Source organism: Uranotaenia lowii, chromosome 2, assembly GCF_029784155.1.
Source record: "Uranotaenia lowii strain MFRU-FL chromosome 2, ASM2978415v1, whole genome shotgun sequence".
NCBI classification, from domain to species: Eukaryota; Metazoa; Arthropoda; class Insecta; order Diptera; family Culicidae; genus Uranotaenia; species Uranotaenia lowii.
In genome coordinates this window covers 275,731,959-275,876,137 of record NC_073692.1, presented here as the reverse complement: position 1 = coordinate 275,876,137, position 144,179 = coordinate 275,731,959, and positions in this window count along the sequence as shown.

Sequence of the window (144,179 nt, the reverse complement as noted above, 5' to 3'; positions counted from 1 at the left end):
CTGATAAAGACAACTGAGAGAGAGTGAGTCCAGGGTTCAGCGAAACAAAAAAAAAAACGAGAACACAGAAACGGAATTCCGTCCGACATCGATTCCAGTTCGACAAAGTGTCCCGGTTGCCTGTTTTCTGGGGCCGAGCAAAACGCGAAAGCCAGTGAAGGTCCGTCCATTCACATCTTTGGAAAGGCCACATCGCCACAGCCGAGGAGTTTTCTTATCGACCACCGCCGCGTTGCAATCAGCAGCAAAGGACAAAAGAGACAAAATCCGGTGAAGACAGAATTTATATTTATTTATTTTTAAAAACCGGTAATTACCAGCCCCGAACAATGTTCGCCGAATGGCCGATTTAGCACTTTTCACGTAGGTGGCGGCAAGACGACAATGGCAAATGGTGAATAAATGGCGAAACGACGAAGACGATGATCAAACGCGACCGATTACGGTTCGCTCGTTCACAAGTCTTTTGCACCTCTTTTGCTTCGCTCTGTCTCTTTCACTCTCTCTCTTTCCTCGGCTGATCCGACGCGCGTTGACTCGGAAATGTGCAGACATTCTGTGCCATCATAGCCATTGCACAAAACTGCATCATGAGACGAGGTGTGCAAAATAATCCAAACATACACACACGCCGCCGCCGCTTCAATTTCATCGTTATCGCCCATTGACACCAGCCGGGGCAGAAGTTCTGTTTGAGTCCGCAAGCAGCAGAAGCAGATCGGTGGTCCTGGGAAGCAGCTTCGAACCTAATGCTTGGCCAGAGCATCTTGAACTTGATTTCGGATTACCTACCAACTGAGCTCCGGGAATGATATTACTGCGGATCATGAATCTTGATAGCGCTATAGGAAACTATCACCTCTTCCGTGCGGATAAGATTATCACTTATCTGAGTCAAAGAAAGAATGTTTTTTTTTGGGAAACACATTTTCGAGTTTTCGACGATGGTTATTGTGGCCTCATGTTATATTCAGTGAGTACGAAGAAATCGTTTGAAACTTTAAGGTGTGAAATTTAACTTGAATCATTGCCTCGCGTAGTTATTTGAAGCTCGCAATGGCCACCTTTAGGAGGACGCTTGTTTAACCATATAAAACTACATACAGTAAGGTTTTTTTTTACACTGATATACGTACCGCGTAAAAAAAACCGTGTAAAAAAAACCGTGTTAATTCCCGAAAACCGTGTAAAAAAAAACCGTGCTAATTCCCGAAAACCGTGTAAAAAAAAACCGTGTTAATTCCCGAAAACCGTGTAAAAAAAGACCATTCGAATTCTGCAGCTTTGAAGTTCTGACACTTAAAACCTGAGACCTGAGACTTGAGACATAAGACCTGGACTTGAAAATGTAGACTAGAGACATGAGACCTGAGACTTTAGACATGACACCTGAGACCTAAGTCCAGAGACCTGAGATCTGAGACATGAAACCTGAGACTTAAAGAATGAGACCAAAGACATGGGACATTAGACCTGAGACCTGAGACTAGAAACCTAAGACATAAAACACGAGACCTGATACCTGAGACATGGGACATGAGACCTGAGACATGAGACTTGAGACTTAAGACATGACACCTGAGACCTGAGACATGAGACAAGAGGCATGAGACATGAGATATGAGACCTGAGACCTGAGACATGAGATATGAGACATAAGACATGAGACCTGAAGTATGAGACAAGAGCCATGAAAGATTAGACCTGAGACATGAGACTTTAAACCTGAGACAAGCTACTAGTGTTATTACCGCGAAAAATTATATAAGCTTCGATTACAACTTGCGACCCCTCTAGTGAAAAGGTTTGACTTGTAGGTGACGAAAAACAGTGTCGCGAAATCGCTAGTCCAAGCTACTAGTGTTAGTACCGCGAAAAATTAGTTTAGCTCCAACTTCAACTTTCGACCAGTCAAGTGAAAGGGTTTGACTTGTAGATGACGAAAAATAGTGTCGCGACTTCGCTAGTACAAGCTACTAGGATTAGTACCGCGAGAAATTAGTTAAGCTCCGGTTAAGACTTGCGACCCCTCTAGTAAAAGAGTTTGACTTGTAGGTGACGAAAAACAGTGTCGCGAAATTGCTAGTCCAAGCTACTAGTGTTAGTACCGCGAAAAATTAGTTTAGCTTCAATTTCAACTTTCGACCAGTCAAGTGAAAGGGTTTGACTTGTAGATGACGAAAAATAGTGTCGCGACTTCACTAGTACAAGCTACTAGTGTTAGTACCGCGAGAAATAAGTTAAGCTCCGATTTAGACTTGCGGCCCCTCTTGTTAAAGGGTTTGACTTGTAGGTGACGAAAAACAGTGTCACGAAATCGCTAGTCCAAACTACTAGTGTGAGTACCGCGAAATATTAGTTTAGCTCCGATTTCAACTTTCGACCGGTCAAGTGAAAGGGTTTGACTTGTAGGTAACGAAAAATAGTGTCGCGATTTCGCTAGTACAAGCTACTAGGATTAGTACCGCTAGAAATTAGTTAAGCTCCGATTTAGACTTGCGACCCCTCTAGTGAAAGGGTTTGACTTGTAGATGACGAAAAATAGAGTTGCGATTTCGCTAGTACAAGCTACTAGTGTTAGTACCGCGAGAAATTAGTTAAGCTCCGATTTCAACTTTCGACCCGTCAAGTGAAAGGGATTGACTTCTTGGTGATATTGGTTACAGGGGGTAATCTTGAGAATCCGGGGAATTGAATAGTATTTAAAGTGTATGTTTTATATTTTGTATCACGTTTTGTTTTAATAACTGGCAAAATAAATCAAAACGCGCAAGCAGAAGCTGCAGCACCCAGCTGAAAATTGAGTAAAATCATCATTCTAGAGAGCTCTGAGAGCTGTGAGCCCGTGCGTTTTTTGATTGTTTGAAAATTTGAACAAGATGCTACAAATTATCGAAAATTTTTATCAAACATCGCATTCTTTGAAAAATTAGCGGTTAATGAAAATATAACTTCAAAATTTTTATCCATCCAATCATGAATTTTTATGATTTCAGCTAGTAGAATTTGGTACAGTGTTTTTCACCCCTAACTGTTTGTTGAACCCTCATGCTTTTTTCCATAAAAACATTTATGGTTAAAAAAATTTAAAATTTAATTCGAACAAAGCCAAAAACTACTGCAATTGGTGCTTCATGCATTACGACATTACAAATACACCACAACTTGTGGAACCAATAATTTTTCTGACTACCTCAATTTTATGTGCAATCAACTTTAAAACTTTTTTGTACAAACGGTATGATTATCTGCGGAAATAATGTTTTTAAAGGCCATTGAAGTTGAAAACTGTTGCATGATGCACCAGATGCACCAGACGGTATCTCTGTTTAAAAGACATACGTTGTCTATGCCGATTTAGGCTTTGTAGACTGAATTAATTACGTTGAAAATTTAAGATTAACATTTAACTCCAATACCGAGATAGGAATCGAACCCATGCCATCAGTGGACCAGCGATTACCGTCTTACCACGCTAACCACTCGACCAGCGAGACGTATCTCTCAACTAACCTTGAGTTCTGTTTGCTTCAAACACTTTAACTTAATTGGTCGCAGATTGAAATCGGAAATGAAACTTCTTTCTACCGGTAATAACACTAGTAGCTTGTACTAGCGAACTCGCGACACTATTTTTCATCACCTAAAAGTCAAACCCTTTCATTTGACCGGTCGAAAGTTGAAATCGGAGCTAGACTAATTTCTCGTGGTACTAACACTAGTAGCTTGTACTAGCGAAGTCGCGACACTATTTTTCGTCATCTACAAGTCAAACCCTTTTACTAGAGGGGTCGCAGGTTGAAATCGGAGCTTAACTTATTTCTCGCGGTACTAATCCTAGTAGCTTGTACTAGCGAAGTCATGACACTATTTTTCGTCAACTACAAGTCAAACCCTTTCATTTGACCGGTCGAAAGTTGAAATCGGAGCTAGACTAATTTCTCGTGGTACTAACACTAGTAGCTTGTACTAGCGAAGTCGCGACACTTTTTTTCGTCATCTACAAGTCAAACCCTTTCACTAGAGGGGTCGAAAGTTGAAATCGGAGCTAAACTAATTTTTCGCGGTACTAATCCTAGTAGCTTGTACTAGCGAAGTCGCGACACTATTTTTCATCACCTACAAGTCAAACCCTTCCATTACAGGGGTCGCAAGTCTAAATCGGAGCTTAACTAATTTCTCGCGGTACTAACACTAGTAGCTTGTACTAGCGAAGTCGCGACACTGTTTTTCGTCATCTGCAAGTCAAACCCTTTCATTAGAGGGGTCGCAAGTATAAATCGGAGTTTAACTATTTTCTCGCGGTACTAACACTAGTAGCTTGTACTAGCGAAGTCGCGACACTTTTTTTCGTCATTTACAAGTCAAAACCTTTCATTAGAGGGGTCGCATGTAGAAATCGGAGCTAAACTTGTTTCTCGCGGTACTAATTCTAGTAGCTTGTCTCCGGTCTCAGGTCCAAAGTCTCATGTCTCAGGTCTCAGGTCTCATGTTTCATGTCTCTTGTCTCTTGCCTCAGGTCTCATGTCTTATGTCTCATGCCCCATGTCTCATGTCCCATGTCTCAGGTCTAAAGTCTCATGTTTCACGGCTCTTGTCTCATGCCTCAGGTCTCAGGTCTCAGGTCTCATGTCTCAAGTCTAATATCCCTTGTCTCAGCTTCCAGGTTTCAGGTCTCATGTCTAATTTCTAATGTTTCATGTCTCAGGTCTCATGTCTCATGTCTCATGTCTCATGTCTCATGTCTCATGTCTCAGGTCTCAGGTCTCAGGTCTCAGGTCTCAAGTCCCAGGTCTCAGGTCTCAGGTCTCAGGTCTCAGGTCCCAGGTCTTAGGTCTCATGTATCATGTTCTTAGTCTAAGAGATAAGATTTTCCCAACTTCAAAAAGATTCTAAGTGTTTTCCGTTGAAAAGGACTTAGAATATTTTCTCTCAAAAACCGTGTTAATTCGCGAAAACCGTGTAAAAAAAAACCGTGTTAATTCCCGAAAACCGTGTAAAAAAAGCCGTGTAAAAAAAACCGCGTAAAAAAACCGTGTAAAAAAAAACCTAGGTGTATAACAGTTTTATTGTTGTGTCGTGTATAGACACTAAAAAATTCTATTTCCTAACCGGCTTAAACTTAAAAAGAAGATAGAAACGTTTAAAAATGCATTTTTAAATTTTTAAATTTTAATTGAGTTGAATTCGCTGCTAGATTATTCGGTAGAAAACGCTCATCGTGCCCCAATCAATGATGCTCTGTGCGTTCCGAGTCAACAAGTTAAAATAAAAACGCCTTTTAAAATAGATAACAGTGAAATTTTATATATTCAATGATAATAAAAATTGAGGAACAATGTTATTGTTTATTGTATAAAAATCAACGGATCAAATTTAGATCCTAATGATAATTTTATTATAGGTTACATATATAATCTATGTTTTTCTTGACTTGTCCAAAATTTTTCTACACCCAAAAGTCAGCCTCTGTGCCAATGGCGTGTAGTCAATTTCATAGCATCATTGGTACAAGAAGATAACGCGACCGGCACTGATTCGATTTGCGCCCACCGGCATTAACCTCCCAGCGCAACCGAATTGCGTAAGTCTGAATGAAACAAAATAAAAACGTTTTCGCGTCCCTCCCCGTCGCATCACAAGCCGAAGAAGGATGGAAATAAATACCGGCCAACACCAGGCAGCCAGCGAACCGAGCACTGTGCGTGTGAATGTAGCAAAAGCAACAACAAAAACATCCTTCTAATTCAATCCACCGGCAAACACGGCTAAGCTGTGCGTGTGTATGTAGCAAAAGCAACAACAAAAACATTCCTTCAATTCACCGGCAAACAACACCGGCCAAGCTTCCCGGCTTTAGCAGCTGTGTATATGTAGCGTGTGTATGTAATAGCAGGCAGTAAGCAAAGCACAGTTCTCATTCACTGGGTTTCCAGTTCCTTCACTCCCGTTCCCTTTCCCGTTTCCATCTTAAGACAAAGGAATGCATTGAAAGGAGGCCAAACGCCGGGAAGCCGTTGTTGTACGTTTTTTTTTTGTGATTGATCGGTAACAGAAAGCCTATGACAAATATACCTCGTCCTGCATGAAGCGCAAATAGTACACTGGTTAGAATGTCGGGCTGGTAAGACGATACAATTGGTGATGTGAGTTCGATTCTCACTACAGCTCTGTGGTTTTAATTTTTATTTTCTTGTTTCTGGGATGAATTATCCAATAGGAAGGAAATCCCATAAAATCCCATTTTCTTGTTTCGCTTGAATGTAGTGGTCATCATTTTGGTTGGGAGCGAGTCCTTATGCCAGTTACGGTTTTTTCAAACATACCGTCTTCGGCACAGTGCACATTTCAGCGCATTATCGGCACAGAGATTTGCTAAATAGGCATTGGATTTTTGCAACCTCTTCTATGGGTGTACGGAAAACATTTCTGGGAACGCCAAAGTCAAAGTACTCCGAAAAACGGTTGAAGGTTTTTAGAATGCCTATAAGAGCGCTGTTTGTCCCATAGTTATTCGCCCAATCGGGAACATAGAGTTGCAGATTCTGGTTTCTCAATCCTCGCGGTCGCACGTTGAGAGGAATAGCTTCCAGCAGCGAGGGACAGTCAATCCTCGATGTAAGGAGATCCGCAACAACCAAAGCACGTGTAGCGTTTCTTCGGACTTGAAGCGTGTCTTAGTCTATCAGGCGATTCTCATAACTGGGAAATCGAAAAGGATCTTGCCAGTTCAGGTTTCGAAGGGCGCATCGTATGGAGCGCCGCTGGATAGCCTCGATTCGTTCAACTCCATTCTGGTAGAAAGGGCACCAGACAGCAGAAGCATACTCAAGAACGGAACGGACTATGCTACAATATAAGCTTTTTAAGCAGTACACATCTTTAAATTATTTAGCCATGCGAAAGAAGAAACCAAGATTTCTGGTGGCTCTGTCTACAACGTAGTTCGTGTGAGTCTTAAACTCAAGCCGTTGATCGGGAATAATACCCAGATCATTGATTTGGTCAACCCGGGAGATTATTTCATCCCCGAGAATGTACTCAGCATAAAGAGGGTGTCGCTTGCGAGAAAAAGATATGATCGAGCATTTACTGCTATTCAGCGGTAGGCAGTTGTTGTCGCACCAGTCAGCAAAAATGTTGAACTGTCGTTGCAGGAAATCGATGTCGTCTTTGTAAAGCCAAAACGTTGAAAATCCACTTTGCCGAACTAGCCGAGCCCCGGCCTTTTTCAATCACGTCTCTATCACTGAATACCTTGACAACAACTGGCTGCCCCAGTAACTTTTGAGAGTGATGGTAATCTGTGCGATGACTTAACACACAGACTACAGACTCGACTAGCTAGCAGCATATCGTAGGGATGTGCACAAAGCACCCAGTCTCCTTGGGCCTTGAGACTATGAATTCTATAGGTTTACATTCGGCCGTCCTGCTTATCTCCGTCCCGGAGATCCGACCTGCCGGCAATTCATCACGTTCCATTGCCATCATTTCACCACCATCGGTAACTCTCAAAGAACCATTACCAACCGGTCAATAGGTATTTTTGATCACTATATTATTCAGTAACTCACAAAGAACCGTTACAAACTCAATTTTCAATTTGCCTTTTTCTAAGTTTTAATGCCGATTGTACCTCATCTAGCAACTCACAACGATCCGTAACTATAAATCAACAGCTTTAGTGGATTTCAGTAACGCTCTAGATCCATTATAAACTCATATCAATTCCTTTCTTTATTATTCATTGTATCATATTTGAATTCTCAGCCGTCTCTTAGCTAATAAGCCTATTCACTTTAAAAGACATTGATCTATATGCGGATCAACAATTATTTACAGAATGAGTATCAAAATAACTAAATAATACCAATACCGACGAAATAAATTTAATTCGTAAATCAATTCTCCTTAATCAATCATCATTCTCAAGAAATACTTTTAACTGCTTCGATCACACTGTGATTCATTTTCCGCACTTTGGTTATTTCAGTGGTATACAATTCATACAGCTTGCATGCAAGTAGACAGCACGCGTAACCAGGGTTGCCAACATTTTTTTTCAAAAATCAGGGAACTGGCGAAATAAAATTCAGGCAAAATCAGGCTACGTTAAAGTAACGGAAATTTCGGTCAAAGTGATGACCTTTTTTTTTCTTTGGTCATCGCTACACATTTTTACTCTAATAAGTGTTGTGAGCCTACTTGGTTGAATAATTCTACTGCATCAAGCAATCGAAAGATTCCATTAAAATCCTTTTTTTTAAATAAGAATTAACGCGAACCTTTCGATTGCTTTGATTCAGCCACTTTTTCACTTTTTCACTTCAGCTACAGTGAGCGATATAAGAATAGCACCACTATGTGTTTTGCTTGCTAAAATATGAAAGATTGAAAATTTCGAAAATTTTCTTCCACAGTTTGTTCTGAATTGCTTAACGGATAAATCAAGCATAAGTTTACTTTTTTTGGAGGTAGCAATTGGCGTTGAGGACCAAAAATTTGAAAAAAGGGTGCGAAATAAGAATAGCACCACTTGAGTTTTCAACAAAAACAATATAATTTTTAAAAATTTACTGTGTAAAAGTGAATAATAATGCTTCTACGAATTATTTGAATAGATAACTGCATTTAAGGAGTTTTTCAGAATTCCAAAGGTTTTCAAAGGTATTAAAAGCGGGGTTTAAGAGATGCTCCTCTAGCGTTAAGAAATTTGATATTTGAGCTATAAAACTTTATCAAACTGCTTGATTTCTTCATCAACATTCATAAGTAGGATGCAAAATGATGAAACATAGATTTGAGGCTGAGTTTGAATCCAAAAAGCTGGTTGGAATTCAAAAATACTAATGTTTTTAAATAGTCAAACACTATTTCTCTAGTTTTAAGTCATAGATGGCAGCACTATCTTGCCATTAAACCAAATTCATGCCCATTTTCGAATATCCGGGATTAATTAGGGTGTGCTGGATGATTTTGGTCAAGAAATAAATACATGTACCGTGTGAACACTTTGGAAATTCTAAGATCACTAAATCCAAAAAAATTAGAATTGTATCAAGGTCACTAAAAGTGAATTTTTTGGACCGATTTTCAGAATAAAGTTATTTTTTGCTGTGGAGCTTGATGGACCAGACGGCTTGCAGAATTATTGGTATGGTTTGTAATTGAATCGGAAGATGAAATGAGCAGGAATTTTGGGCGGTTGTACATTTTTGCGCTGGTGATTCTTTTGCAAATCCGGAAAAGCTTTCTGCAGCGTGAACTTCCACAAAACTGTGATGGGAGGTATTTCAAAATGATGAATATGGGCCTAAATAAACCTGAAAAATAAATATTGAGACTAAATTTGGTTTTAACTGCAAGATAGTGCTGCCATCTATGACTTGAAACTGGAAAAAGTGTGGTTTACTGAACAAAATCAAAGTTTTTGATTTCCAACCTATTTTTATCTGATTCAAAATTAATCCCGAGTGCTTGTTTCATCATTTCACGTCATTTTAATGAAGAAAGTAAGTAGTTTGGTAAAGAATTACAGCTCAAATATCAAATTCCTTAACGCTAGAGGAGCATCTTTAAAACCCCCTTTTAATACCTTTGGTAACCTCTGGAATTCTGAAAAACTCCTTAAAATGCAGTTATCTATTCAAATAACTCGTGGAAGCATTGTTATTCACTTTTACACAGAAAATTTTAAAAAATAATCTTGTTTTGGTTGAAAAACTCAAGTTGTGCTATTCTTATTTCGCACCCTTTTTTCACATATTTGGTCCTCAACGCCAATTGCTACGTCCAAAAAAAGTAAAGTTATGCTTGATTCATCCGTTAAGAAATTCCGAACAAACTGTGGAAGAAAATTTTCGTAATTTTCGATCATTCGTATTTTAACAAGCAAAAAACATAGTGGTGCTATTCTTATTTCGCTCACTGTATAGTACCTATACTCCTGTTCCTTACTACCCATTTTTCATGACATTCGCTAAAATCAGGCATATTTTCAAAAATCAGGGAAATTCAATGGCTTATCAGGTTGTCAGGCAGAGCCTCAAAAAATCAGGCAATGCCTGAAAAATCAGGCACATTGGCATCTCTGCGCGTAACCATCGAAGCAATCATTTTTCCTCAATGATTATCAATGATCATTGAGAATCAAACAAACAACAAGTGAACACGTAACCATAGTACCAACGAGAAAATTTTCCTTCCTTATGTTTTCATTTTCTGAAACAAATCGCAGCAATCTGGCAACTGATGAGCTAAATTCATAAGCAAGAAATTCAGTAGAGAACAAATGTGTTATTTTTCACCCTGTGTTGTCAAGGTATTCAGTGATAGAGACGTGATTGAAAAAGGCCGGGGCTCGGCTAGTTCGGCAAAGTGGATTTTCAACGTTTTGGCTTTACATTTCAGAAGTGGGATTGTCTACGTCTAAACTACGACTAAATGTTGGTTTCCTGACAGGTTAAAATAAACCAAACCTTAATTCCCGGTAAGTTTTTAAAACATTCCATCTGGCAAAAAAAAAATACGACGCCATCAATATGAGGGAAAACCGTTGAAATAAATACCTACACACGGGGAAATAACTTTTTTGTAGACACATACATCCATATTTGTAAGAAACATTGAGGCCGAAAGAGCGGTCCCGTTCCGGGAGAATAACTCTTTGTTCTATATTTCATGTTAGTGTGAGTGAAGTGTATGAAATGGGCGCCCATGACTGTAAAGAGCGAGAGAATGAGTGACTGAGCAAAGCATTACTTATGTGTGTAAGTGTAAACTTATCGAAACACTCAAGTCTATATGTGTGTGTATCGAGAACGACATTTTTATTCGGAAACGGTTGGAACCAGTTGCACTTTTTTTTTCGTAACGGAAAAACTCAGCAAAAATTCTTTAAAATTAGCAGTCAAGTTTTCAAGTAGCAAGTTATTTGTGTTGGACGACGACCGGAGTAAGTCAATCGTAAGTTATTAAATTTTCAAGGTTTAGATTTTCTCTTATTTCGATGAACGTACTATTACAGCTTGTTCGATTGGTGCATAACCTCAAATCGCGGATTTTGCTTCTCAGCTTCCGACGGAATTGCCGTAAGTTGTGTCTTGTAGAATCAGAAATAAAAGTACCGTTTATTTATCATAATGTGCATATTATTACAGTGAAATTTCGATTGGTGCTTAAATTGGAATCGTGGATCGTGTATCTGTATCATCGCAGAAATTACCGTAAGTTGTATTCAATAAATAAGTGTAATGTTAATTGAATTGCATTATTGTGAACCTTACAGTGATTGATTCGTGAAACATTTTGTCGGAAGATGCATTCAACAAACCGAGTAAGAGGTTCAGCGAGATCGAATCAGCGCCAACAACATCCCGCTCCGGAGCAGGAAGCGGGCTTAGCTATGCGCGCGAACGAGGTCGAGGCAGTTTTATCGGAATTCGATCCTGACAACAAACGCAATCAATCCGCAGAAGAGTGGTTGAACGAAATCGACTCGATGGCAGAAATTTTCGGATGGGACCACAGAAGAACATTGCTGTATGCTTGTATGCGCTTGAAGGGGCCTGCAAAATTTTGGTATGACGGTTGCAAACAACAGCTGCGAAGCTGGGAGATCTTCAAGGAACAATTTCTCGAAAACTTTCCGACTGTCATTGATTCGGCCAGCATTCATAAGAAACTGATCAATTTAAAACGTAAACCGGATCAGTCTATTGAATCGTATTTCCATGAGACAGTGGCCATGGGAAGAAAAATCCGTTTGTCAGATGAGCTGATTAAAGAATATCTGATAAAAGGCTTACCTTATGCTTCTACGCGAGCAGTAATGGCTCAAGAAGCGAGTGGAACGCTACCCCAGTTTCTCAATGCATTGTTGAGAGTTGATCGTGCGACTAAGGATACGGACAGAAGGGATGCTTTCTCAAGTGGACGTTCTGGATTCAACAAAACACCAGCTAGAAAGTCGATGGACACTTCTCAGGTTACTTTTGCGCCTAACCGAAGTGGCACTCCTCGTGCACCAACACCTCGCGCTCAAACACCTCGTAGTGCTACGACGAACATTGTCACAGAACCCGGAACATCAAGAGGATATACATCGACACCAATGGCTAGAAGACAGTGCTTCATTTGTCGTTCCGAGGATCACCTGGCTCGAAAATGCCCAGAACGTAAGGATTTTCGATCTCCGGTGGCATCAAACCACACCACCAAATAAATAACGTGGTTTACCAGAAAACTGCTACTGTAAAGGACACCTCGGTCAATGCTTTCATCGACCTGGGCAGCGAAAGGACTTTAATAGGAGAAGGAGTTGCTAGGAAACTGCAACTGAATATTGAACAAGATTCATCGATTCTAAAGGGATTTGCCGGAGGAGAGTGCAGGGTGCTGGGAACTACGACGGAAGCTATTCAAATCGACGGATTTACCAATCAAGTTGCAATTCTGATTTTTCCCGATAGTGCAATGAAGTATAAGCTGTTGATAGGAGATGACTTCTTTCGGAAAAAGGGTGTATCTGTAGAAAGGACAATGGATGGAGTGACGATACGGTACGATGAACCGGTTGTTATGAGCGTGCAGAGTAGCAAACATAAGATCTCTAAAAAAATGCTAACCGAGGACGACTTGCTCATTGAACCTACCGCTTCACTCACTTCGAAACAACAGTTGGTTGATTTAGTCAATCGTTACCGCGATTGTTTTGCCATCAGTGCGAATGAAATTGGTTTCACTGAACTGGAAACAATGCATATCCGCTTGAAGGACGATAAGGTTATACGACACGTACCATACCGAGTGGCTTACGGCCAACAAAAATATCTGCGCGACGAAATTGATGAAATGCTACGAAATGACATTATTGAGGAGTCCTCTTCGGAATTCGCAAGTCCGGTGGTCATTGTTTCAAAAAAAACTGGAGGTTTCCGTATGTGCGTCGACTACCGGATGCTAAACAGTATCGTCCAAAGGGAACACTTTCCTAATACTCGAGTAGAAGAAGAACTTCACCAGCTAAATGGAAAACGCGTTTTCACGTTGCTTGACATGATGAGCGGCTACCTGCAGATCGGCGTTGCTGAGGAATCCCGAAAGTATACGGCATTCGTCACTCCAGATGGTCACTATCAATTCAAACGCGTCCCCTTTGGCTTGTCTAACTCGGTGAGTGTGTTTTGTAGAGCTATGAGTAAAATTGTAAGACCGTTGAGAGATCAGGGGATCTCCTTTTATATGGATGACGTCGTGATCGCTACCGCAACTGAAGAACAAAATCTGGCATTGTTGGAACGGTTCCTAATCGAAGTGGCGAAATCTGGAATGACACTAAAAGTAAGTAAATGCGAATTCTTTAAAAAGTCTATCGAATATCTGGGTCACATTGTCGCTGAAGGATGTGTTACGCCTGGGGAAACAAAAACCGAAGCAGTAGAAAAGTTTCCTGTTCCGACCGACGCTAGGACTGTACGTCAGTTCCTTGGGCTTACCGGCTATTTCCGTCGTTTTGTTCAAAATTACGGTCAAATAGCAGCTCCTCTTACACGTCTTACTGGCAAGGTGTCATTCGTTTGGGGAGAGACTGAACAGAAGGCATTTGACGATCTGAAAAAAGCGTTGACTCGACGACCCGTTCTGGCACTGTATGACCCAGCTCTTGAACATCAAGTTCATTGCGACGCTAGTAGTTTTGGGTTGGCCGGTATTCTGATTCAAATAAACCTCAAGAATCAAGCTCAACCTGTCATGTATTTCAGTAGAGCTACCACCGAAATCGAATCTCGATACCACAGCTATGAACTTGAGGCTCTTGCGGTTGTTGAGAGCTTGAAAAAGTTTAGGTATTACCTTTTGAATAAGCACTTCGAGGTTTATACTGACTGCCAATCCCTAGCTCTAACGAAGGCTAAAAAGGAGCTCAATCATCGAATCGCCCGCTGGTGGATGTACACCCTGCAGTTCTCTTTCGATTTAAAGTTCCGATCCGGTAAGCAAATGGACCATGTGGACAGTCTCAGCAGGAACATCATGAGGGGGAGTCAAGAAATCGAACAGGTCTTGTCTGTAAATGTAGAATGTTTCGACTGGGTCGCTGCACTTCAACTACAGGATGGAAAAATCTGTAATATACGCAAGATGCTGGAAGGGTTAGTAAAAGCTGAAAAGGATGTATTAAAAAGCTATCAATTAATCAACGGGCGAATATTTCGTGTTACTAATGCAGGGCTGAAGTTTGTTGTACCCACCAAGGTGAGATTCCATGTTGTAAAGTCGCTACATGATGACATGGGGCACCCAGGAATCGATAAAACCACCGAATTAATTAAGCAGGACTTTTGGTTCGAAGGCATGTCTTCATTCATTAAGCAATACATCAAATGCTGTATCGAGTGCGCGGCCAGCAAACGGGGCTTAGACGAGACACGATACCAAATCCATGCTCACATGAAGGAACCGATTCCATTTTGGGTAATTCATATTGATTACTGCGGTCCATTTCCGAGAAGCAAACGTCAAAATACACAAGTGTTGGCAATCATCGATGCTTTCACCAGATTTGTCATCTTAATGCCAACTAAAAGTTGCAGCACCACAGGTGTGATATCCGTACTGAACGAGGTATCTCAATATTTTGGACTACCGAAAGTTATTGTATCCGATCGGGGAGCTGCCTTCACATCGAAAGCGTTCGAAGAGTATTGCGGAGATCGCGATATTAAACACTCGCTCGTAGCTGCTAAAACACCTAGGGGAAACGGACAGGTCGAGCGATGTTTCCAATTTGTCACTAGTGCACTAAAATGTTTTGCTACAGGTAAATTATTATTATTATTAAGATAAGAGACACTTCACCGTTTTAACGGCTTTCGTGTCTATTTGCTACAGGTAAAGATGAACGCGAATGGGACACAAATTTGCCTGCCGTTCAATGGGCTATGAACACAATGAAAAACAGCACCACTGGAGAGAGCCCACAAGTCGTGCTCTTAGGTTTTCGTCCGAGAAATGTGATAAATAACAAGCTGCTACACGCTCTTCGGGACGAATCGGATGTTACCGATCAGATAGAATCTCTGCCCGAAATCAGACACAAGGCACTAGAACAGATGACTCGTAACGCGAAACAACAAGCTGAGCGACACAACACAACTCACAAGGCTCCACTAACCTACAGTGAGGGAGATTTGGTCTTGTTACGGTTTGAGCCCCCAGCAGATGGTCATTCAAGAAAATTGCTTCCGCGTTTTCGGGGTCCCTACCTGGTTCATAAAGTTCTCGGTGCCGACCGTTATGTCGTGAAGGATACTAGTGCAACTCAGATTACACAGAAGCCCTTCGAGTCTGTGTATGCTGCGGACAAAATGAAGCCTTGGGGCCAACCACCGGATGACGGTTTTCCTGAAGTCGAGGAAGATGACGAGGACACTCATACTCAAAGCACAATTTGATTTTTTTTATCGAAGCTAAAAATTAAAAAAAAATATATCTAATAAATTTGCTGATAAATTACTTACCTATACGATACAGAGAAAAAAAACTTGTTATTCGTTTATATAGCTTATCGTTCGTTAGATTGCTGCGATTTGCCAACGAATAATGGAAACATCCAAGAAAAGTACACTATACTGAAAATTTAGCTGTAAGACAAGTGAAACGATTGGTTAAATCGAATAATAAATGAATTACCTTGACGACACAGGGTGAAAAATAACACATTTGTTCTCTACTGAATTTCTTGCTTATGAATTTAGCTCATCAGTTGCCAGATTGCTGCGATTTGTTTCAGAAAATGAAAACATAAGGAAGGAAAATTTTCTCGTTGGTACTATGGTTACGTGTTCACTTGTTGTTTGTTTGATTCTCAATGATCATTGATAATCATTGAGGAAAAATGATTGCTTCGATGGTTACGCGTGCTGTCTACTTGCATGCAAGCTGTATGAATTGTATACCACTGAAATAACCAAAGTGCGGAAAATGAATCACAGTGTGATCGAAGCAGTTAAAAGTATTTCTTGAGAATGATGATTGATTAAGGAGAATTGATTTACGAATTAAATTTATTTCGTCGGTATTGGTATTATTTAGTTATTTTGATACTCATTCTGTAAATAATTGTTGATCCGCATATAGATCAATGTCTTTTAAAGTGAATAGGCTTATTAGCTAAGAGACGGCTGAGAATTCAAATATGATACAATGAATAATAAAGAAAGGAATTGATATGAGTTTATAATGGATCTAGAGCGTTACTGAAATCCACTAAAGCTGTTGATTTATAGTTACGGATCGTTGTGAGTTGCTAGATGAGGTACAATCGGCATTAAAACTTAGAAAAAGGCAAATTGAAAATTGAGTTTGTAACGGTTCTTTGTGAGTTACTGAATAATATAGTGATCAAAAATACCTATTGACCGGTTGGTAATGGTTCTTTGAGAGTTACCGATGGTGGTGAAATGATGGCAATGGAACGTGATGAATTGCCGGCAGGTCGGATCTCCGGGACGGAGATAAGCAGGACGGCCGAATGTAAACCTATAGAATTCATAGTCTCAAGGCCCAAGGAGACTGGGTGCTTTGTGCACATCCCTACGATATGCTGCTAGCTAGTCGAGTCTGTAGTCTGTGTGTTAAGTCATCGCACAGATTACCATCACTCTCAAAAGTTACTGGGGCAGCCAGTTGTTGTCAAGGTATTCAGTGATAGAGACGTGATTGAAAAAGGCCGGGGCTCGGCTAGTTCGGCAAAGTGGATTTTCAACGTTTTGGCTTTACATCTTTACCATTGATGGATACAGTTTCAAATCATAGATGACAAAAATTATTGGCCCTAAATGGCTTCCTTGCGGCACCCCGGAAGAGCCAAGAATCTGCCTCGAGAAGGATTCTCCAGTATGAACGGAAAACTTTCGTCCCTTTAAGTAACTACAAAACCCCTCCAGTAAAGATCCACAGAACCCCAAGCGACCTAGCTTTGCGAGAGCAATCTCGTGGTTTACTTTATCAAATGCAGCAGACAGATCTGTATAAATAGCATCGGCTTGGGTCTTCCTGGCATAACTTTCTTGTACAAAAGATGTGAACGTCAGTAAATTTGTGGTAGTTGATCGTTTAGGCATGAAACCGTGCTGATCGTTTGAAAAATGGTGCTTGCAGAATGAAAAAAATGGGATCCAACACAATCAGCTCAAACAGTTTTGCAATAGCACACAGAGCTGAGATACCACGGTAATTGTTAATATCTTTCTCATCTCCCTTTTTGTAAACAAGAAACATATATGCTTCTTTCCACAAAGCGGGGAAGATTGCGCCGTCCAGCGATGCTTGAAATATATGCCTGGTAGGTGTTAGCAGATGCGGCATAAACCGTTTCAAAAAAGTAGCTGGTTTTCCATCTGGGCCCTTAGAAGTAGAGTTTTTGAGTTTGTCGGTTGCTTTTAAGATAGCTGCATCGTCGACGAGAATGCCATTTAGAGAAGAGCCTAGGTGAGCATTACTCACAGCCCTGGTCAGTTGTTCTGTAGAGATGGACCCGCTTGTGAAAATGCTCGAAAATTTCTCAGCGAACAGATTACAGATTCTAGGGTCAGTGCTAGCGATATCGCCGTCCAGGTAATTCCAGAACGACTTCGGTCTGCTCTTGAAATTTCGCTGTAACCGGTTCAGATATGTTAAATAGGTAGCTGGCTTTCTTATAAGTAGAGTTCAGTTTGCAGTATTCCCTTTTCGTGTAGAGGCACTTGTGTTTATTGTAGTTTCGGAGAGCGCACTTTTTAGCAGTTTTCTGTCGCCGCAGTTCTCTAGTAACCCTGGGAGTTCGTAGATCACCATCGACGCTGCGTTTTGGCACATGGCGATCGATAGTGTAGTTAAAAATATTCGTAAATTTTTCGGATCAGAGAAATCTAGTTCATCTTCCCTATTAATAGAATCCAGAACGAGGGAGATAGCTACAAAGTCGGCATTCTTGAAATTATGATAGAAGGATCTTGTTTTCTCTGCGGAAGCAAATATTAAGGCAACATCGAGTGAAATCACTAAGGCGGGGTGATGTGGGACAGGTTTAACAAGAAGAGCAGGAGTTAAATCGATTGTTGGATTTCTAAACCCTTCGTTGACAAAGCAAAGATCGAGCAAACGACCGTTTTCATTTTCGATGTTGTTGATTTGACGCAGAGTCGCTGTACTTAAGCTATCTAAGAAGATGTTGGAGGATGCCGAAAACGAAGAACGTACGGAATCCGGAAACAGAAAGCCACTTCGCGAAAAACACCATTTCAGACCGGACAAGCTTAAATCACCAATAACGAGTATGTTATCTTCAGGAAAGCATATACAGTGAGCGAAATAAGAATAGCACCACTATGTGTTTTGTTTGTTAAAATATGAATGATTGAAAATCATCAAAATTTTCTTCTATAAATTGTTTTGAATTGTTTAACGGATAAATCAAGCATAAGTTTACTTTTTTTGGACGTTGCAATTGGCGTTGAGGACCAAAACTATGGAAAAAGGGTGCGAAATAAGAATAGCACCACTTGTGTTTTTTTTCAACAAAAACAAGATTATTTCTAAAAATTATCTGCGTAAAAGTGAATAATAATGTTTCTACGAATTATCCGAATAGTTTACTGCATTTTAAGGAGTTTTCTTGAATTCCAAAGATTTTCAAAGGTTTTTAAATGGTGTTTTAAGAGATGTTCTTCTAGAACTAAGGAATTTGATATTTGAGCTGTAATTCTTTACCAAACTACCTACATTTACATTCTTCATTAAAATGACATGAAATGACACAAACATTTTCGGTTTATTTTAAATCATAAAAAAGCAGGTTGGTATTCATAAACTTAGATTTTTTTCAATAAACATAACTTTTTCCAGTTTCAAGTCATAGATGGCAGCACTATCTTGCCATTAATACCAAATTAAGTCTCAATATTGATTTTTCTGGTTTATTTAGGCCCAAATTCATCATTTCGATGTAGTTTTCCCACACAGTTTTGTTGGAGTTCACGTTGCACAAGAATATAACACCGCCAAAATTCCTCAACATCTCAACTTTCGATTCAATTTCAAATCATATCAATAATACTGCTAGTTATCTGGTTCATCAAGCTCCATCGGAAAGTACAAAATTATTCTGATTATCGGTCCAAGAAATTCACTTTCATGGGTTCATGATGAAATTCTCATTTTTTGATATTGTGATCTTAGAATTTCCAAGGCGGTCACACGGTACCAAGTACTTATTTATTGACCAAAATCATCCAGCACACCTGAATTAATCTCAGATATTCGAAAATGAGCATCAATTCAGTGCAATTGCAAGATAGTGCTGCCATCTATGGCTTGAAACTAGAGAAATAGCGTTTGACTATTTAAAAACATTAGTATTTTTGAATTTGAAGCCTGTTTTTTTTATTCAAATTCAGCATCAAATCTATGTTTCGTCAATTTGCATCATACTTATGAATGATAATGAAGAAATAAAGCAGTTTGATGAAGTATTACAGCTCAACTCAAGTATCAAATTCCTAAACGCTAGAGGAGCATCTCTTGAAACCCCACTTTTAAAACCTTTGAACATTTTTGAAATTCTAGAAAACTCTTTAAAAAACAGTTATCTATTCGGATAATTCAAAGAAGCATTATTATTCACTTTTACACAGTAAATTTTTAGAAATATTCTGGTTTTTGTTGAATAAACACAAGTGGTTTTATTCTTATTTCGCACCCTTTTTCCATAGTTTTGGTCCTCAACGCCAATTGTAGCGTCCAAAAGAAGTAAACTTATGCTTGATTTATCCGTTAAACAATTCAAAACAATTTATAGAACAAAGTTTTGGTGATTTTCAAACATTCATATTTTAACAACCAAAACACATAGTGGTGCTATTCTTATTTCGCTCACTGTATTATTCTCATTAGGTCATCATTTCAAATTTATTTGTCAGTCACTTGAATACAGGTGGAACTAAGAATAACTTTCATCATAACATTGTGTTGAAAGCACTTAAAATTCACTAAAATTGCATGCATGAAAGATGTTGAAAAATGAGCGGGTAGAATTTATTTAGAAGCATATCATCACATATCAAATTTTTGTTCCTCACGGGCCTACTACTATGAAGCAGTAGATACAGATAGAGTTGCATCTACCACCACACATTAGTAGGCCAAGCGTGGTCCGCCCCACAAGGGTAAACTTGCAGTGCGGGCGAACAAAAAGATGATGTGATCGCTCAGATATACTCCCTTTAACTCAGAAACGCATCTATCGATGCATAAGTCTTCTCAGTTTGTTATCTTCGCATTTGTTACATCCGGGGTTTGGATGCGAAACGGTACGGTCGATAGTCTGATAGTGACCTATTACCGATGCTATGATGTCGTGTTTTTTTTTTTCTTTTTTTGGCCAAAGTTATTTAAATTTAATGAAGAGTTTTAACCACCGTAATGTTTGTATGTTGCTTTAATTTGTCGGCCTTAGCGAAGATGCGAAGATGCGAAGATAACAAACTGAGAAGACTTATGCATCGATAGATGCGTTTCTGAGTTAAAGGGAGTATATCTGAGCGATCACATATCATCTTTTTGTTCGTCCACACTGCAAGTTTACCCTTGTGGGGCGGACCACGCTTGGCCTACTAATGTGTGGTGGTAGATGCAACTCTATCTGTATCTACTGCTTCATAGTAGTAGGCCCGTGAGGAACAAAAATTTGATATGTGATGATATGCTTCTAAATAAATTCTACCCGCTCATTTTTCAACATCTTTCAGTTTCATCTAACCTTCTATCCACCTATATAAATTTCATAAGCTTTAGATGTCCCTACTAAAAAGGACATCACTTTTCACCGCTAAGGCCGACAAATTAAAGTAACATACAAACATTACGGTGGTTAATCTCTTCATTGCATGTAATGTTTATGAAACACAAAGTCGTATAGGGGAGCATTCACATGTTTTGTTCGTACAAACTACGTGAAAATAATTTTAATAGAAATTATGTAGTTTCTAACGTAGCCGCTACGTGCGTATTTTTTTACGTGTAAGCTTTACTCTTTCGAGGATATGATGGCAAACATCTCACAAATGTTACAAGCATCAACTCATAGAAAATGTACTATGTATGCCGTGACCAGGATTCGATCTCATGACCGTTATCGGATTAGACCTATTAGATGACTTGAACTGTACGCCACGGGCTGTAGACTATTTTAGCTTGTTTACATTGTTGATCATGAAATAGTTATTGTTGTCCAATATCGTTGTCATTTGCCAACTAACAAAATAAATGCAACGTTTTCCATTGTGTTGTTATTTAATGTGAGAAGAGTAGCTTAATACGGCTTTAAATAGTTAATGGCACGTTCAGGAACTTTATCCTTTTGATTGATTGTTGATTTTGTTTGGTAAATGGTCTTCTAAAATAGGAGAAATTTCCTTCGGAGCATCAAATTTTAATAATTTTGTTTTTGAAAATGTTAAGAATTGATCTTTTCAATCACTTGAAAGCCAATATCTAGGAAAAGCGTTTTAAAGCTTTTGTATCGCGTGATTCTCCACATACTTTTTGAAAATTTGTTATAAAGTCTCATTGTTTTAAACACAGTAAAAATTAATTTTCGAAGCCATAGGCTCATAAACAAACATAGATCTTTTAAGTTGAAGCAATATAAATCACCCAATAATATTTGATGAAAACAAGCAAATTGGTTCAAGTCACCCCACTTCCTCCTGTAGAATATTAAATTACCCTACACTGAAATTGATTGAAATATTGTTTAATTTTCGGTAAAATGGCATCAAAGCTATTAATTGATTACAAAACTTGCGATAATGTGGACAGCCCAATCACATCCACCATATGCAGAAGCAATCATTAAAAATGACCCCAGTTGTGCAAATAGGCGAACCAATCTATTCCGAAAATGATTCATTTCGGGAACTGTCCAAACAGCAGTGTTTACTAATAATCCATGTCACATCCACTCGACGACGACGACCGGTTTTGGGTTTGCCCTAATTTCCGATATCCGCCACACTAATACCCGTCATAAATCTGTTCATTTGCCGAACACAGAATAACTTGCACATGGTCGTGAGCACGAATTCGTTGGCTCGATTCGCTTATGGGTAATAAACTTTGAATATGAATTGCCGCGATTCGATCCCGAAATAAGCCTCATATATGGAATAGCAACCGAGAAGGTACACATACCAACTATGTTCATACACTTCAGTACGAGCAGGATATCCGAAAGGCCCTGCTGCCTAGCTGGAATGGCGGCGCGGTAGCAGAACTTGCCAAACAGAACAGAAAGGAGACTAATCCGGAGGACAATCGTAATTATTCGCGACCGATTGCGAAATCTATCTGGTAGAACTGCTGCGGGAAGCGAAGTTGAGGTTTAATGGGCCATGTTCATGAACAAAAGTTCCAACCATTCTGGCACGCCCTGCGCCCATCATCGGATTCGGACCACCCTCCTGGTCGTGGCCTGGCCTGGGCTAGAAGATTTCGTTCGAGGACAAATTGATCGACGTTACAGCGCTTTTTGCCCACATCATGGATAATTTGCAGTGGATTAATTGCGCTGGTTAGGACTTTTTTTTTGCTTCAGCCTTATCCTCCATCTCTCTACACTTGTCTTGCTGAGCGCCATCGGCAATAGTCAATTTTACCTTAATAGGTACTAGATCCGAAGCACAATTGCTCTTTTGTCTTCAATTTAAGAGCAAAATGGCGTTTTTAATAGTGGCGGCAATTTCGCGAACGGCTCTCATATCAGATACCGGCATAGGTAGGTACTGAAAAGCCATTTTCCGCAGCTAATGTCGATGTGAGTGATGTGATGTGCGAGCACTACCTGCTCATTTTCCATCCGGTCTTCCTAAAAAAGCGACCACAATATGCGGTGCGTCAAAACCACATTTTTGATAAAAGTTTAAAAAATTTTTTTATTTGTTTAATTCTTATTACCTCAATTTGTTGATGACCCTCAAGTGACAATTTAAAAATTCAACTAGCTGAAGAAACTCCTTTCAAACTAAAGGGTGATACGGTCAAATTTTGGCCAATATCAACATGACGTATTACATTCAATTTTGCATTTAAAAAACCTGAACACCCCTCATTTTGAAGGTGTGTGTGTGTAGAATGTTGCTCCTATTTTGATTTTGGAATTAACTCTTCAAAATGCCGTCCAAGGAAGAAGAGCAGTGTATCAAAATTTTGCTCGCGCATTGCGAAAATCCGAGCTACTCGCACGCAAAGCTGGCAAAATCGCTAAAAGTTGCCAAATCAACCGTTACAAATGTAATTGAAGTGTTTGGGGAACGTTTGTCGACAGCCAGGAAGTCTGGATCGGGGGAAAATCGAAAACCGGAAGACGCTGAGACGACAAAGAGAGTTGCCGGTAGTTTCCATCGAAACCCTAACCTCTCTCTCCGAGATGCCGCAAATAAGCTGGGTGTTTCGTCTACAACCGTGCATCGAGCCAAAAAACGAGCCGGACCATCGACTTACAAGAAGGTAGTGACTCCAAATCGCGATGATAAACAAAATACGACGGCCAAAGCGCGATCCCGGAGGCTGTACACGACGATGCTGACGAAGTTTGACTGCGTGGTAATGGACGACGAAACCTACGTCAAAGCCGACTACAAGCAGCTTCCGGGACAGGAGTTTTATACGGCAAAAGGAAGGAGAAAGGTAGCAGATATTTTCAAGCACATGAAACTGTCAAAGTTCGCGAAGAAATATCTGGTTTGGCAAGCCATCTGTACCTGTGGCTTGAAAATCAGCATTTTCATAGCTTCCGGGACTATCAACCACGAAATTTACCTGAAAGAGTGTTTGAATAAACGTCTGCTGCCTTTCCTGAAGAAACACGGTTGATCCGTACTGTTTTGGCCGGATTTGGCATCTTGCCATTAAGGTAAATAGGCCATGGAGTGGTACGCCGCCAAAAACGTGCAGGTGGTTCCCAAGGACAAGAACCCTTTCCAACACGCCAGAGCTGCGCCCAATTGAGAAATATTGGGCTATTTATTGTCAAGGGAACCTGAAAATGACCAAAAAACTGCTATGGACGAGCAGCAGTTCAAGACAAACTGGCTTTCTGCGGCGAAGAAGGTGGACAAGGTGGCTGTACAAAATCTGATGGCAGGGGTTAAGCGTAAGGCCCGGCAATTCGGATTTGAGAAAACGGTAGCCTAACTGAATATTTTTCCTTTATTTTATACTTATTAAACTTGAAAAAGAAAATTAATTTGATTTTTTAAATAAACGATATCACCGATTCACACGCGTTATCCCTTGACCAAATTTTGACCGTATCGCCCTTTAAGTATCAAATCTCCTTCAAATGAATTTTCCATTTAAGATTAATTTTTGAAACATCGTCTTTTACCTTGAAGTCGAGATAAGCTCGCACCTGTAAAGCAATAACCGCCAGGGTCTCTGGGACTGGGTCAAGCGCAACGAACCTCGTGATTGTGGTATCAAGTAACGGTCCACCGCCAACATTGAGCTGGTGCCGTCGTCGTATACATTAAATCTGCTTCTTTTAACTACCCGACATTAGCCATCCCGGGATAAATCGTCCGTCTTCTGGCTGGTTGGCTGGCTGGCCAGGCCTCGAATGCCCGAAAGTTTCCATCTCATCTGTTGAAGGCCTGGGCCCCACAAAGCACGCGTCCATTCGCATATTACCAGTTTCCATAAAGCTTATCCGTACTTGAGCCGCCGACCAACTTCAGGTACCTACAACAATCCTGAGCGCCTCCAGAGTGTGTGTTGCTGTTGATGTTGATGATGACGATGTGAACATCTTTACGAAACGAGCAAAACACGCCCCGAAAACCGCACGGACCTTCTGCCTGCCCAAACGCCGTCTCTCGACCTTTCCGGAACCCCCGGTAATAACTATTAATTTGATATGAAATTGTAATAAAGCAAAAATATTAGCAACATTAAAAATTACACGTCCCCGTATAAATCTTATTTACAGCCAATTGAGATATCAAGCGCGCAAAGCAGATATGGCTTCCGATGTAAGGTGGGTTTGTAGGTGGGAAAGAGTAGGTGCGGCAGTTTGCGCCATTATTTTTGCTCAATGTAGTAATACGTTTACGGATGAAACAAACGAGATGAGATATCTGATACCCATACAAATAATTCGGAAATCGCGCGGTTCGGTTTCTTTGGCATCAGAGATTGAAGCCACAAGATATTGTTGATCGCTAGTTGAAGGAAGAGTGAGTAAACTATGTTTTTTTTGTGGTGGAATACAATTGAATTCTTGTGAGAAAATGTTATTTGGGAAAGATTTATATTTAATATTTCCTCTATTCAGAAATCTAAAAATTCCAGAACAAGATTGAAAATTACGATTTTGACATTTTATGGCTCAAAAATATAAGTTAAATTTTAATCAAAATTCATCTAATTATTACATTATTCATTCATATTTAAAATTTTCCATACCAGAGAGAAGAATTACACTTTTTTGATAAATTGCTGATTTTTGAAGCTAGATCTCTTTTTTTTTTTATCAGAACTGTGATTAAAAAGTGGTTTAAGAAAGAAATATTTGTCATAGTTTTTCTTCAAACAAGTTGTTTACAAATTGCATACAAATTTGAGGCAAGGCCGTGCGAACGTGAGGGGGGGGGTATGTGGATTAACCCCCCCCCCCCCTCATTGAGATTTTTTCAAAGTATTTTTTTATTTATCGTAGTAACGGGAAATAACTTGATTCCAAAAGGTATTCAAAAATAACTGTTAACAAACATGTCAGAAAATTGACTCGCCTCCGTTGGAATTTAGTACTATCATTTGAAATTTAGGATGAATTTAGGATAATCATTTGAAATTGATACTCATCATGATGAGTATCATTTCAGCAGCACAATGAATTTCGTTGTGACGCTCAAAGCTTTCGATGTCAAACGAAATTCGCTGAACATCACATCTAGAAAAAAAAAAATCACAAATCCAGAATCCGATTAGAAGAACCTTCAGCTATATTCTCCACTTTTTTCCCTACTATTTTTTGACGACAATTGAATTTTTAACGAATCTGGAATATTTTATTATATCTTATAATCTGATAAGCTTTTCACACTAGTGGCACGCCAAGTTGAACGACTCGAAAAGCTTCAATATAAAAAAAATACGAAAGCGCTTCAGTGATTAGAGCCTATTGAAACTTTTTAATAACGAAAGTGTTAAAGCTCGTGGGACCTATGTTTCAAAAAAATGTCTTTGTACACAATACACTACCTTATAAATTTTGTGAACAACACTTTAGATAAATAATATTATTTGCAAATTGGCGCTTTGTTACTAAACAATTTATAACATAATTTCATAGTCAATACAACTTGAATGATTTTTATTTATTTACATAGTATACCGTCTCACGACCGAACTTGACGAACACAATTCCTAAAATTCACTCGGTCCATGGCAACCGTTCTCCAATTTCTCAGGCAACCCACGTTCACCAGATCACGCTCCACTTGGTCTAACCACCTCGCTCGTTGCGCCCCCGCTCGTCTTGTTCCTACCGGATTCGTAGCGAACACCTGTTTTGCAGGACAGTCGTCCAGCATTCTCGCAACATGTCCTGCCCAGCGTACCCGGCCAGCTTTCACCACCTTCTGGATACTGGGTTCGCCGTAGAGTCGCGCGAGCTCGTGGTTCATCCTTCGCCTCCACACTCCGTTCTCCTGTACGCCGCCAAAGATGGTTCTTAACACTCGTCGCTCAAATACTCCGAGTGTACGCAGGTCCTCCTCGAGCAATATCCATGTCTCGTGACCGTAGAGAACAACCGGTCTAATGAGCGTCATATACAGGTTACACTTCGTGCGAGGGCTAAGTCTTCTCGACCGAAGTTGCTTGAGGAGTCCATAGTAGGCACGACTTCTGCTGATAATTCGCCTACGGATCTCACGGCTGGTGTCATTGTCTGCGGTCACCAGTGAGCCGAGATAGACATAGTCTTCGACTATCTCCAGCTCGTCGCCATCGATCGTGACCTTGTTATTACTGGACAAGCGGGTTCGGTCGGTCTCGGATCCGCAGGCCAGCATGTACTTCGTCTTGGACGTATTAATCATCAACCCAATCCTTCCTGCTTCGCGTTTCAGTTTGCGGTAGATCTCCTCCACCGCCGCAGATGATCTGCCGACTATATCAATGTCATCGGCAAAGCAGATAAGTTGACTGGATCTGTTGAAAATCGTGCCCCGCATTTCGCCCACCGCTCGTCGAATAACACCTTCTAGCGTCACGTTGAACATCATGCAGGATAGACCATCACCTTGTCGAAGCCCCCTGCGCGATTCGAATGAACTCGACAATTCACCCGAAATCCGCACACAGCACTGCGTTCATCCAGCGTCGCCTTGATCAGTCTGATCAGCTTCCCGGAAAAGCCGAAAAAAGCTTTGAAGTCGATGAATAGATCGTGCGTAGGGACTTGGTGTTCACGGCATTTTTGGGGGATTTGCCATAATGTGAATATCTGGTCCGTCGTAGACCGTCCCTCCATGAAGTTTGTTTGTGGCGGCGTTTGTTTGTGGCGTTAGGCGGCGGAGTAGGATTCGGGACAACACTTTGTAGGCGGCATTGAGGACAGTGATCGCTCGGTAGTTCTCACAGTCCAATTTGTCGCCCTTCTTGTAGATGGGGCATATTACCCTCTCCTTCCACTCCTCCGGTAGCTGTTCTATGTCCCAGATCCGGACAATCAACCTGTGTAGGCAATCGGCCAACTTGTCCGGGCCCATTTTGATGAGTTCAGCTGCGATGCCATCCTTCCCAGCCGACTTGTTTCTATTCAGCTGGCGAATGGCTTCCTTAACTTCACTCATCGTTGGAAGTGGCTCCTATTCGTCGTTGGCTTCGCCGGCGATGTACCTTCCCCCACCGTCTTGATCTCCAGCATGTACGCCGTTCAGGTGTTCATCGAAGTGCTGCTTCCACCTTTTGATCACCTCACGATTGTCCGTCAGGATGCCCCCGTCCTTATCCCGGCACATTTCGGCTTGCGGCACGAAGCCTTTGCGGGATGCGTTGAGTTTCTGATAGAACTTCCTGGAAAAGCCGGACTCGCTGCCTCTTCCGCTGTCGGTGATTTTCCACTTTTCGAAGGGTGCCTCTTTGCACTACTGCCGCCCGCGCGGCATTCTCTTCGTCCATCACCCTCCTACACTCCTCGTCGAACCAGTCGTTCCGTCGAGATCACTCCACATAACCGATGACGTTCTCCGTAGCACTGTTGATGGCTGTCTTGATGGTATCCCAACAGTCCTCAAGAGGGGCTTCGTCAAGCTCGCCCTCTGCCGGCAGCGCTGCTTCGACCGATTGCGCGTAGTCTGCCGCGACCTCAGGTTGCTTCAATCGTGCGATATTTAACCGAGGGGGGCGCCGGTTTCGTGTGTTGTTCACTACGGAGAGTTTTGAACGCATCCTCACCATCACCAGATAATGGTCTGACTCGATGTTGGCGCCTCGACAGGATCTGACGTCGATGATGTCCGAGAAGTGCCGTCTGACAATCAAAACGTGGTCGTTCTGTGATTGCGTTTGGTACGATTATCTCCAAGTGTACTTGTGTGGGAGGCGGTGCTGAAAAAAGGTACTACGTACGGCCATTCCTTTGGAGGCGGTGAAATCAATAAGCCTGAGGCCGTTTTCGTTGGTCAGCTGGTGCGCACTGAACCTTCCAATTGTCGGTTTGAATTCCTCCTCCTGGCCGACCTGAGCATTGAAATCCCCGATGACGATCTTGATATCATGTTTTGGGCAACGGTCGTATTCACGCTTCAGCTGCGCGTAAAATTCGTCTTTGGCGTCACCGGTACTTCCGAGGTGAGAGCTGTGCACGTTGATGATGCTGATGTTGAAGAACCGGCCTTTGATTCTCAACCGGCCATCACCCGATCACGCGCTTTTGCATCTTTCCCATCACTATAAAAGCTGTTCCAAGCTCATGTGTGTTGCCGCAGCTCTGGTAGATGGCACGACCATCTGGTTACGTTCGTACCGTGGAGCCCTTCCAGCATACCTCCTGCAGCGCTACGATGTCGAATGAGCGGCTCTTCAATTCGTTGGAGAGCACGTGGGTACTGCCCACAAAATTTAAAGATCGGCAGTTCCATGTTCCAAGTTTCCAATCGCTAGTCCCTTTTCGTCGCGTGGGTCTTTGCCGATTTCCATCCGAAATTTGTTGTTCGTTGTTGGTTGCTTATGTTTTTTGTAGTCACGGGCAAGCAAGGCCCGCAGCTAAACCCACTATCTTGCAGGAGGACCGTCGTGATGTTGCTGTTTTGGGTCCCGAACACCACCAGGACGTTGTTGCACTCCGCACGCCGCCCCTGACATGGAGAACAGACGCGTACGAAGCCCCCTATTTCTGTTTGTATGCGACCAAAGCATCCACCGGGGTTGGGTACCCGATCTCCGCTAAGGTTGCTCGCACCCCAGCTAGTACCACGGAGAGGTAGAGAATCGGAGTTGCAGACAAGAGGTGATATGACCACTACCCGAAGGTTGGGTGTATGGGGTCTCGAGTTGCACATTGTCTACCGTTCACTAGCCACAACTTGAATGAAAAAATTATAATATTTAGCCGTTAATGCTATGTTGGTTTTCTAAGATTCAAAGCAAAAACATAATATGGAATTAAAAAAAATATTTCAAATCGATTTTCTGGCTATTTGAAAGCAATAAAATATGCCTGGTTTGCTAAACATAGAATACATTAAATGAAAAATCTACATTTGATTTAACCCTCAAGGGCTGAAATTTAACCATTGGTGGTGTAGTTTTCTGCAGAATTTTTGAAAGGAATAGTCACTTAGAGACTGTTAAAGATCAAGAACAACCGTAGAAAAACCAATTTTCGAAACAAATCTTAACATTCCCGATTTCACAAAGATCACTATAAAATGATCTACTAGGCTGTAAAGGATCAATTTACACTCTAAACTAGCCATTTTACTAAAATCAAACAATGTTTTTTTTCCAAGGGCTTCACGAAATTAAAAAAAAAATTTTAAACGTACACAAAAATCGTTTTAAAAAATCCAGTTATGATTATTCAAGATTATGATTAAGATGCATGTGCCTAAGAAGCCCATTTGATCATAATCAAGAAATTATCGCTTATTAAAAGAAGCGATTTCACAATTACTCCAAACGGTAGTACAAAAATATTTGATCTATAGTAATATTCAATGGCACATTATTATTTCTGTCATATTATTTTTTATTTAGAATTCTATAAATCTTCAAGAAGCGCTCTTAATAGAATAAGTGAATTAATCAGACATTATATACATAGGCTGATATGAATCATATACTACTTTATGGTGCAACGATTATGTTTTCTACTTCAGAAATTTCCCACTGGGAATTAAAAACATCACGCGAGTCGAGATAATATTTGAAAAAGATTTGTGAGCTGGCGCAAAAAACTGGCTTTCATTCTCTTGAAAAAAAAAATCTTTAAAATGCATAAAAAGTCATAAAAATGTCTTTTTTAAATCGAAATAAACAAGTTTAACCGTTAAGATAGAAGCTACAAACCGCCGCTTTTTTTTGAAACAGAAAATTTAGATATTTCTTTATTTCATTTTATTTGATTGATAAATGCTTTTCACATGTGGTCGATTCCAGCCGGTTGCATAAGCTGGGAAACCATGCTTTTTAATTGGAATGGTTTTTTCGTTGGTAATAATCTTTTTTTTTAATTTTTAAATGCTATAAATCTGTTTCCTAACTGAATAATTTGTTTGAAAGATTAAGAAACTATTTTCTTCGTTTATATTAAAACTCTACATAGCTACCTAAGAATTTCAACTTCGTTTTAGGTTGCCGCTACAAGTAGATGCAAAGCATGGTTCGAATGCTATAGATAAAATCATGAAACTTTTTTCTGCAAAATTGTCAAAAAACATTCGGTAATTTAACAATACTTTGTAACATTAGGCTCAGTGAATCCTGAAAATTTTATTGCTGAATTTGGGTGTTTCCCGGCTAAATTGTCTTTGCGGTACTGAATGTGTTAATACTTACAATAATCAAATGTTTAGCTATTCAGGTTTTAATTATTTTGTTTCTAGTTTCTTGTACTTGTAATGACCAAGAGATTGGAGATGTTTTTTTTCTGGCAAGCACATTAAGTCATTGGGGTTTTTTTTCCAGAATTTTGAGCTCGGGCATTTCAATGTTTGCGATTCTTTGTTAATGATTGAAAAAACTTTGCATCAACATTTGAAACAGATTTAAAATACATTACTGTGGGAAATACAATTTCAGGACCGAATATTAAACCAGGTTGACCAAACACGCGTTTTTTTTTCGGGTCCCCTTTAGTCATCGTTTTTTGGAAGAATTCCTAGTGTGATTTCGAGTTGAATATAATAGTGTTGTGTAGTTTGTGGTGCTTCGCTAGAATAGTGTTTGGTTTTATCGGAAAAGTCCCTCCGGTGCTACAAATTTGATAAAATAAAATTCAGAATTTCGATTGTCCCACGAAAAGTTTGTACTAGTTGCCGACGCGAATGTTGCTGTCTCTCTCTTGTCATTCCCCCTAGATGTACGGCTAGATGCACGCAAACGTTAACTATCCTCCTTTCTCCCGTCTCGCTCTTACGAAAGCACTTTACATGTCTGAAAATTTTCCTACAAGTGTATGATGAATGGCTGTGGAAAAATTGACCTGCGTCGTGAATCAGAAGCTACCAGTTATCCTGAAGATAAGTATTCAAATTTGTTTTATCAAGAGTCATGTTCATAGTTGGACGATGCGTCTGAGGGTTTTTGTTTTCTGTTTCATTGAAAAGTGAAACAGATCATTATTAGCCAACTTGTTCACACATTACCAGGGATTGAAATGCTCTTGCTCAAGCGGCTGAGCATCAATGCTCTTGAAGCTCGAGAGCGAAGAAAGCTGGAGCCAATTCTAGCCCAACAATAAATGCTCAAATTAAGCTCATACCTCTTCGGGCTCTAGGAGACAAGGTTTTGCATTTTGCTTTGAGTTTGTTAGCTCAAGGAGCCGAAATTTCTTGAGCTTGCTGGCTCAGCAAAATTGTAACACTTGAGCTTAGTGATGTGTATTGACTTTGCCATTGTGGTGCAGTGTGAGCCAACGGCGTTTTTTTGTGCACCAGAAACTGTGAAAGTGGTTGTTGGGATTATTAACATGAATGTAAAAGATTTCTTGTAACTGGTAAAAGTTACCAGCACTAGTAACTATGAAATAGTAAAATTTACAATTTTTCGGGAAAAACGCGAAATGAAAGGGCTTTTTGCGAGGATTATTAAAATCAATGTTAGAGAGTTCTAGTAACTAGTTAAAGTTACCAGCACTAGTAACTATGAAAAAGTAAAATTTACAATTTTTCGGGAAAAACGCCAAATGAAAGGGCTTTTTGCGAGGATTATAAAAATCAATATTAGAGAGTTCTAGTTACTAGTAAAAGTTACCAGCACTAGTAACTATGAAATAGTAAAAACTAAAATTTTTCGGAAAAAACTCCAAATGAAAGGGCTTGTTGCGAGGATTATAAAAATCAATGTTAGAGAGTTCTAGTAACTAGTTAAAGTTACCAGCACTAGTAACTATGAAATAGTAAAATTTACAATTTTTCGGGAAAAACGCCAAATGAAAGGGCTTTTTGCGAGGATTATTAAAATCAATGTTAGAGAGTTCTAGTTACAAGTAAAAGTTACCAGCACTAGTAACTATGAAATAGTAAAATTTACAATTTTTCGGGAAAAACGCCAAATGAAAGGGCTTGTTGCGAGGATTATAAAAATCAATGTTAGAGAGTTCTAGTAACTAGTTAAAGTTACCAGCACTAGTAACTATGAAATAGTAAAATTTACAATTTTTCGGGAAAAACGCCAAATGAAAGGGCTTGTTGCGAGGATTATAAAAATCAATGTTAGAGAGTTCTAGTAACTAGTTAAAGTTACCAGCACTAGTAACTATGAAATAGTAAAATTTACAATTTTTCGGGAAAAACGCCAAATGAAAGGGCTTTTTGCGAGGATTATTAAAATCAATGTTAGAGAGTTCTAGTTACAAGTAAAAGTTACCAGCACTAGTAACTATGAAATAGTAAAATTTACAATTTTTCGGGAAAAACGCCAAATGAAAGGGCTTGTTGCGAGGATTATAAAAATCAATGTTAGAGAGTTCTAGTAACTAGTTAAAGTTACCAGCACTAGTAACTATGAAATAGTAAAATTTACAATTTTTCGGGAAAAACGCGAAATGAAAGGGCTTTTTGCGAGGATTATTAAAATCAATGTTAGAGAGTTCTAGTAACTAGTTAAAGTTACCAGCACTAGTAACTATGAAAAAGTAAAATTTACAATTTTTCGGGAAAAACGCCAAATGAAAGGGCTTTTTGCGAGGATTATAAAAATCAATATTAGAGAGTTCTAGTTACTAGTAAAAGTTACCAGCACTAGTAACTATGAAATAGTAAAAACTAAAATTTTTCGGAAAAAACTCCAAATGAAAGGGCTTGTTGCGAGGATTATTAAAATCAATGTTAGAGAGTTCTAGTAACTAGTTAAAGTTACCAGCACTAGTAACTATGAAATAGTAAAATTTACAATTTTTCGGGAAAAACGCCAAATGAAAGGGCTTTTTGCGAGGATTATTAAAATCAATGTTAGAGAGTTCTAGTTACAAGTAAAAGTTACCAGCACTAGTAACTATGAAATAGTAAAATTTACAATTTTTCGGGAAAAACGCCAAATGAAAGGGCTTGTTGCGAGGATTATAAAAATCAATGTTAGAGAGTTCTAGTAACTAGTTAAAGTTACCAGCACTAGTAACTATGAAATAGTAAAATTTACAATTTTTCGGGAAAAACGCCAAATGAAAGGGCTTGTTGCGAGGATTATAAAAATCAATGTTAGAGAGTTCTAGTAACTAGTTAAAGTTACCAGCACTAGTAACTATGAAATAGTAAAATTTACAATTTTTCGGGAAAAACGCCAAATGAAAGGGCTTGTTGCGAGGATTATAAAAATCAATGTTAGAGAGTTCTAGTAACTAGTTAAAGTTACCAGCACTAGTAAGTATGAAATAGTAAAATTTACATTTTTTCGGGAAAAACGCGAAATGAAAGGGCATTTTGCGAAGATTATAAAAATCAATATTAGAGAGTTCTAGTTACTAGTAAAAGTTACCAGCACTAGTAACTATGAAATAGTAAAAACTAAAATTTTTCGGAAAAAACTCCAAATGAAAGGGCTTGTTGCGAGGATTATAAAAATCAATGTTAGAGAGTTCTAGTAACTAGTTAAAGTTACCAGCACTAGTAACTATGAAATAGTAAAATTTACAATTTTTCGGGAAAAACGCCAAATGAAAGGGCTTTTTGCGAGGATTATTAAAATCAATGTTAGAGAGTTCTAGTTACTAGTAAAAGTTACCAGCATTAGTAACTATAAAATAGTAAAATTTACAATTTTTCGGGAAAAACGCGAAATGAAAGGGCTTTTTGCGAGGATTATTAAAATCAATGTTAGAGAGTTCTAGTAACTAGTTAAAGTTACCAGCACTAGTAACTATGAAAAAGTAAAATTTACAATTTTTCGGGAAAAACGCCAAATGAAAGGGCTTTTTGCGAGGATTATAAAAATCAATATTAGAGAGTTCTAGTTACTAGTAAAAGTTACCAGCACTAGTAGCTATGAAATAGTAAAAATTAAAATTTTTTGGAAAGAACTCCAAATAAAAGGGCTTGATGCGAGGATTATAAAAATCAATGTTAGAGGGTTCTAGTAACTAGTTAAAGTTACCAGCACTAGTAACTATGAAATAGTAAAATTTACAATTTTTCGGGAAAAACGCTAAATGAAAGGGCTTTTTGCGAGGATAATCAAAATCAATGTTAGAGAGTTCTAGTTACTAGTAAAAGTTACCAGCACTAGTAACTATGAAATAGTGAAATTTCAAAATTTTCGGGAAAAACGCCAAATGAAAGGGCTTGTTGCGAGGATTATTAAAATCAATGTTAGAGAGTTCTAGTAACTAGTTAAAGTTACCAGCACTAGTAAGTATGAAATAGTAAAATTTACATTTTTTCGGGAAAAACGCGAAATGAAAGGGCATTTTGCGAAGATTATACAAATCAATGTTAATGTGTTAAAATTTTTTAAGTACAGACCCCGTTCGTTTTTGGCAACATGCCCGAACATTTTGTGTTGCCAAAATCAAACGGTTTTTTTTCTGAAACCTTTTTCTCTTATTTTTTTAAAATAACTATTTTGATTATCATTAACGTTATTTTAAGTCAATTTCCGACCGTTTTTAGATTTTTTAAAAGTTTTTTTCTCAGGTTTTTGATGCATTTTACACTACTTTTTTTTTGTTTATAATCTTTGTTTTTTTTTTAACATTTTTGCTGTTTTCGTCATTCTTTATCATTTTTAAGATGATTTTGTCATTTTTAGTCTTTTGTTTGTATTTGTTTTTGAATTTTTAAAAATTTTCAGGTTTTTGTAATTTTTGAGTACTTTACATGTTTTTTAAAAAACTTTTGTTTTCGTTATTGTATTCTATCACCATTTCTGAATGTCTAAATTATATGGGTCCTGTTATAGAGAAAACTAAAAGGTAATGTCGCTTCTAAAAACCGTTCGATTTTGGCACATGTGCCAAAATCGGATGTTGCCAAAATCGAATGTTGCCAAAATTTTACTATTTCATAGTTACTAGTGCTGGTAACTTTTACTAGTTACTAGAACTCTCTAACATTGATTTTTATAATCCTCGCAACAAGCCCTTTCATTTGGCGTTTTTCCCGAAAAATTGTAAATTTTACTATTTCATAGTTACTAGTGCTGGTAACTTTTACTAGTTACTAGAACTCTCTAACATTGATTTTAATAATCCTCGCAGAAAGCCCTTTCATTTCGCGTTTTTCCCGAAAAAATGTAAATTTTACTATTTCATACTTACTAGTGCTGGTAACTTTAACTAGTTACTAGAACTCTCTAACATTGATTTTTATAATCCTCGCAACAAGCCCTTTCATTTGGCGTTTTTCCCGAAAAATTGTAAATTTTACTATTTCATAGTTACTAGTGCTGGTAACTTTTACTAGTAACTAGAACTCTCTAATATTGATTTTTATAATCTTCGCAAAATGCCCTTTCATTTCGCGTTTTTCCCGAAAAAATGTAAATTTTACTATTTCATACTTACTAGTGCTGGTAACTTTAACTAGTTACTAGAACTCTCTAACATTGATTTTTATAATCCTCGCAACAAGCCCTTTCATTTGGCGTTTTTCCCGAAAAATTGTAAATTTTACTATTTCATAGTTACTAGTGCTGGTAACTTTAACTAGTTACTAGAACTCTCTAACATTGATTTTTATAATCCTCGCAACAAGCCCTTTCATTTGGCGTTTTTCCCGAAAAATTGTAAATTTTACTTTTCATAGTAACTAGTGCTGGTAACTTTAACTAGTTACTAAAACTCTCTGATATTGATTTTAATTATCCTCACAACAAGCCCTTTCATTTGGCGTTTTTCCCAAAAATTTGTAAATTTTACTATTTCATAGTTACTAGTGCTGGTAACTTTTACTAGTAACTAGAACTCTCTAACATTGATTTTAATAATCCTCGCAAAAAGCCCTTTCATTTGGCGTTTTTCCCGAAAAATTGTAAATTTTACTATTTCATAGTTACTAGTGCTGGTAACTTTTACTAGTTACTAGAACTCTCTAACATTGATTTTAATAATCCTCGCAAAAAGCCCTTTCATTTGGCGTTTTTCCCGAAAAATTGTAAATTTTACTATTTCATAGTTACTAGTGCTGGTAACTTTAACTAGTTACTAGAACTCTCTAACATTGATTTTTATAATCCTCGCAAAAAGCCCTTTCATTTGGAGTTTTTTCCGAAAAATTTTAGTTTTTACTATTTCATAGTTACTAGTGCTGGTAACTTTTACTAGTAACTAGAACTCTCTAATATTGATTTTTATAATCCTCGCAAAAAGCCCTTTCATTTGGCGTTTTTCCCGAAAAATTGTAAATTTTACTATTTTATAGTTACTAATGCTGGTAACTTTTACTAGTAACTAGAACTCTCTAACATTGATTTTAATAATCCTCGCAACAAGCCCTTTCATTTGGCGTTTTTCCCGAAAAATTGTAAATTTTACTATTTCATAGTTACTAGTGCTGGTAACTTTTACTAGTTACTAGAACTCTCTAACATTGATTTTAATAATCCTCGCAAAAAGCCCTTTCATTTGGCGTTTTTCCCGAAAAATTGTAAATTTTACTATTTCATAGTTACTAGTGCTGGTAACTTTTACTAGTAACTAGAACTCTCTAACATTGATTTTAATAATCCTCGCAACAAGCTCTTTCATTTGGCGTTTTTCCCGAAAAATTGTAAATTTTACTATTTCATAGTTACTAGTGCTGGTAACTTTTACTAGTTACTAGAAATCTTTAACATTGATTTTAATTATCCTCGCAAAAAGCCCTTTCATTTGGCGTTTTTCCCGAAAAATTGTAAATTTTACTATTTCATAGTTACTAGTGCTGGTAACTTTTACTAGTAACTAGAACTCTCTAACATTGATTTTAATAATCCTCGCAACAAGCTCTTTCATTTGGCGTTTTTCCCGAAAAATTGTAAATTTTACTATTTCATAGTTACTAGTGCTGGTAACTTTTACTAGTTACTAGAAATCTTTAACATTGATTTTAATTATCCTCGCAAAAAGCCCTTTCATTTGGCGTTTTTCCCGAAAAATTGTAAATTTTACTATTTCATAGTTACTAGTGCTGGTAACTTTTACTAGTTACTAGAAATCTTTAACATTGATTTTAATTATCCTCGCAAAAAGCCCTTTCATTTGGCGTTTTTCCCGAAAAATTGTAAATTTTACTATTTCATAGTTACTAGTGCTGGTAACTTTTACTAGTAACTAGATTTCTCTAATATTGATTTTAATAATCCTCCCAAAAAGCCCTTTCATTTCGCGTTTTTCCGTTACTAGTGCTGGTAACTTTTACTAATTACTAAAACCGTCCAACATTTATTTCAAAAATCCATGCGACAAGCCCTTTTATTAGTTACTTCACTTGTGCACAAAAAAGCAGGCGTTGGCTCGAACAGCAGCAGTGAAAACAAGCTCAACGATTTTGAATCGGTTGAGCCAACAAGCTCAAGCTCCTCTGGAGGCATGAGCTAACGGGCTCACGAGGGAAAAAAAGAGCTAAGGTTTCTTCCAAATAAGAGCTTAGCTATACGAAGCTCCGGAGACAAAAACGATAGGAGCTTCGTCGATTGCTTTGTAAGCGGAGCTATGGAAATAAAGAGCTATGAAGCTCGCTCAAATGAGCTTCATTTTCAATCCCTGCACATTACAAACCAGACAGTGTTTCACGTTCAATTCTATCCCATATAGACGCGTCTTCCGATTCAGCTGGAACTTTCATTCTTTCCCATAGAGTACAGCAGTTCTCAAATTCAAAATAAATATTTTTATGTTTTTTCATATTGTAATTTTAACTTATGTTTAGTTCACTATCGATTATACCTTTAAATGTAACCTGAAACAGTGAAACTTCCTGGAAAACTCGAAAACCATTTTTTTATTGGATAATATACATTTTTATGCTTGTCTTATGCAACTTACAAAAGATAATTGTAAATGAAGAAGGTAAGTTTGTATTTGTCGAAATTTTAGCTGAAGTTTAAGGACAAGCAAAACTAAGTTTAGATTGTTAACAGCAGCATAACAACAAAAATATTGGATTAATTGTTTTTTTAATTCAGTGTTTGGGCAACCCTGAAAAACCCATTAGTGTTTGTCCGAGTGATATGCTACCGTTGTAGAAAGAGATAGAAAATTCCATTCGCTTTCAGCATGACTGTTTAATTTTTGAAAGAAAGGCACGAAACATTTCACACTTTGAAATATTTCGATGATATGTTCCATACAATCTTGTGTACAAGTCAACATACACGAAAAGTCTTAGTTTAAGTTGACAGTTATTACAAACTAACAATCTCAAATAATCATACATCAAAATGAATATCAAATAGAAAACTGTAATGTTGAAGTAATAGGGTTGATGTAAATGATTTTTGTAAATCTAATGGGCAACTAAACGATGCAAGATTTTACGTCATTTATCAATATTATTACATCGAACAACAAACCATGCTAAAAAGTTCGTCAAAAACAACTACGGTATATGATGAACAATACAAAATTGAAAAGAAAGATTAAAAACAAAACATAATATTACATGTATTAACGTGAAATTTATACAATTTAACCTTTACAGCTCACTGCTGTTGGGTTGCAAACAGGCATTTTATTTGCAGTGCGTTATCGTAATAATCCCCTTTGAATCAAAGTTCAAATCTCTTATAACTTAACATTTATTGTAGGATATCACAGTTTAATGGCACTATAATACCAGATATTTTAATTTTTTTTTGTTTGACTTTTCAATTTTCTGACAGGATGCTTAAAGTATATGAGAAAACAACACAGGAAGTTAGAGTGTTTTTTTAGTTATTGTTATCGCATGGATGGTCGCGGCTAATCTGCACACCGTGAAATGCGTGGCACTCAACAGGTTTACTGAATCTTTTTTTTCTCAAATCTAATATCTTATTTCAGCTGTGCACCAGAAATACAATCGTCAACGAATCGTGTAATGCCCAGTCGTCACTGATATATCCACATGTAATCGTTTAATGTTGTTATTGCATATTTTCAAATCTCGAACAGCTTTTTTTCTTTCAATATTTTTTTATTTTGCTTTCTGTTTCCTCCACGTCATTCACTAGTGTTGTTGAGAGTATTCTCTATATATTTTAAATGGTGTTATGAACAGAATAATCTTTTCTAACATGTATAGGTTTTAAAGTCCATTCGGTATCGAATTTTGTAATAAGGCGAATGCGCCAACATTACTGTTTCGAGACAAACGCGTACAAAGTTTTACCCTTCATTTCATGAATTTTTATTTTTAGTTGAAAACCATTTAAAACAATTGCAAATGCTGTAAACGTAAAAAACAAAACAAAACGATCCATCATTTTTTTTATTCACATTTGTTTTTTATTCACAGCAAATTTTTATTCATTCTGAAATAAAGTTGTACAAAATCTAGGTCTACGAACGTACTTTACCACCCAGCTGATTATTCCATTTGTTTAAATTTAGCGCATTTGCCCTATTCAAAATTCACTACCGAATTTATATTTGAAATTTAATATATTTCACTATTCATCAATCCCATCAAAAACGTTATTTCAGCTCCTCCATACAAATGTTAATTAGTAATTGTCTTAATATTGTTCATACAATTGTGTCATATTTTTATTAAATTTGTCCACCCCCCGTCTTTAAGTCAGAACGGTTTGAAGTGACCTCAAAAATTCTTACATAGTAAATTTCACATTGATGAGGTCCTTATTACCAAAGGGGTATAAGTGCATAAAAGCTAATTCCGAGAAAACATGCTTTTAAGTTTTTGTTTTTTGTCACTTTCCATATATTTTTCGATTCTGTTTATTTTTTACACAAAATTAAAAGTATTTATGCAAAATTCTAAAAATCAAAAAAATCACTAAATATAGTTTTAAATTTCAAAAATTGTTTGGTATTACTAACTCAAAATCGATCAGTTTGTCACGTATACCCCATTGCTTCTAAAGGCCTCTTATGCATTTATAACTGTATTCATCAAATATTGACTGATAAAAATATGTTATGCTTTATCTTATTATTATATTCTATAGGATTATATTCCCTATTGTTATTATATTTATCATTATATAAACAATCATATAAAGTGGGTAAGGCGCGTTAGGGTATGATTCTGCTGTTTATTGACTATTTTGATTTTCAGCTACAGGAAAATAGATTAGCATGTGAACATCAATATTTCATATATTCTTCTCTTTTTCTTACTTTTGACCAGATCAAACTTTACCAATTATATTTGCATTTCAGTTTCATTAGTTTTTTTTTCTCATGGGTTTTAAAAGGATTCCTGCGGTTGTTTTTTCAACGTGATTTCAAACTAATACGTTGTCTTTATTTATTTTGCGTGTAATTTTTCAGGGGATTTGAACTCTATTGCTCATCTAATCAAAGGTGGATACAATACATACATACATACAAATGTTTTATTAATCATGATTCTTTTCCCAGCAATATATGATAACTATTTTCCAGTTTCCAACTCTTCTTACTATTATTCAATTTTTTAAAAAATATTTTTTTTACCCATATTATTTATCTTCATCTTTAACATAATAGTAATTATAATTGAAATCATAAACTAAATACATGTCCATCTTTTATTGGACGTATTAGGGTGCTAAGTTTATATAATTTGACAATTATATTTATGAAGTTCCTGGATATGTCAACAATACAAGATGGAAAGACTAATCATAATTACATGACCCATTTGGTCATGCGGCTATGATTGGTCGGGGCTTATTGGCAATGAAAGTAGCCTCGGGATGTGCAGTTGCCATTCTGAAATGGGTTGCTGGAATTTCAATAGAGCTAACACCACCAGCACCCGCGATTGAACAATTTTAATCAAACGGATTAATATTGGCTCTTTTGCATAACATACCTGCCAGCTCAGGGGGTCGTTGGATGGATTATACATACATACATACATTACTGTGGGAAATACAATTTCATAACTTGTCTGAATGCGAGCGAGACTTATCAACATATTTCAGTGCTAAGTGTGATCACACAGTAAACGAATATTACCGAGTTCGGTAATTTTTTATCCGAAATCCTAACATGTGTAAATCGTTAAACTGTTCGGTATTTTTTTCGGTAAAAAATAAACGAACATCGGTAAATGAAGAATCGATTTACCGATGTTCGTTTATTTTTTACCGAAAAAAATACCGAACAGTTTAACGATTTACACATGTTAGGATTTCAGTAAAAAAATTACCGAACTCGGTAATTTTCGTTTACTGTGCAAATACCTTTTGCTCATCCTGTAAAACTTTCATTAACCTAAGACAGAAATATTACAATCAAATTCTTACAAGTCATGATAATACATTCTTAAGAAAGATGTTTTAAAATGAAAACTTTCATTCACAATCAACGTTAACGTTTCTCACTGAGATTGAAAAAGGAAAAATCTCAATCGATAAAATCTCAATCTAATGAGATTTCACAACCTTACTTAATACAGAAATAAAATACACAAATTCTTATCATTAACCTGATTAAACTGAACTTTTAACAATATGTTCTCTATATAAATGTTTTTAAATTGGCTTTTAATATTCATCAGGTATAACTGACAGTGTTTCAAAAAGTGGTGGTGTGTTTAGCTTTTTCTAAACTGGAAAACTTGTTTCGTTGTTTCATAGTTCAAGAGTTTGCACAAGTATTATTCCATGACATCGCTGCCATCAAAATTTTAGATTTTCTGATGGCGACTATCAGGCTGAGAAGCAGGCTTCATTTTGCTCATCTTGAACAAAAGGAGACAGTGAACTTTTTCGCTCCGAATAATTGTGAGCTTATTTTTAATGAGCATTTCATCCTCCGCTGCTGAGAGAGCAGGGAGAAATTTTTTCTCAAACGAATGATCACTCTTCTACTGACAGAGCATTGTTGGTGTGTGACTCTGAAAACAAAACAAAAAAATTACATATGAAATTTGGTCGTTTCACTAAATCACGTGGACAGCTTTAATGTGTGATTTGACCGTCCTCTTTCTACGTGGAATTATGGAATATTGGCCTCACCATTTGTCAACCTGCTTTATTGTTGGGGACGTTTAATAATTCTGGCATGCTTTTAAATCTGATTTTGTAAACAAAGAGGTAATTAAAGATTTACACATTTGTTTCACATTATTTTCAGCATTTTAGCATTTACAACTTTGCTCGGTCGTTTATTTCTCAGCCAGTTACTGAGAAGCTAACGAAAATTTCTCCCTGCGAAAATGAGATTGGGTGACTGCGTGACTGAAATGATCTCCAACAAAATGTGGGTTGCTTGATCGTTTAAAGTGCGAGAAAGCATGTTTCTCCCAGGCGTTTGACAAGGAGATGAGAAAAAGTGAGCGAAAATCAAGAGAATCGCAGAAGCCTGCTGAGAAGGCGTCGACATTCAAGACAAGAGCCGTTTGTGATGCTCACGATGAGATTACCTAACATCACACTGAGATTCAAAAACGAAAAATCGCACTCAAAAATATCTCAATCTCATGAGATTTCGCAACCTTGGTTTAAACAGCTGGCAACATCCAGGCATTTGGTTTACAAATCGTCGAGCAAAAATCCAGGCAAATTTGGTCAAACCCTAGGAATGACTCAATCAAAACACTTGTGAATATATATTTTTTAGCAAAACTTCTCAGCAGATTTAAAACAATATGTTAGGCTTCCAAAAAAACTTTCATGATTATTTGTATGAAACTTTCTCAAAAAAATTAATTCTGGACGCATGAATAATAAAAATTACAACACAACTTGTTTGTTTTTATTTTATCTAGCAAATAAAGTGATTAAATCCGGCCAAAATCCGAGCTTTTTCAATAAAATCTAGGCAACCGAGCTAGGCCAGACTTTTTCAAAATTTTGTATCAAATATCCGTGCAAACCCGGATAAAACCGGGAAATCTGGCAACCTTTATCAAACCTGAGCATTTCAGATTTCCGGGTTTTATCCAGTGTTGCAGTTTTTTGAAGATTAAAGAAATAATGTTTTATTTTTGTAGCTTCTTTAATCGAAAAATGCTTGCAATCCTTTTTTTTAGGTAATTCTTTAAATGATCGCAATAAAAACGTTCGACGGTATGTTTGAGGATTTTATTTAATGGACAGTACAATTAACTGTAAGCAAATAAAAGTTCGTCAAAAATATGAATAACCAGATTTTTCGTTCATCGAAAGTATTGAGTAATAAAAATAATACCATCCGAATAAACTGAACGAGCCCTGACCGGATGAGAGAAAAAAAATTCAACGGCGTAGATTCATCTCAACCGACAGACGATCCATTGACATCATATATTATTCCCGTTTCAATTGGCTTCCCCAAGAGGGGAGTGCTCAAAAGTGCCGCTACTTTCAAAAAAGGAAAGAGTGACATTTTATTACCACGGTTATTATTATTGACATACCACGGTATTATGGGCACCGCGCACTACCTCTTGCTCTTAGACTGTTATATTGCGTTTTTTTTTTTTTCATTTAAAGCTGTCATCGTCTGTCGCCAGATGAATGTGGATCGTTTTTGAGTCTGAGAAACTATCTAGTTAAAGTACCCATTAGGGTGTGAGTTTCATTATAACAAAATATTTTTATTAGTTTATCTTTATTTTTGATGATTCAAACCATTCGAACACACTGTTCTATACAATGGACAACAGAAATGACTTAAATATATAGAAAATTTATTCAAGAACCAATTTGTGTGAATTCATCAACTCGGATCCTCAGCGCCCTTTAATTTGAACTAAACTTGGCCCAAAGCACTACCTGGCAATCAGCTAAGTAATGAAAAGGCGTATTAAACAACGTGTGTAACCATTTTTTCTTCAATTTCTAAATTCGCCACAGTTATTATGTTCCGAATCCGCGTAATCCGATTCGATTCGGACTGCCGAGAACTCTCGCTCTCGTATAGAAAAAGATATGTATTAAGATCTTATTAAGTTTAAGACTTCTCACTCTTGGAGCACAAAATATCAAGCTCTCGAAAGACTTTTCAGTATGAAGAACAGCGCGACGACACGATTACATGATGAGGCCAAGAGTTATGGTTCCAATTTGTGCCGGTTGAAAAAGGTCGGTGAAGAGTTCGATTGAGCTCCACGGAAAGCTTCTTTCGATTCTGAAGGTATGTGAGCTTCTCAAGTGATAATTATATTAATGCACGATTCGATCCGCATTGGAATTAAGCAGTAAGCGAATTAAAGTGATGACTACATTAGGAAGCATGCCGTTCTAACTGGAGAGGGAAGTGACGATGGACGTAAAAATCGCTCTACCGAAACCAAACTATGCAAGGCAAAATATAAATAAAGTAATTAGTGTGGAGTGGTTATTTTTTTTAATTGAGAAAAAAACCTCAACCAATGTCCAATCCAATAAAAACATGTTCATGTTTAGAATTAAAACACGTGTGTTCTTGAAATATGTCGTTACAACATTCCTTAACAAGACAGTAGAAAAATTCCTACCCCTGATCTTATTTTATTGCATCTAGAGAATCAAAATGAATATTTTCTTTGAACTGAGATCATAAACCCAAGCAGATACCAGGTCATTAAACGAAAAAAATCTCCATCTATCGATCCTGGAAGATCGTCCTGGACTTTCGGGAAAAGGTCATAAAAATTTTATTACTTTCGTTTATTTTATGCATCTTCCTTCCTACAGAAGCTGTGTGCGGGGAATGTTTTGACCGAGATGAAAGAATTTATTTGTTTTCAAACATCACTGCCCAGGTATCAGGAAAATTGAATCAGTTTAGCAGGAAATGAGTAGAAACTTTATAACTTCATTGTTCTAAAAACTCGTTTACTACGAACAATTTTTTTCTGACTTAATGAAAAGATGACTGTTGATAAATTATTTTCCGAGATTTTTCAAGGTAAAATTTTAAATAAAGCCACATTTCTAATGCTTATAGGTTACTTAACAATAATTCGCTCTTGATTGTCAATATGGCTACTATTGGAAGTTAGGTGGCTTGCTACTTTATACGGGTGCATCAACATTAAAAAAAATCGGAGACCCTCAATGAATTCTTGAAATCTTGAATTTTGCATCATTACTTTTTTATGGGCGTACCCTGAAAGCCCAGGGAAAAAACTCCCTAATCAGAATTTCAGTGTCAATTTGACACTCTTTGCTCAAAGCCGCTATTTCTCTCTTGTTTCTCAACCAATTTTTACAAATTTGATAGCTTCGGAAACCCACTAGATCGGTAAAAAAAACGCTTTCTGGTGAATATACATCTGAATATACAATATCTTGCGTTAATTTACTCAATATCCAGTGCAAATTTGAATTTTAGTGCAAGAAAATCTGAAAAAACAAATGCAAATTGACAAGAAGTTCGAAAAACAGCTACCTTTGAATGGGTCTAGAATTCTCTATCCCGTATCTTGACAGTAAAAAAGCAAAAAATGTGCCCAATTATTTCAACTTTTCAATCCTCTGTTCAAAATTTATCTGGTGTGACTCAAACGATTCGGACAGTTTATTGATAGAAAAGTATGGTTTCTACACCACTCTTTTAACATTTCTTGTGGTCATTTTCTTCAAAACTTTCAAAAAATATGAAAAATATCATGTACAACGTATAGCTTTTCATTTCAGCTTTCTTGGACACTCAGTGATTTTTTTTATTGAAGATTCCGTAGCTGATCTTCAGTCTTTTTTTGAAATCATTTTTTTCGGATTTTTTTCTTAGACTTTGAATAACGTAAAACTGAATGTTTTATATGAAAAATGTTTAAAAACCTATAAGAGTTACATTACGAGGTTTTCAAAACTATTTTTTTAATCGGTTGAAAAACAAGAAAGATATATTGATTTTATTCAGTAGTGCCAAATTGAAACCCCAGGGACTGTAACGGGTAAAAATTTCTGCGACGGATGAGAGTGAAGCTCAGTAAAGGTAGCTTAGTTCCTTTTAAAAGCATTGAAATTTTATGTTCAGTAAACAAGTTTTTTTTTGTATTTCGATTATAGTCTTTTTAAAAGCTATGTTGAATCTGAAATCTGAATCTGAAATCTGAATCTGAAATCTGAATCTGAAATCTGAATCTGAAATCTGAATCTGAAATCTGAATCTGAAATCTGAATCTGAAATCTGAATCTGAAATCTGAATCTGAAATCTGAATCTGAAATCTGAATCTGAAATCTGAATCTGAAATCTGAATCTGAAATCTGAATCTGAAATCTGAATCTGAAATCTGAATCTGAAATCTGAATCTGAAATCTGAATCTGAAATCTGAATCTGAAATCTGAAATCTGAATCTGAAATCTGAATCTGAAATCTGAATCTGAAATCTGAATCTGAAATCTGAATCTGAAATCTGAATCTGAAATCTGAATCTGAAATCTGAATCTGAAATCTGAATCTGAAATCTGAATCTGAAATCTGAATCTGAAATCTGAATCTGAAATCTGAATCTGAAATCTGAATCTGAAATCTGAATCTGAAATCTGAATCTGAAATCTGAATCTGAAATCTGAATCTGAAATCTGAATCTGAAATCTGAATCTGAAATCTGAATCTGAAATCTGAATCTGAAATCTGAATCTGAAATCTGAATCTGAAATCTGAATCTGAAATCTGAATCTGAAATCTGAATCTGAAATCTGAATCTGAAATCTGAATCTGAAATCTGAATCTGAAATCTGAATCTGAAATCTGAATCTGAAATCTGAATCTGAAATCTGAATCTGAAATCTGAATCTGAAATCTGAATCTGAAATCTGAATCTGAAATCTGAATCTGAAATCTGAATCTGAAATCTGAATCTGAAATCTGAATCTGAAATCTGAATCTGAAATCTGAATCTGAAATCTGAATCTGAAATCTGAATCTGAAATCTGAATCTGAAATCTGAATCTGAAATCTGAATCTGAAATCTGAATCTGAATCTGAAATCTGAATCTGAAATCTGAATCTGAAATCTGAATCTGAAATCTGAATCTGAAATCTGATTCTGAATTCTGATTCTGAAATCTGAATCTGAAATCTGAATCTGAAATCTGAATCTGAAATCTGAATCTGAAATCTGAATCTGAAATCTGAATCTGAAATCTGAATCTGAAATCTGAATCTGAAATCTGAATCTGAAATCTGAATCTGAAATCTGAATCTGAAATCTGAATCTGAAATCTGAATCTGAAATCTGAATCTGAAATCTGAATCTGAAATCTGAATCTGAAATCTGAATCTGAAATCTGAATCTGAAATCTGAATCTGAAATCTGAATCTGAAATCTGAATCTGAAATCTGAATTTGAAATCTGAATCTGAAATCTGAATCTGAAATCTGAATTTGAAATCTGAATCTGAAATCTGAATCTGAAATCTGAATCTGAAATCTGAATCTGAAATCTGAATCTGAAATCTGAATCTGAAATCTGAATCTGAAATCTGAATCTGAAATCTGAATCTGAAATCTGAATCTGAAATCTGAATCTGAAATCTGAATCTGAAATCTGAATCTGAAATCTGAATCTGAAATCTGAATCTGAAATCTGAATCTGAAATCTGAATCTGAAATCTGAATCTGAAATCTGAATCTGAAATCTGAATCTGAAATCTGAATCTGAAATCTGAATCTGAAATCTGAATCTGAAATCTGAATCTGAAATCTGAATCTGAAATCTGAATCTGAAATCTGAATCTGAAATCTGAATCTGAAATCTGAATCTGAAATCTGAATCTGAAATCTGAATCTGAAATCTGAATCTGAAATCTGAATCTGAAATCTGAATCTGAAATCTGAATCTGAAATCTGAATCTGAAATCTGAATCTGAAATCTGAATCTGAAATCTGAATCTGAAATCTGAATCTGAAATCTGAATCTGAAATCTGAATCTGAAATCTGAATCTGAAATCTGAATCTGAAATCTGAATCTGAAATCTGAATCTGAAATCTGAATCTGAAATCTGAATCTGAAATCTGAATCTGAAATCTGAATCTGAAATCTGAATCTGAAATCTGAATCTGAAATCTGAATCTGAAATCTGAATCTGAAATCTGAATCTGAAATGTGAATCTGAAATCTGAATCTGAAATCTGTATCTGAAATCTGAATCTGAAATCTGAATCTGAAATCTGAATCTGAAATCTGAATCTGAAATCTGAATCTGAAATCTGAATCTGAAATCTGAATCTGAAATCTGAATCTGAAATCTGAATCTGAAATCTGAATCTGAAATCTGAATCTGAAATCTGAATCTGAAATCTGAATCTGAAATCTGAATCTGAAATCTGAATCTGAAATCTGAATCTGAAATCTGAATCTGAAATCTGAATCTGAAATCTGAATCTGAAATCTGAATCTGAAATCTGAATCTGAAATCTGAATCTGAAATCTGAATCTGAAATCTGAATCTGAAATCTGAATCTGAAATCTGAATCTGAAATCTGAATCTGAATCTGAAATCTGAATCTGAAATCTGAAATCTGAATCTGAAATCTGAATCTGAAATCTGAATCTGAATCTGAAATCTGAATCTGAAATCTGAATCTGAAATCTGAATCTGAAATCTGAATCTGAAATCTGAATCTGAAATCTGAATCTGAAATCTGAATCTGAAATCTGATTCTGAATTCTGATTCTGAAATCTGAATCTGAAATCTGAATCTGAAATCTGAATTTGAAATCTGAATCTGAAATCTGAATCTGAAATCTGAATCTGAAATCTGAATCTGAAATCTGAATCTGAAATCTGAATCTGAAATCTGAATCTGAAATCTGAATCTGAAATCTGAATCTGAAATCTGAATCTGAAATCTGAATCTGAAATCTGAATCTGAAATCTGAATCTGAAATCTGAATTTGAAATCTGAATCTGAAATCTGAATCTGAAATCTGAATCTGAAATCTGAATCTGAAATCTGAATCTGAAATCTGAATCTGAAATCTGAATCTGAAATCTGAATCTGAAATCTGAATCTGAAATCTGAATCTGAAATCTGAATCTGAAATCTGAATCTGAAATCTGAATCTGAAATCTGAATCTGAAATCTGAATCTGAAATCTGAATCTGAAATCTGAATCTGAAATCTGAATCTGAAATCTGAATCTGAAATCTGAATCTGAAATCTGAATCTGAAATCTGAATCTGAAATCTAAATCTGAAATCTGAATCTGAAATCTGAATCTGAAATCTGAATCTGAAATCTGAATCTGAAATCTGAATCTGAATCTGAATCTGAAATCTGAATCTGAAATCTGAATCTGAAATCTGAATCTGAAATCTGAATCTGAAATCTGAATCTGAAATCTGAATCTGAAATCTGAATCTGAAATCTGAATCTGAAATCTGAATCTGAAATCTGAATCTGAAATCTGAATCTGAAATCTGAATCTGAAATCTGAATCTGAAATCTGAATCTGAAATCTGAATCTGAAAGCTGAATCTGAAACCTGTATCTGAAATCTGAATCTGAAATCTGAATCTGAAATCTGAATCTGAAATCTGAATCTGAAATCTGAATCTGAAATCTGAAGCTGAAATCTGAATCTGAAATCTGAATCTGAAATCTGGATCTGAAATCTGAATCTGAAATCTGAATCTGAAATCTGAATCTGAAATCTGAATCTGAAATCTGTATCTGAAATCTGAATCTGAAATCTGAATCTGAAATCTGAATCTGAAATCTGAATCTGAAATCTGAACGTGAAATCTGAATCTGAAATCTGAATCTGAAATTTTAATCTGAAATCTGAATCTGAAATCTGAATCTGAAATCTTAATCTGAAATCTGAATCTGAAATCTGAATCTGAAATCTGAATCTGAAATCTGAATCTGAAATCTGAATCTGAAATCTGAATCTGAAATCTGAATCTGAAATCTGAATCTGAAATCTAAATCTGAAATCTGAATCTGAAATCTGAATCTGAAATCTGAATTTGAAATCTGAATCTGAAATCTGAATCTGAAATCTGAATCTGAAATCTGAATCTGAAATCTGAATCTGAAATCTGAATCTGAAATCTGAATCTGAAATCTGAATCTGAAATCTGAATCTGAAATCTGAATCTGAAATCTGAATCTGAAATCTGAATCTGAAATCTGAATCTGAAATCTGAATCTGAAATCTGAATCTGAAATCTGAATCTGAAATCTGAATCTGAAAGCTGAATCTGAAATCTGAATCTGAAATCTGAATCTGAAATCTGAATCTGAAATCTGAATCTGAAATCTGAATCTGAAATCTGAATCTGAAATCTGAATCTGAAATCTGAATCTGAAATCTGAATCTGAAATCTGAATCTGAAATCTGAATCTGAAATCTGAATCTGAAATCTGAATCTGAAATCTGAATCTGAAATCTGAATCTGAAATCTGAATCTGAAATCTGAATCTGAAATCTGAATCTGAAATCTGAATCTGAAATCTGAATCTGAAATCTGAATCTGAAATCTGAATCTGAAATCTGAATCTGAAATCTGAATCTGAAATCTGAATCTGAAATCTGAATCTGAAATCTGAATCTGAAAGCTGAATCTGAAATCTGAATCTGAAATCTGAATCTGAAATCTGAATCTGAAATCTGAATCTGAAATCTGAATCTGAAATCTGAATCTGAAATCTGAATCTGAAATCTGAATCTGAAATCTGAATCTGAAATCTGAATCTGAAATCTGAATCTGAAATCTGAATCTGAAATCTGAATCTGAAATCTGAATCTGAAATCTGAATCTGAAATCTGAATCTGAAATCTGAATCTGAAATCTGAATCTGAAATCTGAATCTGAAATCTGAATCTGAAATCTAAATCTGAAATCTGAATCTGAAATCTGAATCTGAAATCTGAATTTGAAATCTGAATCTGAAATCTGAATCTGAAATCTGAATCTGAAATCTGAATCTGAAATCTGAATCTGAAATCTGAATCTGAAATCTGAATCTGAAATCTGAATCTGAAATCTGAATCTGAAATCTGAATCTGAAATCTGAATCTGAAATCTGAATCTGAAATCTGAATCTGAAATCTGAATCTGAAATCTGAATCTGAAATCTGAATCTGAAATCTGAATCTGAAATCTGAATCTGAAATCTGAATCTGAAATCTGAATCTGAAATCTGAATCTGAAATCTGAATCTGAAATCTGAATCTGAAATCTGAATCTGAAATCTGAATCTGAAATCTGAATCTGAAATCTGAATCTGAAATCTGAATCTGAAATCTGAATCTGAAATCTGAATCTGAAATCTGAATCTGAAATCTGAATCTGAAATCTGAATCTGAAATCTGAATCTGAAATCTGAATCTGAAATCTGAATCTGAAATCTGAATCTGAAATCTGAATCTGAAATCTGAATCTGAAATCTGAATCTGAAATCTGAATCTGAAATCTGAATCTGAAATCTGAATCTGAAATCTGAATCTGAAATCTGAATCTGAAATCTGAATCTGAAATCTGAATCTGAAATCTGAATCTGAAATCTGATTCTGAATTCTGATTCTGAAATCTGAATCTGAAATCTGAATCTGAAATCTGAATTTGAAATCTGAATCTGAAATCTGAATCTGAAATCTGAATCTGAAATCTGAATCTGAAATCTGAATCTGAAATCTGAATCTGAAATCTGAATCTGAAATCTGAATCTGAAATCTGAATCTGAAATCTGAATCTGAAATCTGAATCTGAAATCTGAATCTGAAATCTGAATCTGAAATCTGAATCTGAAATCTGAATCTGAAATCTGAATTTGAAATCTGAATCTGAAATCTGAATCTGAAATCTGAATCTGAAATCTGAATCTGAAATCTGAATCTGAAATCTGAATCTGAAATCTGAATCTGAAATCTGAATCTGAAATCTGAATCTGAAATCTGAATCTGAAATCTGAATCTGAAATCTGAATCTGAAATCTGAATCTGAAATCTGAATCTGAAATCTGAATCTGAAATCTGAATCTGAAATCTGAATCTGAAATCTGAATCTGAAATCTGAATCTGAAATCTGAATCTGAAATCTGAATCTGAAATCTGAATCTGAAATCTGAATCTGAAATCTAAATCTGAAATCTGAATCTGAAATCTGAATCTGAAATCTGAATCTGAAATCTGAATCTGAAATCTGAATCTGAATCTGAATCTGAAATCTGAATCTGAAATCTGAATCTGAAATCTGAATCTGAAATCTGAATCTGAAATCTGAATCTGAAATCTGAATCTGAAATCTGAATCTGAAATCTGAATCTGAAATCTGAATCTGAAATCTGAATCTGAAATCTGAATCTGAAATCTGAATCTGAAATCTGAATCTGAAATCTGAATCTGAAATCTGAATCTGAAATCTGAATCTGAAAGCTGAATCTGAAACCTGTATCTGAAATCTGAATCTGAAATCTGAATCTGAAATCTGAATCTGAAATCTGAATCTGAAATCTGAATCTGAAATCTGAATCTGAAATCTGAATCTGAAATCTGAATCTGAAATCTGGATCTGAAATCTGAATCTGAAATCTGAATCTGAAATCTGAATCTGAAATCTGAATCTGAAATCTGTATCTGAAATCTGAATCTGAAATCTGAATCTGAAATCTGAATCTGAAATCTGAATCTGAAATCTGAACGTGAAATCTGAATCTGAAATCTGAATCTGAAATTTTAATCTGAAATCTGAATCTGAAATCTGAATCTGAAATCTTAATCTGAAATCTTAATCTGAAATCTGAATCTGAAATCTGAATCTGAAATCTGAATCTGAAATCTGAATCTGAAATCTGAATCTGAAATCTGAATCTGAAATCTGAATCTGAAATCTGAATCTGAAATCTAAATCTGAAATCTGAATCTGAAATCTGAATCTGAAATCTGAATTTGAAATCTGAATCTGAAATCTGAATCTGAAATCTGAATCTGAAATCTGAATCTGAAATCTGAATCTGAAATCTGAATCTGAAATCTGAATCTGAAATCTGAATCTGAAATCTGAATCTGAAATCTGAATCTGAAATCTGAATCTGAAATCTGAATCTGAAATCTGAATCTGAAATCTGAATCTGAAATCTGAATCTGAAATCTGAATCTGAAAGCTGAATCTGAAATCTGAATCTGAAATCTGAATCTGAAATCTGAATCTGAAATCTGAATCTGAAATCTGAATCTGAAATCTGAATCTGAAATCTGAATCTGAAATCTGAATCTGAAATCTGAATCTGAAATCTGAATCTGAAATCTGAATCTGAAATCTGAATCTGAAATCTGAATCTGAAATCTGAATCTGAAATCTGAATCTGAAATCTGAATCTGAAATCTGAATCTGAAATCTGAATCTGAAATCTGAATCTGAAATCTGAATCTGAAATCTGAATCTGAAATCTGAATCTGAAATCTGAATCTGAAATCTGAATCTGAAAGCTGAATCTGAAATCTGAATCTGAAATCTGAATCTGAAATCTGAATCTGAAATCTGAATCTGAAATCTGAATCTGAAATCTGAATCTGAAATCTGAATCTGAAATCTGAATCTGAAATCTGAATCTGAAATCTGAATCTGAAATCTGAATCTGAAATCTGAATCTGAAATCTGAATCTGAAATCTGAATCTGAAATCTGAATCTGAAATCTGAATCTGAAATCTGAATCTGAAATCTGAATCTGAAATCTGAATCTGAAATCTGAATCTGAAATCTGAATCTGAAATCTGAATCTGAAATCTGAATCTGAAATCTAAATCTGAAATCTGAATCTGAAATCTGAATCTGAAATCTGAATTTGAAATCTGAATCTGAAATCTGAATCTGAAATCTGAATCTGAAATCTGAATCTGAAATCTGAATCTGAAATCTGAATCTGAAATCTGAATCTGAAATCTGAATCTGAAATCTGAATCTGAAATCTGAATCTGAAATCTGAATCTGAAATCTGAATCTGAAATCTGAATCTGAAATCTGAATCTGAAATCTGAATCTGAAATCTGAATCTGAAATCTGAATCTGAAATCTGAATCTGAAATCTGAATCTGAAATCTGAATCTGAAATCTGAATCTGAAATCTCAATCTGAAATCTGATTCTGAAATCTGAATCTGAAATCTGAATCTGAAATCTGAATCTGAAATCTGAATCTGAAATCTGAATCTGAAATCTGAATCTGAAATCTGAATCTGAAATCTGAATCTGAAATCTGAATCTGAAATCTGAATCTGAAATCTGAATCTGAAATCTGAATCTGAAATCTGAATCTGAAATCTGAATCTGAAATCTGAATCTGAAATCTGAATCTGAAATCTGAATCTGAAATCTGAATCTGAAATCTGAATCTGAAATCTGAATCTGAAATCTCAATCTGAAATCTGAATCTGAAATCTGAATCTGAAATCTGAATCTGAAATCTGAATCTGAAATCTGAATCTGAAATCTGAATCTGAAATCTGAATCTGAAATCTGAATCTGAAATCTGAATCTGAAATCTGAATCTGAAATCTGAATCTGAAATCTGAATCTGAAATCTGAATCTGAAATCTGAATCTGAAATCTGAAATCTGAATCTGAAATCTGAATCTGAAATCTGAATCTGAAATCTGAATCTGAAATCTGAAATCTGAATCTGAATCTGAAATCTGAATCTGAAATCTGAATCTGAAATCTGAATCTGAAATCTGAATCTGAAATCTGAATCTGAAATCTGAATCTGAAATCTGAATCTGAAATCTGAATCTGAAATCTGAATCTGAAATCTGAATCTGAAATCTGAATCTGAAATCTGAATCTGAAATCTGAATCTGAAATCTGAATCTGAAATCTGAATCTGAAAGCTGAATCTGAAATCTGAATCTGAAATCTGAATCTGAAATCTGAATCTGAAATCTGAATCTGAAATCTGAATCTGAAATCTGAATCTGAAATCTGAATCTGAAATCTGAATCTGAAATCTGAATCTGAAATCTGAATCTGAAATCTGAATCTGAAATCTGAATCTGAAATCTGAATCTGAAATCTGAATCTGAAATCTGAATCTGAAATCTGAATCTGAAATCTGAATCTGAAATCTGAATCTGAAATCTGAATCTGAAATCTGAATCTGAAATCTAAATCTGAAATCTGAATCTGAAATCTGAATCTGAAATCTGAATTTGAAATCTGAATCTGAAATCTGAATCTGAAATCTGAATCTGAAATCTGAATCTGAAATCTGAATCTGAAATCTGAATCTGAAATCTGAATCTGAAATCTGAATCTGAAATCTGAATCTGAAATCTGAATCTGAAATCTGAATCTGAAATCTGAATCTGAAATCTGAATCTGAAATCTGAATCTGAAATCTGAATCTGAAATCTGAATCTGAAATCTGAATCTGAAATCTGAATCTGAAATCTGAATCTGAAATCTGAATCTGAAATCTGAATCTGAAATCTGAATCTGAAATCTGAATCTGAAATCTGATTCTGAAATCTGAATCTGAAATCTGAATCTGAAATCTGAATCTGAAATCTGAATCTGAAATCTGAATCTGAAATCTGAATCTGAAATCTGAATCTGAAATCTGAATCTGAAATCTGAATCTGAAATCTGAATCTGAAATCTGAATCTGAAATCTGAATCTGAAATCTGAATCTGAAATCTGAATCTGAAATCTGAATCTGAAATCTGAATCTGAAATCTGAATCTGAAATCTGAATCTGAAATCTGAATCTGAAATCTGAATCTGAAATCTGAATCTGAAATCTGAATCTGAAATCTCAATCTGAAATCTGAATCTGAAATCTGAATCTGAAATCTGAATCTGAAATCTGAATCTGAAATCTGAATCTGAAATCTGAATCTGAAATCTGAATCTGAAATCTGAATCTGAAATCTGAATCTGAAATCTGAATCTGAAATCTGAATCTGAAATCTGAATCTGAAATCTGAATCTGAAATCTGAATCTGAAATCTGAAATCTGAATCTGAAATCTGAATCTGAAATCTGAATCTGAAATCTGAATCTGAAATCTGAAATCTGAATCTGAATCTGAAATCTGAATCTGAAATCTGAATCTGAAATCTGAATCTGAAATCTGAATCTGAAATCTGAATCTGAAATCTGAATCTGAAATCTGAATCTGAAATCTGAATCTGAAATCTGAATCTGAAATCTGAATCTGAAATCTGAATCTGAAATCTGAATCTGAAATCTGAATCTGAAATCTGAATCTGAAATCTGAATCTGAAATCTGAATCTGAAATCTAAATCTGGTATATTAAACCTGAAATCTGAATTCTGAAATCTGAAATGTGAAATGTGAAATGTGAAATGTGAAATGTGAAATGTGAAATGTGAAATGTGAAATCTAAAATGTGAAATCTGAACCTGAAATTTGAAATCTGAATCTTCATGGAAAAATAGAAGTGAATGACCTAATCTCTTTTTATTTATCTGTTAAAAAGGGTAGAGCGATTAAAAATTGAAATTGAAGTAAATTGATAGCCTTTTCTCAAATCGTTGGTTCTTATATCCTTTGAAGTTTCCAGCGTACCTAGTTCTTTGATACTTTAAACTCATGCCTCTAGTAGACTTTGAAAAATTGCGTGACTCATGACACTTAGCCAACTTTCACTTATACTGAATGTTTGGATTTGATTGGATTACACCTACAGACAATTAAATTGCCAATCACCACCAGCAGTCACCGGAGTGTTTTTTTCCTTTTCTTACTCCGGAGAAGAATGATTACTCTGCAGAAGGAAATGTTGCTGTCATGTTTTTTGGCAGCATCTTCATCATCATCATCGTGATCGTCATCGTCAGAAGGGAATTGCGTAAAACGTAAGAATCTCCCTGAAGAACGATGCCACCGTAGGAGGAGAGCTGAGCATAGATTTAAAACATATCAACCAGATAGACAGACATTCATAAAAAGACTCAATCAAAATCACCCGCAACAGGAAGTGGGCTTTTGGTGGATTCAGCTTAAGTTGATTTTGCGATTCTGGCGTCGCCCCTAAAAGCTGGAGGAGGTAATCCAATCCAGAGCCAATTTTGCGTTTCCGGGTAATTTAATGACTCGGATGAAATTGGGAGCTGTCAGATGAACAAAATATGTTCCATAGAAACAGTTTGAAGAGATTAACCAATGTATTTCTTATCAAATTTGATTTGGCTAGTGAACAAAATATGAACTGAAACGTGTATTTTGAATCTAAACCATGTTAAATTTATTTGTTAAAATCATTTCCTCAGAACTGAACATTTCGATGTAAATTCCAGACATCGGAGGCGTTTAAAACATTCCATTAAAAATTTTGAATAAAAAATACTGTTACCCTGTGTAATCAATCAAATTGTACCTTGTCCCTATAAACGCATTTCTCAATGCCCCATCAATTCAATCAGACGTAAATTAAACAGGGTAGGTAATCCACCAATGAAGCGGCCGTAAAAAAAATATTTCAACCCAGCAAAACAAAACTGCCAATAAATTTCACATTTAACACGTCGCTTGTTGAATGCCAAACATTCGACATCGCGTCTGAAAAACTGCCGTTTCCGTCAACTCAATCACATCAGTGTCTCAAGCCTCAACGGCACCTGTTTTTGGTGAGTGGATTAATTCAACGCCGCACCTTGCCGTGCCCTTTCAGTCTCCCTTCCACAAATAAATTGCTACCAAGATGAACCATCCCAAAACAGTAGCAACATCCATATCTCGTTTGGCATTCGATGCAACCATACATACTCCCGTGTTCCCTTAAATGAGTGCAATTCCGCTGCCAAGGAGCTCTTCACTGTGGGAAAATTTAAAGTTAAGATACTTACTAAGACTAAAAAAATTTTTTTGAAAAAAATCTTGGTATGAGGGCATCCATAAATTACGAAATGCTCAAATGGACTATGAATTCTTTAGAATGTTGAAAATTATTAACTTTAAATTTTTCTTAGCTTCAAAAATCAAAATTAAAGAAAAGGTAGTAAGGAGCAGGCTGGGGTATTCTTTAGTGTTACCTAATTTTCGCGGCGTAATGATTAGGGACATACGGGAAGGGGATGAGTTAAAGAAGTGCATTTTTAGCGTTAAGTAATTTATGGATGCCGCCTATATGCCTATGCATACAAGGTTTTTGTTTATGCTAGGAAAGGAAGAATAGGTGAAACGCTAAATAAAGTTTTAGGAAATAGCATTTGATACATCATTTGAGAGATTCTAATAATGAGAAAACATATTTGTGAAACTAAACATCAGGGTAGAAGCAAAACGGGTCATGTCGCAATTTGAAAACCGACCACATATTGTAGATTGGCCAAAAAACTGACCTGTAATTTCAGCTCAATCGGACTTGATTTAAGGTTACTTTGAAAAAAAAAAATTGCCCAAAGTCGACTATAAAATTCAAAAATCACCAAAATGGATACCAATGGAAATTTGGAAATTCAACATTTAAATTTTGATGCCCAATGACTTCAAAACGCATAAAACGTCGATATCTTGTGTTATCTTGAGAAAAAAAAATCATGCAAAAAATCGTCTTTGTGAGGCTTAGTCATATTTAAGGCATCAAAATTTAAGTTTTCAATTTTCCGATTTTCTTTGGTTTCTCCTTAGATGATTTTTGAGGGATCAAATAACGGAAAATTTGAGCGCTTTGAGGCACTTTTAAATTAAGCCCGATGAAGCTGAAATTTGTACAGGTCAGTTTTCCAGGTCAATCTACAAAATGTATAAAACCGGTTTTCATCCATTCCGATCATGAATCCATGCCACCCTTCTAAACATACAGATTTTTTTTCTGAAGTTAAAAAAAACTAGACAATTGCAGACGTTTGAATTCACAATCTCACATGGCGCCTGTGTTAAGAAAATCGGTACACAGTAATCGATTTTCAGCAAAAATAATTGCTGGAACATCCAACCATCCAAAATTTTGTTAAAACCAGCAATCGGTTCTCTAAGTGCTGGATTTTCCAACACTCGATCGTGTTCTTGTCGTTTTTGCTGAAAAATCATCAATCGGTTTTCAATTTGCTGAACTTTCCAGCAATTGGTCTAGTTTTCTGGAAAATTTGCAGTCGAGTTGTCAAATTGGAGTCTGCACGCTGAATTAAGGTGTGACTCTATTGTACAAACTTTGGTTAGATTTAAACAACCAGCAAAATTTTGCTGGTTTCCAGCAAAAAATAATTTGCTGTGTAGGACAGAGTCAAAATTGTATGCATAAATACTCAAGAGAACGTGCAGTTGAAGTATTGAATCATATTTCTTAACCAAATTTAAAGTTCGGAGCTCGTCTTGGTACACCTTTGTACCTGAATATTATTACATGTTCAAAGTTGAAGTTCAAAGTATAACAGAAACATGAGATATCAAAGAAAGAAAGAAAAAAAAAGCTTTAAATATCATGAATTATTCGAAAAAGATACAACGGCTCACCGTGGTCCAAAAGAGCAAAAACTGGAACGTTTTTTTCTGGTGCCTTTGTGCTTAATTTTGGCTCTAACGTGTCTTCAGAACACGGCTGTGCAACACGAGACCCCATAGTGGTCATATCACCTCTTATTCACAACTCCTATCTCTATCTCCCCGCGGTGCCGGCTTGGATGCGAGTAGCCTAAGCTGAGATCGGGTACACAACCCCGGTGGATGCTGAGAAGGTGGCCGCACGCGTCTTTTCCCCAGATCAGAGGCGGCGTGCAACAACAACCGAGCGTCTGTTCTTCAGGTCTGGGACAGCTCAAACAGCGTCAGTCTCGGAGCGAGCGGCTGAATTTATGAAATGCAGCTCCATCGCGGGATAGGGACCTTAGGCTAACAACCTACTGCACCCGATATATGAAATGGATACAGAATCCTGAAATGACCTGCCTGGAATTTTGGTGACGACTTTTAGCATGAAAACACGGACACAAATTGGTCTAACACTGGACAGCACAAGACACAGTCCGGACAAGTCCTACTCTACTTTGGCAAACGAGGAGAACATGCTTCTCGGAAATGAGGAGTTAGTTTCCTGTTCAGCCCGCAGGCCCATGCGGCCCTTTTAAGATGGGAACCGATAAACGAAAGAATAATCGTTTCCAGATTTAAAACACTGGTTAGAAACCTTACAGTTCCAGTGTTATGAACCAACTGAAGTTGCCGATTTGCAGGAGAAAGAGCAGTTTTACAGTCAACTCAACAGCGTGGTAAAGAAAATTCCGAAGTGTAACATTCACACCCATTTGGGCGACTTCAACGCAAAGATTTTCTCCGACAATCAGGACCTTGAGCGCATCATAGGGCGCCATGGCTTAGGACAGATGAGCAAAAACGGAGAGCTGTTTGTAGAATTTTGTGGCAACAACAACATGGTGATCGGTGGATCGCTCTTCTCCCATGACCAGCACATAAGGTCACTTGGGTATCCCGAGATGACCGAACAGAAAATCAAATTGATCACATCTGCATCAGCCGAAAATGGAGAAGGAGCTTTCGTGATGTCCGCAACAAACATCTGTCTCGTCATTGGCGAGATACGACTGTAAGTTGCGCGTGTCCAACGGCGCGAGAAGAAAGTCAGGTGCCGATACGACGTCCGCCGGTTGGAGAATCCAGAGGTGAAAAGTGCGTACGTTTAACAGCTAGAATCCCGAGCCTCGGAACTGCTGACAGACGGAACAGTCGAAGTACAATGGTGTGGAATCAAGAATGCCGTTATCACGACGAGCCATGGTACTTTCGGTAAAGTTTGGGGAAGAAGAAGTGAATGGATGTCGGATGAAACTTGGAGGATGATCGATGATCGGAGAAAGGCGAAAGTCGGAATTGTGCAGGCATGTACCGGGTCAGCCAAAGCAGCCGCCCGCTTACGAAATGCGGAGTTGGAAAAGGCAGTTTAACGAGCTTGTAGACAAGACATGAGAGCCTGGACAAACCCCTAAGACAAAAAGGGAGAAAGAACCGCCGCCAAAGGATATATCCTATTACTCTATGATATTTCTCGCCGCCTCAGTGGTGCAAAGACTAATACAGCAATGCTGCTAAAAGACCGAGCAGGTCGGTTATTGACCGATCCAACAGATCAGCTCAAACGATGGACTGAGCACTTCGAACAACTCTTCTGAGTCACGAATAGCGACGGCCAACAGAATCCGCACCTTGAGGCGCCAACAGTAAGTCGCATTAATGGCGTCAACACGGATGTGCCCTCGCTGGCTGAAATAGAAGCGGCAATCAAAAACAAGAAATCCAACAAAGCAACTGAGATCGATTGCATCCCTGTTTAAATGCTGAAAACCGACCCTGCCCTGTCAGCACAAATGTTGCACCGTCTTTTCGCTGACATCTGGGATACTACCACATTTCCGGGCGACTACCGAAGAAATCTCCGCTACTTTTTCTAATCGTAATGGATGAGACTCTGGCTGGATCGATCGACTGTGTACCGAACCGAGGATTGCCGTGTAATCCTTCAACAATGTACCAACTGAACGACCTTGACCTAGCAGACGATATTGTTTTACTTGCCCTAACACAACCGGATATGCAGAGCAAACTCAACGACCTCACCAAGAGCTCCAAGGCAGCAGGTCCCAAAGTCAATGTCGGAAAGACCGAATCGATGGAGATCAACACAGGAAATTTCTCCAGTTCCATGGTAGCTGAGCAATAAGTTGAGAAAGTGGAGTGCTTCCAGTATCTGGGTAGCCAGATTACGCCTGATGGTGGTACCAAGTAAGACATCGAAACCCGGATCAGAAAGGCCCGATTTGCACACGCTGTGAAAAGATGAGAACGAGATTTGCAGGGAGGCGCTTGAATGGAATCCAGAACAACATCGAAGAAGAGGTAGATCCAGAAACTCGTGGCGGCGAAGCCTAGCCGCCGAAAACCGAACTGTCGACGAGAATCTTGACTGGGACCAGGTGAAGTCGTTGGCTCCGGATCGTCAACAGTGGAGGTCTTTTTCCACTGCCCTATGCACCGGAGGATCGGCGCGGGATCATTAAGTAAAAATTTTAAAAAGTTAAAATTGATATTTATTTCAAATCAAATGGACTTTTACCTTATATTTATTTTTGAAATGTATCACAGGTTTAAAAAAAAGGGCTAATCCTTTCTTCGTCAGACTCGTGGCAATTAGGCTTTCGCGTTCTTCTGGATCACTATGGCCGCTGAATCCTCCTGCAGGTCCACCTGATCCGGTTTTTCCGGAATGATATCTGGAGGATGACGAGGAATACACCTCGAAGCTCTGTGGGCCGATCTGAAACAAAAGCAGAGTATTATAACGACAACCAGCACAATTCAATGATATCTAAGAAAACATCTACCATTCTGTTCCGATTTTCACATGTTGGGCACGAAGCAAAGCTTTCTTCCTGAACGACAAAACATTTTAACCTCAATACACGGGTTTGGCAAATAGTTACTTTTTTAAGATGAATTATTGAACCGTTTTGTTTAGCTCAATCCAGGTCAACTTCACCTCGCTACGAGGTAAATTTTACCTTATTTGGATTTACCTTTTGTTCTAGGTGAATTATACTTTTCTATTCAGTTCAATTCAGGGGAACTTCACCACGCTACGAGGTAAGTTTTACATTGTTTGGATTCACCTTTTTTCTCGGTGAATTGTACCTTTTTTCCAACCTAGATTCAGGTAAATTTTACCTCGCTGTGAGGCGAATTTCATTTCGAAGAGGTAGAAGATAGCATTTTGGCTTTCACGAGCGTTAACCTTGCTGTCTCGGTAAATTTAACCTTTTTATTATTTTCCGTTTTCATCACAATCCAATGTATAACAACGCCAATATTGCTATTACAATATTTGTCATACATGGACGACCATCTTCATAAGGGGTAATTCGAAAGTCAAAAAACATGTTTCATCATTCCTGGTCCTAATAAGTATTCATGCTTAAATAAAGCTCTCTGGGTGCTGAGGCTCTAGACGACATACAAACATACAGAAATTTCATGATTAATCATAAAAAATTAATATTAAAATTTTTGAGAAAAAGGGAAATTAAATGAGGATTAAAGGAGTCCTTATTCCTCTACTGCATGAAATACACAAGGTAACAAAATTTATATTTTTAGAGGTTCAAACATTACAGGGTCCGGCACCGTAAATGTATCACAAACCGTGTTCGCTATTTTTGCAAGTTTTGCACAATCGAGACAATTTATCTCATGCTTTTCTTTTTCGGAGAGAAAGGTGAATGTGTGGGTATTATTGAACACTACAAATGTACTGCTGAATATATCATACACCTTCAGTCATATGAGATCCCATCCCCCTAGCTCGCTAGTCGTCGTTATGCATCACTATTGCAACGGACCTTAATTTCGGCTAGTCGGTCAGAAAGTAGCTCATCGTCAGCTTGGCATTATGTAGCAACACAACAACAACTATTTATTTCAAATTCATTCAATTTCTCTTGAAAACAATTAACTTTTTCAAAATTCACTGGTAATTTTTTTTTTTTTTTTTGAGTTTAACCAATTGCCGCAGACGGTCGAGGAACGCATCGTATGAGGCCTGTGGTATTCCTGTGGTATTTTATCCCAGGCTGCCACGAGATGTCGCTTCAGGACCTCCACACCTTCATGTTTCTTAGAGCAGACTTCGGCCTCCAACATACTCCACACAGCGAAGTTCATAAGGTTCAGGTCTTGCGAACTCGCCGGCCACTCGGAGCTCGAAATGAAACCTGGAAAATGTTGCGCAATCCAAAGTTGGGTTTTCTTCGCTTTGTGAGCCGGCGCCGAGTCCTGTTGGAGAACCCAATCTCTGAAACCAAAATGTCGACGTGCCCACGGTTCGACGATAGAACTAGTTCCCGATATGTCCGGCCATCCCGGGTGATTCCGGCCCAAACCATCACCAATGCTGGTTTCTGTCGCCGGATGGCCTTCAGCAAGTCGGCATGGCTTCTTGATCTGTCTGGCAACCAAACTCTGTCGTTCTGCTTATCTACAAACTGCTGTACGGTGAAGAGTTTCTCGTCGGTAAACACGATATTCTTCAACCTTCCTTCTGCGGTCCTCTTCAGCAGCGCCTTCGCTATTTTTACACTTTCTTGTTTCTGCTTCACCGTTAGGTCTTGAACCTTTTGGATCTTGTAGGGCTTGGTCTGAAATTTATCTTTCAGGATCTGACGGAGACTTCGATCCGATATGTTGAGATCCTCTGCCAATTTAGTGGCACTACTACGAGGATTTCACTTAAGGCGCTTCTTGACGATCTTCGCCATGGCAAGAGTCACCACAGTAGGTCGGCGTTCCCCACCATACCGTTTTTTTGGCACTTCCGGTCTCCAGATATCTTTTAGCTGTACGATATACAAAACTTCTGCACACACTTATATCGAACAGCTCACGAACTATGTCCCTTTGCTGTTTGCCAGCTAGAAACAAGGCAACAGTGCTACGTTTCTGTTCGAGATCCATTTTTCCGGATAACACCTGATTACAAAAGTAACACTTACATCCAATGAGAGCTACGACTTAATGTAAACAAAACGACGAGGGGTCGTTCAATATTGTTTTGTGTGCAGCGAAATAATTACTGTTGAAGTAATGTAGCAGTTCTATTGCCAGACACTATATAAGACCTAATTTTGACCTATTTAAGGGTGCTGATTCCAAATGTTAATTTTTTTCTATCAGGGGGATCGAGGAGTGATGAAAATGGTAAAGTAACTGGAAAAAAATAACAAGGTTTTTCAACAGGCTGATATGACTCAGAAGTTTTCCAAACTTGTTTCCGATAAATATTATGAAAGTTAGTCGCACCCTCGCAGGTTCTCATAAAGCTCAAACATTTTTGAAGGTTTCTAATACCGTATTTGTTTTCTCCCCTCGATCAGTGCTCCACCGTACCCGACAAAAACAAACACAAATCGTCGCCAGTGTATTGCTACCTCACTCACTCACACGCTCTCTCGCAACACTGACAAAATTATCGGTGGGCCACCGTCCGTAAGCAGAACTCCGACAGGTCAAAACCAGTGCAACACCGTCCGAATAAACAAACAGTTTGACAGCACCTAGTGGTGCACCAGTGCAACACTAGTACAACACTCGGCATAAACAAATACGGTATAAGGAAACGAGTTTTCAATTAATTTATTTTTGTTCATAGTTTTTGGTGAAATAAGTTTAAATCATGCGAATGTCACTGTTTATCAAATTATGACAAAATAGCTTTTCCGCTATGATTTGATTAGAGATAACGAACGATACACTCTTTAGGCTCTGCTCTGAAAGATTGCTCAGAAATATATTCAAAATATTTTTGCAAACCATACCATGCATAAAGCCAACTGTTCCTACCGATGTCACAAGACGAATCTGGGTAACGGTGAGTTCGACGGGATTTAACGCCCGAATTTAATTAAACTTTGAGCAACATTCGACAGCTGGTCGATCTTTCTTCGAAGCTTGCTCTGGCAACAGAATCTGCATTTCGTTTCCATTCGCTGTCGTCGCTTGTTGTCTGTCAAGTCTCATCACCTTTCGTCGGAAGTGCTGCTGCCTTGCCATCTCGGCATTTCGGCGGTTGTTCGCGATGGGTTTGGTTGTTGGATGAATGAGTTGCGAGGGGTGTAGAGATTTTCCATGTTAGTAGATGGATGGGTTGATGCACACTAAATCAAGTGGTTGTCCCCGTATCTCGTTCTTGTCCCATCCCACTCGACGGAAATGGCAACTTTGGCACCCGTAAAATGACAGATTATGAGGCAGTAAATCCATTCGCCCTGTGCAACTTTCTACCGAAATCTGGGTAATTATCCGCCGGTCCCTCGGAGAATTGCAGCAAAGGGTTGGAAGAACGGGAACGAGTGATTAACAAGTTTATTGTTATTATGTGTTTGAGAACGCTCGCTGCTTAACTCTCGGGAAGACATTCTAGTCTTTAGATGAAATGAAGGATCTGGCAGATGGGCGTTTTTGTAACTGAAGTAGCAAGGCAGTAAATTTGAAATCTTTTGTTAAAAACGAAATGATTGAGGAAAAATGAAAGTCTACACAAAATCGCTTGATATACATTTTTCTTTCGAACAATAATTGATTTATGAAAATTCGGTAAGGCATTCAATATCCTCAGTCATCAAACACGAATGACCAGTCACATTTAAAAGACCAATTTCTCCAAACGGAATGACGAAAACCACCTGTCGATAATAAGGAGGAAGTACCTGACTAGCCAAATCCAGGATTGAATGCAACCGTAATTCTCCAATCATCTCAAAAACAATCATTACCAATTATCGGTCGTTAGGGTTCGAGTTTTTCTGTGCTTTGTTTTAAACTATCGCAAGAAAGCTTCACTTTCCTGGCTGGAAATACTACACCTAGCACCTAAATAGCTACAGCTTGAGAAAGGGGAAAAAAGCGTTAAAATATACAAGAAGATCCACAACACAATGTCCGACTTCGGCAGCTTGAACCAGTAGCGGTCAAGTAGCATCACCAACCACCGATCGAAATTTGGCTAGTCATGGTCTCAACGATTATTTGCTCCCCTCGAACCGAAAGACCTCCAAACTTCAATAAGTGAAGAGAGCCCCCAACATAAGCAGCAGCAGCAGCAAGCCTTCATTGGTTTCATTGAAGGGGCTTTTCTTCTTCAACTTTATAAGGCTGATCTCCATCAGTGCCAGTGGCAAAGGCTTGAAATTTCAATCCACTCAAGAAGGTGCATAATTGCTACTTGAACGTCAGAAGAGGTTTTGTTGGAGATTTAAAAAAAAAAACAAAGTTCTGCCCAGCAGCAGTTCAACGAATCTGGCTTTAAAGACAAAGCATAATCATCGAAATTACCCACTTAATTCCCAATAGAAATTTCATCTATTACCTATTATTATTATTGTTTTCCATTTCACATGCCCAGCACGCCTTTCAATCTTAAAAATGTTCTACATATCGTTTATGGTCTCGGAAGCGAGTCACACTTGAAGATGATTGGAATTTAAGGCCTCCGGTTGTTGAAGGCATTACATGCAGACATAAATATCTGTTTTGCCTTTAGAGGGCCTACTTGCAGTTGTGTACTGAATTTATAGTTTTCGATCAATGATTTTCCTTATCAACCATTCAATTTATTCATCATATTGATTTTAAAAATATAAAAATCACTGCAGACTGTAACATGCAATCAAGCGACTGTTATTGCGTGAAACGTTCTATCCTTGATACAGGCCCGTGCAAAGGTCCCGTCCATGGGGGAGGGGGCCTCTTTTATATTTTTGTACATAACTCAAAAACTAATTAAGCAAATGGATCCAAACTCGGCATAGGCGGGTATTTGGGAACGTGGCATGTTCTAATGAGAAAGGAAAGAGGGAGGGGAGTTTCATACAATTTTTACTGCATAACTCAAAAACAACAACAGCAAATGGAACCAAATTTGGCAAGGAACGATATTTGGGTACGAGAAATGCTTCATTCCTTCAAAGAGGTAGATGAAAAGGGAGAGGAGAGGTCTCCCTTACAATTTTCAGTATAACTGAAGAGCTGATCGAGCAAATTGAACCACAATTTGGCATGTGAGGGTATTTGGATACGAGAAATGTTTCTATCATAAATTGAAACCCCATCTTTTCAGCGGAAAGATATAAAGGGGGGGAGGGGTGGAAGGGGCTTCCATACAATTTTTTGCATAACTCGAGAATGAATCGAGCAAATTAAACCAAATTTGGCATCAAAATGTAATTCCTTTCTTGCAGAAGGATGATAGAATTGGGAATATAGGAAGGGAAGAGGAGGCTTACAGTTAACTTTTTTTTTACATAATCCGAGATGACGAAACTTAACATAGAAAATCATTTTGGTTTGATTCTATGATTTTCTGCCACACCATCCTCCTTTCAGTGAGTAGGTACATAGGAGGAGGAAGGTGAGCCCAATTCAATTTTGTTAGCATAAGCTCTCAATTAATGTTAACCAAGCCAACAAATGGAAACAAATATGGCATGAAAAGGTACTTGGTTACGAGATATATTTCTTTGGTTACGCTTTACAGTGTAGAGAGGGGAAAAAAGAAGGAGGCTCCATATACATTTTGTTGTAAAGTTATCAACCATTATTTACATAGTATTCCGTCTCACGACATAACTTGACGAACATAATTCCTAAAATTCACTCGGTCCATGGCAACCGTTCTCCAATTTCTCGGAACTAAACAACCAATCGAACCATATTTGATAGAAGAGGATCAGTTAAAAGGATACTTAGATGTTATTGTAATTCTTTCCTCTGGAGTGAAGAAAACGTTATTAGGCGGAAAGGAGCATATTGCCAAAAATAGTCTTTTTTGGTTAAGAATCAAGGCTTGGTAATCGTTGATCGGATCAGAATCGGATTTTCTAGCATTATTTGCAAAATCACACAAAAACTCTAATTCAATAAAATAATGATGATCCTTTTCTGGAAGGGAAGCTAAAATGCGATATTTTTAATCAAATGCCCGGATATCGTTGGAATTCTGTTAAAATAACCTGGATAGTCTCGGCCCGGATAACTTTAACGGTCATATTCAAAAATTTCATTTTACTCAAGGAAAATAATATTCAACGATTTGACTGTACAAATTTTCACATACTCCAAACAACTAAACAGAAAATTGCTCATTTTTTTGCCCGGATTTATTCAATTTATTTGGTAAATCAAACAAAAAAAAAATTGTGTTGTAAATTTTTTAAGTAATGCCTTCAAAACGAAATTTTTCGACAAAGTTCTGATTATGGTAGGGTTTTGGAAATGTTTAATACGATTTAATATCTGTCAATTTTCGATGAAAAAAATTTATTTTTTATATTTCAAATATCAAAAGCTAACAACAAAAAATCAAACAATTCAAGGAAAAATCTATGTTGCCTAATTTATTGACCGACTCCGAAAACGCATGATTTAATTTTCAAAAGTGATTTAAAGGAAAAATTAAAAAATGCTATAATTCTGAACGTCAATTGAGAGTTGTCAATGCCATTTTGTAAATTTCATAACCCTATAAATTTAAGTTGCTCTGAATCAAAATTGGATGAATATTTTTACTGTTTTAATTTTCTTTTTATCAAACTTAAGCATTCATATATTAACAAATATTGTAAAATGTTAATTGAAAAGATGATCAAGTTATTCAAAGAAGAATATCAAGCGCATATCAAGAAACAGAATGTAATGTGGAAGTTTGTTAAAAAAAATGAAAAAAAAAAATGTATATAAAGCATAAAAAATTCTGGAATATCATACCATGAGAAGCGTTTTTGATGCTGATCGACAAGGTGGGGGTGTAGCTATTGTCATCAATAATCGTCTCATATTTAGACATCTTCCTTCTTTCAATACAAAAGTCTTAGAAACAATTGGAATTGAATTAGAAACGTCTATGAGGAAAATTATAATTGTTTCCGCATATTTGCCTTTCCAATGCAGCGGTAAACAGAAAAATTTTTATAAGGGAGATTTACAAAAACTCACCAGAAATAAATTTAATTTTTTTATTATTGGTGACTTTAATGCGAAACACCGATCTTGGAATAATATTTCATCGAATTCTAATGGAAATATTTTATTTAATGACTGCTCTGCATGTTATTATACTGTTGAATATCCTAATGGGCATACTTGTTTCTCTTCAATTAGAAATCCCTCCAAAATTGATTTGGTTCTTACGGATTTAGGCGAGCATTGTAGTCATTTAGTTACTCATGCGGACCTCGATTCAGACCACCTTCCAGTAACTTTTTCTTTATCCCAAAATCCCATTGAAAACCCTTTAAAATCAACTTTTAACTTTCAAAAGCTGACTGGGAGCGATATAAGAATTTTATTGAACGTAATTTGGATGTAAACGTTCCACTTAATTCAATAGAAGATATTGATTTGGCTGTAGAAAATTTGAAAACTTCAATAGTCAATGCTAAAGCCGCTTCAATACCCAAAATAAAAAATCAATTTAATCAACCTTCAATTGATGATGATCGTCAGTTTTGATACGACTGAAAAACATTCGTCGACGCCAATATCAACGAACTAGGGATCCTTATTTGAAATTTATTTATTGCGACCTTCAAAAAGAGCTCAAACGTCGTTTAAATTTTATTCGTAATGAAAATTTTGCTGAAGCAGTAGAGGACATAAAACCCTACTCAAAGCCATTTCGGAAATTAACTAAAATTCTTAAAAAGCTCCAGAAGCCAATTCCTACTTTGAAAGATGGGGATAAACTTCTTTTAACTACTGCAGAAAAAGCTCAAAAATTAGCCCAATAATTTGAGTCTGCTCATGATTTTAATTGAAACGTTGTAAGTCCAATTGATGCTCAAATTTCCCTTGAATTTGATGATATTCTTTCTAAACAAAATGTATTTGAAAGTTCTTGTGAGACAAATATTGATGAACTTAAATTGATTTTCAAACAATTTAAAAATATGAAAGCCCCAGGGGAAGATGGGATTTTCTATATTCTTATTAAAAAGATGCCTGAAAGCACTTTAAATTTTCTACTTAAAATCTTCAACAAATGTTTTCACTTGGCTTATTTTCCCAATAAATGGAAAAATGCCAAAGTAACTCCAATTTTGAAACCTGGAAAAAAGTGCTTCAGAGCCTTCAAGTTATCGACCAATTAGTTTGCTTCCTTCTTTAAGTAAACTATTTGAGAGAGTTATTTTGAATAGAATGATGATTCACATTAATCAAAATTCTATTTTCCCTGATGAACAATTTGGTTTTCGTCATGGACATTCTACTACACATCAACTTTTGAGTGTAACTAATATGATTAACGCTAGCAAATCTGAAGGTTATTCAACTGGTGTTGCTCTTCTTGATATTGAAAAAGCTTTTGACAGTGTTTTGCACAAAGGTTTAGTAGCTAAATTAGCTCGATTTGATTTTCCTGTATATCTCACCAAAATTATTCAAAATTATTTCACTAGCCGAACCTTACAAGTAAGCTATCAAAATTCATGCTCTGAAAGAACACCCATTAGAGCTGGTGTCCCTTAAGGTAGTATACTTGGGCCAATTTTATACAATATTTTTACTTCTGATCTTCCTGATGTACCAGAAGGAAAAGGTAGAAGATTATTTATAGATGATACTTTGCTTTCAGCCAAAGGTCGAAATTTACGGGTGGTACGCAGTAGATTGCATCAAAATTTAAATTCCTTTTTGAATTACTAGAAATTGTGGAAAATTTCTCCTAACGCTTCCAAAACTCAACTTATTTTATTTCCCCATAAGCCAAGAGCAAATTTTTTAAAACCTAATGAAAATCATTCCATAACTTTTAATGGAGTTTCATTAGAATGGTCTGATCACGTGAAGTACTTGGGACTCACACTTGATCGGAACCTTAAAAATCACATTGAAGATATTCAATCTAAATGTAATAAATACACTAAATCTATTCATTCTCTCATCAACAGGAAATCCAAGTTTTGTCTGCGAAATAAGATGCTGATATATAAACAGGTGTTCCGACCAGCAATAATGTTTGCAGTTCCGATTTGGTCTAACTGCTGCGTGACGAGGAAAAAAGTCATCCAGAGGATTCAGAACAAGGTTCTGAAAATGATTTTGCGGCTTCCACCTTGGCACAGCACCGAAGATCTTCATCGGATAGCGGGCATTGAATCGATCGAAGAAATGGCCAACAAAATCAGCTCCAACTTCAGAGGCAAATTGATGCAGTCTTCCATCGCGAAGATTCGCTCTCTCTACAATTAGTTGAATTTTAGGATAATTAAAACTTATTTGTAAGTTTTAAAGTTATTTTTGATATTACATGATGTTCTCCTACATAAAAATTCTTGATTGCGCTCAGCAAATTTGAGTCAAATAAATAAATAAATTTTAGTGATTAGTAAACTAAAGGGCTCTGGACAGTTCATTATTGAACTGAACACCTAATTTAATGTAATAATGTAATATAAATGTAATGATGAATTGGTACGAAGAAAGATATATTTAAAAAAAAGGATCGATTTTGAGTGCGCAGTTCATACTCCATTTTGAACCATCACAAGGAAAAAGAAAAAAGGTACTTAACAGTTCATTGAATCGAACTATATTTTGAGCCTCGGTCATACTTAATTTTGAGTTTAAAAAAGGAGCTAGTAGTGTTCACTGCAATTGTTGCCAGTTGAACAGATTGGAAATCACGAGGGAAGTGTTGCCAACATGATGGATGGATATCCATAACTATAGTAACGTGACCTTTTTACATGACTTTACATGAGAAGAAATGTGCTTTTATTATAAGTTTTGCATACAAAAAGTATTTTGTTTTATTTTATACTAGCTGACCCAGTGTGCGTCGCTACACCGAGTAAAAATCAACAAAATGCGTGAAAACATTGTCATTATTTATAAATAAATGTTCGGTGTCTTTAGAATAAGAGCTTTCACATCAAATTATTATTGGTGGGATACAAAGAAGATTAGATTCAATGAAATGATTTTTTTATAACTTGATTCGAAATTGTATTTTAATAATTCTTTTAAATCTGTTATCTAGAACTCGTTTTTATTTGCCTTTATTCCCTGAAATATAAGGAGGGTCCACAAACTGCCATAACAATATTTTTCGTAACCAAATAACATTTTAATTCACATATGGCTCCATCTGCTTGATAAGTATTTGAGCTGTACATACTCTCCTTCTTCACGTTTCTCCTCTGAATGAAGGAGGGGTCTTGAATCTCAAAAAAAACCTCTCTGTAAAATATGGTTTCAAGTGTATGAAAAGTTTTAAAAACTATGGGATAAAACCTCGCCCAATCTCGGCTCTGTACTGTATGGAATCTCTCTTTTAAAAAAAAAAGAGACATTTTTCATACTCGAATACTTTTTTTTCAAATTTGGTTCCATTTGTTGGATAAGTGCTCTATTTACACAAAAAGTTGTGCGGAACTTCTTTTTCCCTCTCTTATCCCCAACTGGAAGGTAGAAGGGTTTTTTTTCAATAACCATTGAATCATTTCTCTTATTCTTATTCCCTCCCATGTAAAATTTGGTTAAATTTATTTAATGATTTCTTAAATTTATTTAAACAAACGTATGGCACCTCTCTTTTCTTTCCTATCCCGTGAGGGGAAGCAAATCTTCGAAGAAATATTTCTTGAATTTAAGTACTCTTTCCCATTGGTAACAATCTGCTAGAATAGCACTCGATTTATTTGAAAAAAAAAAGTTTGGTTGCTCTCCTTCCCCCTTCCTATCGAATCAGTGAAAGGGGGAAGAATTCTTAATAAATCATTGAAAAAAAACTACTCGAATAACCTCTGCTATTAAATGTGAAAATAAGTTCTCGAGCTATCCATAAATGTTGTTTGAAATCCTCCCTCCTTCTCCCCCTCTTCCCGTTGGTGGGAGGGAGGGGTCTCCAAACATTAAAAAAATATTTTTCGTACTCTTATATACTTGAATGAAAGATTTGTTTTTTTTGTGCGATTACTTGAATAATGCATAAAATTGTATGGAAGATCACCTTCCCCTTATGGTCCAACCAGTCATTCAGTGGAAGGACAGATGGGTCTCAAAAATCGTAAAAACTTGACTCGTAGCCTTATACCTTCCTATATGAAATTTGGGTTCGTTTGCGTGATTTGTTATCGAAATTGTTTTCGAGTTATATGAAAAATTGTAAAGTTGCTCCCCTTCCTTCTTCCTATCACCCCACTGAGAGAAGGAAGGGGTACCTTTTATTCATAGAAATACGCCTCGATCTCAAATACCACTCCATGCCTAATTTGATACCATTTGCCCTTTATGAGATAGGGAGGGGTCTTAAACCATAATAGAAACCTTCCCCTGCCTTCAATACCCCCATCTGCCAAGTTTCACGCAAATCGGTTCAGTAGTTTTCGAGTCTATAGGGAACAGACAGAAATCCATTTTTATATATACAGTTGCGTTCAAAAAAGAATGAAATCGCGTGAAGCTGCGCACCCACTTCCAACTTTGACGAGCTGCCATTTCTCTCTCGGTGGATTTTTTTTCATGAAAATTTCACACAATCTAGTTCAACTATCCAACTGACATTCTACGAAATTTTAAGTCTTTACAATGACGGGAAAGAAAGATAGAGCTGTTTCCGTAAAAAAGGGAAATTTGGAGTTGCTTCACTAAATTTGCTGTATCTTCGACAATTTTCATTGAAAAATCTTGAAATTTGGTCCAAAGATGTAAAAATGTTTGATCTAATACTAGGATAAATTTCATCAAAATCGATGAACGTGATCAAAAATGGTGCCGGGTAAAAAATCAGGTGCATTATCGCCCAGCAGATGATTTCATTCTTTTTTGGACGGATGCTTGTATGGAAAACATCGTAATCTATGTATTCTTGGTTTTTTCATTCAAAAAATCAAAATGTATTACAGAGTGTTGTAAATTGATAAAAATTTCATTCCTGCTTTGTTTATAAATAGAAATTGTACCAACAGAGCTGGTACTGAAGCACAAGAGCGAATAGAATACTCGCATTAATTGTGTATCAAATTCGTTTATCGGAATAATTTGCAGGTCATTTCTGAAACTCTGTTTTTCTTATTTTGAACTCTGTTAAAAGAGAAAATCGCTTCCGAAACAAAGCACGAATGAAGTTTTTATTAATTTACAACATTCTTTGTGATGAATTTTTATTTTGTGAAAGAACAAACCAAGAATACATGGATTACGATGTTTTCCATACGAACATCCGTCCAAAAAAGAATGAAATCGTCTGCTGGCGATAATGCACCTGATTTTTTACCCGGCACCATTTTTGATCACGTTCATTGATTTTGACGAAACTAAGCCTGGTATGAGATCAAACATTTTTACATCTTTGGACCAAATTTCAAGATTTTTCAATGAAAATTGTCGAAGATACAGCAAGTTTAGTGGAGCAATTCCAAATTTCCCTTTTTTACGGAAATAGCTCTATCTTTGTTTTCCGGCGTTGTAAAGACTTAAAATTTTGTAGAGTGTTAGTTGGATAGTAGAACTAGATTGTGTGAAATTTTCATGAAAAAAAATCCACCGAGAGAGAAATGGCAGCTTGTCAAAGTTGGAAGTGGGTACGCAACGTCTCGCGATTTCATTCTTTTTTGAACGCAACTGTATACACAACAGAACAAATTTGCTCCGAATTTTTAATCTTCCGATTTATTCCTATTATGCATGGATGATTTCTGAAAAAGTATCTTAGTTCCTTTTTGGATCGAATAATTGCATCCTTCATATTCGGGCTTCATTGGAATACATTAGAAGCGGTTGCAGGAATTCCAACCTAATTCAATCTTCGCATCCGTGAAGTCAATCATTACGAGCCATAAGTCAACGTCATGCCAAAGATGCAAAAAAGTCTGAACATTTTACATGCTGAAGGGACCAACAAAAAGGAGCATTCTTTCGGGCCATCGGGAAAAATTTATTGTCTCAATGCACACACATTCATCGTTAGGTTTCGTTGGGTTTGCTAAATGCTGCATTAAGTCGTGCAAAAATGCACATCATGATTGGATAGCCGGAATGCCTCCTCATGTAGAGAGGGGCAAAAATGTTGCAAACAAGCGATCCCCGAGCATTGACTTTCGACAGGTTGGTCGTTTCTTTGATGATGCACTCTTTCTCTTTCGCAAGCCTCGAGCCACTCGACTGAGGAAGGCTTCTGCTGAAAATTATCCTGCCGCCGTCTTCTGTAAGTATTGATGACGGTCCTCTTCCCCTAGCTGGCTGACTGGCTGGAGGCTGCTGAAGGAATCCCACGGGGTCCATCTCGTAAGGTGCCATCACATTGTCCTCCGACTTTCCTCTAATAATGCATAACAACACCCCAACACCAATCTCAACCAGACCGAAGCGACGCTGAAGAAACGAATCTCGAAGGTTTCGCGCGAGTCCGTCGCCTGTCCGTTAATGACCGGAGGTCCTGAACCCCAAAAGGCATCCCGGCAAACACGCAGCATCATCATCATCATCGATACCAGCGCGACTGAAAGACCTGGTTCGGTTGCCTGAAAGATTCATGGACAACAGAACACGTTTCACAAACGCGATTCAATGGGTGCCCTCTGCTTCTTATTCCTCATCGCCATCCTACGAAGGCCATTCCAATTGCGGTGCAGAAAGGCAGGATTACTCGCGCATCTGACGATAAAATTACACCTAATTTAAACGTATAAAAATTTTAAAGCCCCTTCTACCAGTTGTCAGAATGAATGGCCCCCGATGATGGGCAGGTATTAGCTGCACAGTGGCGTAGCATTATCCATGGGACACTTCATTTCTTGTGGACAGCTAATGGACAAAAATGACATTTGAACACATTCTATTATCTTGAAGGTATTCTATGCATGTTGTTTGTCTTCATGGAATTCACCTACAGGCTACGTGATATTTTCGTAAATAGAAAAATATTTCTTTGGCAATGAAATTTATATTCACAAGCATTCACAAGGGGAGATACGGGCATAATTGCAACCTTAAGAAGGATGCTTTTTAATCATAGAAAACAGCAATAATATATGAGTTCATTTTTGTTTCGTGTTCAGACACTAAAAAAGTCTACTTTCTAACTGGTTGAAACTGATTATTTGTATTTACATAATATTCCGTCTCACGACATAACTTGACGAACATAATTCCTAAAATTCACTCGGTCCATGACAACCGTTCTCCAATTTCTCGGGCACCCCACGTTCGCCAGATCACGCTCCACTTGGTGTAACCACCTCGCTCGTTGCGCCCCCGCTCGTCTTGTTCCTACCGGATTCGTAGCGAACACCTGTTTTGCAGGACAGTCGTCCGGCATTCTCGCAACATGTCCCGCCCAGCGTATCCGGCCAGCTTTCACCACCTTCTGGATACTGGGTTCGCCGTAGAGTCGCGCGAGCTCGTGGTTCATCCTTTGCCTCCACACTCCGGTCTTCTGTACACCACCAAAGATGGTTCTTAACACTCGTCGCTCGAATACTCCGAGTGTACGCAGATCCTCCTCGAGCAATATCCATGTCTCGTGCCCGTAGAGAACAACCAGTCTAATGAGCGACATATACAGGTTACACTTCGTGCGAGGGCTAAGTCTTCTCGACCACAGTTGCTTGTGGATTCCATAGTAGGCACGACTTCCGCTGATTATTCGCCTCCGGATCTCACGGCTGGTGTCAGTGTCTGTGGTCACCAGTGAGCCGAGATAGACAAAGTCTTCGACTATCTCCAGCTCGTCACCGTCGATCGTGACCTTGTTACTACTGGACAAGCGGGTTCGGTCGGTCTCGGATCCGCAGGCCAGCATGTTCTTCGTCTTGGACGTATTAATCATCAACCCAATCCTTCCTGCTTCGCGTTTCAGTTTGCGGTAGATGTCTTCCACCGCCGCAGATGATCTGCCGACTATATCAATGTCGTCGGCAAAGCAGATAAGTTGACTGAATCTGTTTAAAATCGTGCCCCGCGTTTTGCCCACCGATCGTCGAATAACACTTTCTAGCCCCCTGCGCGACTCAAATGAACTCGACAATTCACCCGAAATCCGCACACAGCACTGCGTTCCATCCATCGTCGCCTTGATCAGTCTAATTAGCTTCCCGGAAAAGCCGTTCTCGTCCATGATTTTCCATAGCTCGTTACGGTCGATCGTGTCGTATGCGGCTTTGAAGTCGATGAATAGATGGTGGTTGAAACTTATTATTTGTAATTTCTTTATTTGAAGCGGCTTATACTTTGAGGCTTTATAATTGTTTGCTTAGATTTACATCACTTTATCACTTTTTTCACTTTTTAAAGAGAACAGGAAATAAATAAATAGGGAAATATGTAAATGAAATGAATTATAGGCGGAGAACAATAGCGTTTAGAAAAATGTATATTTCGAACATGTGATCAATGTCTATCGCAGTACATCTCTTACTTTGGTGCAGGGTGGTTTTCCTCGGGCCCGAAGAAAATCTATTAAAATCGCTCCAGCGGCCAGGTGGACCTCACATGACCAAACGATATGCTCGATGTCGTGGTAACCTTTGCCACAACCACGCTAATTGCTGCCAGCAATACTTAAACGATAGAGTACCGCATTCAAGGAAAAATGATTGGACATGAATGAAATCTCGACTCAGGTCCAATCTATTAAACCAGGAACAAGGACTTAAGGATAATCGAGTGAAGCCACCGACCCAACTCATCCTCGTCCCATCTGCGCTGCCAGTTAACAAGAGAGTTTCTCCGAGCCAAGAAGTAGAAGTAGTTGAAGACGATTTCACGCTAGTAAATGTTGCCGTCCATCGCACCCACCTTTGCAAGGGAATCGGCCCTGTCATTGCCTAATATCGAGCAATGTGAAGGGACCCAGACAAAGGTGATGGAAAGCATCGTCTTTATAAAGTGGTTTATATATCTGGTATCTTTTTGAGGAAATACTTCGTGAGATTTACTGGTCTTATAGAGCGGATAGCTTCAACAGAACTGAGACTTTTAGTAATAACAAAAAAGTGTTCAACAGGTCGTGTAGCGATACTATCCAAGGCCGATTGAATAGCAGCTAATTTTGCTATTGTTGAAACTTACGGTTTCCTCCAGCACAGCAGCAAACTTCTGCTACCACGAGCAGAACTAAAACATTGTTTGTTTTGGTTTCTCTTGCTATGTTCAATTTGCAATCGAGAACAATAGATCAATAATTGCTGATAACAGGTGATGATGATAAATGCGGTATAAATGTTTACATCATCACACGGTTAGGCGAGAATACTCAAATTGGGTTTGTGTTAACAGTGTTGCCAGGCATGCTTGGCATCGCTCCTCAGATTAGCCCGTTCATAGTAAGAGCGTGTATTTTTTTCGCTGTGCTCTCCCCAAACGGAGAATCTTTAAAAAATGCTCAGTTACCTCCAGAGCGACCAAGCGTCCACCCAAGTGTGGGCAAGAGAAGCAAGCAAACTGATGAAGTGCGTTCTCAGTGCAGATAAATTCGTTCGCACTCGGGCGAAAGAGAAGCTTTACAGAAAACTCGGTTTGTCTTCATCGGTTGCGTCTGGATCGATGTTTCGAAGTGCGTCAGAATTTACAATGCAGAACATAAATCTAACGGAACTAAATTAATAACTCCAAAGGTAGTTAAGATAGAATGCTGGTGTCTTCGACAACATTGCTCTGTATAATATAGCGCATATTTTGATATGAAAAATAAAGTTTAGAGGTCCATCAATAGCGTGATATAAATCATAACTTTCTTGTTAAGCATTATAGAGCTTAAGTTTTTTCTACAAAGTTATTTATCTCAATAAAATACACAACTTTGTTTAACATGTCAAAGTTCTACAATCTTTACCCAAGGAGATACGGTTAAATTAAAAAAAAAATACTTGAACAGTGTTTTAAAATAAGTTATTGTTATTATCGCGCTATTTTTGAATCTCTCGACTTTAAATTTTATATCAAAATATGCGAATTAACAACTTTGCCCAAAACATCTATCTGGTCATTCCTGATCGAGTTCCTCTAGATTGATGTTCTGCACCAGGACCAATGATCTGCTAGAAAGCATTCTTCGGTCGAAAAATATCAAAAGCGTAGCGGTAAAGGAAGATAAATCCTAAATTTTACGATTTGTGAAAGTTTTGCAGTTTTATTACTAAAATTTGTCCCAGATCCCTGCATAATTTTCACGGTTTGTATAATAGACAAAGATTTTTGGATTATTTTATTAAATGTTACTTTGCGAATTGCTACTTTTGTAAATTAATGCTACTAACGTACGATATTTAAAGTACATAAACCTAAGTATACAGCAATTTGCGGATGCCCGGATATTGTGAAAAAACTACTTGGATTTTGCCCAGTTTTATCCACATTATTTGGAAAATGAAACAAGAAAATCGAATTCAGTTTAAAATTGTTTGTTGAAAATTGCATTTGTGAAAGTTTGTTTCATAAAAAATCAAACCAAAACTTTCCTTCGTATGCTATAAACATAAATTTGACACTGCTGATCTGTTGCGACAAAAAAATGTAAGTCGTTTTTCATCACTAGATGAATGTCTTGAATTTCCTCAGAGTTGGACTGATATTGCTCGGTTTTTGGAATGGAAAATTTCAGATTATTTATCCGGTTTTCCCCATGTTTTTTAAATAACTTGCCAGAAAGTGCCCTACCCGGCTACCTACAAAAATAGTTCATACATAAACATACATTGGACCTCTTCGACTGATGCTCTGTTCCGCTCTGCATAACGGCTTTTCTGAAGAAAACATTACTGCATTGAAATCTTTCTGGCTTGATACACTGAGCTACTCAGCAGCGTCGCTAGAGCACAATTTTCTAGCCAGCTCCTTCTCTTTTCTTTAGAGCGAGCGACGTCCACCCGACCGTCAGAGCAACCGCAATTGGGCGCACTCGGCAAAAAGATTTGTGAACGTTGATCGGCTGAGCAGTGCACTCGGAAACCGAAATGATAAAAGTGTAATTCGTTCTCTGCTTTGTTCTGTTTGCGAGGTGTTGGACAAGCATGTTGCCAGGTATTCTAAAAAGACAAACACCGTCTTAGCCGATTTAGGCTTTACAGACTGAATAAATGACGTGAACAACTTAAGATTAACATTTAATACCCAGTACCAAGATGGGAATCGAACCCATGCCATCAGTGGACCAGCGATTACCGTCTTACCACGCTAACCACTCGACCACCGAGACGTACAAAATTCTGGGTAAGAGTATCAAAGTACTCATTGAGAAATGAGTACTGTCACGGTTAGAAAATATGATAAGTGGAGAGTGTGACAATAGCAATCACTAATGAATTGTGTAGTCATGTAATGACTAGACTGACGAAACATTAATATAGATAACTCTATTCCACCACTGAAATCTGTGTTTTCAACAGGTTATGGGCCCAGATACGTCTGGATTGGAAAATTATGAAATAGTGAGAGGGGTACTCAAGTGTTTTAGACTTGCGGTTAGCAAGTTCTGCAGCAGCCAGCCAGCAGCCAAAGGATCGCCAGTGAGATGTCCCAGGACAGCCAGAAGTTTCCGCCAGAGGTTGAGTTACTCTCGTGCTTTGGTTGTGCGCTGTGCGTTGTCAGCATTCAGGAGCTGATCCAAGCACAGACGACCACGAGCGCAGAGAATCGCCAGCACAGAACCCAAGTAACAATTTAAGTTTTTTTCGAATCTTAACAGTTCGCTTAAGACAATTTCCTAAAGCTACTCTATAAGCCAGAGCGCATTCTACGCTTTAGCACAACTACTTTACAGCTAACATATGGACTAGTTGGCCCGGTTTTTTTAACGTCTTTAAAGCTAATTCTATAAGCTATTTATTATGAAACATCCAACAGAATAGTTCTATTAGACCTTATAGACATAGCTTTAAAAAAAACCTTTCAAAGCCCTCTTAAGACTATCCACATATGATAGGAATTTTACTGTGGCAGCTGTGGAATCTGATAGAAATTTTACTGTGGGAGCTTTCTGTTTCGTTTTTTTTTTCTCGTATTATCACTTACTCTCCCAAGCATTTGGTGATTTGTACAGATTCCATTTAAAATATTTTAAAAATATGGATGCCATGGAAAAGTCTGCATAAAACAATATTAAAACTAAAATAAGCCAATTGGCGTAATCTGTGTTACTTCTGTAGCTAGACGCACCTCCACTCGCAGATGTGGCATCCTGAATTTCTGTTAAACCTTGTTGAAAACGGTCTCATCGTTGGCATGGCCGTACTTTCGATGGTTTAAATCCAGCAACAGATTTGTCTTCTAGTGCTTCTTAGGTAGGATTATAGGGAACTTCGAACCGTAAGACAGAATTTCTTCTCCTGTTGCTCTAGTACCTTCCCGCAGCACTCCGAACTCATCAACGAATGGTTACAGCTTGACCAGGCTGCTAGATACCACATTTGACTTCTGCTGCTGCTCAATCCTCTCCACAACGATCAACCATAATGTCCTCTTCGCATTCTGAATGTCCACACTAGTCAAGCCAATAGTATTCATTGGTTGCTTACTCCTCGAAGTTTGCAAATTGTTCAAGTAGTGGTAAACGTATGCCAACGAACGAAGCATCATCTCAAAGAACGAAAACCTCTTGCACTTCATCAGATGGCTGCAGACAAATGCCTCTGGTAGCTCTAGGTCACTTTTATCCACAGTCTCCTCTAAAAGTATCGACTAATCCGCTTCTATTTTTGTAGAGGAATTAGGGTTCTAAAGAGTGATACGGTCAAAATTTGGTTGAGAGAAACGCGTGTAAATCGGTGAAATCGTTTATTTAAAAAATCAAATTAAATTTCTTTTTCAAGTTTAACTAGTATAAAATTCGGGAAAAATATTCAGTTAGGCTTCCGCTTCTCCAAATCCGAATGGCCGGGCCTTACGCCTTCAGATTTTGTACAGCCACCTTGGCCACCTACAGGCTTTGACGTAGGTTTCGTCGTCCATTACCACACAGTCAAACTTCGTCAGCATCGTCGTGTACAGCCTTCGGGATCGCGCTTTGGCCGTTGTATTTTGTTGATCATCGCGATTTGGAGTCACTACCTTCTTGTCAGTCGATAGTCCGGCTCGTTTTTTGGCTCGATGCACGATTGTAGACGATACATACACCTAGCTTATTTGCGGCATCTCGGAGAGAGAGGTTAGGGTTTCGCTTGAAACTACCGGCAACTGTCTTTGTCGTCTCAGCGGCTTCCGGTTTTCGATTTCCCCCCGATCCAGACTTCCTGGCTGTCGTCTTAATCAAGATTTTGTCAACCTTGAAAGCGACGAATTGATAATAACGACGCGTGTCCGACTTGATCCACAATGAAAGCGTTGAAGAGCCACTCCAAAAACAGGTTTTCTCCACTTTCAGTCTGTGGTTTTTCTTGACCGTTTTCTGAAAACGAGCTCCTAGAACAACCGCCATCAACTCCAATCGTGGAATTGAAACTCCTGCAAAGGTGCAACCTTCGTTTTTACGACACAAGAGTCACTCTGATCTGATCTCGATCTAAGATGCGAAAATAGGTGACTGCTGCACTCAGAAAAATACTCTTAAGCATGCCATAAGATTCTCTTATAAACTGGCGCTATAAGAAAAATCAATGAAATTCATAAGATTGTCTTATGAAGCGAATGAATTCTGAGATGAACACCTTCTTCAATGAGAAGTTTACGCTTTTCATAAGATGGTCTTATGGAAACAGGAAATTTCACGTATAATAATAAAAATTCAAAATATTTGATATTTTCATTTTATTCTTTCGCAAATTTGTGTGGAATAATTTCATGCATGGTCACCATCAGCAGCACATCAACAACCGGTACCAATTAAGTCACACACAATTAAGTTACAATTTGTCACATCCGGATCTTTGACCTTGCCTTTGTTGCCGGTCAGCATGCTGAAAAGTAAGCCAGAAAATATATTTTAGTTTGCAAATAAATTTAACGACAACAAGAAAAACTTACCATTTAAAAATACAATTTAATTTCACTTTAAAAAACTAAAAGCTGCACCAGGAGTGCTTCGTTAGACGATGAAAACTGATGGTATGAATGAATGTGTTCATTTTGTTTCCACAATGCCGGTACTTCTATTTTGCATAAGATATTCTTATGGAAACTGGAAGAATTTCATAAGACTCTTATAAAAAAAAACAATTTTACACTCTAAAAAGTGGTTCATAAGACGCATCTTATGAAAATAATAATAAGAATTTGCCTGAGTGTGCGTATGTCTGAGCGCTCGCGTAGCTTTTCGGCTCGTATTCTGGGAAATAGCAACGAGGAATGCGCCATCCAGGGTCGCGATCTCCACTGTAATGCGGCGGTCTCAATCCGTGTTAGTTTGCCAAACTTCTTGGAACAAGAAGTTTTTCCCGTGAATGACGAATTACATTACCAAGTCTAAAGGATCGTTGAAATGTGCATCTACCAGCCGAAACATTTTTCGTTTCGTCGGGACTGTAGTATCTTCTCATAAAAGTCTTATCTTTGCGCAGAACTGCAAGGAGAAAACCATACTATCTTCTCGTTATTTCCACTCTGCTTCCCATACCTGCTCGAATCCAAACTCCTTTTCCGGTTGCATGGCTTTCGATGATTTCGCAAACCCATAATCCTCACTGTCTCTGCCTAACGTGGAAATTTTGCTTCTTGATCGGTTGTGTTTAAATTCTCAACGTACTCTGAGTTCGCTGGAGAGCACGAGGCGCCGAAAATTGCCACATCGAACACCATAATACAAAACAGGAACTCTGGAGAATTTCGGTATGGGAACAGATAGGCACTGCGATCACGTCCTCGAACTTACATTTGCAAAAATCATTTCTTTGGTGGTTGCTGACACCACGATTTCACGCTTACAAAAAGCGAACAGCACTGACAACAACGACGTTAGAAGGTCCGGACCCTTGAGCAACATGGAGTTCAGCGATACTCCATTGACCTTTTTTTTTTTTTTTTTTTTTTTTTTTTTTTTTTTTTTTTTTTTTTTTTTTTTTTTTTTGACCTTTGCCGTGGCGTTCCATATAACTCGAATTCGTTCACGATAACTCCAATCAACATATGCCATGTACAACTCAGATCAAATTCTTCAACATCGTAGAGCTCTTCCGGGCCAGTCGTTTCTCGGTCGGCTGTCAGGGGAATCGATGTAGTCATGCTTCCATTGCAATCTAATCTCTAACTTTCCGCTGTTGGTGCGCCGTGTGGTTTCTTGCAGGATATTGTACAGGGTCCGGCAATTGAACTGCCACAGTATTGATCGATCCCTCGTCGCTTTGTTTACATTAAGTCTTAGATATCATTTGAAGTAAGTGTTACTTTTTAATTAGGTGTTATCCGGAAAAATGGATCTCGAACAGAAACGTAGCGCTGTGGTTGCTGGCAAACGGCAGAAGGACATAGTTCGTGAGCTGTCCGAGATGAGTGTGTGCAAATGTTTTGTATACCGTACAGTTAAAAAATACCTGGAGACCGGAAGTGCCAAAAAACGGTATGGTGGGGGACGCCGACCTAGTGTTACACCTGCCATGGCGAAGATCGTCAAGAAGCGCCTTAAGAGAAATCCTCGTGGTAGTGCCACTAAAATGACAGAGGATCTCAATATATCGGATCGAAGTCTTCGTCGGATCCTGAAAGATAAACTTCAGACCAAGCCCTGTGTTCAGTCCGCAGAGCGGTCTGAAGTAAGGACGCGACGCGAAGAAAGAGAGCGGGGAGAAACAACATCAGCCAATCAGCGAGCAGCGCGCGAGGAGCCGAGATTATAAAAAGCGCGGTCCCGTCGGTCGCGCAAGTTTAGTATATTCTCAACCGCCAACACGAAACAATCCCGAGAGAGCAGCAACCAGAGCAGCGAGAGAGAACCAGCCAGAGAGCAAAAAGCAGCCACCAGGAAATAGCTGCTCGCATCATCGGCGTCGTGCTCAAGCATACGAGAAATTTCTAGTGTGAATAAACAAATGTAAAAGTGCCGTAAATAGAGAAATATGAAGTGCTAAGTGACAGTGTTTTTCTTCGTGCTCGCTGCTCCAGTTCCTTGCTTCCGGTTCTCTGTTGCCACACCCCAATCGGCTCTTATCAGAGCCTATCCGAAAGAGTTTAGTTACTGTGGCAACCACCGATTTGTTTGGCATTCCAGGCAGCCTGTCCACCGACCTGCCTCCACTGGTTTGGCAACCACAGGGGTTGTCAAGTCGAGGCCCAATCCCACAAGGGGAGCGGGCAACCAGTGGTTGTTTTTCATGCCACCCACCGTGATACAGTCCACCCTCTCCACCCTGCAAGATCCAAAAAGTTCAAGACCTTACGGTGAAGCAGAAAGAGCGAAGGCGCTGCTGAAGAGGGCCGCAGTAGGAAGGTTGAAGAATATAGTGTTTACCGACGATAAACTCTTCACCGTAAAGCAGTTCGTGAATAAGCAGAACGACAGAGTTTGGTTTCCAGACAGCGACACGAAACCATGCCGACTTTCTGACAGCCACCCGGCGATAGAAACCAGCATCGGTGATGGTTCGAACCGGAACCACCCGTGATGGCCGGACTCCGCTGGTTTTTGTCCCTGAAGGAGTGAAGATCAACCAAAATACATATCGGGAACTAGTTCTCCAGAATGCCGTCGAACCGTGGGCACGTCGACATTTTGGTTCCAGGGATTGGGTTTTCCAACAGGACTTGGCGTCAGCTCAAAAAGCGTAGAAAACCCAACTTTGGATTGCGCAACATTTTCCAGGGTTCATTTCGAGCTCCGAGTGGCCGGCGAGTTCGCCAGATCTGAACCCTATGGACTTCGCTGTTTGGAGTATGTAGGAGGCCGAAGTCTGCTCTAAGAAACATGAAGGTGTGGAGGTCCTGAAGCAATATCTCGTGGCAGCCTGGGATAAAATACCACAAGAACACCTGCAGGCCTCATACGATACGTTCGTCGACCGTCTGCGGCGAGTGGTTGAACTCAAGGGAAAATAAGTTGAGCTTTATCGATGAATTTAAAAAAAAAGGAATTTGTTTTCAAGACAAATGGAATGAATTTGAAATTAAAATTTGTTATTTCGATCAATTTATATGTTTATTACAATGTAGCACTGCAATTTCCGGACCCAGTAGGCTTGTTCCTCTTCGATACTGGTGGTGCGACTGCAACGCCTAGACTGTTTAAATCGAAAAAGCGTCAAACTTACTCGTGTAGATCACCGTTCACTAAGCGTTCACTTGAACATTTTCCCTCGGTGTGCTACTGGTTTAAGCTTTAACGCCCGTCGTATACAGAAACAGTACAGAAATTTGCACTGCAGCTTCTTGAAACATGCAAAAGTCGAGAGAAAAAAGTCCTCTTCCAAAGCCTCCGCCGTCGTCGCCGCCGTTGTCAAGCAGACGCAGAAAAGGAGTAGGTATAGGACACAATAAAGCGAAGAAAAATCGCAGTAATAAAACAGACTAACGTAGGTAATATGATTAAGATGTTTTGGTATCACCTTCGCGCGCGGATCGTCTTCCGTCTGACTTACACGTATAGAAATGAACGTACATACGTACCAAGTCTTGGGTCCAGAGCGAAACCGCTTACCTGTGACAATCTTGACCGAAGGTAACGAAAGCATATAAGTGGATACCTATTCGTATTGAGTCCAAGCCTCCCTGTGTACCCGATCAATCGATGGGATGCTTTTTGACCCCCATACACCTATTAAAGCTCCTTTTTCCCGCTTATTTCGTTTTCTATACGGAACCCAGTGGCGACGGACGTTTTCAGCTCGAGAGCACGTTTAAGTATATGGAATTTTAATTTGCTAAGCTTATTTATTTACAAATGCATTATAATGATTTAAAAAAAGCGCATTTCTGCAAAGGAGTGTTGTCTTTTCTCCGCTTAGGTCGTGTGCTTTTCAGCACCATCCCGTTTGCAGTCAAGATTTGTGTCTTGGCAAGGAAATTTTATTACCATCCATCAGGTGCATAGTTTTGTTCTGCTTTGGGGTCGAAATGGCCCCCTTTGAATTCTTCGGTCTGGACCAGGCACTTGCACTTACTTGGCCTTTTATGAGCTTCCACTCCATCCAATCCCATCAATAGTGCTCAGAATGCGCGTAATTGCATCCTCCTGAAATCGCTAATTACATGCGGCGTTTTATGTACTATGCCATTCAACTGAGAGCCCAAACAAACTGAGACTGATATTGAGCGTCGGTGATGAAAATATTTGCTGATAGGCCCTCTGGCTTTCGCTTCGACCCGGGCCATGTGGCGTTAGCTAACCCATTATTCTGGAGACCTTCCTCGGACACGGTTCAAGGTACCTTTATTTTATTTCGTTTCCGCTGAGTCTGTGACTGGACGAGCCAGAAAAGAAATAACTTTTACGAGATTGTTGTGGCCTTCTCTGCTAATGATTCTCTCGCTCGCTGAAGACGTCAAGAAAGCATCTTTGATGCGTGAGATTCATAATTTCAACAATTATTTGCACATTCATGTTTATTCCATGTTTTATTATCGTTCATCAGGGCGTTGCTAGTTTTTTTTCTCATTAGAAAATTAGTTGTATGCTCATTTTTTTTTTGCACTTTAGTCTTAAGAGTGTGCTAAAAATGATTAATTAGAATTTAGAATCTAGAGTTTTAGCTTTTGCTCATCGTTAGGCTGATCAATTAGGGAAAATTTTAAGAGAGTAAGTACCAATTAAGAAAGATCAAGTTCGTGGTGATAAAAGGCACGTAATTTCTATGAAACAGTTTTAGTATTATGTCGATTGAAACGAGAACAGACGACTTGGTATAAGTTGAAGTGTCTTCATTCGATACATTGACTGAAAAAACACAATTTTGGTTTCAATCTTTAATCTTAATTGTACGATTAAAACAAAATGCTTCGAGATCATAAATTTAAAGGCTAAAGGTGTAACAAGAAATACATTATGATCATAGTAAGAGGCAAAAGTTCATCGAGCAGTATAAATGCAGTAAGCGAAATAAGAATATTACCACTATGTGTTTTGCTTGTTAAAATATGAATGATTTGAAATTACCAAATTTCTCTTCTACAATTTGTTTTGAATTGTTTAATGTATAAATCAAATATAAGTTAACTTTTTTTTTGACGTTGCAATTGACGTTGAAGACCAAAAATTTGAAAAAAGGGTGCCAAAAAAGAATAGTACCACTTGTGTTTTCCAACAAAAATAAGATTATTTCTAAAAATTTGCAGCGCAAAAGTGAATAATAATGTCTCTATGAATTATTTGAATAGCTAACTGCATTTTAAAGAGTTTTCTAGAGTTCTGAAAGTTTTCAAAGGTATAAAAAGGGAGTTTTAAGAGATGCTCCTCTAGCGTTAAGGAATTGGATATTTGAGCTATCATACTTTATCAAACTGCTTGATTTCTTCATTAACATTCATAAGTATGATGCAAAATGATAAATGCAAAATCATAAAGCTTGCGTCGAATGGAATTAAAAAAAATAAAAGAAAAAAACATTTCTTTTTTAACGAACACAAGCACATAAAGGATCTCAATGAAACATGATGTTCCTCGAAGAGATTACTTTTTCTTCACTCTAAGCGTATATCGTTCGAGGATATAATGGCTAGCATCTTACAAATGCTAAAATCACCAACCCACAGAAAGTGTACAATGTATGCCGTGACCGGAATTCGATCTCATACCCGCTGGCTTAGAAGACTTGAAGGCTATCCTCTAAACCACGGGCTGCGGCTGCGGTTTTGATCCCATTAGAAGACAAAGAAGGGTGAAAACAGCCAAGCGCCAAGAGCCCAACCGATGTTTTGTGAAAAAAATTGAGTATTTTTGGGAAGACAAATTGTTATTGGGAATGTAATATGTTTGTACAGACAGTGCTAAAGAATAGGAAAAGTTGAATACCATTTTGCTGAGTATTATTAGAATACTGGAAAGATGTACGATGGCTAACTTTTAATCTTTGAAAAGAGTTGGCAGATTAATGAATTTCAGAAAACTAAAAATTGGATCAGTTACGGAATAAAAAATACAGATTAATCTTTTCCACATATATTTGCATTGAATCTACATCCCAAATGCGAAAATTCCTTATCATAATAGCCTTATCATAAGAGGGGGGGGGGGGGGGGGAGAAATTTAAATTCATAACAAATTATTAATAGAGTAAAGTTATTCAAGAGTAACAATCTACACTAAAACTAATGCCAAAACCTCAAACCCATCCCAAGTTAAAAATACCGCTACAATTTTTAAAAACTTTCTCATTTGTTCATAATAATTCAGGTTTGAATATTAAATTTTAAAATATACCCATTTCGCAGGTTCTGATTCCATTTTCCTGTAACCAAAATAGTATTTCTAATATCGTATTTCTGATTCTGTAGCCAGTTTAAGATTAATGATTTTCAGTTCAAATAATCATAAGAAATTAGATATGAAAAGCTGCTTTCAAATCCTGATTCAAATTTGGTTTTGGATTTCATAACAAATTTGAATCATGTTTTTCGCAAATCTTATGCATTTTCAATATTTTGATCATAGTTTTCTGAATATCAAAAAAAAAAAGAAGAATTTTATCTTATATTCAACTTTGAAGTTTCGCAAATCTTGTGCAGTTCCTGATCTTTAACTTAAAAACTTGCAAGGAATTCAATATTTTCTCGATGTATTATTTAACATTATTAATATTGCAGTTTTTTAAAGCCATGAAATTAGACTATCCTGTCTTTTGTTTGTGGTATACTTTTTTATAGTCTAAATCCTCTGTTGTAGATCTTCTCCACTTTAGTTTATAGTTTTAAATATAAAAATATTGCAAAACACATAACATAAGTTTTTACTAAGTTTACAATTCTTTGACTTATTAAAAAATAAACAATTTTGGTTTTTTTTATGATCTTTTGAGTTTTTTATCATTTGCGGGGTCTATAATTTCTAGAAATGAATAAATGTTATCGAAAAAATTCTAATTGGTTTTAAAAAGGAATTGATAAAAACAATCATGAAATGAGCATTTTGAGAACGGATTGAATTCGATAAATTCAAAAAATTACAATATTTTCAAAATCAAAATTGCCAGGATTTTTTTTCTGAACGTATCCGAGTTTAGTACATCTGGGCTATTTCAAATAAAAATCCGAGTAATTGATTAAACCCAGCAAACATGAAATCGTATCAGAAATGATAATTTGAGTCGTTTCCAATGGTTTTGTGAATTGCGATCAAATCTGCGTAGTGCAATGATCGTATAAAATGTCGTCTGAAGTCAGTTTAAATCGGATATGACAGAAAATGCGCCATGTTTGTAAATTTTGAAACGATTTTGCTGCCGCGCGAGCTTCAAGTGAAAAATTCATCGCCCATTTATCTCTGCAACCAACTGTGCATATAGATGGCCAAAAATCAGATAGGAATTGAGTAATATTGACTAATGAGAGAACTGGAAAATATTGTGACTGGCAACGATTTGAAGGCTACGAGAGCAAAATCGGATAACGCCCAATTGGTGTTGTTTTCGTCTCTTAGAAAGAAAGAAAATTTATACATGTATAAGGTTGCCAGATTGCTCGTTTTTATTCGGGTTTTCCCGGATATTTAATACAATATTTGGGTACAGTCCGGCCCGGCTCGTTTGCCAGGATTTCAATGGAAAATGTCTGGTTTTTGCCCGCATTTATTCACTGTTTTGGGAAAATCAAATTAAATACCCAATTGTGATGTAATTTTTGTTATTTATGCCTCCAAAATGAAACTTTTTTAGCAAGTTTTGAAAAAATAATCATGAAAGGTTTTTTGGAATCCTAAAATTGGATTTAAAATCTGTCGATAAGTTTTGATAAAAAAATTTGTTTTTCAATTTTTTTTTCTTGTTTTTTGTTGAGTTGTTTTTGGGTTTTGACAAAATTTTCTCGGATATTGCCAGAATTTTCGGTCATCAATTTTGAAATCAAATGCCCGGATTAAGCCAGGTTTTTATATTTAATTTTTCGGATTTGACTGGCCCTCATATGTGCTGAAGAATTTCTGGCAACCTTATGTCTTACATTCCTTTTTAACTTTTGGTTGCTTGGGAAGCCTTTTAGAAAAAATTAAGCTGTTTTGGAAAAAGTCGAAAATTTTTAATTATTCATGTATGTAGCATATATTTTTCAATAAAGGATTGATGAAAACCTTTATTTTAAACACAAGTTTATTAAGTTTTATTCAAAAGTACTCTTTATAATTTTTCCAATGGCCCAATCCAATCCAATGGCTCACTCTTAAAGACTGTTAAAAATAATTATGGAAAAAGAGTTTCATCATGACAAATTTATGACAAATTATTTGCAAGCTTTGTAACGCCACGCTGGAAACTGTTATATCAAAATTTTATCTGAACCCAGTCAAAGGTTTGTTCACCGCGGAAATAAATTGTTATATTTTATTTTTATGACGGATAGGTTCTTGGTTGAACGGGTGTTAGAATATTTAATTTGAAAACGTATTTTTTAAATATTTGGACAGTATTGTTACACTTTGGTAAGTCTTAAACTCAAAGAACAATACCTTCATAATATTTTAAAATCCTTGTTTTTCAATTTTACCTCTTTTTTAAACGTTTTCTTTTAAAAACATTTATAATCGAAAAAAGAACAATGATGTTGCATACATTTAGGAGCAAAAATTATAACAATTGTTAAATAGTTTTAACTTCAAATACAAATGAAATTTTACCTTCGCACATTCTCCTAGGCCCTATAACTATTTTCATTTTTTCTTCAAAGTTAACCATTTGATAGGGTTCCTATCCATTTTTCCAAAACGGTCTTACTCTTGGAAAAAGTTGTTCTTTCCATTCAACAACCTGTTTGTTTCTAAATGCTTTTTGGTATCATCAGGAGAGCTGTTTGTTAGCGAGCCTTGAAAAATTGATGTTTTAAGATTTTGAAATTACTTTTTTAATAACAGGAAAAAAAATTTAAATACAAACCAAATTTTGCCTATTTTATACTGAACTTATAAGCTTTCGAACGTAGAAAACAGTTTTCAAAAATTCAAGCTATGGACTGAGTTATTGATGATCATGTGGAAAAATGTATCGTTGGTCGAAGATAACCCGGTGATCAAAGTTACCCTGTTTAACGGTAAAAGGCACTGTTTTACAAAAATTCAATCTATTAAAATGGTATAATAATGGATGGAATAAATTTTCAATAAAGTGTATACATATATCGGCATAGTATTCAGCATTGATTAAGGTAAATTAAATCATAAATAATAAATAAAAAATTAAACAAACGTCAATATTTAAGCAAATCTTTTTTTATAAATAAGGATACGAGATAATTGATCCTTATTCTGTTTCACACAACTGTAATCAACATTTTCACAGCCATAAGGGGCCGTCCATAAATGATGTCACGCAAAATATGGAAAATTTTAACCCCCCCTCCCCCCTCTGTCACATATTGTCACAACTTCCGTAACCCCCCTTTTTGTATTACGTCACGTTTTCCTAACCCCCCCCCCCCCTGCCCTGGAGTAAAATTTTCAACACTTTAGAAAATTGATTTAAAATGTTGCTTTTTTAAATTCATCAGTTTTATTCAAAGAATTGAAAGTAAAGGTTAACAACTTTTAACAAGCCTTCAATCATTGCTTAAAACACATTTCAATCATTGCTTAAAACACATTTCAATCATGAGTCCAAGGATTATGTTGAAGACTTTCCATATCAATGCTCGGGAAAGTCAAGGCAACAGCTGCAGCATCAGCGACGATGTTGAAACCATCCAAATCTAGTTCCTCTTCTTCAATCCATTCACAATCCAAATCTTTTCCACAGGTTAGAATAGCCAACCAATCCTGTTCACGTTTTGCCACAATTTTAGTGGGACGGACTTTCCTGAGTGTTGTAGTGGAAGTGTTGTTGTAAACTTTCTTATGCGCATAAAATTTACCAAAAGTGATTACGTGAGTATTATTATTCATTCAATGAATGGTGCGAGCAAAGTTTGATTGAACTTAGGATAAAATAAATTGTTATTGTTTTGCTGTTTTCTTTTTTTTTAGTAATGATAAGTGATGTCACGCTCAAGCTGACCCCCTCTCCCCCCCATGTCACAAATTGTCACAAAAATCGAAACCCCCCCTCCCCCCCTAACGCGTGACATCATTTATGGACGGCCCCTAAATGTATTTGTTTTTGAACAAATCGTTTTTCGCACTTCGGTACCAAACTCCGCTGAAACAATCATTTAACTACAATTTTTGCTAACTGGCAGGTGTTAATTGCATTGAATCACGCAATGCAGTTGTAGTCTTCCATGATATGTCTTATTCTTGATTGTATCGTATACCTGTAACGATGATCCAAACGAAAACATGTTTCGTTTTCAGTTTTCATCGTACCTACAAGTTGATGGACACGCTTTGTGTGGGCACTAAAAATCTACTAACTATATTTATTTTCAGATAAGGAAAAGGCATCGATCAAAATTGAATTTTTATTTGCTAATGAGTTCAATAGACTCCTGTCAAAATTGGCCCATCACTTGAAATAGAAGTTCTCTTCAAGATAGGAGAGTTTTGGAAACTAAACAGAACTATAAAAAAATACAATTTCATGATTTTTTAAAACTTTTCTTAATGGATGTTAAATTTACCCATAATTAGAAAAAAGCATTTCTCTACTCTTAGCTAGTTACTTTGCTCAAGGTAAAATCTGTAAACTGTAGTGAAAATATTTAAAGAACCCGTTCTCCTCTAATTCAATAATCTACTATGAAAGTTGGTACGGGAATGCTCGCAAAAATTTTTTTTCGATTTGCCATGCAAAAAAAACTTGACAGGGGGTTAAAAATGAGGCAACCCTTTCTTTTCTTGAAATGCAAACCAATACCTAACAAAAACAGCGACGAGTCTTTTTCGGTTTTGCAATATTTTTTGCCATAATGTTGATGTGCTCGTTGAGAGTTTTTTCACTTTTCGGCTACCAACAAAAAAAAATGAATTTCAATTCCGGTGTCAGGTGAAGGCTGAATTGATTTTTTCTTTGTTTTTATTATTCCCTTTTCTGGATGGTTCCTCAAACTTCCTAACAAGTATCGGCGCGTGCTTTTACTTTGACGTGCCATATTGTAGTGCAACTTGAGCTGGTTTTCGATTGTTAAATGGGGAGTTTGATGTTTGAAGCTGGCCAGGAAAGCCGACATTAATTGATTTACCAACTAGCACCTTTTGAAGACTTGTTCAGTTATTGGAGTAAGAAGTTGAATTTTTTATTAAAGAAAGGATGCCAGCAAATCGATAACGTACGATTTTTTTGTACACGGACGCATTAGATACATATGGGTTGACTCCCCCATGAGGGTCCAAAATGTCAAGCAAAATGATATTCTCTTAACTCAAAATTTAAAATTATTATTCAAATTTTGATGAACGACTGAAATGAATAAAAAGTTAAATTCAATCTAAAGTGTTAAAGTGAAGTTAAAGTGAGTTAAAGTGAAATCTTATCCCAGATCCACAGTACTACTACAGTTTTTCAAAAAATTTCTTACTGGTTCATAGCTAGTTAATAACTGTACTCCAAAATCGATATCAAAAGTTGTTCACAAAAGAAGTTGGTGAGTACAGTCCTTAGTCTTTATAAAGTTAGACTCACTAAGGTTGCCAGATTGCCCGGATTTTGCCCGAATGATTTCACTATATTCTCAAATCAGCAAGATTTTTAGATTGAATAGCCTGGATTTTCAATGTCCATATAAGTGCGGAAAATATCTGGTAAACTTAGGTTTGAATAATTTTTTTTGGTGATGGTCCCACACGTCCAAATTGGGTCCTTCCTCCACCACATACATTTCTTTAGAAGTGGGAGGGACAGTTTATCCTATGGGTAATGTTGTTTGCGTCATTTTATCTAATTCTCCTTCCAGTGGGGAGTAAGGAAGGAGGAAGGGGGGCTTCTTTACAATTTTTTAAATAGCCCGAGAACTCTTCAAGGTAATTGAACCGAATTTGGCATGGGAGTGTATTGGAATACGAGAATTGTTCCTAAGATTATTCCTGGCCCCACCCTTTATCCTCTGGGGATAAAGGAAAGAAGAAGGGGGGCTTCCATACCTATTTTATTCCATAACTTGAGTACTATTCGAGCAAATGGAACCAAATTTGACTTGAAGGGTATTTGGGTATGGGAAATGGTTCCATGAATATTTGATACCCTTTGCTCCTTCCAGTGGAGAGGGGGCTCCTTTACAGTTTTCAGCATAATTGGAAAACTTATCAAGCAAATGGAACTTTATTTGGCATGTGAAGATATTCAAATTCGAGAAATGTTTCCATGATATCTTTTGAACCTTCTGTTTTTCCAGCGGGAAAGTTTCAATGGAGAAGGTTGCTACCATACAATTTTTATATTACTCGAGAATTTCAACAAACGGAACCAAATTTGGCATGGGAGGGTACTTGAGAACGAGGAATGTTTCTTAGAATGTTTGGTACTATTGCCTCCTTCAAGTGTGATGATAGGAAGAAGAGCCCGCCTCTTTACAATTTTTCGAATAACTCTAGAATATATCGAAAAAATGGAACCAAATATGGCATGGGAGGGCATTTGGATGCGAAAAGTGGTAATACGGTTATTTGAGACTCCTATCCTCTTCAATTGGGGATAAAGTTAGGTAAGAGGGGAGCTCCCATCTAACAAATTGAACCAAATATGAAATGGAAAACCATTTGGGTACGAGAAATTTTAAAACACCAGCATTCGTCCAGAGAGTAAATTTGTATAACTGAATAAGAAACTAAACTAATGGAATCACATGGGAGGGGGTTCCGTATAAATGTTTATGTATTGCTTAAGAATTTTTAAACAATGAAACCAATTTGACATGAGAGGGTTTTTGATTACGAGAAAATAGGACTCCTTCAACCTTCCATCAGTTGCGGATGGAAAGGGGAAAGGGGCGCTTCCACACAAGTTTTTTGGCATAAATTGAGTACCGTTAAACAGGGTTACTTTGATTACCGGGGTAAATTTGACCATGACCATCAATAACTCAGTCTAATGTTTGAATTTTATTTCTGTTAGTAAAAATCTTATTTCAAAATCTTAAAATATCTTATTTTTCCAAGGCTCGCAAACAAACAGCTCTCTTTTTTTTTTTTTTTTTTTAAATATGTCTTTATTTGTATCAAATCATCATTACACTTATATTACATTATTGCATTAAACTAGGTGTTCAGCTCAATAATGAACTGTTCATAGCCCTATAAGTAACTAGATTATAAAAATTTATTTATAAGATTTAAATTTGCTGAGCGCAATCAAGTTTTTAATGTAGGAGAACATCCTGTAATAGCAAAAATATTTTATACTTAAAACTAAACACTATCTTAAAATTAAACTAAACATAAAGAGAACGAATCTCTGCGATGGAAGACTGCATCGATTTGCCTCTGAAGTTGGAGATGATTTTGTTGGCCATCTCTTCGATCGATTCAATGCCCGCAATCCGATGAAGATCTTCGGTGCTGTGCCAAGGTGGAAGCCGCAAAATCATTTTCAGAACTTTGTTCTGAATCCTCTGGATGGCTTTCTTCCTCGTCGCGCAGCAGCTAGACCAAATCGGAACTGCATACATGATCGCTGGTCGGAAAACTTGTTTGTAGATGAGCATTTTATTTCGCAGACACAACCGGGATTTCCTGTTGATGAGAGAATAAAGAGATTTAGTGTATTTATTACATTTAGATTGAATATCTTCAATGTGATTTTTAAAAGTAAGATTCCGATCAAGTGTAAGTCCCAAGTACTTCACGTGATCAGACCATTCTAATGAAACCCCATTAAAAGTTATGGAATGATTTTCATTAGGTTTTAAAAAATTTGCTCTTGGCTTATGGGGAAATAAAATAAGTTGAGTTTTGGAAGCGTTAGGAGAAATTTTCCACATTTTCAAGTAATTCAAAAAGGAATTTAAATTTTGTTGCAATCTACTGCGTACCACCCGTAAATTTCGACCTTTGGCTGAAAGCAAAGTGTCATCAGCAAATAATCTTCTACCTTTTCCTTCCGGTACATCAGGAAGATCAGAAGTAAAAATATTATATAAAATTGGCCCAAGTATACTACCCTGAGGGACACCAGCTCTAATGGGTGTCCTTTCAGAGCATGAATTTTGATAGCTTACTTGTAAGGTTCGGCTAGTCAAATAATTTTGAATAATTTTGGTGAGATATACAGGAAAATCAAATCGAGCTAATTTAGCTACTAAACCTTTGTGCCAAACACTGTCAAAAGTTGTTGATGTGTAGTAGAATGTCCATGACGAAAACCAAATTGTTCATCAGGGAAAATAGAATTCTGATTAATGTGAATCATCATTCTATTCAAAATAACTCTCTCAAATAGTTTACTTAAAGAAGAAAGCAAACTAATTGGTCGATAACTTGAAGGCTCTGAAGCACTTTTTCCAGGTTTCAAAATTGGAGTTACTTTGGCATTTTTCCATTTATTGGGAAAATAAGCCAAATGAAAACATTTGTTGAAGATTTTAACTAAAAAATTTAAAGTGCTTTCAGGCAACTTTTTAATAAGAATATAGAAAATCCCATCTTCCCCTGGAGCTTTCATATTTTTAAATTTTTTGAAAATCAATTTAAGTTCATCAATATTTGTCTCACAAGAACTTTCAAACACATTTTGCTTGGAAAGAATATCATCAAATTCTAGGGAAATTTGAGCATCAATTGGACTTACAACGTTTAAATTAAAATCATGAGCAGACTCAAATTGTTGGGCTAATTTTTGAGCCTTTTCTGAATTAGTTAAAAGAAGTTTATCCCCATCTTTCAAAGTAGGAATTGGCTTCTGGGGCTTTTTCAAAATTTTAGTTAATTTCCAAAATGGCTTTGAGTAGGGTTTTATATCCTCTACTGCTTTAGCAAAATTTTCATTACGAATGAAATTTAAACGACGTTTGATCTCTTTTTGAAGGTCGCAATAAATTAATTTCAAATAAGGATCCCTAGTTCGTTGATATTGGCGTCGACGAATGTTTTTCAGTCGTATCAAAAACTGAAGATCATCATCAATTAAAGGTTGATTAAATTTATGTTTAACTTTAGGTATTGAAGCGGCTCTAGCATTGACTATTGAAGTTGTCAAATTTTCTACAGCCAAATCAATATCTTCTATTGAATTCAATGGAACGTTTACATCTAAATTACGTTCAATAAAATTCATATATCGCTCCCAGTTAGCCTTTTGAAAATTAAAAGTTGATTTTAAAGGGTTTTCAATGGGACTTTCAGATATAGAAAATGTTACTGGAAGGTGGTCTGAATCGAGGTCCGCATGAGTAACTAATTGACTACAATGCTCGCCTAAATCCGTTAGAACCAAATCAATTGTGGAGGGATTTCTAATTGAAGAAAAACAAGTATGCCCATTAGGATATTCAACAGTATAATAACCTGCAGAGCAGTCATTAAACAAAATATTCCCATTTGAATTTGATGAAATATTATTCCAAGATCGGTGTTTTGCATTAAAGTCACCAATAATAAAAAATTTAGATTTATTTCTGGTGAGTTTTTGTAAATCTCCCTTCAAAAAATTTTTCTGTTCACCGCTACATTGGAAAGGCAAATATGCGGCAACAATTATAATTTTCCCCATAGAAGTTTCTAATTCAATTCCAATTGTTTCTAAGACTTTTGTATTGAAAGAAGGAAGAAGTCTAAATTTGAGACGACTATTGATGACAATAGCTACACCCCCACCTTGCCGATCAAGTCGATCATTTCGTAAAATTTTAAAGAAAGCATTGCTTTTCAAGTTATTGTCTGGCTTTAAAAAAGTTTCAGTGATGGCAGCAATATGTATGTTTTGAGTTTTCAAAAATAAAAAGAATTCATCTTGGTTAGCCAGCAAAGATCTAGCATTCCAATTCATAATGTTTAAACATCTATTTGGATCCATGAGGGAATCGTAAAGTCATAATAATTTTGTTAGCATAATTAAAAGAAGTTTGGAAAGCTTCAAACATTGAATTTGCTTTCAACATAAGTTGCATCATTTCCATTAAATTTTGATGCAAAAATTTTAATTTTTCCTCAGTAATCTCACCCAAATCAACAAAATTGTTAGGATCAGAAAATGAAGGAGAAGAACAAGTATTTGAATTTCGGGGATTTTCCCAAGCCTTCGCATGAACGTTGAGACTTGGTTTTTTTCCCATTTTTATTAGTTAAACCTGAAGAGGGAATCCCATTTTCAACCACCTCTGAGAACGATAAACAACGAGTCTGTGGCGCAGAATCAGCCCAGGTAACATTAAAATCACTTCGGGTATTACCCAGCCGTGATTCCAATGTCGACCGAGGCTGACCGCGAACAGGCAGGTTGTTTGCCGGCCCGACGTGTGAAGACGAAAAAGAGGAAGGAGGAGAAGAAACTTTTCTGGAAACTTTGGGATTTTTCCTAGAAGCAATAATTTTTGCCCTGATGGGACAATCTAGCGAATTCGAGGAGTGATTACCTGCGCAATTCGCACACTTAAAAAATTCTGTTTTTGGCTTATCACCACCAAAAAGGCATTTAGATTTTTCATGATCGAATGAGCCGCAAAACATGCATCTGGCATTCATTCTACAATTTTTAGTGCCATGACAAAAAGCTTGACAACGACGACATTGCGTAATGTTTTGTAAAAAATTGGTAGAAGATTTACGAAAAGGTTCGAATTTGACTCGACAATGAAACATAAGACGAGCCTTTTCAAGAATTTGCAGATTATTAACCTGATCCTTTTTAAAATGGATCAAATAAAGTTCAGGAGCAAAACCAACACTACTGGTATTATTCGTGTTGGTTCTTTTCCTCATTTGAATTACTTGAATTGGAGAAAAACCTAACAAAGAATTTAATTCATTTGTGATCTCATCCGGTGTCTGATCGCCGGTGAGACCACGAAGTACAACTTTAAAAGGACGATCACCTCTAGTGTCGTACGTAAAAAATTGGTGTTTTTTATTATTCAAATAATTTAAAACCTTTTGAAAATCATTAAAAGATTCCGCCAATATACGAGCAGTTCCCCTTCGACCGATCTGAAAAGAAATCTTCACATCCTTGACGGAAGTGACGATTTCTTTTCGAAAGGCATTGAAGTCAGGAATCGTGACCGTTATTGGTGGAATCTTTTCGTTTTTAAGAGTATAAGAAGAAGAAGGTTTCTTAGTACTCTTATCAGAATTAAATATGAATATTTCCTCATCACCAATGTTATGAAGGACATCGAATGAATTGGAAATTTCAACTTTTTTGGCAGATGGCCCTGGATTAGGTTCAGCAATCCGTTTTCTTCCGGCCCTTGAGCCGGCCGAAGACTTCCCCATGCTGGAAAGAAAAGAGAAAATATGAATAAAAGAAAATGAAAATAATTTTAGCACTGAAAAGTGCTGATTGAAATACAGGTAAGGAAAAAATAAATAATGTAAAATGTTCCTGCAGGTACACAGCAACGATACGATGCTCCGGCGTACGTGTTGACGGCTCAACGGTACAGATGGAAGTGATGAAACAGCTCTCTTGATGAGCTTATTTCTCTGTATATGAACAGTTATAGCATTAATTTTATAGTCATTGAATGATAATTTTTTGATACTTTATAAATAAGGACATTTTCCAAGAGAAAGGCCGTGTTCGACAAATGAATTGGAACCCTATGAAATCGTCAACTTTGAACAAAAAATTAAAATGGAAATAGTGGGAGGGCCTAGGGGTATGTGTGAGGGTAAAATTTCATTTGTATTTTGAAGCTCAAACTATTTAGTAATTATTTTAATTTTTGCCCCTAAATGTAGGCAGCATCATAGTTATTTTTCCGATTATAAATATTTTTAAAATTAAACATCAAAAATCAAATTTAAATTGTTAAACAAACGCATGTAAATATTATGAAGGTGTTTTGTATCCTTAATGATCAAGAAAACTCTTTATAACCGTCAGAATAGAGACTGATCAATGTCACCCCAAAGAATCAAACTCTGAACATATGTAGACGAAAACGATTTTTGAATCAAATTTAAAGTAGTCTAATAAATTTCTGCATCCATGTTTTACGTTCATAGGTGTCCAGTACTGGTTTTAAAAATATAAAACATGGCACATTCTTCTTAACATAAAAAAAAACGAAATATGTATATTGATAAACGTGATCAATTTTACCCCGGATTAGGGTACTTAGCTTGCAGTAAAAACTATATCATATAAGAGAAGTTTCGTTTCGTACAAATAATTCTAAATCCTCATTTCAATCTCAAAAACTTAACAGAAAAATGGTGCGAAATGTGATGTTATTTAGATAGGTACCGTCAAACGGGGCATCTTGCAAAAGCAGGGTTAGATGCAACATTTGTATAACACAGCACTGATTCAATTTTTAATTTTATAGAATGTAATCGATTTATCTTTTGATGAATACGAAATGATCATGACATAGTTTCTCACATCTTAAGCTAGTATTTTCAAGTTTTTCATTTTCATTCAAAATTTTAAAAATCCATCAATAAATGTACAAATTTTATCATTTTTCGATGCCGTAAAAAACTTTACCCAGTATGACGAATTGGATCATTGATATCACCTTCAAACTTTTTACTAGTCAAATCATCCTATCCCAACACTGTTGGTGTTAAAATATTTTTCGATCAGTAACCAAATTTATTTAAATAAATATTTTTATAATACAATTATCTGCCTAGGGTAAGATGCAACAGAATGCAAATCAAAGAGACACCTTGTAAATCTCGTTTCCATATACCCGAAAATAATTGTTTAGCATCACGCATATATCATCATTGAATTTTCATTCATTCAAACATTTATTTTTATGATTTCAGCTAGTAGAACTTTGGAAGTATTTTTACCCCTAAATGTATGCAACATCCATATGTTCAGAAAAAGTGTAAAAATTAGTTTCAACAGAATCAAAATACTGCAATTGGTGTTCTTATGCGTAATGGCTTCAATGGCAAAAAAAAATTTCAAAGCCTATACATTTACAAGTGTTTTAATTTGATTTTCCATTAAAATCAAAGTTTGTTGCAAGTTACCCCTTTTTCTAAATATAGTGAAAATCGCATGTTTTTTTTTTAAATTAAAAATAAATGAAGAAACCGATAATTTTTCTGACTACGTCAGTTTGATGTCCCACTAACCTTAACACTTTTGATGCATAAAGGGTATGCTTATCCGTGGACGTGAGCTTTTTAGAAGCCATTGAAGTTGAAAATTGTTGCATGTTGCCCCAGTTGACGGTACTCAAAATGTTCTAAGTCATTTCCACTCTAATAGAAGACGGAACCATTTGCAAATAGCTTGAGACGGCCGTGATTTAAGCCCATTTTCATGCAATTGATGTACAATATAAACAACAAGGAACCCAACACACTTCCTTGGGGAACTCCTAGGTTATTTAGTTTGAAGCATTCTATTCTCCAAATAATTTTTGAACCAGCTTAGAACCATACCATTAATGCCAATTTTTACCAACACTTCTGACAGCAGTAACCGATTAACAGTTTCGAATGCTCTTTTGAAGTCTAGAAACACAGCCACACACATTTATCTTGCAATTTGGTAGTATCAAGTTAACTGCAGATTCAGTTGAATGCTGCTTCCTGAGTCCAGACTGTTCAGCAATCAATATATCTTCACACTCAATAAAGCGTAAGAATTGCTGTTTTTCTGCGAGTTCTAGCACCATTTCTTGAATTTCCAACATTTTTATAGAACGGTAAAACTTCGCCTCTTGTGCATTTTTCTTTTTTCAATAGGAACTACAGTAGAACACTTCCACGTTGAAGGTATTATTCCTAATTGTAGACTCGTTTTATAACAATTCTCAACGGGTTGGCTTATACCAGCAACGAATCCTTTAAAATTTTTAGAGAGACATTCTCGATACCAGCTTTGGTTTTCGTATCGTTTTCTATTTCGTCAAAATCTTGGCTACTTATTGTTTCGAATGTGTGAAATTCTCCACTGTTGTACATACTATGATCCACGTAGCCATTAGAGCCTGCCTTAATGCTCTTATGAATTTCCATGACGCTATCAATAAAGAAGTCATAGAACTTCTCTGCTATTTCTTTTACGTTATTGACTTCAGCTCCGTTAAATGAGACCAAATCTGTCCTGGTACTATTTGACTTCATCATGTACTTATGCCAACTCCTTGAACATTTTGTTCTTAAAATTGTTTGTAAAATTTGTCTCTACGTCTTTTGATTTCAATAGGCTTCTGAAGAACCATTTAGCACCACGTTCAGTACTGTTAAGTACCTTTTGTTTACGAACAAGTGCATTAACACCATCTTTCAATTAAACATCTTACTAGCTCATTAAAGTCAGCGCATTCCCATGTTGGCAAACCTGCCTCAAGAAGGTGTGCAAACACAATGTTCTTATGTAGACCATCATTAGTACCAAATCCAACTTCGATATTTATTGTCTCATGATCTAACACCCGAAAATCAGGAACGATTATCGCTTCAGCTCTCTCCACATTTGTGAACACCAAATCTATCCTAGAGCTGCTGGATACCGTGATGCGAGCAGGGGCGATCCTAGAGTCAGCTCTTGAGGGGGGGGGGGGGAGGGGGCTTATTTTCTAATTTTCAAAAAGCAGTCAATATAAAGGAACGTTAATATCTGGCGAAAAAAACAATCATTTGAGTGAGCGAAGGGAGAAGGGAGGGGTTTGTGGCGGGGGGGGGGGGGGGGATGGGGGTATATCCCTTTTTAGAACAACCAGTGAATCTATAATAACCACTTCGAAAAAAATGTTGATATTTTTTTTATTTGTAGGTATTCTGGTATTTTAGAATTGTCACTTTAAGAGCTCTTTAAAAAAATTCTGGTTATAAATGTAATTTTTTCAATGAAAATTATTATTATTATTAAGTTTTCATTCAAAATTTTCAATTTTAATTGTATTACAACAAAAAAAATACAAAGAAAAGTGGTTAATCTTTGTTCACCCTCACATAATTACCAATTTTTTAAATAATTTTTAATTATAAAGAAAATTGTGAAATGAAGGGTTAATTCTGAATGTAAAAACTCTTCTTTATTAAACAGTCTCAATCATTTGCAATTGAAATAGCCAAGCATTCAGATTAAGAATATCAAAACTTAAGCTACATTTTTTATTTAAATTTCAATATTATTGTGTAGATGAGCTGAAAGCAGTATCGGTGACATTATTGCTGTAGATCTAGAGATCCAGGAGTGTTGGTTAAAAATAACTAAAAGATCTTCTGACTGTTTTGCATGATAGAATGCCTTGTTATCGAAAAAATAGTGGAATGATAAGGGGATAGTTTTAGTTCACAAGAGAAAAATTAAAACCGTGACAAATTGATTTTGGAAGCTTTTTGCGTCTCAAACTCGATTGTTTTGTCTGTTTTTTTCCCTTCTTATTTTCTGGCAATGAGTAATTTTAAAACTTAGCAGTTCAGAGTGAAATCGATCAATGATAATTGATGAAGTAAATGACCTGAACAACAAAAATATGTTGAATCTTTTCATTATCCTTTATTCATTCAACGATGCAGGTCAGAGGGAAGAATGCTAAAAAGTAACAAATTCCTGGAAAAAACAATACAGATTTCGTCTAGACTTACTTCTATAATTTTTTCTTATGGTAAATTACTTTAGTCTTTATGAAAATTTATCATTAAGTTAATACCTTTTTTTTTCAAATTTTTTTGATATTTCACACTTTTGCTAAAAAGTACACAAATTTCTCCAATGAGCCTTGTATTTTCAAAATTTATACCGGAAAAAGAGCTGATAAAATAATACAAATTTGCATTTAGAGCTCCTAAATAAGTTGAAATCAGAAAATGTGAATTTCGTTTTCTTGTGTTATAGTTTTGAATGCAGATTTTGGGTTGTAGAGATGAATTTAAATCTCTACCTCCAACATCAATTCCTGAAACAGCTGATATAAATACTTTTTTGTTCTTTTTTTGGCACTTAAAACTCATAGTAAACGCAAAAGTCATAAAACGTAATCTCTTTTTTCGATTTATTGTTGCTGAAATTTCTTGAGTGGATTATTTTATATTTGAACTCTTACAATGAATATTTTATATTCGATTTCTGTTATTCTATTTTTTTCACGGTCATCCATAATATGAATGTTTGATGTGATACATTTCAAACAGAATTAAATAAAATCAGATCTTAAATTTATATTTTTGTTTTTGAATTTCATAATATAGGTTACTAATTTTAAGTTTATAATTCATATTTGAATGGTGGATTAACTGAAGGTGAAAAATTCTCGCGAAAGAGAATCTTTACTGTGATTCGGAACCTGATTTTATATTTGGCAATTGAAGGCAATAAATGTATGCTGAAAGCAGAACAAATATTTCAAGTATTTAAGTGTTATAACTATTTTCACCCCCTTATATGACTTTTCCAAATTTTTCATTTCATTAAAATTCAAAATAAAATTAAAGAATTAAGAATTTCTGAATCTCAAGCAAAAACTGAAATTTGTTGCGATTTGCTCGTGCTAATTGAGGCATATGGGGGAAATTAGTGACAATTTAAAAAAAAAAGTTGTCCCAAATTCCAAATCACCACTCAACAACACACTTTTGTTGAGTTACTTATCAACAAAATTTATTTGGTATTATTCATTCCAGGGAATCCCAAGTTACAGCTGCTTGAGTTTGGTGCACCGACTTTTTTCAATATTGAGCCTTTTCAGTGATAAATTAACTTTTTTATTGAATAAACACCCCCACAGAGTGGAAAATTTTTAAAGTTGGAAAGCACATCTATTGAGAAAAGTTCCAACTTTTTATAGAAATTAGAGCTTTTGCGGGTATTTTGTGTTTTTGCGGCTTGGAGGGGGTGATCACCCCCCCCCATAGGACCGCGCCAGGATGCGAGTGTCTTCCATAACAATTAGTCGAAAACCATATGCCTCCATGACACGTTCCAGATCCCTGCACTCTGCTTCATTGTTGAAATTAATTTCATCAATTTCGTCTACAACAGTTGAACTCAGCCAACTTTTTTCCAGAATATATATATATATATATATATATATATATATATATATATATATATATATATATATATATATATATATATATATATATATATATATATATATATATATATATATATATATATATATATATATATATATATATAAACTGAGCATTGCTTGCACTCGGAGAATGATAAATTCCTCCAACGGCGATTTGCCTTTTTCCATCATTGAGTATGGCTGCCACAATCCAGTTCAACTCAATACCTGTATTTAATAAAATGTAAATTTTAAAAATCTTACGCACGTACATTGATAATTGATACTCCTCCAGTATGTCTTGAATGTGAAAAGCAATTAATTATGATGTAACCAATTATGTCCAATGTATTTGAATTCAAATCCGCCGTTAAGTGGGTTTCAACTAGCACCAACATTTTAGGATTCAATTCCTGAATCACAACGCAAATTTCTTCGAAGCTAAAGCATGGATCACTACAAATCTGGACGAATTAAAACGGGTCTATCTCGGAGCTATATAAACGAAATAAAAATGTTTTGTACTTGAAATGTAGGGTTTTTATTGCACTTTAAAGTAAAAATAATAAAAAAATTATTCCGATGTTGTTTTGATGAATTTTCGAACTTTTGATTGAGTATCACTCATTATAGTTTGAACACCCTATTCGCTGACCTCAGCGGCCATTTTGTTCTACAATCTCTTCATCTCTGTTGCTTCCCGAGTTGTCCTACCATCATCTGCTTGACAATTGCCCAAAATTTTTCGATAGGGCGGAATTAAGGTCAGTTGGGTGGGTTGATGTCCTTTTCGACAAAATCCAACCGTTGCACACAGGGGAAAACGATGTAAAAAGGTGATCAAAACTGTTTACGCCAAAACGGAGCGTTTTAGACCCATAGTGTCTTCGGGGCATTTTACCTACATTCAAAGCACTTTAAAATGAGCTTTTGATAAAAATGATTGAATCACCTAGCAGTGAGATAGAAAAATTATTTTTTGTATTTTTCATTTTAGAGCACTTATGTCTTTGGCAAGTTTTTAGATTGTAAGAAACGTAGCAATTTTGTTGAAGACGTGAACATCGTAGAAGCTAACTCAAAAAAGTTAGAAGGGTTCAAAATAAAAAAATATTTTTTTATCAATATTTTCAGTATTTTAACGATATCTTTCCAGGCCGAGCTTATTCGAGCAAGATATATTTGAAAGAGTTTTGAGTCACTTAAAATCGAACAGTTTTGTGGAACACACTTAATAATAATATTCAGACTGAAACGAATTAGATTGAAAAAACTAGTAAAAAATAGCTGTTTTTGAACACCTGTATCTTTCTAGTTCTTTTGAGTTCGGTTCATTTTTTGGTTGCATTAGAATAAGGCAGGTTTCAACGTTGTGAAAACATAGAGTTTACAATGTTAAGTTGTTTATTTTGTAGCTTTATAAATGATTAAAGTTAGCTATTTTCAAGGAATCTAGAGGAATATTTTTTGCATTTAAAATTAGCTAACCGAAAAACAAATTCATCAAGTATATTGTATTGTAAGCGGATGGGTAGATGATAAGGTTCGTCAATGGAGGCTTAAAAACGTCATACGTGTGCGAGAGAATGATTTGGCTAAAGTTTCACCAAATTAAAAACGGTTGCTAATTGTCAGTTTAAATATATGTACTTGGAATTTGTCCTCTAGATTCCTTTAAAATAGCTAACTTTAATCATTTATAAAGCTACAAAATAAACAACTTAAAATTGTAAACTCTATGTTTTTACAACGTTGAAACCTGTTTTATTCTAAAGCAACCAAAAAATGAACCGAACTCAACCGAACTAGAAAGATACAGGTGTTCGAAAACAGCTATTTTTTCTTAGTTTTTCCAATCTAACTCGTTTCAGTCTGAATATTATTATTAAGTGTGTTCCACAAAACTGTTCGATTTTAAGTGACTCAAAACTCTTTCAAATATATCTTGCTCGAATAAGCTCGGCCTGGAAAGATATCGTTAAAATACTGAAAATATTGATAAAAAAATATTTTTTTATTTTGAACCCTTCTAACTTTTTTGAGTTAGCTTCTACGATGTTCACGTCTTCAACAAAATTGCTACGTTTCTTACAATCTAAAAACTTGCCAAAGACATAAGTGCTCTAAAATGAAAAATACAAAAAATAATTTTTCTATCTCACTGCTAGGTGATTCAATCATTTTTATCAAAAGCTCATTTTAAAGTGCTTTGAATGTAGGTAAAATGCCCCGAAGACACTATGGGTCTAAAACGCTCCGTTTTGGCGTAAACAGTTTTGATCACCTTTTTACATCGTTTTCCCCTGTGTGCGTTGGCCCAATACCACTGTAGAACCTCCTAGCTGTAGTGGCAGCTTACCAAATCTGGCGAAAACTTAACTAGTCCTTTGTGAGATCTAATGTACCAAAAACAAAAGTTTTTCAGGCATTCCTCCTTGTAAATTTCGGAGTCCATGGTCTTGTTTTTCACAAAAACCGGAATTTTTCGTCCGCAGCTGCAAATACCTTGCCAGATCAAACACTTTCTTCCAAACTTATCAGCAAAAACGAATTTGAAGTTGCCGGGGACATCACCATGACCAGTGCAGTGCACCACTGCAGTGGCTTTACATAATTTTTGGCCAGAAAGCTGCCCAAAATCCATCTTCACGTACGTTTCGTCATCCATGAGGATGCATCCGTCGAACTTCGTTGGAATCTTCTTGTATAACTTGCGGGCACGTCATTTGGCTACTAAATTCTGCTTCAATGTCCGGTTTGGTTGCTTACTGGTCCGATAGGATCGTAGTCCTTCGCGTAGACGAATTCTGCTGACGGTGCAGCGGTCGGCGTTGAATTTTTTGGCAATGTCATAGTCCGACTACCCTATGTTTTCCTTGATCGTTCTCAACACCTTCAAATGCAGTTTCCGATCCTTAATTCCACTATGACGCTTGGTATGAACCTGCCGATCTATAGTACGCATCTCACGGAAACGTTTGAGAATGCTACACACTGTTGATTTGACCAAATTTAACGATTTCGCAATTTTTGAACCCGACCACGTCGGGTTTTTGACGTGGGTGTTCAAAATTTATTTTCATCTCGCGGCTTCCATCACGTGTAACTTTTTTGAAACAAAACGAATCGTAATGAAATTTTCAGAACTGGTAGGAGAAACATTCCTCTACAAAGTGCTGCCAAAACATTCCAGATTCGACAACTAGGAGCACTATGGTAAAATAAATAGTGCGTCCAGATTTGTAGTGATCCATGCTTTACTTAACAAGTCGCAAATATTTAAATATAAATTTCCGATGTTCTGGTTCCATTTTTTTTTTTATAAAAACAAAAATTTGTTGCCTGTTATCGGATTATGGTTTCTGTATCCTGATTAGAGTTTTGGTTGTGCATTAGAATCTAAAATATTTTTTTAAGATGTTCGAAACTCATCATTCCAGAATTATAATAGAAAACATTTTAAACTACACACCATTTTCATTATTTCGATTTGGAATTTGTACCCTGAATTTGTATTGAGAACTGAATTTTAAAAAAGTTTCATAATGGTGATCAAGCATTTTAATATCAGAGTTTATGAATCGAAATTGTTATTAAGATTCACTTGTTGAATCACGAATAAATAATTGAATAAAGAATTCATGTAGAAAATCTAACATTCAAAATTTAACCAAGAAATTTCTGATAGGGTTCTGTCTTAAAATGCCTTTTTTGGTTCATAATTATTGGGATTTTTTTAAGGTAGATTTCAGATTCGGAATTAAAATTCAAAATTGCCTAAGAAAAACACAAAACAGGTGAAACCCTCTCTTAGAAATAAGATCTGTCTTTATTTTTGAGATTCAGTTCTTTGAAAAATCAAAATTTTAATTTTAATCTCTTTCATAGGAATTTAATGATGAAATAAATTATTAACGATAATTTTTTGTTTCTTAAATAACTTGCATTTAATCTTCAGGTTTAGGAAAATTCAGCTGATAATATATTTAGCTGCTTTGTTGTAATTTATATTGTAGATACTTCAGAACAGAAGATCTCAACTTATGTAAATCTGAATATGTATATCAAGTTTTCAAGAGTTGAAAAAAATTTGATGTGAACCCCAAACTAATAGAATAACACTTTTATCCCTAATATACCTTCAAGATCTCTCATTCATTTTTGAAGCTTCTAAAACCTGTAAACTTTTTGGACTTTTTTTTCTTCTTAAGAATATAATGGTTTTGAATAAATAATTATTGATATGAAGAACTTTAACTCGAATAAAGAGATACTTTTAATATCACTTTTTTTTACAATGAATTTTTCAAGCAAAAATATTACAGGGAAAATTTTGTATCCAAAAAACGAACACAAACACATATTGGTTCTCAATGATACTTAATGTTTCCACGAAGAGTATCCATTAACTTAACACTAAGTCGTTCAACTTTCGAGGATATGATGGCTTGCATCTTACAAATGATAACAACACCAACTCACAAAAAATTACTATGTATGCCGTAACGGGATTCGATCTCATGACCGTTGGCTTAGAAGAGTTGAAGCCTATTCTCTATGTCACGGGTGCGGCATGTTAATTGTTTAAAAAAAATCTTAACCAATTTTCAACTTATTTTCAAAGTTGGAAATTATCCCTTAGCATTAGAATGTTTGCTTTAGACTAGTTCACACGCTTTTTTCGATGATCACAATACACACGACGCACGGTACATTGTGAAAACACTTTTTCATATTTTGCAGAACTTTCTTTCACCTTCGAAAACTTAATAATTTTAAGACCTTTCTACGATTGATGAAAATTCATTTCCTAAGATTTTTATTTTATTTAAACCGTTGTGGTACTTTCGATTTACATTCTCATTCGAAAGTCTTTTAAAGCTACACAACATCAATGACAAAAAGTGAAAAAGCATTTTTTGAGATTTTAAAGCATAGTTCTTTTAGAGATGGTACAGTTACAAATAAATGTATCTCAAAAACCATTCGTTTGATCTTAAAACTTACTATAAAGGAAATGAAGGTAATTTATGATAAATATTGAAAAAATTAGGAAACCAAATTTTAATCATTTTTATCTTTAGTACCTCCAATCGGTCAGCGCACACGTTTTTCAGCCATGATGCTGATCAGTTTTTCAAACTTATTATTCGTTTAATCTGTATGTTAGGTGGCTACATTCATCTCCTTCAATTTCTGCTACTTTTCGGTCCAATACATCTCTTTCAAATGAAACTGAGGCCCATTTAGTGTATACAGCTGTTCCGAAATTGCAAAGATTTGATTATTTTTGAGTCGCTTAAAACGCTTTATAATGGAATTTCTACTGGCAAAATCTGACAATAACGAAGTAAATCCATCATGAGAAAAAACTTAAAGTGTATTCGGTTAGTATAGATCGTAGGTTGCGAAGGGTTATACAAGATTATTTTTTTTAGGCTTATAAAAACAGCGAAAACCTAAGTTTTCGTTTTGAAAATTGTTGTTTCTTCCACAGGAGCAGAATTTTAGAAAATCATTAAATTTTATACAAAACAATCAGTAAATACATGCTTTAATATGCTCGGGACCATGCCATGAGCAGACATGGAGTAGGATTCAAACGCTGGTATTTGTTTGAAATAGGGTATTTTACAACTTTTGTCGTACATCACAGGCTATACAGCTTACGAGCTCTAAAACTAGCAAAAAATTGTTGTTTGAAGTTAGGTTTCAATGACTCATCACTAGGAAACACTTTCAACTTATTGGAGAAATGTTTTTTTTTGGAAATTTCAACGTTCTACCCTTCTTTTTTCGCTTATTGAAAATTAAAAAATGCTGGTATGAGACTTGCTTTCCTAATGACCCTTACCCGTAGTTGCTGATCATGTGTTTCACTCCAATGCTTGATTTTAACTTTGTGGACGTTTTTGACATTATTTGCATACTTCTTCACCACTCACATAGAGTAATTCTTTGAATAATCAACGGTTTTGTCAGCTATCAATATGATAATGATGGATTTTGATGGAAACTGTGAAAAAAAATTTTTCTTGCATCAAGAATATCTTAAAAACGCGTAAATTTAAAATAAAAAAAAATCGGATAGTACCTACTACTTTTCACAGGCAGCAAAATAATGTCAAAATGGGAATGTCCAATTACCAGTAAACGAGCTTTTAGCAATAGAAAGTAGGCTCACTGACAACACAATAGAAAGAATGTGTACCATTTATAAAAGAACTAAGCTTTATAGAAAAAAGGCTAGTTTTCTAAGCTTTTTGCGGGAAGTTTCCTACAGTTTAAATTTGCCTTCAAAGTCTTAATATTTCTGCTGCAGGGGAATCAAATTTTTTATGGTTGGGCTAAGATTCCTACGCTGATCAATGAAAAACTTATGACTTTGGTAATGTGAGTTGTTATTTTCCTAGTGTAATAAAGAAATTTGTCGACGTTTTTCAGAACCATTTTTTTACGATGCGGAGTCATTTCTATAATCGCACACAAAAATCGCTCATCAAATTGTCGTAACGGTTAGTATTCAAAAACAGATTTTTGACTTGTTAATGGTTTGTTTAGATTGTAGAAAAGGCATATTCAATCAAGTGAAGTGGATTTTAAAAAGCCGCCGGTATATAAATTTTTGATTTTAGTGGACACTGATATTTTATTTTAATTAGCAATCTGCCTTGGAAATATTTAGAATAAAATAAAACTTGATAAAGGCCGCGGGTTTCTCATCCCTGTTATATATCATACAAGATACGAAGAAAAATCAACGTCTTCAATGATTTTACCTATTAACTGCAAAATCAACAACTCCCATTAGTTAAGAACCCGCTAAGTTTTGTTTGACGAAAACGATAGTAATTTTTTTTTTGAAATTCAATCAATACACATGAACTGCTAATTCCTGTACGGTAGTTTAATTTAAGGTGACTATAATTACCGATTAGCCAATCGAACCGCGCCAGTCGTTATCCAAATAAATGATCTTAATTGATATTTTCCCATGTGTTTGAACTATGTCGTGACCATCAGTTTTACAAAACGGGTGAAGTCCAATAATCAAATCCCGGAAAACGGATCAATCATTAATCACATTCCAATGATATTAATTATTTAGCAGGGATGTTTCATTCATGACAAAAAGAGGGGGAATAGAAATGGAGTCTTTGTGTTTGCCTTCCGCATAACCTGCTGACAAATCGTTTAGGATGTGGCTCTGTTCCAAAAGGGCGTTCCAGGAAAGGTAAATATATTTTATCATCCTTCCGGACAAAATTGAAAGTCCACCTCTTGTGTCGATCCCGGAAGGGTTCATTCGCATTCGCATTTATGGTCAGGCAAGGGATTGCATACTAAAAGAAGCCAAATGGGAAGAAGAAGAGCTCCTAGAACAGCATCGCACAACAGTAAAACAAACATTTAATTTTCGATCTGCTCTGTTAAATGCTGAGTTTCCATTTTATGTGTTCCTGTTGTGTAGCTTTTTTGTCGATTTGTAGGAGGAAGCCCGGACGAATTGGGAGAAAACAAATTGTAAATAAAATAAAAGTTACCCAAAACCATCCTGGGCAGCAAAAGTCTGAAAAACCCGTTGTTTCCACTAGCACGAATGGCCAAATGGAAGAAGGATTTTCCCCAACACCGACGAATGGCCACAATCCTTGGAGATTTTTACACACCGGCGACGAAAGAACACGTCCAAGGCTGTAGAAAAGGGAAAATGGAAGATTTCCTTTTGGCTTGTGGCCACCGCCATTGACTCGAATGGCGGACGTTGCCAGACATAGCTTCTCATTTCGAAAGGCAAAGGACCGCTGGGAAAACCCGGAAAAAGAAAATTGAAAAGAAATCGCCGCCATTCGCCGACTGCCTTTTGCCGGGCAATTTTTCATGCGATACTCCAACCATTCTTCCTAATTGGGAAAAGTGCTGGAGCAGTACTGCTAGATGCTTGGATTTTATCTTTCCATGGAGCAGGGTAATGCCTTGTAGATAAAGATGGAAAAATCAATTGCAATTATTGTTTAAAGTGTTTTTATGAATATTACTTTAAGTTTATAAAAAAAAATAAAATATATCTGTAAACCTTGAAAAATATCTTGAAAACCTTGAAAAATGTCTAAAATATAATCTTTAATTTGTATTTTTATTTGTATTCATTCAAAAACCAATTTCTGTATGTTTGTTTGTTTGTTGCTGAGGAATAAAGTATCCCCAGGGATTAATATCCTCACTATCCCCTATAGTTTTGGAAAACTCGTAATGTAACTTAAATATGTTTTTCAGTCAATATCCAGCTTCAACACTTCAGTTATCTGTTGCAGTTTCCGATCAGTTTGCGTGAATATATTCAAAATCCAATGCAAAGTTGAATTTAAGTGGAAGAATATCTGAGAAATTGTAAATTGAAAAAAAGGTAAAAAAACAGCTACTTTTGAAAATTTTACAAAAAATCGGTGTTTCGTATTTTGAAAATCTAGAAATGCAAAAAAAATGCCACATTACGTCAAAAAAACAGAAGGTTAATCCCTCGTTAAATAAAACGTACAAGAAAAACATTTCGTCAACTTTTCAATATTTTTTTCAAAACTTATCTGGTGAGACTTAAACAATTTGAGCACCACTTTTCTACATTTTGATATAAAAACTTTCATAAAAGTTTATCCTTATTTGCAACTTATAGCTTCTAACTTCAGCTTTCTTGGACACTAAGTGACTTTTTTTTGGGCCATGCGTAGCTGACGTACATTTTTTTTTTCTATGCATGTTTTCATGGATATTTTTTTAGACTTTGAATAACGGAAACTTAGGAGTTGTAGGTGAATAACGTCAAGAAAACATGTTTGAGTTACATTACGAGGTTTCAAAAACTAGAAATTTTAAATTGTAAAAATCGGTTGAGAAAAAAAAGAGATATAGCGGGTTTTAAGCGAGGAATGTAAATTTGACACTCAAAGTTAGGGAGGGTAATCAGGTAGGTTAGGGAGTTTTTTTTTCCTGAGACTTTAGGGTGAGTCCCTAGAAAATAATAATGCAAAGATAAAAATTTCAATTATTTATAGATAGTCCCAAAAAAATTTTTTATTTCATTTGAATCCACCCGAATAAAGTAACAAGCCAAACTTCCAATAGTGTCATATTGACATTCGAGAGCGGATAAGGATTAAACTTGTACTTAAACATAAACTTGAGCCAAAGTGGGATTATTTCTGCAATATTTATGTTTCTATTTATAATTACGCTTAATTCCTTACAATTCAATTGCTCGATTTAAAGGAATACTGTACTGAACTGAAACCAATTTTCAGATAGGTTTTATTTGAAATTTTTATTTAGTTTCAAAGACCTTTTCATAAAACATTGGTACCGTAATCCGGGGTAAGATTGATCACTTTTTTCAATATTTCTCAATTATTTTTTTCTATTAAGGGAATTGGGCATGTTTCATATTTTTAAAACCAGTACTGGACTCCTATGAACGTAAAACATGGTTGCAGAAATTTATTAGACTACTTTAAATTTGATTTAAAAATCATTTTCGTCTCTGTTCAGAATTTGATGTTTTAGGGTAACATTGATCAGTCTCTATTTTGACAGTTTAATCGAGTTTTCTTGATCATAAAGGATGCAAAACACCTTCGGAATGTCTACAAATGCTAGTTTATCAATTTTCACTTGCTTTTTAACGTTTTCTTTCAAAAACATTTATAATCGGAAAAAGAACAGTGATGCTGCATACTTTTAGTGGCAAAAATTAAAACAATTGCTAAAAAGTCTGAGCTTCAAAATAAAAATGAAATTTTACTTTAACACATTCTCTTAGAACCCCCCACTATTTCCATTTTCATTTTTTCTTCAAAGTTAACCATTTGATAGGGTTGTTATCGTTTTTTTCCAATACGGGCTAACTTTTTGAAAATGTCCTTATATTTTAAATATAAAAAATTTATCATTAAATGCCATATAAGATATTACTATAACTGTACATATACGAAGAAAAAAAGTTGTTCTTTCATATTCAACAACCCGTTTGCTTCTAAGTACTTTTTGGTATCATCAGAAGAGCTGTTTGTTAGCGTGCCTTGGAAAAAATAGATTTTTTAAGATTTTGAAATCACATTTTTACTTGCACAAAAAAATTTCAAATACAAACAAATTTTGCCTATTTGATGCTCAATTTATAGGCTTTCAAACGTGGAAAATAGTTTTCAAAAATTCAAACTATAGACTGAGTTATTGATGATAATGTGGAAAAACTTATTGTTGGTCAAAGTTACCCCGGTGATCAATGTTACCCCGTTTTACGGTAATTAGTTTACAATCCGGAACCTCTGGCTTTTTACAAACAGCAAAAATTTTATGATTCAACCATTTCGAAAGCAAAAAAAAAAGTTGATCCTTATCTAATTTTCCTACAAGGTTTAGGACAACCAACAACTTTGTTAGAAATTTGATGAGTTTTGATGATTGTAATATGCCAAAGGTTCCAGATGGCGAACTTGGTGATGGAGAATGAATTTAAAATAACAAACTGAGAAAGTCTTTAAAACTGGAACTCATTCAAAACTTACGTCTTGCTTTTCTTGCTAATTATATACTATTTTTCAATACCACACCGTAAGAATTGAAATTTGTTTTAATAATAATTAATCTTATAATTGAGATAGTATTCACCATTAATTTTTTTTTGATTATTGAATGCCTCAAATTTATCAACAAATCATTTTTCATGCATATGATATTGATAATTTTTATTAATTGATATAGATTTTTCTGTTGATATTAATTGAAAACCTTTAAGTTGAGATTTTTGTTATAAATATAGAAATCTCATCAAAACCAAAAGTTTGATAAGAAACTCTGTTTAAAAATTAAATAAAAGTTGACCTATAGTTTTCAAGCATTTTAATATGTTTCTCATGTGAAAAAAACTAATATGAATATAAATTCCAATAACCAAACATTGAAGAACGATATGAACTTCAAAATGCTAAATTTTCGAAAAGAAGTTCGAAAAGACCATACTTTCTTCTAATGAGAATGTGACCATTGCTCACCACGATTTTATTAAAAAAAAATCAAATAACTAATATTTTTGCAATAATTGAAAGGTTGAAAAAGACTTAAAAATTAATTCTGCTCGGAACTTTCTGCTATGGGCAGCGGCTATCGCTGAAGGAAAGGGATATGGCGTTAAAAAATAAACCCGTTTTTCGAGTTTGAATGTATTCAGAATACAATATGCAATAATGCAACAAAATCCACATTTTTCCGCTGTGCCAACAATATGAGAGATAATTTTGACAAGTTTTGGGGCGCAGATTTTAAATATTTATTTAGATTTTTTCTTGTACCAGCTCTTGTCGAGATTTTTATTTTTGGAAAAAAGATAAAAATTCATATAACAAATTTGTGCATTATTTTTAGGCAAAACTATGGAACATTATCAACAATTTGACATACAGACCCCGTTCGTTTTTGGCCACATTCGATTTTGGCAACATTCGATTTTGGCAACACAAAATGTACCTACGGGAATGTTGCCAAAAGCGAACGGGGTCTGTATTAAGGTTTCAACTCAATAATCAACTTTCCGAAAATTGCAAGTAAATTTGAGAAAGAAAGTTATCAGAGTTTAATTTTTTATTTTTTTAGCAAATCTGCAAAAACCGGGAATCTTAACGAAATTTTGATTAAAATTTAAACAAAATTGAATTTTTGACATTTTTAACACCGCTATCTCCGATACGAGAATCTCTGATTCCTTGATTGAATAAAAGATAGAAAATTAATTCAAAATAAGCATTAAGTTTTCAAGTAGATCCATTAGTTAAGTAGTTGTCTATGACCAATTTTACCCCTAAACTGACCAATTCGGAATTTTTACGCGCCATGTAACAAAAACTAGCAGTGATATATAAAATCAGACTAATGTTTTGAATCCAGGAAGCCAAAATCGGTCAGTCATTTATTGGAGAAAAAGAAACCAAAATTGCTGTTCTCCTGTGTGATTTTATATAAAGAAGGATCAAGTTTCTATTCGAAAAAAATCAATAATTTATGTGCTTCGCAAAAATGCTTCTAATTGATTCATGTTTTTTGAAGATACTTGAAATTACATGCCTTCAGAAAAAAATATGGTAGGTTGAAGATTTTTGGGTAAAAAGATAAAAAAAATTTCAGCAAATGATAGGAAAAAACTTTTTACTGTTTTTTTTTTCAATTCCTCCAACATAACAAAATAATGATAAAATTGATTAACCCTTCGTTTCCTCAAGTAACAAATTTGCAACAATTAATGTATAAAAAAATTAAAAAATTGTATTCTATTTTATTTTTATTTTTCTGTGTATGTGTATGTACCCATCATTTAAAACTGTTTAAAATGATTTTTAAGGAAAAATAAAAAAGTAAAGGGTTAAGAATTACTCAAAATACTTGAAAATATTCGCAAAACTATTTTGAGGTAAGATATTTTTAATTAACTTATTTTTGAAAATTTTCAATTAAAATCAAAGGCTTTGTTAGTTGCTTCCTGTGCCGATTTCCGTGAGTTCGAGTCCAAGAGTAAACATCGATCACAGTTTACTAAATAAACAAATTAGAATTAGAATTAGAATTAGATCACAGTTGTACCGAATAAGTTTTTCAATGACTGTCCGCCAATTGCATCGTTGATGTAAGTCGCAAATGACTGGAAGATGTTAAAACGACTATAATCGAAACAAAAAAAAAGTTTTAAAATTGGTACCTCTTTATTTTCTTGAATATTTCACTTTCCTGAAAAAAGTTTAAATCAAAATCAAAGTGCATAATCCAAACCCCTAGAGGAAAATATCCGACAAAAGTTCTACTTGCCAAAACTGGTTGGTGTTGCTGGCAGCACCAGCATTTTCCACGGCTTGTTTTCTCTGCTTGATTGGGTTGCACTTTTCTCTGCCCACCTTGGAAGGTAGTCTGGCTGGAAGCAAAGCGTAGAATATCTATCTTACCGGACGGTTCCAAAACCGAGAAGCTTTCCCATTTTCCGAGCATCGCATCGATCCAAGTTCGATTACATTCGATTTTTGGCAACGTTCTGTTTACCCCCGAGATTAAACGAAACGAAATTAAATATTGATGAGGCAAACAACTTGCATGGGTTGATGTGCTTCGCTTATGCAGGTGTGTGTGATGCGGTTTGCTTACTAGGGTAACGGACTTATTTTGGACCGGGTACATATTTTGGACCACCTTATAGCTTTTTGCCAATATTTCACTCATAAATTATGTTATTCATAAAAATTTTGAACAAATATAGTTAAAGCTACTTCTTATGATTCTAATCACATATAACATTTTATTTAAGTAAGCTGTTAACGGAGAAAAAATTGAAAATTAAGTTTTGATTTTTCACAGTTGGACCGAATCAAGGCCATTTCAGGAGGACGTGCCATTATTGGAGCCAACTTTCAAGAGGTTTGCTGCATAGCTGTGATGAATTTTACAAATACAAACATGTTCACAGCTATGATAAAACACGTGAAAACTATTTTGCAAGCTTGAAAAAGCAAAATAACTGGTTTTAATAGTAATTTGACCCATGTCGAAAATAGGTCCTACTTTATTCCTTAGGGACTTATTTTGGACCACTCACCATAAACTGGGCATTGGGCATTTTACTTGATGTTAAATGTTCATGAACGTAATAAGACGTTGTACGACGATATGAAAGAATTATGCACACTATTTCAATCACTCATTATGAATTAAATTTGAAATTTAAGCATGATTTTATTCAATCATCTCAACAAAGCCCAAACTCGCCATTAGACGAGGTTCATTTTAATCGGCATAAAACCAAGCCAATCATGGTTTTAACTTACTTTTTGTGCACTTTGCTTTGAATCACGTAAATCTAATAATCTACATCAATGGCAACTATTTGATAAGCAGTTGTGAAAAGCTACAGCTTAAAGAAGCCTCAAAACATGAAAACATGCGCTTGCACCAATTTTTTATTAAGTCATTGTTTTTTATGCTTCATGAAAAATTATTGAAAGTTTGGTCTAAAAGTTTCAACCATTTAGGATTGCCAGTAAAATGAGTGCATTCAGGAATGGTTTTCGAGGAAGAAAACTTGGGTAGGTAGAAGAAACGAAAAATAAAACTTGTCTAAAGGAGGGGTTTTGAAAAAAACGACAACAAATCGGCAAATATGCATTTTTGTAAAATTGAAATATCTCAGTTAATATTAGAATAATTTTATGAAATAATATATTCAATTAAAGCAATAAAAGTTTCAAAACTTGGGAAAGGTGGTTGGAATGTGCAATTTTTAGAAGCGATAAAGTTCTAAAAATATAGTTTTTCAGCCCCTGTGGTTATGCAATTTACAAAAAACTGTTGGAATTACTCCAACGATAAATTTTATATTAGAACAAAATTAGTATTAAACTTGAAACTGATTTTTTGTGGAAAAAAAATCTGGCGTTTAGATGGCTAAAACGATAGCATAAATCTCGCACATTGTTATCTTTTTGAATCTATCTACAGAACTGAAGCCAAACCAAATCCACTAAGGTTTTGGAAGTCAAAATGCATCAATTGATGTCGCGAAGTTCATTGTTCATCGACTTATCATTGGGTCGCCTGAAGGAGATTTGCGTTCTGAAAATTGAGCCTAAAGATAAGCCAACTGGCCAGTATTGAACACTGCAGAACAAATTTCGTCAAGATTTCAGTTTGCTGTCAGAATTTTCATAACATTGAGTGTGTTCTATATAACAGGAATTTTACTGTTTTCATTCTTATCGAACAAACAAAATTTGACTAGTCTATAACAATAAGAAAAGACAAAATTATCTGAATAATTCGCAAAATTGCGCATCAATCGCTGTCGAAATATAGCAAAATTAAGAAAAAAAAACTTATTTAGTTTAAGGGTGGTCCAAAATAGGTCCAAAGGGTGGTCCAAAATAGAAACCTGGTGGTCCAAAATACTGACCACAGTAATGATTGAAGAAACGTGTTTTTAGGCTTAGATCTTGTTACATTGCAACAAACGACGATATGTTTCGATAGAAAAAGCCTTGATCTTCGTTATGAACGGATAAAGCAGTCGAAAATTGAAATATATGCTTTTTTATTCCAGAAAATTGCATAGCCACTTCCCAAAGCGGTCCAAAATAGGTCCGTTACCCTATATGCATGTGCTTCGAGTTTACGAGTTGGGAACGTTTGTTTGTGTGTCTGCGTATGTGTCTGTGTGTGGTGATGTTTGCGGAACGAAAAAGTAGGAAATTTGTTTTGGTTCACTATTTGCTCACCTGAATTAGTTTGTTCACTACTTTGTAGGAAATTCCCCGGTGCTACTTACTATTTGCTAACCACTGAATGGTACCACTAATGACTTCCTGCTGCAGGATTATATTAGTGTGCCATCGAGAACGTGAGTTGGTACTGATGGCTGCAGCTGGATAATCTTCGTTTTTTTCCGGAATCCTGACGATGGTTCTTTAATTGATCAGATGATTATTAGATGACCTGAGGAAACTTTTTTTTTGTTTTGTTTCAATTATAGTCGTTTTAACATCTTTATGTCATTCGCGACTTAACCTAGGGAAACGATGCAACGAAGTTTTGAGAGAACAGTTGAAATCACCTGTATTTTTCAAATATTTTTTTTAGGTTTTCGATCGGAATACACTATAACAAATACCCAGCTACAAATTTTTTTTAAAATGAATTAGGTACACCTTTGAATGAGATAAAATTTTGCTCCCCGAACGTTAAATTGACAAAATTTAGCAGCATCAAAATTTAAAAATGTGGAACAAAATTTTTGTTATATAGAAAAACAAGGATGCTCAAATGAAATGAAATATTTAGACGAATTATAGTATTTTTGACAAAATATTGACAAATATTGACAGTTCTACATGAACACCACTTAACAAGAGGCCTCAGCTCTAACCTCAAACCATGAAAGAACCAAATCGATTTTTGAGAAGGGCGCACAATAAGCGCAATTTTTCGGTACTAATATCGACAAATTCGCCCTGTGAAAAAGCAATACACTAGTGTTCGGGCTTTTATTTTTTAGGATGATCAGGGGTGCCAAGTGCTTTGATATTTGGAAAATGATTATAAATTTTTAATTGCATTTTTATTGAAAAACCTTCTCTTGAGTACTGAGAATTTGCAACTTTCCGGTAGATTTTCAATCAAATGGGAAATTAAACGCACCATTTATCTGAACAAACTAACAATCCCAGCAAACATTTTTGTAGGTATATTTCTCAACGACTTTGTTATACGTCTCATATACATTATAGAATGATCGTATGAAACTCGAAAAAACAGCATTTACCTACCAAAGTGGAGGCAATATACAAACATACTTTCAACTTCTGGCTAAAGCGATAAGAGTATACGATTTGGATGATATTCGACACCATATTAATACACACTGAAAGAATGCAAGAGAGCACAAGTTCTTTCTCTCAACGCATGCAAACCGTTGCCAGCGACAATATTTGCTGCCTCTGCTATTGGGCAATTCTTGCAAATACACCAATTTTTAGCAATTTGGTTGCACTGCTGGTCGTTGAGAGAACAACAAAGCTGTTCTCTCAATTGACCCACGCGGGAGAAAGCATAGGAACGTAATCGTCTTCAAAATCTGCAAACATGGCGGACTTTTTATCATATCCGACTTGAGTTATCATTTTAATGTGATTTTATGTTTGCTGGGATTGTATGTATCGCACGCTTAATCGATGTAACGAATTATGTGGATATGTTTAAAATAGTTAGAGCATGTAGGTGAATATTTTCAAAGTTAACATGGACAGGGCATTAGTTTATTCATTTATTTTTTATCACAGTTAATGATTTTAAATTCTTTTAAGAAGTTCGAAACAACTCTTTTTTATCTACCAAACAATACACAAAAAATATGTCAGATGTTTTAAATTCACTTTAAAAGTGCATTAGCAAAAAGGTTTACGGATTGTATTCCAAGGCACGGCGAGCCACCGCGTCCCCCCAATTTGCTACTCTGGGTCCATGGATACAATGGGAAGACTCATGATATACTCCGTGTATACCCCCTACTTCCTAAATTCCACCTGGGGCCGCAGACCTGGTTCCCACCTCGAACTGTTTAGTACACTATGCTTCAATAGTGGGAGGTCTATTCGCGCTAATGCGCTCCAAGGCAATACTCATTAACGAGACCACTTTCAGCCAAACCTCTCATCCTTACGACTCGACGCCTGAACTCTCCTCTAACGACTTGAGAACCGACATTTCCTCGCAATGACTCGAGATTCCCACACAAACCTCTCCTCTTCGCGACTTGAGGCCTGATCTCTCCTCTAACGACTTGAGATCCGACCCCTCCTCGTTTTGACTCGAGGTTTACCTCTGCTCTGCACGATTCAAGGCTCGATCTCTCCTCTAACGACTTGAAATCTGACCTCTCCTCGTAATGACTCGAGGTGACCACTTGTACCCCTCCTCTTGTTGGTAAGGTGCCTGATCCCTCCTCTTACGACTCTTATCATAAATATTCGAGGTTGACCACACAAACCTCTCCGCCTGAAGGTTTGAGGCCTGACCTCTCCTCTAACGACTCGAAGCCCGACCTCTTATCTTCAGGGTTCGAAGTTTGCCACCTTGCCCGTCGTGTGCCAGATCGAGAGCAGCTTATCCTAGACTCGCACCTGTCACGGCACACGCGCGGGACTCGGATGATTCCCGACGAAGACGTCATCCTACTCCGACTCGAATGGCTCACCCGGCGTCGAGAGTCACTCTCCCCGTGGGTATTCCCCGAACGTGGAATAACCCTTTCCCAACGATTTCCACTGCGAAGAAAGTCAAGTCTTATCCCCGCAGCTTCTGTCGTTGAGAACCGCTCTACTCGGATACTCCCCGAAAGTGGAACATCCTACGCACGAACGCGGCGCACCCACGGCATCCGCTACGCAGAAGGTTTTGATATGTTTGTTCTTAGAAAAACTAAGATGTCTAAACATTAAATTCATCAAATTTAAGGGAAAAAACTGATAATTGTTGCCCGAAAAATTTCATTTCTGAATCACTGTGCAATCACGGAGAAAAAGACGGCAGTTGTTCCAATTATTTCAGCTTGTTATACCAATAATCGAAATGCAGTTGATTTTTCGCATTCAACTACTTTTATAATAGATTCAACTACAAACTTCTAATCCTCCTTACGCAATCAACTATCAATATAATGCATTCAACTGTATGATTCATATTATGCATTCAACTATAAATACAATAGATTCAACTACAAACTGCTGATTGACCTTATGCAATCAACTATGAATATAATAGATTCAATTGTAATGGTATAAATGATTCAACTGTAGATATGATAGATTCAACAACAATTGTATAATTGATTTTAGGCATTCAACTATAAATATAATAGATTCAACTGTAGTGATATAATTCATACAACTGTAAATATGATAGATTCAACTGTAGTGGTATGATTGATTGAATTGTAAATATGATGGAATCAACTACAAATGTATGATTGATTCTAGGTATTGAACCATAAATAAAGTAAATAAAACTAAATTTTTATGATAGATTCTGTGTTACTTGAATACTTTAGTGTTCATCAGCAAAAGCAAAAAAAAAAAATAGTAATTGTGGAACCCAACACGTGTTCCATGTTGCGATCGTATCGCTGTTTTAGAGCTCAGCCGATAGTTCCTGACATCGGTGGTAAAACACAAGCGCTCTCCGGTGATGGGGATACATTTTCCTCTACCAGTTCGTGGCAGCGGTCGTGTAGAAGGCCGACAGATCCTGGAATGTGGAAAAGTACACCTTCTCTGGCTGCCCAGGAAATCGACGTGGGTCTCGACGTTCTTTTACACGATCCTGGCAGGATCCCACAGGAAACTTGCATTATGGTAAGTTAACGTATGATAGATTTATGTAATGATATTGCGTAAATTTCCCCCCCACAAGGTAAATCTTCGCCGGGTGCAGAAGCACGGACATCTTCCGGGACCGACTAGTTAAGACGCACAATTTCCTGGGCAACCATGCAACATGATCCAAAAAGAAAAACAGCGGAGGAACCAGGACGTGGATATCGGGATTTCCGGTCAGGTTTTCGAGCATCATGGCGGCTAAAACGAACTAAATGCAAAATGCTGAAATAATGAATTAAACGAAAATAAAACGTAGCTATAAAATTATTCCGAAAAAGTGCTTCAGATATGATAACTTCCAATATAAACAGAAATTAAATGTACAATATTTATAGTTGACCTCAGTGAATCAATCATATTTATAATTAAATCAATCATATTATTATAATTGAATCTATCACATTTATAATGTAATCAATTATATTATTATAATGGAATCCATCATATTTATAGTTAATTCAATCATATAATTATAATTGATTCTACTGTTATTATTGTTGAATCTATAACATCAATCGTGGATTATAGTTGAATCTATTATATTTATAGTTGAATGCACAAAATTTATCGTCAACTATAGTTGAATGTATTATATACATTGATGACTGTACGAAATCAATCAGATTGTCTATTATATGTATTGTTGAAAATTTTATAATTATAGTTAGCCGAGAAGCAATCAGATATATGATTGAATATAAGTGGGTTATTGTTGGAAATACTATACTTTTTTCTCCGTGATGGTCTATATTGGCTAAACTCATTCTCTTACTGAATTTTTTGTAATTTTTGTCATTTTTGTAATTTTTGTCATTTTTGTCATTTTTGTCTTTTTTGTCATTTTTGTCATTTTTGTCATTTTTGTCATTTTTGTCATTTTTGTCATTTTTCTCATTTTTGTCATTTTTGTCATTTTTGTCATTTTTGTCATTTTCGTCATTTTAGTCATTATTGTCATTTTTTCATTTTTGTCATTTTTGTAATTTTTGTAATTTTTGTAATTTTTGTAATTTTTGTTTTTTTTTTGTCGTTTTTATCATTTTTGTCATTTTTGTCATATTTGTCATTTGTGTCATTCTCACAGAATTTTGGGAAAAAATATTTTCAGTATTTTCAGGAATCATCCAGATGAAAGAAGCATAGATTTTTGGCCATTTTTCGGGATTCCGATTGGTTCCTCTGTCGCTAAAGTTTTAAGCCTTTTGCTTTTTATTCGTTTTACTTTTAAACTTATTTTCAAGTAATTTTGCTTTGAAACATCTTCTCTGGACGGTTTTTAGCTTAAAGTTCATAAAAATATTCGGAAACTTGCTTTTTACCATCTTATTGGGTTCTTTCGTACCTTGAAAAAGAAATGATTAAACCCTTAGCTCTGACGGATTCGGAGAAAAATTGTACAATTTATAATATTTATTCTAACTAACTTTTAACTTATCAAAATACTCAATAAGCATTTAAGTTTTTTCGAGACTTCGATATTCTTTATCTTTATGCGCTTCTAAATTCATCAATTGCATTTTTGAAAAACAAGCAATCAAAATGCACCCCAGAATAAAACATGAAAAAAAAACAAATTAATGAATTTCAATTACCATAAACTGGAGAATCATGGTTCATGGAGGTTTGCAGCTTTCATTGGAAAAAAAAACCGGATATTCCCCGGCTTTATTCACTTTATTTGGCAAATGAAAATAAAAATGTGTTGTATTTTTTTTTATTAATACCTTCGAAGCCATTTTTTTAGCAAAGAAGTCTGAAACACGATTTAAAATCTGTCAATGAGTATTTATGAAACAATTTTTTTTTCATTTTTTTTTCTTGTTTTTTGTTGAGTGATTTCTGGGTTTTGGTCGTCAATTTTGAAATCAAATGCCAAAATTTGTTCAGGTTTTTATAGAAAATTGCTCGGATTTTTGCGGCCCGGATACGTGCTTAAAAAAATTCTGGCAATCTTAGCGGATATATGGCTGAGAAGTATGGGACTGGCATTAAACTTCAAATTTCTCACTAACTTATGCCCTTATCGAAATAACACATCATTTGCTTTACGATTCACATATGGTTCAAAGTCAAAAATATTTTAAAATCTTTGTCAGCAAGTTTGATTTAAAATAAAAAAAATTCATAGAAAAAGTTGCATTAAATTAAGATGATTGAAAATTCTTCCATCGTCCATCAGGCTTAAAGTTCGAACTAAAGAGTGAATTTTTAAATCTTGAAGTGTTTCTAACAATCATTTTCTTCTAAAACACTTCAAGAGAATAAAAAGTTATCACTTGTTGCTGATAATCTTAAAAGTATTTTATTCCAATCAAAAAAAACTATCTATAAAAGATTCTGTCATGCCGTACCAATTTCCCAAGTGCGCGAAAAAAGGTCCGGTTTTGTGGGAATTGGTCGTCACGTTTTGTTTACTTCAACGTAAAGATGGCATAACTACACTGACTATTTTATATGCAAATATCGAATCATGTTATCCCTTTCAGTGCAACCAAGTGAGTCTGAAATTTTGATTGTGATGCTCAACGACGTAACTACATGCTGCGACTGTCCAGTTTGAATGCTGCTGCTGTCTGACTGACTGGATGAATCCGATTGCCCTCCATCTTCCCTCAAACTTCCGTTCGGCGGACAGAAACGATCAGATCATTTTCGCCAAGTTCAGCTGGCAGTTCGGAATCTCAACTCCCGCCGAGTCTACACCGGAGATCTGTCCTTCAATTCCGCTGTCAGTCCGGAGTCAGCCAGTATGTCAGATTGCGCAGTCAGTGGCCGCTAAAGTGTTAGCTCTTAACTGTGCTCAACAGCTAAATATGATAATAACCTTTTTTGATGAATGAGAATTCAACCAGATACGCGAATGTCGGAAAGAAGTCTTGCGGATGATGCGAAGAAAAAAAACGGAGGAAATAAATAACTTTGCATAAAGAGTCGCTGAAAGAGAGGAACGAATTTACAAAAGCGAAGAAAAAGCCTAACGTACGAGAAAAGAGGTTTATGATAAAATATGCAATTACAGATGAAATAAACGTTCTGTCCTGCGCTTCTTGCATAGGCTTTTCGATCTATCTCCCTATAGCATTATTTGAGGATTACTTTGTAGATCTGCCTGGTGCTAAAAATGGTAAATATTCAAAAAATGAAAAGAAATTTTAACAACCGGCGCACAGGAAGGAGACCTTTATTATCTTACTTTCCTAACACTTATCTTCCAACCCCTCATATTCATTCAATCAACAAAACAGTGAAACATCTTCGAAGTGATTTGGCTTTCTTTTTTCAGGGTGTTCAATAAATTCGGATACAAATTCAAATAACAATAATTAATAATCAACTGAACAGAATAATTTTTTTTGCTGAAATGCCAATTACACCTTTTGTTTTGAAAATTTTTTACCTTAAACCAATTATATGAGCTCCAGCGGTTTGTCAAGTCTACCGTACGCTGCACGCTCTTCTATTGTCGAAACGTCTCAAAATACAGTAAAGCATAGTAAATTACGAATTTTCGCTCAATTCATTGACATTTTAAATGAAGTTTTTTTTTTGCCAATACAGGAAATTTATATGGCTTTGTTTGTTCAACAGAATGTTTTTTTTTTTCTTGAGCTTCAAGTTTTATGAAGACATGGACTGAGTCTATAAACTCTGGGGTCTGAAAAGCTTTGTTTTAAGGGGAAAATTGAATATTTCGTACTGAAAAATCAATATCATTTTTATTTCTTCTGTGGAACCAAGCCTGCGGATGTTTTTTGAGCCAATTTATAAAATCTCTAAAGAAAATTTTTCTTTGAACCACTTTGTTGAAGATCGTAACTACGTATCTAATTAGGCAAGCAAGTTACTAGCTGTTTAACAGGGGTGTGTCTTTTCGCATTGATAAACAAAAAAAATCAATTGACATCACTGCTGGAGTCTGGTGAAGTTTTGCATGAGAAATAGTCATGCAATACCTCGCTAGGTACCGAGCATTGAAGTCAATTGAAATTTTTATTTTTCAATGACAAACACACCCCCATTCAAAACCTTATAACTTTTTTGTCTAAAAGAAAACGATTATACGGTCTTCAACAAAGTTGTTCAGCGGAAAAATATTTTTAGAGAATTTATAAGTTGGCTCAAAAACTACCAGCAGGCTTGGTTTACAGAACTATACAGTCTAACAGGAAGAATGTCAACACCTTTCATGCTTCCTAATCTAAACTATCCGTCTAAAATTTTCATTACTTTCATTTGATATTCTTCCTATTTGAATGTATAGTTCACCGAAATGCCATCATTCAATTAAATTTGATAAAATAAAAAATTCTGATTTTAGACTTCTTTTCCATAAAAAAAAACATGGGCTTGTGATATAGCTCAGACGGCAAGTCTGTTGTCTCCTGAGCCGATGTCCGCGAGTTCGAGCCCAAGAGTAAACATCGAACACAGTTGTACCGGATAGTTTCTCAATAACGATCCGCCAACTGTAACGTTGATAAAGTCGCGAATGCCATAAAGATGGTAAAACGACTATAATCGAAACAAAAAAAAATGATAAAAAAAACAAGAACAAAGAAAATGATGTGATTGTATGTATCGACTGTGAGCGCCCTGGAAAAAATTTCAACCAAATTCAAACATGTGCGTACTGCTTCACGAATGCCCATATTTCAGATGTCGTAAATAAATCGGCAGCACTGCATAAAAATTAATGATCAGTTATTATTTTGCAAACAAAGTAGATCAGAAAAAGTTTCGAATGAAATGCGTACTATGAAATTGGATTTTGGAAAAGTGACCGCGGCTATAGAAACATTCAAAGAATTCCTTTTTGAAAATGTGACACTATCCAAACAGATTAAAAAAAACCCGATTTAATACACTTAACAGTGGATTGGAGCCTTTCTAACAGAGTTTAAATTATATTTGGAAATATATAAAATAATATAGAATATACATGATAGATTCCTTCCCTCTGAATCATATAAGTATGATTTCAGATATTCAAACACGAAAAATTCCAATCTCAATATAAAAAAATGATGCCTGATACGTTTTTTTGGGGAAAAGCGAACTGGTATGTAAGGAGCTCATTTTATGTATGGAAAGAATGGTATTTAAACAGTAGAATTTCCAAGATTTATAACACGCTGAAATGGTGCCGTGGTAGCAACCAGAACTTTCACGTTGCTGGTCACGGTTCGAATCTTACTGTTTTTTTATGCTTTTTTTTTTACTGAATAAGTAAAACCAACTACAATATTGATGGATAGCCGTGACGCGTGCCCTAGCATGATACCTTTTTTAGAGCTCAACCATGCATAGAGGAAAAATTCCCACAAAAGGAGGGGAAAGTAATATGACTATTAAATGATTAATCTCATTCTGTAAACTAAATCTGAAATCTTATTCTGATTCTAAAGTTTGAATTTTGAGTTACAACACTTAGTCTAATATTTGAATATAAGTTCCAATTTCAAATTCCAGGTTGATCTTTAATCCAAATTCTTAATCAGAATTCTAAATCTGAATTCTCAATCTGAATTCTGAATCTGAACTCTGAATTTGAATTCTAAATCTGTATTCTGAATCTGAATTCTGAATCTGAATTCTGAATCTGAATTCTGAATCTGAATTCTGAATCTGAATTCTGAATCTGAGTTCTGAATCTGAATTCTGAATCTGAATTCTGAATCTGAATTCTGAATTCTGAATCTGAATTCTGAATCTTAATTCTGAATCTGAATTCTGAATCTGAATTCTGAATCTGAATTCTGAATCTGAATTCTGAATCTGAATTCTGAATCTGAATTCTGAATCTAAATTCTGAATCTGAATTCTGAATCTGAATTCTGAATCTGAATTCTGAATCTGAATTCTGAATCTGAATTCTGAATCTGAATTCTGAATCTGAATTCTGAATCTGAATTCTGAATCTGAATTCTGAATCTGAATTCTGAATCTGAATTCTGAATCGGAATTCTGAATCTGAATTCTGAATCTGAATTCTGAATATGAATTCTGAATCTGAATTCTGGATCTGAATTCTGAATCTGAATTCTGAATCTGAATTCTGAATCTGAATTCTGAATCTGAATTCTGAATCTGAATTCTGAATCTGAATTCTGAATCTGAATTCTGAATCTGAATTCTGAATCTGAATTCTGAATCTGAATTCTGAATCTGAATTCTGAATCTGAATTCTGAATCTGAATTCTGAATCTGAATTCTGAATCTGAATTCTGAATCTGAATTCTGAATCTGAATTCTGAATCTGAATTCTGAATCTGAATTCTGAATCTGAATTCTGAATCTGAATTCTTAATCTTGTAAATCTCATTTTGATTGTTTTGCATCACACGGTTTTCAACATTGAAATTTCTTTCATCCAAATTTTTTTTTATGATTTCGGATTTTACAACTTTTAATAGTATGGTTTTACCCCTAAAAGTATGCAGCAAACTTAATTTCAGAAAAATTGTGAAAAAAAGTTTTCACAAAACAAAATCGTGTTTTCATGCGTAATGATCTTTAAGTCATCGCAAATTTATCAAAAACTGTGCAAATTGGTATTCTTGGAGAAACAATTCCAGAATTGAAAATTGATAAAGTGAGGAGAAATTTTACGGATGATGAAAAGAGCGAAAGAACATTTTTGCAAGGAAAATTTATTAACGTACACCATACTTTACCTCGCAACATCCAGCTTCATCAATTTTTAATTCTGATATTCTTTCTCCATGAATCTAAATTTTTCACCGATATGCCGAAAATAAATTTACAAAAATTCTGAATCTGAATTCTGAATCTGAATTCTGATTCTGAATTCTGAATCTGAATTCTGAATCTGAATTCTGAATCTGAATTCTGATTCTGAATTCTGAATCTGAATTCTGAATCTGAATTCTGAATCTGAATTCTGAATCTGAATTCTGAATCTGAATTCTGAATCTGAATTCTGAATCTGAATTCTGAATCTGAATTCTGAATCTGAATTCTGAATCTGAATTCTGAATCTGAATTCTGAATCTGAATTCTGAATCTGAATCTGAATTCTGAATCTGAATTCTGAATCTGAATTCTGAATCTGAATTCTGAATCTGAATTCTGAATCTGAATTCTGAATCTGAATTCTGAATCTGAATTCTGAATCTGAATTCTGAATCTGAATTCTGAATCTGAATTCTGAATCTGAATTCTGAATCTGAATTCTGAATCTGAATTCTGAATCTGAATTCTGAATCTGAATTCTGAATCTGAATTCTGAATCTGAATTCTGAATCTGAATTCTGAATCTGAATTCTGAATCTGAATTCTGAATCTGAATTCTGAATCTGAATTCTGAATCTGAATTCTGAATCTGAATTCTGAATCTGAATTCTGAATCTGAATTCTGAATCTGAATTCTGAATCTGAATTCTGAATCTGAATTCTGAATCTGAATTCTGAATCTGAATTCTGAATCTGAATTCTTAATCTGAATTCTGAATCTGAATTCTGAATCTAAATTCTGAATCTGAATATGAGTTCTGAATCTGAATTTTGAATTCTGAATTTTGAATCCTGAATTCTGATTCCTAAACCTGTATCCTGAATTTGAAAACTGAATCTGAATTCTGCATCTGAAATTGAATCTAAATTATGTATGAGTATGTAGAAATGAAAAAAAAAACATAAATTCATTCTTCAACACGAGTAAAAAAAACGAGGGTCATAAGATCTTCATATAAATTCCCCCCCAACGCAGTTTCCTGTACGGCTCTGCATTTTGTTGACACCCGGCATGGCTTTAGACACTATAATTTCATAAATGAAATTATAATGTCTATAGGCATGGCGGACTCTGAAGGAAACGCCCATCCGCCATTTGCTGCATTGAAAAGCAAGAAGTGTAAGATATAAACACTGTTGCCGTATTTGCCCCAGCAGACTGAGAAACTGCCCAGACCACGGTGCGTCTTAGTAATGCCTTTTACCTATTTGAGTTTGAGCCGCTTTCAATCAAGCGTGCCGATGGTTTATTGGATAGCGCTTGCAACTTGGGATCTGAAGGGTTTTGGTTCAATTCTCGAGTTAATAAAAATATTATTTTTTTATTTTGATTATCTTCAATTTATAAATGATTGCTGGTGCTGCTGCTTCGAGGCGCCACTAGCAACTTTTTTTTATGCCATAATAAGTATGATATGTATTTGGTAAAGAAAACGGTTTCAACTATTTTGTTTTTTTCCCGTTTTTGAAAGGGTTGTGTAGAAAAAAAAATGCATTCTTTTGAGACTAAAATCATTTTAATTGTGCAGCCCAGTTTCGCAAAAACGTTCTAGACATTTTTAAAATGGCACATACAAATCCACGGACATCAACAGAACTCGTCGAGCTGAGTCGATAGGTACCTATAAAGGTATGTCTAAGACCCATAATTAATGATCTCTCAAATCGACCGATAACCAAACCTTTCTGTTAGAAAGGCAAAAAGATTGAAAATGAAACTGAAAATAGACGTGTCTGAACTAGAACAATCTTTTTTTTCGACAAAGATGAAAAATCAATTGGACTTATGTCGGTAATTCGATCTCTTACAATTCCATGATTCAAGGAGTCCCATTTGTCACAAAAGAAAAAAATAATGGCTTTTGCAGAATCACTCGAACATTCAGTATGCTTGTAGATTATTTTCTTATAAACCTAATAAACCCAAACCAATAAAAAACTATTCTTCAATAAGCGCGCCTCAGAACACTCGATTTTACAGCTATTGACCCTTTTTCTCCACGAGTGGTAAATCTTCAAATATCACAATTCGAGATGAGCTGGCTCCTTCATCATTGGATCTTCTTACTGAACTCCGAGGCTCTCAAGATTTTCGTGACAAGAAATGGGATGTTAAACACTGAGAATATCTTGGTCATTTTTTTAAATTTAAGTTTTAGTTTTTTTAGAGCGGTTTATTTAAATTTTTTTTTACAATTTTCACAAGTTTAAAATCGGTTTAAATACAATTTAGAAAAAATAATCAAAGATATAATTTTGATAATGACGGTACATTTTTAACATGTTTACCTATAACAGAATAATTGTTTTAACAGAAGATAGTTTCGAACCTTTGCGAATGTATCATTGATATCGGGACAATTTTATAATCTAACGGGTTTGTGACTATGGAATCCTAGAATATGCCACTGCCCTCATGATTATAGAAAGCAGAGATGCCAAAGTTCCTGATTTTTCGAGGTTCAGCCTGACAACCTGATAAGGGGCCGTTCAGCTACCAGGTGGACAGAAAAATGAGATTTTTGACACCCTCAGTGGACAAGCTTGGACATTGGGCAAACCCCTACCCCCCTCCCCGGATGTCAACGTGGACACATTTGAAAAAGTTTTTATTTTAAATACCTTTAAGTTGACAAGTTGACAGATAACACCACTTTTTGCCTTTTTTGTTATAGAAATAGCTGATTTTGATAAGAATTTCTTGATGTAAAAAAATATAAAATTTTTAAATTTCTTAGGAACCATATCAATCGCTTGCCCTTCAAGTAGCTACTTATTGTTTAAACTTAAACTGGAAAGTTATGCCATATTTAGATTTTGATTTAAACATCCTCATATTTATTCACCTTTAGAAAATATGTCCACGTAGACATGACCCAAATCCCTACCCCCCTCTCTGTGGACAAGCGTGGACATTTCCATACCCCCTCCCCTCCCCTCCCCCTAAGTTGTCCACGTGGTATGTGAACGGCCCCTAAGCCATTGAATTTCCCTGATTTATGAAAATTTGTCTGATTTTTGCAAATGTGATGAAAAATGGTTATTATGGAACTGGATTAGTTACCATTGCTAAAAAATGAAAATGTGGCTGAATTAAAGCAATCGGAAGATTCCCTTTAATTCTTATTTAAAAAAAGGAATTAAAAGGAATCTTTCGATTGCCTTGATTCAGTAGAATTATTCAACCAAGTAGGCTTACAACATATATTTAAGTAAAAATGAGGAGCGATGGCCAAAAAAAAGGTCATACCTTTGAGCGAAAATTCCGTTACTTCAACGTAACCTGGTTTTTATTTCACCAGTTCCCTGCTTTTTGAAAAAAAAAATGTTGGCAACCCTGATACAAAGTGTCCAAAAGTCAAGGAACTTGAAAGCGATGATAAGCGATCGCTAGCACAACTTACCTTTCTAGCATCTAGCTACCCAACCCAAGTATTACAAAGAGTCCTATTACGGGCAAAGGGAATTCGACCGCCCACTTGGGTAAAGAGGTTTCATCTGCCCATTGAATGGCAAAGAAGTTTCGTTTGCCCGTAAAGGGCTAAGAGGGCAAATAGTGAGTGTAGTTATAATTTAAAAATGTCTAGAGAATCGAAACAATTGAGGCAAAGAAGATTCCTACGCCCTGAAAAGGGCATAGACGTTTTTGATAACCTGAAAGGGCAAATAGTGAGTGTTAGTTTACTTGAGCTAAAAATAACAATGGCCGTCGATTATTAAAGAGACCTTAACCAGGGTCCAGCCCTTAGCAATTGATTGTAGCCGGGCTTTAGACCATGGCCATCGATGATTATAAAGTAGCCCAAGGCAATCGATAGAAGTCGGGTTCCAGTCCATGGCCGTCGAATGATGAATTATTATAATAAATAAAAACATTAATAAGAATAAATATGAATTATTTATTTATTAATTTTCAACTCATGTAGTTTAAGGTAATTTCATTCCTTATAATTCACTACAATTTGTGCTATAAAGTATTATCATTAATAACAAAATAAAAAGTGATAGAAAGTGTCCGAAAGCCAAGCAGCTTGTAAGCGATAATAAACGATCGCTAGCACAACTTACCTTTCTAGCATCTAGCTAGCAATATGGTCAGTTATGCGCCAATCTCGAAATGAACCCTGAAAATGGGCCGTCCGGGATTCCACAGTGACAAGCTTCCTTCAATTTTCCATAAGATAAAAAAATGTGTTTTTTTGCTTCTTCAAAACCCGTGATATTTTACAAATTTTATAATTTGTATTTTCTGGAGTACTTGTAACTTTGTAATTTTTTAACAGATATTATAATATGGTACATGAAAACGCATTGAATGTTGATAGTTTTTCAATCGAAATTTATTGAAAAAGTTTGTAATTCTGCAAAAAATGTTGAATGCTACCGTCTGCAAAAATGAACAAATTTTAAATTGGGTGAAAATCTGAAGACATCTTGTGCATATAATCATATAATGTATCTATTTTCAAGTGAAATGCTTTAAATACTACACTTTGACAAATAAATTGTTTATTTCTTTAAAAAATGTGTTTTGATATTGGGTATAACTTTGTTTTGAATTTTGCAGTAGTTTTTTGGTTTTGAAAATATCATATTATTTTAAAACAAGTGTCATGCACCCATTGAGGATACGATTGCCGGAGGCTATTTTACATAAAACCTGGCAAAATCGGAACATCGGTTTCAAAATTGACAACCAAAATTATCAGGCTACACTAAAGCAGATTTTGAATCGGGTTTTAAGCTTCCAAAAAAACCTTTCATGTTTATTTTTATATAACTTGCTCGAAAAACTTTGTTAAGGACGTGTAAATTTAAGACTTTAATCCGGTCAAACCCCGAGTTTTTTTTTTTTCAATGAAATCCGGTCAACTAAGTCGAACTTTTCCTATCTGGGCAAACGTGGGTATAACCAAGCCATTATTTGGAAGCTTTTATCATTTTCAGGACAATAGTAAGAGGTAATCAAATAAAGAAAACTCAAAACACATCTGTTATTTGGAAGTACTTTTCATGTGTCAAATACAGACTCCGTTCGTTTTTGGCAACACGCCCAAACTTTTTGTGTTACCAAAATCGAACTTTTTTTTTATAAAATAACTGTTTTTATTATCATAAACGTTAATTGTAGTCAATTTCCGACCATTTTTAGTATTTTTCTGTTATGTTTTCTTATGTTTTGCTGCATATTGCACTATTTTTGTTTTGTTTATTCTTTTTATTTTTTGTCTTGTTTGCTGTTTTTGTCATTCTTCATTTATTTTCAGTTGCTTTTGTCATTTTGTTTGAATTTGTTTTCGATTTTATTTTGAATTTTCATCTTTTTGTCATTTTTTAGTTCTTTATAATGTTTTTAAAACTTTTGTTTGTTTTGTTGAATTTTATCACAATTTCAGAACGTAAAAACGTATTCTCGGTGTTTGTTTAAATTATAATGGTCTTGTTATAGCGAAAACTTGAAGGTGATGTTGTTTCCAAAAACTGATGTTGCCAAAATCGAATGTTGTCAAAAACGAACGGGGTCTGTATTGGTAAATTCAAAACAAACAGGTTTTTCTCAAACTTTTGCTTCGAATTCTTTAATGATTGATACAGATTTTGATAAACTTCATCTCAAAATGGTACAGAACATCAAAAACCTTAAATCTTCAGAACTTAGATTGGAATGTGGTAATTCTGGAAAAAGCTCCGGTGGGCCACAAAAAGACAGCCATTATGGATGAAAATTATGAACGGTTCACGATATACAATTTCTCATGTTTGTGGAATCGATTAAGACTTGAAGAAAAAATAATACTTTTTTAGTTATTGATTTTGATAACTGGAAAAATTTGAAATTGAAAAAAAAATCTCTGACTGAATATTGGCTTTTTTAAAATTAAATTTAATTTTTTTTTTTACTTGAAATTCAATTCAATTATCATGTATCTGTTTTTAATAAGTTCTCTTAAGTTCGAAATGTTTTTATTCCTCCACATTTCAAATCACATTTCAAATTCACATTTCCCGTTGCAGGAAAAGTAAACCCAGCCGATGAAGAAAAAAAAATACGTGAACAAGGTTGACGTTGACTTATAATGCCAACAATTCTGCTGTTTTTCTTCCGAATGCCACCTACTCGGTGTGTTATTGCGGGATGCATCTTTACTTTTCGGATCGTTCAAAGAATCGGGGAACACAAACACACAGACATACTGCTAGGATACGAGCTGTGAGCAGCAACGTGATTATAAGAAGAAAACAACGTTCAACGATATGACAGCTCCAAAGTGAGTGCCCCGCACACAAAACTTCCTTTGGATTCTTGGCCAAGATTTGCGGCAGCTGCCTCCCCAACAATTTGCCTGCTCCCCATCCACAATCAGATGAATGTGTGCAAATTTATTAGTTTTGATGCATATTATGCCATTACGCCGAGATGACTCCAGCACACAGCGAAATTTCGCGCTCGCTCTCCGGCTGGACCCTTCTGTAGGGAATCGGGCAGCCTCGTGCTGCTTGAAGCTTGGTTGGTTGGGCCTTTAGCTACGAACCAACAAGAAGTTTTGTCGGAAGGTCGACACATTCTTTCAGAGGTATCCAACCGCGAATGTCAGTCAATACAAAAGAGCTCGGCAGCAGCAGCAAAACAACAACAATAACAACAACAGCTTCGTGTGGCAGTTGAATGCAGCTTCTTCGGCGGTGAATTTTGTGATTTGCATCAGTGCAACTCACCGTACGGGGGAGTGAGTTTGCATTATGCAAATGAGGCTCGAAATTGAAACAATAATGCTATTTTAATCACATGGATCGGAAGTTTTTTGCTTACAGTACTAAGGATTCTGACTATACAGGGTCCGGCAATCGAAGTGCTCAGGCCCGTGCGAAGGATCCGTCCATGTGGGGGATTTTCGAATTTCAAATTTAGGTAAAATAATAGCAATACCAAAAATAAACATTAAAAAAAGGAAAGGAATTTCTAAAACCGTTTTTCACTCATGATTTCGACACAAACTAAAAACAAATTGGACTGATGAAAAAAACAAAATCATATCACAATGTAAGTTTAAAATTTTCGGTAAATCATTGATATATTTTTTTCAAAATGATGTTCTTCATTCTAAACTAGAAATTTGTTTCAAAAGAATTTCTAAGCTTATTAGAAATAAACGTTTCAAAAACACAGCGCTTAAAAGAAATCTGAATTCCAAAAAAAATGTCCAATCAGATAAAAACAACTAATCATGATCAGTTTTTCGAAAATGATAATAATTGTTAATTTTTATTCATCTTTTCTTCATTTTCAACTGAAAAGTGATTGAAAAATTCCACTGTAGTATTTTGAATTTGAACAAAAAATATTTAATCGCGATTAAAAATGTGAATTATCGATAACTGGAAAACCAATTTGAGCTTTGGAGAATTTATTCAATGATTAATGGTTTAATTTAATTAAAAAAAATAGATATTTATTATTGATCGAAAAGTGCCAGAAAGAGATCAGAGAAAAAACCTATTTATAGAATAATAAACGGTTTGAATTGTTCATTTTTGAAGATCAAAAAAACAACTTCATGTTCAATTAAACTTACAAGGAAATGTTGGGAAATGGGTAATTTCGTGAATGATCAATGAAAGAAAAGTGATAAAAATTGAAAGATAAGAGTTCCAAGTTACAACCAATATTGGAAGAACAATCAAGTTAGTTAACATTTCGCTTTAAAATTAAGTTTAAGGTTGCTTTCTACTTGAAATCATGTTTCAAACTTTTAAAGATTAATTAAAGACCATTTTATCTAAAGAAAATTAATGAATTTTTTTTATTTTCAATCAAATGTTTTAAAGTTTAAAATTACAAGCTCTAAGTATTTTGTCACTTTCGATTGAAATATTGGGTCCTGGAAAGAACAGAAGATTGAAACTTTGATTTTCTTATTAGAAATTAAGATTTCAGGGCTTATGTGCCAAGTACACAAAAATTCAGAATTCAAAAAAACAAATTCGTTAAAATTATTTCTAAAATTCAAATATTTCGACAAATAAATTCGGCAAGTTAATGAAAGAGTTAGAAAAAAACCTGTACTTTAAAACTCGGTAAATTTATTTTAAAATTTTAACAAAATATTAAAATGAAAAAGATAAGTTTTTTAAAACATTTCAGGAGGTTTTTTTTAATAAACACGTTTCACCATAAGAATTAACATAATTTAATTGATGACTCAAGTCAGCAGCATTTTGGTGCAAGTTTTTAAATGATTGATTTGGTAGATTTTAGCGTTCTGAAATCGAATCTTTTATCAAATTTGGTTGAACACTTTGAGTTTTGGTGATAAGGAGTTTCAAAATGTATCAGTTTTAAGTAAAATCAAATATTAATAACTACCAAACCTACATATACGAAAAAATCTGATTCTGATTTTGTTTATCCATCCATCTTCATCCAATCAAGGGATATTATTATGTTGGAAATGATGCACGACCAAAAAAATGTAAAATTCAACAAATAAAAAAAATGTAAAAATATCATGACAAGTAGTTTTGACATAACAGTAAGATGTAAAAAAAACTTGATTCATTTAACACATTTGTTGAAACCTGCAAAAATATTACATGTTTGCTTAAAAATATCTTAAATTCAGTTTAAACTAAACTGAATTTAAAATATTTTTAAGCAAACATCTTAAAATTTGATAAATGAAAAAAAGATAAAGAAAAACATAAAACTTCTCTAACTTTTTTCGCGGAACTAGAAATTACTTGAATTCTTGAGGAAAGTTGATAATTCATTTAAAACTTTTATTTTTTAAAGATATATTATTGATTTTAGTTTTTGAATTTGAACTTAAAAAAAAGTCATTTTAATAACAAAAGCTGATAGAAATATTGCTTATTAAAATCATTGCACCTCAGAAAAATGTAAAGTTAGTGGCCTTGTGTAAATTATGTGTTGTGTTGAGCATTCAGAAAAACAAAAAACACGTAATAAAATGTAGTCGAAATTGATTTCTTGAAGAATACTTCATATCAGCTTAACATTTGTAATGACATAAACAATTTTTTCAAATAAAAAAAAATGTTCGTTTCAAACTCTGTGCCTATTTAGTAACACTTCTTAATAAAAACCAATTTTGAAGACGAGGTAGGGTTTTTGTATGTCAAGTTTTTAATTCCTATTCAAAAGATTAATTGAATTGTAATTTTGAACCAAAGTATCGTACATCGAAATGTCTCAAGGCAAGGGTGATTTAAGATTAAATTCCGCCAGAGGCGAGAAAAAATTCTGACTTGCTAGTTAACACTTATTTTCAAATACATTTTAAAATCAAGTAATTTTTCGTTACTTCGATGAAAATTTTACTTAAAAAAAATCCTCATGGTTTAAACCCCTAAAACCTCCCCCGTTCGCACGGCTTTTCATTTCAAATTCATTCAATTTCTCTTGAAAACAAATTACTTTTTCAAAATTCACTGGTAAAGTTCGACTTGTTCGCCCTTGAGTTTAACCACTCGCCGCAGACGATCGATGAACGCATCGTATGAGGCCCGCAGGTGTTCTTGTGGTATTTTATCCCAGACTGCCACGAGATGTCGCTACAGGATCCATACCTTCATGTTTCTTAGAGCAGACTTCGGCCTACAACATACTCCAAACAGCGAAGTCCGTAGGGTTCAGGTCTGGCGAACTCGCCGGCCACTATCGGAGCTCGAAATGAACCCTGGAAAATGCTGCGCAATCCAAAGTTGGGTTTTCTTCGCTTTGTGAGCCGGCGCCGAGTCCTGTTGGAAAACCCATTCGCTGGAACCAAAATGTCGACGTGCCCACGGTTCGACGACATTCTGTAGAACTAGTTCCCGATATGTATTTTGGTTGATCTTCACTCGTTCAGGGACAAAAACCAGCAGAGTCCGGTCATCACGGGTGATTCCGGCCCAAACCATCACCGATGCTGGTTTCTGTAGCCGGGTGGCTGTCAGCAAGTCGACTCTGTCGTTCTGCTTATTCACGAACTGCTGTACGGTGAAGAGTTTCTCGTGCGTAAACACGATATTCTTCAACCTTCGTTCCGCGGCCCTCTTCAGCAGCGCCTTCTCTCTTTCTACCCGTTCTTGTTTCTGCTTCACCGTAAGGTCTTGAGCCTTTTGGATCTTGTAGGGCTTGGTCTGAAGTTTATCTTTCAGGATCCGACGGAGACTTCGATTAGATATGTTGAGATCCTCTGCCAATTTTGTTGCACTACGGATTTCTCTTAAGGCGCTCGGATAGCTCACGAACTATTTCCTTCTGCCGTTTGCCAGCTAGAAACAAGGCAATCACAGCGTTACGTTTCTTTTTAAAATCTATTTTTCCGGATAACAACTGATTACAAAAGTAACACTTACATCCAATGATAGCTAAGACTTAATGTAACACGGTGTGCCAAAATACGTTATTAAAAATAAAAAATGACCACCAAAACGGCAATCGACATTCGAAAGATATAGTATTCAAGCATCTATCCTGAAAATTTGAAACTGTTTCATCGGGCTTTTTTGAAATTAGAGCGATTTTAAATTTTTGTCAATTTGCATTAGATTTCCAATTGGGTTTTTCGACCTTATGTTCTATGACCATGGATTTTTCTGACTACTCATATTTTAAGACAATCACCCAGTTCAATGACTTTATAGAAAATTTCATGCCCGACAACTTTGTGGAAGACTGGAAAAAGATTTGAGTTGATCCTGAAAAGTTATTGGCAATATTCTAAAACTTCATTAGACTTATTGAAATTTGTCCATGTTTCTTAAGTTTTTTTTTCAATTCCGCTTCACTAAAAAGCGCATATCTTTCCAGGCGTAGTTTGAATCGTTTTTGGGTCTTCGATATAGTTGTTTGGGATAAAATTTTCAGCACAAATGTGTATGTAATAGTAAATCTATGGGTAATAGTCATCATACGAGCTCACAGCTCTTTGAAACCAACTGTTCCTGTATCTGCCCAGAATGTGTTTGAAATGAAAGTTGACAACAACTTAAGCGTGAAGAAAACCCTTAGTACATATTACACGAAATTTCCGTAAAATAGGTATAAATATTGAGCCTAATCTTAAAGAAAAGTTAGGCTCATATAACCGGCAATTAAAGGATTTCTTCGAAATCAAGAAGTTAGGTGATATGGGAGGAAACGAAAGCGTCAAAGAAGCATGTAGTATCG